This window comes from Diceros bicornis, unplaced genomic scaffold, assembly GCF_020826845.1.
Source record: "Diceros bicornis minor isolate mBicDic1 unplaced genomic scaffold, mDicBic1.mat.cur scaffold_95_ctg1, whole genome shotgun sequence".
NCBI classification, from domain to species: Eukaryota; Metazoa; Chordata; class Mammalia; order Perissodactyla; family Rhinocerotidae; genus Diceros; species Diceros bicornis.
Genome location: NW_026691844.1, coordinates 504,950 through 649,128, shown reverse-complemented (window position 1 = coordinate 649,128; position 144,179 = coordinate 504,950). Strand labels below are relative to the sequence as shown.

Sequence of the window (144,179 nt, the reverse complement as noted above, 5' to 3'; positions counted from 1 at the left end):
AAAGAGGTCAATCTGGAGTGCTCTTGTCCTCAACGCTAACCCTTGATTCTCCCCTTAGAGTGCTGAGAGCACTGGATTTCACTCCTCGCTCTCATATGTTAGAAATGAGATCTCCTCCTCCTTGTTCTATCCTCTGCTCTCCTTCACTTATGGATTAAAAGTATTTATTAAGCAAACAGTAGGTGCCAGCAGGAGTCCAGGAACTGGTTTATAGTGAATAATATTACACATGGAGTTGATTCCTTATGTAGTGAGACTAATGGAATGCCTTCTACATCCTGGACATTCTGACTAAATTGTGTTGTCCTACACACACTGTTAATACATCCTTCATTATTTTTCTTGCAGGCATTTTTATACAAGAGTAGTGAATTCTTTGAACATTGTCTTCCGTTCTCAAAATATTTTCAAAAGATTCTATTTCCTTTTAGTTAAATATAGTTGTGTTCAATAGTGTTTGAATCGTGCACTTCATTGGATGCTGGGGGCAATCTCAGCCACCCTTCTCTGCTTCTTCTCCATAGCACTCTTCACTGTCAGATACACGATACAACTGACTATTTATTACACTGAATGTCCATCTGCTCCACGAGAAGGCAAGTGCCACGAGGTGGGGGTTTCTCTTCTCTGTTTGCTCCGCTATCCCAGTGCCAAGAAAAGTGTCTGGTGTCTAGCAGGCTCTCAAATTATATTTGTTAATTGGGCAAAAATAAGACACAATGTCTGCCTTTGAAAAGATTTCATCTAGTTGGGACAGCAGAAATCTAAACTGTGACAGCAGATGCAGACATGGCCAGTGGAGGGTTCTCCATTCAAACTGGAACAGGAGAGGTCAAGAGACAATCTTAGCTGTTTTCTACATAAATCAATGGGAGTAAGATTGTAGATCTGGGTGCCTCATGTTGAAAGTTATATTTTCCTAATAACCACACTGTCTTTGAAAAGTAAATTGTAAACTAGATTTTGTGATTTAATGGAAAGCTGTCTTTCATTATGAACTTAGAAGAAAATAATAGAAAAACGGCCAAATGGGATACTTAAAAAACTCAATCTGCATTGAACAAAAACTGCAAGGATTAATAATTAAAATGCCTTTTGCTCTGAGGAAGTCTTAGCCTTTTCCCCTCTGCAAGTACAGGAATTTAGGTCAGGCAGCTGAAGGTAATCGAGAAGGCCTCCCCCTTTGAAAGGATACTGAGATTGGGCCCCCACGCTCGGGTCTGATAAGACAGACAGTTAGAATAACTTAGTAGGAACCTTCTCTAAAAGCTGCATCATCTGGTGGGCCATAGAGAGGCTGAGAGCAGGGCTGTTTTCCAACAACCACCAGAAGATGCTAGGGGAGCCAAATGAGGAATCTTAATCAGGTAAATATTAAGACTAAATTGAAAAATTGGAGGGCAAGAAGTTCACCTTACGCCCCATGACCAGCACTTGGAAAGTGGTCAAGGATGCTTTTCCCTTGAGTTGAGGTCGCCTGCCAGCATCTACAGGTGTCCTGGCTGCTCAGTTTCTATGAACAAGTCTTATCTTTAAAAGTGTATCTTGGGATCAGTCTTTCTCACCAAGAGAGTTACTAAATTCATATTGTTTGACATCATTCTGCCCGCGTAGGAGAGAACATGGGGAAACTGCAAACTAGATGGTGAGTTTGAAGATCTCAGGTATCTGTTGCTAGGAAAGTTACCATCACTTCCACTTAGTAGAAAACACCAAATTACTCACCAAATGTAATTCATAGAATCTCAAATGAAATAACCAATATTTAATAGTGGTTATCAAATGTGAATGTGCCAAAAGAATACAAAACAACATTTTAAAAATGCATGTTTTCAAGAATTGTTCTAAACATGCACAAATTAACATACATGCACACGTGTACACACATTAATTTACACTCACGCACACACATACACATACATGCAAATACATACAAATGTACGCACGCAGATATATACATGCATACATCTATAATTTGTTTTACTAGGTTTAAAGTGGAAAGATTTACATTTTTATGAACATCCCGAGGCATCCACAAGTGGGCAGTCTTAGCAGGCCTGCACCATGAGAAATCCTGCTGTGGGAGGTGGCCCCTGCCAATTCATTTGATTTCTGTGACTGCAAACACAGAAGAATGTAGCAAAATTATTGAATGCCTAGAGCAAGCCTGTGGCCACCTTGCTACAGGTCTGTTTCTACTACCCCCAACCTAGTTTCCTCATTGTGGTGGGACAAGGGAACTAGCAATGATATGTCAGATGCAGAGAAAGTGATTTTCGTGCACAGTCTCATGTAATTCACACAGTGACATTGACACTGGTCACATCATCTTTGTTGTACAGCCAGGAGAATGAAAGTTCAGAGTGATTAATAATATGCTGGAGGCCATACAGCCTGTTGGCGGTTGAGCCTGAGGCTCTGAGCACTTGTCTGTTGACTGCCCCACACTGTGTGCAGGGTCTGATCTCAGGAATTGATTCTGAGACGTGGTGCCATCTGAAGACTAGTGGGGTTTTGGGAGGTTTGTACTCTAAGCCTGGTGGTCATTGGACAAGGACATGTGTTTATTTATCAAGCTGTGAATTTGAGATTTGTGTGTACTTTGCTGCATGTATGTATAGCTCAATTAACAGAACAACAAACATTTGTCCTTGGAATTAGACACGGGGGTTAGAACAAACCTGTTCATGCGTGACAATAAGGTTCCTGGACTTCAGCCCAGTTTTAGAGCAGTGGTGGCTGTGCAAGTGCTGTAGAAATGAATGCAGCCTGCAAAGACTTGATGACTTCACACTTTTGAAATGTTTAGAACATGTAAGCATAATATATCTTTATGAAAACTACATCAAAGTGATAACTTTGCCAGTTGATGGAGAAGACCATTGCTGGTGATGAATTAAAAATGAGATAAATTGAGGAACAGGTGTTATTGAACCAAGTGAGCTCGCCTCCTGGTGAATTAAATAAGACTTGACACCAGTAGAAGTTGTCTCACAAAGTAAAGTGTATTTGCAGCAAATAGGAGGCCACGAGCAATCATTTCTGAAGTCATGGCATCCCTGAACAAAGGGAAGCAGCAACTTTTATTTCATTGGGGAATGAATATTCAAAAGAGAGAGGTGGGTATTCACTTGCAGAGGCTCAGTTGGAGAACATGCGTCCACATAATGCGGCCTAAGCTCCTCCTGGAGAGATCTTTGCTTTAAAAATAAGGCAAAGGTCGTGGGCACAGCTCCTGTGGTGAGGCTTGGTCAGTTTCAGGATGGCTGGTGGTTACATCTCCCTTGAGTGCCTCATTTGGTCAGTTTCAGGATGGCTGGTAGTTACATCTCCCTTGAGTGCCTCATTTGGTCAGTTTCAGGATGGCTGGTGGTTACATCTCCTTAACATACAAAAGGAAACGAAACAGCTTGGAAAAACAGTTCATTGTTTCCAAACCCACCTTTGAGTTTCTGAGGAACCTAGTCAGTGACATGGACACACAGTACAAAATGATTTTTCAAAGAAAACTGAAAAGAAATGAGAATCGATGGGTTCTTTTAAAAGCACATAAAACATAGAGTCAAAAACTGCTGTTTAAAACGTTTTTGAACCAAAACCTCACCCTATGTAATTCTGTGGTGATTACATAATCAGAGAATCCCATAGAATTGCGAGTTCATATTGTCTGAAGCGTGGATACAAGACAAGTTCTTAAGGGAGATGACATCGTGTTTTTTCCAAGTAGGATCGTGGCAGAGGAATATAAAAATATAGTTTCTTATTGAGCTTACCAACTACAAGTTGTCCTGGAAGAATCATTTCAGTGGGATGGTGTTAACAGCAGGGTTAGTCTCTTTGTTGTTGCAGCTGAGGATTAACTTGCTTTTATTCTGTTCTTTCAGAAGGCCTCGGTTGCACCTTATATATACAGATAGACTTTGAAAGCAAGTCAAGTATGTGTTTATCCTCAGTTCAATCTTGGATGAACTCTACAGTAGGATAGAAAGGATCTTTTGTGCATAGATACGAAAAAAAAATGAAACCAGCTGAAATTACCTCTGGAAATAAATATCTCACCAATGTTATTAATGGAAGAATGAGATCTGTTTCTGGGAAAAACATGATTTGAAATAAGTTGCAGGGATTTTAAGTGTCTTTGTCACACTTTCTTCTGTTTTTTCATCTATAGGAGCATTTTCAAAGTTTGTAGTCAATTACTTAGTTTTGTGATCTTTTATTAGTGACTTATCCTGTGCCATACTTAAGTTCCAGGTAATGTGTCCATCTTGTTCACTGATGCATCTCCAATACCCAGGACAGCACATGGTATGGAATAGGAAGTTATCAAATATTAATTAAGTTAATAAATAAGAGCCTGCTGAGATGATGGCTGGTGGTAGACCATGTGTGTTATTCAGAGCTCCAAGATGCAGGGGTCCCTGATCTCAAAGAGTGTTTCATCTAGTTACAGAGAAAAGGTTGATGTGTGGAACAATAATAAATAATACAAAGGAGACTTTGAGTGGGCTTCAAAGGTCCACAAGATTAGGATAGATAGTGGGGAATCCAGGGAAATTTCCAGTAAAGGGAAAAACAGAAAGAAAACCAAAAATGTCTTTCTGAGAGACAGTGAGGGCTTCCTGTGTAGAATTGGGTTGGAAAAGTTAAATGTGGGTGTGGATACTTCTGGACAAAAAGCAGGAAAGCTGGGTAGCACCAAGGAGGTGAGCCTAAACTGATGTAGTCTGGGCTAGCAAGCCACCAAAGGTTTAGGACAAGAGAGTTTATGATGGATATGGGATGGTTTTTAGGGAGAAAGACTCAAATCTGGGAGGTCAATGTCAGAACTGATGGTGTGAACAAGGCAAGATTATCAATGTGGAGAACAACAGTCTGAATTGAGAGAAAGGAAGTGGGTGAGAGACATTTTGAGGGAAGAACCGATATATTTCTACCATCTAGGTGTGGATAATGAAGGAGTAGGGTAAAATAAAGCTGAATTATAGAGCTTTTGTGATTTTGAGAACTGGCTGAAGACTTTGGGAAGATATAATAGATTTTGAGAATATCATGGAAAATGGTGGGCTTGATTTTAGAATTTCTAAATTTATGTGAGAAAAAAGCAACCTAGTGAGCTCAATGGCTATAAGCACATCATCTGTTGGTTTTTAAAATTATTTTTATAGATGATGATGATGATGATTTAGCCACGGTGACTCTCAGATCAGATTTATTCTAGCTCTAAAGGTTTATGGTCCTATGACACATCAACTATACAGTCGGGGGAGGAGTATACAGGACTGGTTGAGACATGAGGACAGATGAGTTCTTTTTGGGAGAACATGCTGGAGAAAGAGGAGCTGGAGAACATGCTGGAGAAAGCGAACCAGAGTTGAAACTTCAGCAATGAATGTAGTGAAGAATGGAGGGGAGACATAGATGGAATAGTGGTAAAAGTAGATGCCACTTATATTCAGAAGGATTTATAGAAAGAGGATAGAAGTATTGGGCAATTTTATGAAACATTTAGAAATTCTAGAAGGGATTCTTCCAAGAGTGTTACTCCCAATACTATTCTGTATAGGGACCTAGGGATTGGAGACTAAATCATCATGGCAACCGGAACACCAGGTATTTGTATTTCAGATTATCAAACCTTTGACTCTGGAGGCAATTGCATGGGCCTGTGAATACAGGATGATTTTCATTTACCCAAATAAGTAGCTGTTTGTACTCAAACCTCACAGAGTATGCTGAGTCCAAATTTGAGCCCCAATCTCTGCCCATCAAAAACATTATTTTGGTTCGTTAGTCTATATTTTTGTTGCTTATTATGTCAATTGTATCTGGAGAGGTACCTAGGCTGTCTTAGAAATATGGGAAATTAATCTTAAAACTATAGACAGCACGCAAGCTTATGTTGGGAAAGGCGCATGTACTGGCTGTCTGTGTAGGAAAAGGGAGAGTGAGAGGCAGAGCACTGCTACAGAGCCCAGTAACTCAAAACAAGAAGTGTCTCTGAAGGACTAAGGATGGATTTGAGAAGAGAAGATAGCTAGGACGTTCAGTAGATACCCTAACACACGGATGCAGGAAGGGAAGGCTCATCACAATTTTCACAAACATTTTAACACCATTGCATGGAATTTGAGGAGGAGAGAGCAGAAAAAGAAGGAGAGTGAACGCGTGACCACAGGAGGAGGAAGGCAGGGCGTTCAGGGTGTGTTGAGCATGAGCTCAGCTCATGGAAAGATCCGCTTGTACACAACTGTGTTAATGAAAGGATAAGATGAAAAACATGCTGATGAAGAGAAGGGACTATTGCTACTGACATGCTGCTAGAGGGAGGCTTGATTTGGCTCAAAACTTAGTGATAATGGCTTTTTCTCCCCTACAACCCATTTCCAAAAATTAGCAGATAAGTATAATTTTTAGTTTTGTATCCCAAGTCTCTCCCTCTCTCTCAGAAGCCAGGGAATGATTACAGCATTCCGGTGAGTGTGTTCAGACTCTATTACGAGGCTCTGAGACTGTTCCTGGGACTGTTGACTTACTAAGATTACCCCTTGCATTCAGCCATGCCAATTCTGAAGCCAAATTTTTCTTTGAGCTCTAGATCTGGATTCACAGCTTGTGACCTAGGAATTGCATTTGTCCAAAAGGAAACACTTTCTCTGACTCTCTGACAGACTCTTGAATTTGGAAACAGGGCTGTCCCACTGGATGTCACCAACCCTGAGTCAAGAGGCCACTTTCGCGATCCAGGTGGTGCGATTTGTCTCATCATCTCCTTTGAATTGGCCGAGCTGCCCATGTTACAGTGAATCCAGTAATGAAATTATGACTGAGTACTTCTGTTAGGATTGACTGAGAACAACCATCACCTCCATGAGTCTGTTTATAACACTGAACCTCAGAATCCATGAATAAGCTTGGCATCCCATCTCAGGGCCACCCTCAAATTAAACGGTTTAACTGACAAGCTTCCTGCAGCCTCTGGGAACATTTATTTATGCTGGTACCCCCAGGGCTCCAGAGAGCCAGACTCATCGTCCAAACACCAAGACCCTGGATTGTGGTCTTTCTCTATTGACTCAGACAAGTCAGAGATCTTAATCATAGAAATAATATTGACAATTGATGTAAATTACAGTTATGTAAAATCCATTTATAGTAATAAATTGTCACACTAATGTAAAATATACCATTTTATTCAATTTGCCACATTCAAATTCACCAATTTATTTAATTTTCAAATCATCCTATGAAATTATTTTCTGTATTTTAAAGATAAGAATATTAAAACTCATAGTTTAGGTAACTTAACCAGAGCCATGTAACCGCCAACACCAGGCCTTCTAACTCAAGTTTAGTGCTGTGTTTACATAACACCACTTATCTCCACCAACTGAAGAATGGTGTAATTTAAAAGATTACAAAAGCACAATAATTAAAAGTTAAATTTATGATACTAGCAGAAGAACAGACAAATCAATGGAATAGAATAGAGAGCTGAGGAATACAGCTGGCTCTTGCAGCACAGTAAAATTTTGAAATAAAGTTGTTTTAGTATAATCATCCCCAAATAAGTTCTCATATGTCCTTAATGAGTGTGTTGGTTACTAGGAATTCACACAAAAGCAGCCCATCTCTAAAATGCACACGTGTGCCCTTGCACAATACATACATAAATGCAGCCACAGCATACGAGGGCTCTGATGACAAAATAAATGGAAGATGGTGAAGGGAGTGCATACTCTCCCCAGAACTTCCTAAATGTGCCATTTCTCATCCTAGAAACATTACACTTCTGGAAGGTTGATTAAGAACCTGACTTTGGAGCCAGACAGACTGGGTTTGAATACCAGCACTTTATGATCTCTGTGTTACTTACAACCATTAAGTTAATCTCCCTATGTTTAATGGCTTGAAGTGTGGAACAAATCATCATACCACTTCCTAGTGATTTTTAAGGATTAAATGAGCACATACTTAGAACAGTGCTTGCACACAGTAAAGCCTTGTGGTAAATATTAGCAATCATTATGCTCTGGCCAGGTGAAACTTGAATTTTTTCAAAGGAAATTTGGGGTTTAGATAATAGGAGAAATTAAAGGTGTAGACCCTGGTGTTAAGTAGAACTAAGTCCTAAACGCAAATCTTACTCACTTTAAGAACATCGATGACTCTTTCTGAGCCTAATTTTCTCTGATATAAAGAATAAAGATATTAATAATCTTATTTTTTGTAAAATTTGTAACATAAAATGTATGCAGCACAGAGGCTGTCAAAGGTGGTTGTGTGTTAGTTATTTCTGTTTCTTCTACCTCTTGTATTAGTATATTACATTTGTAACAATTAATGAACCAATATTGATACATTTTCATGGACTAAAGTTCACCTTTTTGTTGTTGTTCTTGAGGAAGATTGGCCCTTAGCGAACATCTGTTTTCAATCTCCCTCTTCTTGCTGAGGAAGATTGTCCTTGGGTTAACATCCGTACCCATCTTCCTCTATTTTGTATGCAGGACGCTGCTACAGCACGGCTTGATAAGCAGCGCGTACATCCACGCCCAGAATCCGAACCTGCAAACCCCGGGCCACCGAGGCGGAGTGTACAAACTTAACCACGAAAACACGGGGCCAGCCCCTAAAGTCCATCTTTTATTCAAATTTCCTTCGTTTTCCTCTAATATCTTTTTCCGTTTCCAGATCCCATCCAGGACACCACATGATGTCTAGTTGTCAGATCCCCTCTCGGCTGGGAATTTCCCAGGCACTGCTTGGTTTTGATGACTTTGACAGTTTTGAGACATACTGAGCAGATGTTTTGTAGAACGACCTTCTATTGGAATCTGCCTTGGTGTTTTTCTCATGGTTGGACACAGATTACTGTTTTTTGAGAGGAAGATCTCAGAGGTAAAACGCTATTTCCATTGCATTATATCAGAATTACATACTCTCAGCATGACTTTTTAGTATTGATGTTGACCTTGATCACCTGGCTGAGGTCCTGTTTGTCAGATTTCTCTGCTGTAACGCTACTAAAGTTTATGACTTACCATAATGTACTGTTTGGAAGGAAATAACCATGTGTAGTCCCTCCTTAAGGAGAGAGGAATTATTTCCACCTCATTTGGAATTCTTCTGCAGGGAGATTTAGCTGTTGTCTCACATTTATTTTCTTATTCAATGATTTATTTACATCAGTATGCAATCATGAATATATGTATGTTATGCTTTTGATTATAATCCATTAGTACTTTATTTTTTTGCTCAAATTGCTTTAGCTTTAACCATTGGAGGCTCTTTCAGTTGTCTCCTGTATCTGTTTAAGGTATCCCTATCAATAGGGGCTGAGAGGTATTGGTCTATAGTTTCCTTTTCTTGTAATATCTTAATCTGGTTTTGGTATTAGTGTAGTGCTAACCACATAGATTAAGTTAAAAAGTGATCCTTCTGCTCTTATTTTTCTGGAAGAGAGTATAGAGATTTCATAATGTTTCTTTCCTAAAGGATTGGTAGAATTCACCTGTAAAACCATCTGGATTTGATACTTTTTTTGCTGGAAAGTTATTAATTATTGATTCCATTTTTGAAATGGATGTAGGCATATTCAGATCATTTTTCCTTGGGTGAGTTTTGATAGTTTGTGTCTTTCAAGGTATTGGTGCATTTCCTCAAAGTTATAGACTCAGCACGTGTAGAATTGCTCATAGTATTCCTGTACCATCCTTTTAATGTCCGTGAGATCAGCTGTGATGACTGCTCTTTGATATCTGATGCTGGTAATTTGTATCACTACTCTTTTTATCTTGGTTAGCCTGGCTAGCATTGTATCAATTTTACCAATCATTTCAAAGAATCAGCTTTTGGTTTCATTGTTTTTTTCTATTGTTTTTATGTTTACCATTTTGCTGATTTCTGCTTTGATTTTTAAAATTTTGTTTCCTCTTTTTGCTTTATGTTTCAATTGCTCATCTTTCTCTGGTTTTCTAAGGTGAAAGATTTGGATTATTGATTTTTTTAGATTATTGATTTATCTATTTATATTATTGATGTTAGGCCTTTCTTTTTTTCTAAAACATACAGTCAATACTATAAATTTTCCTTAGAGCACTGCATTTGCTGAATCCCCCAAAATTTTATAAGGAGTATTTTCATCTTCATTGTTCAAAATTTGCCTTAATTTGTCTTGAGACTCTTTGTTGAACATATGTGTTTTTAGTAGTATGTTGTTTAATCTCTAAATATTTTGGGATTTCCCAGCTATTTTTCTGTTACTGATTTCTAGTTTAGTTTCATGTAGTCTGAGCACATACTTTGTATGATTTCTATTCTTTCAAATTTGTTAAACTGTTTTATGTCTCAGAATGTGGTCTCTTTTGGTAACTTTTCCACATGAGCTGAGAAGAATGCATATTCTGCTGTTGTTGGATGAAGTATTTAATAAATGTCAATTAGATCAAGTTGAATGATGGTGCTGGTTAAGTCAACTACGTCTCTGCTAATAGTCTGCCTGCTTGATCTATGAATGACTGAAAGTGGAACATTTAAATCTCTAAGACAACAATGGATTTGTCCATTTCTCCTTGCAGTTTGATCAGTTTTTGCCTCACATATTTTGATTCTCGTTTATTAGGTGCATGCATGTAATGGGTTGTTATGTCTTCTTTTGGAAGTTTCTGTTGACATATCCTCAAGTTCACTGATTCTTTTCTCAGCTTTGTCCAGTATACTGATGAGTCCATCAAAGGCATTATGCATTTCTGTTATACTGTTTTTGATTTATAGAATTTCTCTTTGGGCCGGCCCCGTGGCTTAGCAGTTAACTGCGCACGCTCCGCTGCTGGCAGCCCGGGTTCGGATCCCGGGTGTGCACCGACGCAGCGCTTCTCTGGCCATGCTGAGGCCACGTCCCACATACAGTAACTAGAAGGATGTGCAACTACGACATACAACTATCTACTGGGGCTTTGGGGGAAAAATAAATAAATAAATAAAATCTTTAAAAAAAAAAGAAGAAGAATTTCTCTTTGAATCTTTCTTAGAGTCTCCACTTCGCTGCTTAGAATATCTATCACTTCCTGCTTGTTGTCACATTTTCATTAGAGCCCTTAGCATATTAGTCATACTTATTTTAAATTTGCTGTCAGATAATTCTAAAATCTGTGTTACATTTGAATGTGGTTACAATGCTTAATTTTTCTCTTTAGATTATTTTTTCTTGCCTTTTCACATGCCTTATAATTGTTTGTTTTTGTTTGTTTTTGTTCTTCAATGTTGAACATGACTTCAACATGACTGATAATAGAAACTAAGGTAAATAGGACTTTAATGTGAGATTTTATGTTAATCTGGCTAGGAGTTGGGCTGTGTTTAATGTTTTCTACAGTTGTAGGTGTAGATCTTTCCATTTCTTCTAGTTTTTATGTTTTTGTCTCCATTGTATACTGTAGGCTTCCCTAACTACTCCTCCTCGTTGGGAGTCTGAGATTTGCAGCTCTTTCAACTATAATTCACTGTTATTATGCTGGAGCCCTGCGAGTGTGGTAGTAAGCTATGGGAGAGGGGAAGTGTGGTATTATCTTACAAGTTTTAGAAGACTTCTGTTCCTGGTCTGTGATGTTCTCAAGTATTTATTTGTCTCCCCTCTTCCTTAGGTGAGACAAGAAAGCTAGAATGGGCTGGAGTTGGGCAATTGTCCTTCTCCAGCTCTGAAAAGACTCTGGCAAAGTCCTTACCCCAGAGAGTAGGCTTTGTTATGTAGAGGATCTGAATGCTTCTCACTATTGTTACTTTTCCCATCCCCCTGACAGAGCCAAGAGGGGTCTTTCTTGAGGAGCTCTTTTCTAAATCTTCACCATGAGAAGCTGGTTTGCTTCCTGGAAGTAAGCCCAGGAAAGCTCTGGGGACTCCCTAAGCCTGAAGTCACCTGGATGCTCTCTGTCATGCTGGTCCGTATTCAGCCTCAAACAGTTCATCAAAATTTCAGTTAAATGTTGCTACTGTTGATGGCCCTGCTACTTCTGCTGCAGATAAGTTGATCTCAGCTGTGAGTCTCTGTGTTCACCTGTCTTCACAGACTCAGATGGCAGTGTGCTCTGTGATTTTAATTCTCTGTTAGTACAAGAAAAGTCATTGATTTTCAGCTTGTTCAGTGTTTTTCTTGTAAGGATGGGAGTGACAACTTCCAGGTTCTTTACATATTTGAAATGGCATTTTATCTTTTTTGTTGTAAAGGACAAGTATCACTTTTCAAAATTCTGAAATCGCCCATTCAGTATGTTGGAGCTCTGTCCAGTGGCCTGTCATCATAAAAAACTATTAGTCCATTGCCAAATCAGGTCAAATTCCTTTCTTGTTGTTTTGTAAGCTTTTTTTCAGTTTTATGAAAATCATTTTATTGAAATAGATAAGTTTATACTAAATTGTGAGTAAAAGTGATGAGATATTTGAGCATGAATTTCCTCAAAAGGTTGAAATATAATTCAAATGGTCAACTGACTTCACTTAGTCTTATGAGGTATTCATATCTAATGGAAGATACAATATATGTTTAAGGGGATGAAACTGCTTCTTATTCACACAGAAAACAACTCAGGTCAGAATTGGTTTTGGACAAATGGATTCTACATAATGTAAAATATAGAAGCATATAGTATAAAAGTGAAAGGCAATTTTGAGTTTATCAATACTACCAATATTAATAGTAATGTAATAATAATACACTGTATGTGCTTCCTCTAGTCTGGTTACTGTGCTGGCTTCTTTCTATGCTTTATATTACTTAATGCTCAAACTTCTTGACTTATAAATTCTTATTTGCCTCATAGTTGAGGAAAGCATTGTCTTTTAATTAGTTTATTGCAAATTTAGAGAAAAATTTCAATGTGATCTGTGACCATTTGTACTCCAAAAAATCCTTCAACGATCAAGTTTTTTAAAAAATGGATTTGGCCATTAATAGCAAAACATGAATTTCTCACTTCACTAACAAAGTGAGGATTTCTTAAAGATGTGGAGAATATATATATATATGTGTATATGTGTGTGTGTGTGTGTGTGTGTGTACTAAATGTGCTAGTGAACTCAGATGCAAAAATCCAGAGTAATCTCAGGTCTAACTGAAGATTCAAGAACCAGGAAGAGGAGTACTGTAGTGTTTTCTGCCACTGTAAGAAAGCCAAAGCCTCCTTAATTTTGTCATGTGTTGTAGAACACTCAAGGATCTCTTCAGGACTCAGTCTAGTTAAGCATTTACAGGAATTTTGACCATTCTGAATGTGTAGGAAAGTGTTTAAATTCTTCTTGAGGTGAACTGAGTCTCTGGAGTAAGAGACATGCCTGAAAATCTCCTAATAGGTGCTCTGTTTACAGGAAGAGGACCTGAGCATGAGCGAGACCACCACGGACCATGGTCAAACCCATCTCAGCCCTCGACCTCTCTGAGCAGCCTCGCTGCCCATGGTTAGGCAAAGACAATTGCTAAGTACAAGATCCACATGGGCAACACTCATTATCTGTTTTGTTTGTAGGACAAAAATCAGGCATGAAACAGACACTCTGTAACATTTGCTGCAAGAGCCAAACGGTGGAAGTCAGAGGGTGGAGTAAAAAGAAGAGCAGTGGAAAGAATGGGAAGATGCCCCACCTCTGTCAGAGATGTCTAAGCATAACAAAATGAAATTTCACACCCCCTTCTAATTTTAGGAAAATGGAAATTAGTACTATATCTATTGAATTGAATCAAGAAATGTGTGTGATATACAATATCTGATATAATTTACTTGGTATGTTTTGAATGAAAGTAAGATGAATGGAATTGTTTTCTCAATAAATACAAATCATTAGCAAGTCTAAAAGTGATGTCATTGTGCTCCTAACTTTGTCCTTTTTAAAAATTTCTGTTTTCTGGTTCATGTCACACATGTTTGATAGTGGTGGAGCCTCTAATAGCAGCTATTTTTGTGTTTATCCTAATCCTAGCCCTCTCACTGCCCATGCCTACATGTTATCACTAGAGGTCTACAGGAAGTTTACATTTAGTGTTGTTACATCCCAGGATACCAAACTCAACACATTGTCTTTCTCACTCCACACTCCCCACCCTACTTAATATTATCCACTCCAATGGTCTCAGTTATGACCTATATCTCGTTCTCCCAAGTCTATATCTCTATTATAATCCTCTCCCAGAATGCACCACTAGGCTCCAGTATCCTCTAACATAAAATTGGTTAATGATATTATTCATCTCTGAGAGTTCTTGTGAAGATTAAATGAGTTACTATATATAAATTACTGGGAAAAGCACCTAGCACATAGTTAATAACAACAGCTCACAATTTGGATGCTCCAGAGGCACCTTGCTCTCAATATATCCCAAGTTAAATTCATCATTATCCTCCAGTGGTTGCATACCTAGTGAATTATGCATCTCAGTTGATCATATTCCCATCCATAGTATGACCCAGACTTCACACTTATGAGTTATCATTGACTACTTGCCTGCTCTCCATAGCCAATAAAGGACCAAGTTTTGGTAATTTTGTATTCCTTGTACTTCTTGAATTCATCTCTATATCTTTATCCCCACTACTACGTGGGATTCATTGTAGTGTGCTGGACTACCCCACAGCCTTCTGTGTCTCCCCAACCGAATCTCATCTCTCTCAAATTGTATTTCTGTAGACACAGTGTCATAATCTGTCAAAACTACAAGTCTGACCCACATAGTCTCCTTCATACTTTTTGGCAATTTCCCACAATCTTCAAGATAAAGTAACAGCTCATGACATGGCATGAAAGGCCCTTCACGACCTGGTCCTTCCCAAACCCTTGACCCTCAACTCCATCACATCTCATTGCCACACTTAAGACTCCTCGATCCAATCTGCTCACGGGTCTTTAACATTTGATGCTTGGTACTTATTCTCAAATGTATCTTTACTCCCTCTCTCTCCTCTATCTGTCATATACCTCTCACCTCTTTCTAAGCCTTGCTCAATTCTTACCACTCTCTATCCCCTTATAACACCTGTTCATCACAGACTCAAAGATGGAGGCATGTATTGCATCCAGCTAAGCAGATCATTAAAACTGGATAGTTTAGTATAGAATAGCAGACATCTTTGCTCTTAGAAGTAAATTTTTTCTAACTCTCCCTTCTACCTGGAATGTGTCTTTGAACCACATACTGGGATTCTTTGCCTTTTAGCCTCCTCCAACATGCTTCTCCCCAATCTTTAAAATTCTATTTTCCCTCATGCAGAGCATTTTAGCCGCCACTTCATTTGCTGCAGCGCCAGAAAATACTTTCACAGCCTCATGGTTTTACCCAAAGGCAACAATCCTGGAATAATTCTTAAAAAAATCAGTTATTTTCCTTTGAATATATTCGTCAATCACTCCCTTGTCTTTTCCAGGACATAGGAAAATATATTTTATTATTTAATTTCTCAGGATAGTGAGATTCACTAAATTGTCTAAGGAAGATCACAGATAGAGCTAACACATCACATAGCCTCTCCTCCCAAGATTCAGGTGGAAGGGATGTGGTAAAACAGGTGACTACAGTGGCGAAGCCGCTTCACACATGACACCCTTGATGTGGGACTAGAACATGACCATACGTCATACGGACATTTTACAAAAATAAAACAAAATCAAGTTAAATGACATCAAAAACAACACAAAACAAAAATCTAAGAGGAGAAAGCCAGAGGGGCCCAGAAAGAAAAACAGAGCTCAGTGGAAAAATATCCAATTTTAGATAAGAGTCTCATTTTTGATTCTCATTATAGATTCCAATCTCATTTTTGGATGAAACTTCTGGGAGGTGGGTTTGATCCATCTCTTTGGAACTGGAGTCATGTGCAGAGCCTTTTTTTTTTTTTAATAGTCTATTCTAAGGGTCATCAATTTTCAATGAACTTTTGCAAATATTTCATATCTAAAGCACAGAGTCATTCAGGGTTGAAGTTTGGGAATATTTTTGAGTATGTCTGTGTAATTTTTTTCTTTTCATAATCCTAGTAAACTAACTAGAAAAGGACTTTTTCCATTTTATTTAGAGGTGTGTGTGTGTGTGTGTGTGTGTGTGTGTGTGTGTTTACAGAAGAGACAGAGAGAGAGAGAACATTCCACTAAGAAGTTTTTGAAAATATACCAGAGTTTGGGATCTTCTATCAAAATCTTTCTGTCTATCACTTAACGTCTTCAAAAGTGTCAAAGATGAGATAGAAAATGTATCTTCACATTCACTTTTTTCTAAGCATAGTAGAAATACTAAACTTCTATGATAATTCTTTAAAGCAAGATTCAGTTGGAATATGTGTACTGCACTTTCTGAAACGTTTGGTAGCACATTAGTTATACTATCTTGTAGGTTATAATAACTTTCCTCGTTTTAGCACTAATATTCTGATGTTTATTCTAGTCAAGTACAAGCTCAGCAATCATTTAAAATATTTTTTCAAAGAGAAATGATGAATTCATCATAGGTATACATACCAAGAGAAACAACATCAATTCAACCAATACGTGATGAAAGTCTGCTGTGAACAAAGCCCCAAGCATTCTTTAACACAAACGCAATTTAGCTATACAATGGGAATATTGCTTTGGACAAAAGTGCTGTCTTTTGTGTCACCAACCACTGATGGTTGGTTCTTCACCAACCATCACGTTCTGCATGCTGTTTAATGTAGAACTGGAGTCTTGAAGGATGAGTTAGAACTCGACAGACAGAAATATCCCTTTGTGTAAAGACACGGATATAGGAAGGCATGATTCACAGATAGATTTGCTCTGCTTCATCTACATTCTGTCACCCAATAAGTCTTTGTAGAGAAGTCAGCCAAGATTGTGGGAGGGAGGGGAATGTCATCTCTGATCTCAGAACAGAGTAAAGCTAATTGTCCACACGTGATGGAACCGTAACCCTGACCTTATCACCATGGTGACAACAAATTGAGTTAGCCAGCCACAGCTGTTTTGGTAAATACTGACACACTCATAGTCATCTATGATTATTTAGAGTCTATTTTAATAGCAACCACACAGTCTATGTTATCATCCACCAACCTCACAGTGTCTAGGGTTAGTAACATTGTACAGACCAGGAGACTCAAATGCATTCCTTCTTGATCAGTATCCAGAATATTAAATATAAAGCAGATGGTTAAAAGCATTGACTATATTCATAAAAGGTCAAATTTATTATATAAAATATTTAATGTTAGTATATATTCTTACTCATATTCTTTATTGATATTTTAATATGATGTATGCTTATAATACTTGATAATGGAAGTAACAAAGAACATCAAAGAAAAATAAGTACAAAAAGATCTCTTTATCTATGAGAATATTCTTGAGTGGTGGATACTAGAAGAAATTGGTGAACTGATTTAGAATAAAGGGACCCTTCATGGGTGGTCTGAGGGCAGTGGAAGCCTCCTGGGGACAGAGCCCAGGTCTTGCAGTCATGGCAGCAGGAGGAAGAAGCCCCTCAAAGAACATCAGACTCTTCAAGGTCGAGGTGAATTCAGTCAAGCTATTAGCAATGGTGGAGTTGTTGGAGTGGATTGGAGTCTGGAAGAGATCCAAATGAAACAATAATTTGCTTCTTCTGAAAAGTATCCCTGGTCCAACCCCAACATTCTGGGAAAGAAAAGAAAAAAGCAGTGAAGAGAGGCTGAAAAACAGAATCTGCACAGTTTTGCTTCTTCTCGTGGAGCCAAGGATTGGAGGCCCTGATACAGTCAAATCCAGCCTCCTTCTGAACCAAACATGTACACAATCAAGGCAGACGGGTCCCTCCGCTGTGGACCAGTGGAGGCGAGCTCACTCCTGTCAAAGCAAGGCAGTGGTCCTAGTTCATCATGACTTTGGATGAAATATGATCACTTCCTCAATTTATCCAGCAGACACAGGAAGAAGCTCACATTCTCTGGAAACAAACAAACAAGCCCTATTAAAACATGATACTATTCCATATTCCAGTGCCTTTCCATACAGCATCTCCTATACCATCAAAAATCATGACGCATACAAAGTAATGAGAGGCTTACAAGCAAGAGAGAGAAATTGATGCAATGGTTTGCTGGTTCCAGAACTGGAGCTAACAAACAAGACTTTGAAAACAACCGTTATAAATATATTTGAGGCTTTATAGGAAAGAGTGAGTGAACAGATAAGGAAAGAGAGCAGAGAAAGGCATATTAGAAAAAGGAACCAAATGGAAATTCTAAATCACAAAATTACAATATTTGAATTAAAAATATACATTGGGCGGGCTCAACCACAGAATGAAGAATGCTGAAGAAAGATGAGCAAATTTGAAAAGAGATCTAGATGGAAACTATCTAAAGTGAAGCTCAGAAGACCCCTGTGGCAATACTGAGAGGTCTAACATCCAAGAACTCACAGCATCAGGAGAGGGAGAGAGAAAGGAGCAGAAAGTCATTCCAAGAAAAAGGGAAAAATTTTCACAAATGTGATGAAAAACAAGCTATACATGCAAGACACTCAGCAAACCCAGTGGGATATATACAAAGAACCCCACACCTGTGCATAACACCAGCTGTGAAAGATAAAAGATAAAAAAGATATCCTAAAAACAGCCAGAGGAGAAAACACCTACATACAAAGCACCAATAGTACGAGTGACGATGTAAGGACTTCTTGAATGTGTTGAAAGAAAAGGCAGAAAGTCAGTTACCTTAGAATCCACTACTAGAGAAATCAGTCTTCAAAAATGAAAGGGAAGAAAAAGCCGATTAACAGAATCTATTACCAAAGAAATTAATCCTCAAGAATAAAGAGACATGAAACATTCTCAAATAATGTAAGCTGAGATCATTTGTTGCCAGCAGACTTGCACTGTAAAAAATGGTAAAAATATTTCTTCAGGCTGAAGAGCAATTGTCATAGGTAGCAACCTGGATCTTTAGAAAGAATTCCAGGACTGGTAAATGTGGACATACGTAGAAAACATTATTATTTTTTTTTTTTAATTTTTAAAAAGTAAATTGACTTTAAGATAAAAAACTGCAACATTGTATTGTGGGGTTTATTTCATATGTGCTATTGAAATATATGGAAACCCTGGTAAACATCTTATGTTGTACCTAAATTTTGAAATATTAACTCAAGATTGGCTGCGAGAAATTAAGATACTCACTGTAGTTCTAGAGCAATGCCTAGGAAGTAATTCAAGCAGAATTAGTTAAAAATACAATAGAGGAAATAAAATGGGATGTTTATAAATACTCGATTAAACCAAAAGAAAGCAGGAAATGAAGATCAAATAAAAAAGATCTGAGCTTGGGGATGGCCCGTGGCTTAGAGGTTAAGTGCGTGCTCCGATACTGGCGGCCCGGGTTCAGACCCAGGCGCGCACCCACGCACTGCTTGTCGGGCCATGCTGAGGCCGCGTCCCACATACAGCAACTAGAAGGATGTGTAACTATGACATACAACTATCTACTGGGGCTTTGGGGAGAAAAAGGGAAAAAAAGGAGGAGGATTGGCAATTAGCTCAGGGCTGGTCTTTCTCAGCAAAAAAAAAGAGGAGGATTGGCATGGATGTTAGCTCAGGAATGATCTTCCTCACACACACAAAAAAGATCTGAGGTTAATGGAAAAGCAATACCAAGAAGGTAGACTTACACCAAGCTAAATGAATAATTATAATACAAATGAATTGGCCAAACATTCAAATTAAAAGATGGAGATGGTCAGATGGATTAAAATAAGCAAGACTCGTAGTCATGAGACCATTCCTAGAAAATAACTTACTTTGGTCATAACATCTTTTAATATTTTTGCACTTTAAATCTCCATTAATAATTTTTCTGTGTCTTTTTCTCAAGAGTGACATGAATGTTAGACAGAATGTGGGTATCTGGAGATTGGTGCTGTGAGAGCTGGAGTGATTGATTAGCAATGCAGAGAACTCAGCATCTCTGGAGTCACTTCACGGAGCTCATCGGTAACAAGTTCCTCCACGGTGTGACCACCTTCATTTTTACAGTTTCACTTGGCAGATCTTCCCTGAGGAGAGTCTACACCTGCCCCACTCGTTGTCTTCATCTTCTCAGAAATGAGAGCTGAGCGGGCAAGTACACGTCCAGTGGATCTCTTAGCCTGTGCTACAGTTTTCCATTTTGTCCATTTTTTGCACTGGGATCAAAAACTGTATTCCCACTTTCCCACTTGGTGAATTTTTATTTTATTTTCATCCCAGGGAGTTGACATAACCAAGTATGGAGGCTGAACTACTACTGACCAAGGTTCTTTCCTGTCTTCATTTAATGGGGGGTCTTCATTACAGACCCTGCTAGATTATCCTGTACAGTAGAAGTTTCTCTAACATTTCATTAATACTTTGTGGAGGGATTAGGGAAGAGAGAGTGCTCTGAACCGAATGTTTGTGTTCCCCTCAAGTTCATATGCTGAAGTCATAATCCCCAACATGATGACATTTGGAGGTGGGGCCTTTGGGAGGTGATTAGGGTTAGATAAGGTCATGAGGGTGGAGCCTCATGAGGGGATTAACGCCCTTATAAGAAGAGAATGTGAGGACACAGCAAAAACGTGGCCGTCTGCAAACTAGGAAGCAGCTCTCACCAGACACCAAATCTGCAGGTGCCTTGACCTTAGATTCCAGCCTCCAGCACTGTGAGCAATGCACGTCTGCTGTTTAAGCTGCCCCGTCTATGGTGTCTGCTGTAGCAGCCTGAGCTAACACAGAGAGCAAGACCATTCTTCTAAATTTGATTCATTTAAAATGACTTATTGACCATTTCTGACTTACAAAGTAACTTATGCTCATTTTAGAATTTGAAAACCCATAGAAAAAAATAAAAATCACCATCATGTCATGACATTGGTATAATTACCAACAATATTTTGGACAATATAAATTGAGATTTGGTATAATTCCCAAAAATATTTTATATAAATATAAAATTATACATACAGAATTACATCACACTGCATATATAGCTACATGTATTTTTTTTTGGTGAGGAAGATTGGCCCTGAGCTAATGTCTGTTGCTAATCTTCCTCTTTTTGCTTGAGGAAGATTGTCCCTGAGCTAACATTGGTGCCCGTCTTCCTCTATTTTGTATGTGGGATGCCACCACAGCATGGTTTGATGAGCGGTATTTAGGTTTGAACCCGGGGTCCAAACCCGAGAACCTCGGGCCGCCAATGTGGAGTGCTTGAACTTAATGCCACCAAGTCGGCCCCGTATATGTACTTTTTATGCAAAGTATGTCATTACCACTTAATTTATTTACCACTTAATTTACTTAATTTACCACTTAATGTTCACTCAAAACACAATTTATAAGACTCTTATGTGGATATATGATAATTTGATTATATTCTTCTCTCTTGGATAGTTTGTCACTGTACCTAATTCTAACCCTATTATTTAATATAATAATCATTATATTTAAAATATTGACTATCTCTCTGACATTTATTACTTATAATTTTGATATTTTTATTTTATATTATATTGCATATGAAAAATGCATATATGTACAATTGTAAAAATAAAAAATATTATTTAGAATTTTATTTAAAATAATAAAATTTATAAATACTGTTTAAAATATATTTATTTAAAAATAAGAATATCCATATACCCACTACACAGCTTAAGACACAGAATATTTTCTATACATATGAGACTCTCAATGTTCATCTTTCCAAATACATCCACTTTCCTCCACACTCTCCTCCACCCGGGGAGAAGTTACCCTAAATTTTATATTCGTCATTCCCTCTTTTTTAATGATGTTGCATATGTACATATGTTGTTGCATAAGAATTTGCTCCTCAGCTTTCCTAGTTTTGACCAATAAATAAATGGAGCTGTGCTGTCTATTTCTGTCCAGAACTGTTTTTCACACATTTGGCTTTTGAGAATCATTTACGATGACAGGTAAATCTGCAGTTTAGAAACTTTCACTGACATTCAATATTCCATTTTAGAACTATCCTTTCTTACTAGCTCACCTGTTGACGGGCATTTGGGGTTTTCCCACTTCTGCTCTTATGGACACTGGTGCTTCGCGCGTTCTTGCAGTGCCTCCTGGGTACAAGGACGAGAATTCTCCAAAGGTAGTGCTTTTCAAACTGAAGTTTGACCCGTTAGTAAATCATTAGATCAATGTGCTCAATGATGAAAATATTCTTTTAAAAAAAATGAAATTCAATAAAGGGAAGAAAAAAGAAAAATATCAGATTGCATTGCACAAAGTAAGAGCCAAAAGCATTTTGTGAAACTTTTATATTGGAGCTCTGTGTCCTGGATTATGATATTAAATGTATTTCTAACTGTGCCTCATAATAAAAAAAGGTTGAAAGCTGCAATTGGAGAGTACATCCTTTAGAGTGGGATCTATGGCATCACCAATTAGTAACGCAGATGCTCAGTTCTGTTAGGTAGCACAAGGTGCTGTGCTGTGTAATTGCATCAACTGCACCATCAGAAGTGGTGTGAGAGCCTGCTTTGTCTAGATCCTCTGCAACTATTTCAAAGTTATAACCATAAAGCACTGTAATGACAATAACTGTTTCACTGGCTTCGAGGAATTTGCTTGAGTTGAGCTCACCTCTCTGGGTCTCAGTCTCTTCATCTTCAATGAGCAAAGTCGGCCGTATCAGAATCCCTCAAGTCCCCAGATAAAACGTTTTGAGTATAAAGTACTTCTGCAAGAATTGTTTCAGTTATTCCCCTAGGGGAACGGTGGAATGTGAGCTACTTGAGAGAAGGCATTCTGTTGTTTCACGGTGTGCCCTGCAGCTTTGGGGACAGCAGCTGGTGCATAGGAGGAATTCAAGTCACATGAGTGGAATGAGTGATCCTGTGCTTTTCACTTGGCACGTGTTTACTCTATGAATATAAGGTGTTACCCCAGCAAGGAGAATGGTCCAGGCGAGCCCATCCTTATCCTTGATCTGACTAAGTGGTAAAGGTTTATAAAATGTGCCATTTGTGTATGTTGAACACTTACTGAATGCAGCATCTTCACAAGGCATAAGCACCTTGTAGTTTCTCGTGACCATTTGAACAGTTTGGGGGACTTATACAATACAGATTTTCCATCAACTGCTGGATTGCTTTGGATTCCACCATGAAAACTTGGCCTGGATATAGAAGAGTGGCTAAATTTAGAAACACATTTACAAATGCACTTTTCCAAAGAATCTTGACTTGGGGAGCGGGAGAGCACTATCAACCAGCTCAAGCATTTGGCTGGATCAAATTGTGTGTATTCTCTCGGAGTCTTTCCTAAAGAAGGTAGTGTGCAGGGTGTCCCCCTACTGCCACAAGTGACCCTTCAGGCTCTGGTTTCTGCAGTGAGAAGCTTGCTCTTGGCTCTTAACAAAGAGCTTTGCATCATAATGTGATCATTTGAAATGATCCACTCAAATATACTCTAAAAGTACAAAGTCGTCCAACTCTTTTAAAAAACACTGCAGCCTTGAGCTAACTATTTGAAAACATGCTTTATTTGTGTCAAACTCGTGTTTATTATGCATTTTCCCATGTCATCATAAAGGCACCAGCAACAGGACTGAAGAGAGCATTCCACAGCGAGGGCAAAGCCTGTTGAGAGGTAAACTCTGCTGGAAGAAAGGAGATGGTCATGTTCCATTCTCGAGCCAGTTTTTGTCCAGATGGCAATTTTTTCTCAGTGTGATCCAAAATGACAAGTCCAATTTTTTTCCCCAACTCTTGAGTTTTTCCAGGGAAAGAATGTGATTTTGCCCTACTTTTAGCAAATTAATGTTTCTGTGCTTTTGCTTTGCTAATGCATCTGAAAACATATGGACGCTTTTGGCAAAAATTTTAAAAAAGCCATTTCTGATTCATTTGGCTAAAGCATGAACTTTTCCAAATACATTAAAAACTCTTTTATGAAATATATTCTTCTACCATAGATTCCATTAGACCATGGAGCAACCTTCTCTCTGATGCACAATACTGCCCAAGGTTTTCTCCTGACCCCTGTCTTCTAACGTGTTCATTTGAGAGATCTTCACCTGCGTCACTACCTGGGTGGAATCTCGGACTTTTCCCAAGAGGGGCCCTGCTCCCTTTCATAGTGAGAGCACGGTGAGGAGCTCCCCAAAAGAAAGCATATGGGAGATAGTGCTCAGGAGCTGGACCAAGAAGGGGTCTGTTACCATGAGGGCTGTTGAAGAAGGTCAAGGGATGGCAGGAGTGAGTAGGAAGAAGAGCTGAGATTGGATTCTAACCAAAACAGAGTTGTGTCAGACTGCATGTCTCTAGAGAGGTGTCACTAGGGGGTTACCGAGGAGCATGTAATGGGAATCGAGTGACCATTGGTGTACGGCGACGGAAACAGGACCTTCGTGTTCTATGTCTGCTGAAGTCGAGCAGGCCCCAGTGGAATCCAAGGAGAAGAGTGTGATGGCTTGAGTGGAATTTCTAAGGCATATCAGAAGTGAAGTAAGGCGTATTAATCCTGAAAGGAACTTAGAGAGAGTGAATCCACAATACAGTTCAGACTCAGGGTTAGAGATGCAGGCCCCTCAACAGTGCAGACCACTGAAATCTCCATCCATAACCTGTCCTGGGCCCTTCACGCCTCTGTGTCTGGGTAATTTTAATCCACTTCCCCAATATCCATCAACGTAGATTTCTATAGACAGTTACTCTGTGTTCTTGTTGATGGAATTCTGAGAAGTAAAGAGCAGCAGACCAAATTGGTGTGGAAACTCAGAGACAGCTCAAACGACTGTTAAAAACAGATAGAGAGAATCCTCCAAAGGCTCTCTAAAATCAGACATCAGCTGTAACCTGATTAGGAATTTTGCAGGATTGCCCTTTACAATCAGAAGTAGAGTGCTTGGGGGCCGGCCCCGTGGCTTGGCGGTTGAGTGCGTGCGCTCCGCTACTGGCGGCCCGGGTTCGGATCCCGGGCGCGCACTGACACGCCGCTTCTCCGGCCATGCTGAGGCCGCGTCCCACGTGCAGCAACTGGAAGGATGTGCAACTGTGACATACGGCTATCTGCTGGGGCTTTGAGGATAAAAGGGAGGAGGATTGGCAATAGATGTTAGCTCAGAGCCAGTCTTCCTCAGCAAAAAAGGAGGAGGATTAGCACGGATGTTAGCTCAGGGCTGATCTTCCTCACCAAAAAAAAAAAAAAAAGAAGTCGAGTGCTTAGAATTAGGTGGCTCTAGGCCAAGCTGGCAGTACCCCATTTCCCATAGTGTGACAAGCTCACACAGGCAACTGAGATACTTCAGAGTAACTTGATGCACAGGTGCAGTGCTGTGTGCTCTACATGTGTGACCCTTCAGTCACACTGTGTGCATCCCTCTGGGTGGGAATGTCAGTTACCAGAGAGCAGGCTTAGGTCTAGCTAATCACCAACACACACGGAGTCAGAAAATGGCACTCGGTCCTCTCTGCACTTCCCCTTTCATCAGGTGGCATCCTCGGGAGGCTGGACTTCCAGACCTTCTCTTCTCCTCTCCTCCACCACCCAGGTCATCCCTGCTCCCTGTCCCCTCCCAGCTCCAGGGCCAGTTATGGAAGTCCAACACATGGTGAGGAAACACGGACCAGATGAGTTTCCTCAGAGAAGATCCCTCTGACAGTGCTCACCTCTGCTCCTGGTTTCAGCAAGGACCCTCCCCCGGGGACGAACTCAGACGGCACTGGTTGGACCTCTCCCCAGAGCAGAGTGCTTCTCAGCCCCTAATTCTATCAGCTGACAAAAATTCTAACAAGTCTACTACAAAATAAAGACAGCCGTTAGTCCTTAAGCTTGAGGCTACCCAGGACATCTCAGAATTCACAACAAAGCCATCCTCTGGGCTGCGGAGGTGATTACCTCCCGGACACGCCGGGGCCATGGAGTGTGAAGCTGATTCCGTCACTGTGGTCGCCGGCCACTCGGTGTTGGAGCTGGTCCTCAGTTCAGCTGTTCTGGGTAATGTACACCATCTGCTTTTTGGTGGAAGAGACCAGTGGGCCGCCGGGCTCTCTGAACGACATCCAGATTGGGAGTAGACCTGGGAGCATGAAGTGCCTGAGCTACTGGTGGCGCTGCATCTTCAGCTATGAGCAAGGAGCTATGGAGGCTTAGGGAGGAGTGTAAGCCTGCTGTGCGAAGAAGGGGGTGCCAAGTGGAAGGGGCAGCCCAGCGTGGGGTGCCAGGGCCCAGGCCAGGTGAGGGGGTATCTGTAGGGAGGGGGCAGCAAAGTGCAGAGAGTGAACATCCCCATGGACGGGGCTTGGCTTGGATGGATAGAACCCCAGCAGGGTGAGGAGGGCACCCACATGTCCACATGTGGGGATGGCTCAATGCTGTGTCAGAATCACAGTGGGGTGAGGACAGTGGTCCCAGGAGGGGCCAGCTAGTTTGGGGTGAAAGAGGGCAAGTGTGTGAGGAGGGTGTCCAGGCCAGCTGGGGTGGCCTGGCACAGAGTGCTGGGGAACAGGCAGGCTGAGGATGGCAAGGAGACAGCCTATGCAGGGCTGTGGAGACCACCACCTGACTCCCCTGAGGAAAGGCTTGCTGCCCAACTGCAGGGAAGGCGGCGAGCCAAGGCCTTCGGCTGCAGCTCCCTCCACCTCTTCTCTGGCTCCAGAGCCAGCCTGATGTGAGGGAATACTCTTCCTGAGGCAGCCACAGCCAGTGACCTGGCCACACCAGGGTGTAGAGAGCAGGCACAGTGGTTCACCCGAGATAAGGTTGTCAGGTAAATATCTGCTCCAGAGCTCTCTGTGCGTGCACTGAGGTTCTACCAGGCCTACACGGCAACCTCTCCCACTACACATTCCTGCTTCCTCCTCCTTTCTCTCACAGATATGGCTTTCTAATAAACACGTGGACTCTGAAGTCCCAGCCACAGCATAGTCCATGGGGGTGGTCCGTGGAAGGGTCCGACCTGAGGTGGGTGAGGACATACAAGGAACTGGGTGCCTGGTGTGTGTGCCACCACACAGTAGGAGATGGGCCTCCACACCAAGCTGTTGCCCGGACCAGTGTGGCAAGGGAGAGTGGGGCAGTGGTCCCTCAGGGGATGTGGGGCTTCAGGGGGCGAGGAGGGTGTCCTCCTGGAGGTCAAGGTTAAGTGACAGTGGGACTGAACACATCAGGGAGTGCACACATCAGAAAAATTACAAATTTACACATAGGAGAAGTTACAAATATGGAAATATGGAAAAGGAGGAAGCAAGAATGAACCCTGGGTGCTGGATTATGATGATAAGTATCCATGTGGACTCAGAGATTTCAGTGTGTGAAGAAGTACATAGAAGTATGTATGTACCAATCTCTAATTGATACAACAATAGACAGAAAATCAACACTGACAGAGAAGACCTGCTCAACATTATCAACCCACTTAGCCTAATGAAAACACTCCACACTAAAACAGCACAATGCGGCGTCTTTCCACTTGCACAAGGGACATTTACCAAGATAGACCATGTTCTGGGCAAAAGATAAGTCTCAATAAGTTTGAGAATATTCAAATCATACAAGTTTGCTCTCTGAGGGAAAAAATATATATTAACTGAGTTATTAATAGCAGAAAATTCATAGCAGAAAGGTATGTTACAAATCCCCAAATATTTGAAAAGGAGTTAATATTTCTAAATAACCCATGTGTCAAAGAATGAATCAAGCAAGAAATAAGGGATGCTTGTAACAGAATGACCGCAGGACATGTCCAAACCAGCCAGATGCAGTGATGGACAGATGGGGCAGTTACAGCAGTAAGTGCCCACACTAGAATAAAAGAAAGCTCTCCATCAATGACCTCAGCTTCCAGGTTAGGAATCTAGAAACCGAAGAGCAAATGAAACGAAAGTAAGCTGAAGAAGGTAAATGCCATTGATCGGAGTGGAAATCAGTGAAATTCTGAAAAACAGAAAAATGAGAGAAAGATGAATGAAACAAAAAGCTGATGCATTGAGAAGTTCAATAAAATTGATAAGCCTCCTCCTAGGCTGATCAGGAAAAAAAGAGAGAGAGAAGACACAACCTACCAATATTGGGAATGACAGAGGAGCAAGCACTACAGATCCCACAGATATTAAATATATAATGAGAGACTATTATAGCCAATTTTATGCCAATACATTCAGCAATTCAATGAAATTAAAAAAATAAACCCCTGAAAGAGTCCAACTACCAAAGCTCACTCAGGAAGAAATAGATAACCTATTAAAGAAAATAAATTTGTACTAAAATTCTTCCTACAAAGAAAATTTCAGGCCCAGATGGTTTCACTGGTGAATTCTACCAAACATTTAGGGAACAATACCAATTTTACACAGATTCTTCCAGAAACTTAAGAGGTACCAATACACCCCAGTTCATTCTACAGGGCCAAGATTGCTCTGATACCAAAACCAGTACAAGAAAAGAACTTGCAGACCAACACTCTTCATCTAAATAATGCAAAAGATCTGAATACAATTTAAAAATACATAAAAAGAGTAATATAATCATAATAAAGTGAGGTTTAGCCCAGGAATACAAAGTTATTTTAACATCAATTAATGCAAATCACCTTAGTAATAAAAAAATATATATACATGAGATTATCTCAATAGATGCAGAGAAAGCATTTGAAAATATCTAACATTCATTCTAATAAACACTGTCAACAAACAAGGAATAGAAGAGAATGTTCTCAACTTGATAAAGAACATCTACATAAAACATACAGCTGACATAATTCCTAAAGATGAAAGACTGAACACTTTCCCCAGGCTCAGAAAAATGGCAAGGACCTCCACTCTCATCACTTCTATTCAACATTGCACTGAAAGTTCTAGCTAGTACATTAAGGTAAGAAAAGAAATGCATGTCATCCAGACTGGAAATGAAAAAGTAAAATTGACTTTATTTGAAAACAAGATGATTACCTATGTAGAAAATCCTATGAAAACACAGAAATGTTATTAGAATAAGTAAGTGAGTATAAAAAGGTTGAAGGATACAAGATAAATATATAAAAAATCAGGTATAACCCAAATGCTAGCAATTGACAATCAGAAATTGGAATTGAACATATGGTATAATTTATAATAGCATCATCAGTGCAAAACACTTAGGGATAAATCTGTGAACAGATGTGCAAGACTTGTACATTTAAAATTATAAAACATTGCTGAGAGAAATTAAAGAAGAATTATTAAATGGAAAGTCACACTATGGTCATGGTGCTGAAGACTCAATGTTGTTGAATTCTTCCCAAATTAATCTATAGAGTCAATGAAATTTCAGTCAAAATCCCAGGAGGCTTTTTTTTTTTGTAAGAACTGAAAACCTTATTTTAAACTTTATTTGGAAATACAAAGTACATAAATTACCCAAACAACTTTAAAGGACAACAAAATTGCAAAATTCACACTGCTTAATTTCAAAGCTTACTATAAAGACACAGTAAACAAAACAGTGTGATGCTGACACAGGGTTATACAAACAGAATAGGCAGTCCAGAAATGGACTCACATATCTGTGGTCTATTGATTTTAAGAAAGATGCAAAGATAATTCAGGGGAGGAAAAAAATAGCCTGTCAACAAATGGTGCCAGAAAAATGGGATATCCTATGCAAAAATTAAATTTAATCTATATCTCACACAATGTAAAAAAAAAGAAAACTCAAAATAGATTATAGACAATGTGAAATACAAAGCTATAAAAATCTAGTAAAAATCATTGGAGAAAATCTTTGTGACCTTGAGTTAGGCAAAGATATTTAAAATTTGACAGCAAAAGCTTGATGCATAAAAGAAATGAAATTGATAAATTGGACAAAATCAAGAAGAAGAATATATGTCTGTCAAAAGACTCTAATATTGAGACATTGAAAATGTAAGCCACGAACTGGGAGAAAACATTTGCAAATCACATATCTGAGAAAAGTCTTATACTTTAAATATATAAGGACTCCCAAAACACAATAATAAGAAAACTAACTACCAATCAAAAATAGGCAGAAGATTTTAACAGTCATGTCACCAAAGAAAATATATAGATGGAAAATAAACACATGAAAGATGCTCCATGTCATTAGCCATTAAGGAATTGTACATTATAACAACAGTGAGGTGCTGCTACATTGGGGTTCAGCTGTCTATTACACAGCTCACATTAAAAAGACTGCCCATGCTAAGTGTTGGTGAGGACATGGGGGAAGGACACTCACGTGTGCATAGTGAATTCAAACCCATTTGTATCCAGGACTGTGGCCTTCAGCATGATGACCAGGACTCCATCTAAAGACTGAGAGTGGGACATTACCTGTCAAACACTGACAAACCCAAGAGCTGGAGCCTCTCCATAAAGCCACACGGGTATAAAGAGAGAGGCCCCTTCTCTGCGGTGTCCGCTGAGCTCCAGGCGAGGCCCCTCCTTTGAGGAACAGCACTGCTTTTATTAAGAAAGAAAAGCATCCATTCTTCTTTTTCAAAATGACTTCTCAGCTACATGCCCAAAAGCGTCACATTGCAACAACTGGGAGTGAGGAAATTGCCTAAATTATGGGATTTTAAAAGCCTTAAAACAGTTGGTTTTAGGGAGGTGAAGAGGCAAAGGAGAGTAGTCCATTAAAAGCTACAGGAGAGGGCTGGAGTCTGCTTCCGCAGCATCCCTATGCCAGTGAGAGAGATTGAATTACGATTTATGGTTCATCTGAATGAGATGGAAACCATATGTGCTTAAAATTTCTTGTAGAAATTGCAGGTAAGTGATTTAAAAATCTCCTCTTCTTAAACTGTCCTTGTCTCGAAGAGAAGAGCCCCTGGGATCTACTTCAAGTGGCACGTATGGTGGGTCTACAGCGAGCCAGGCCCCAGACTAGGAATTTACCATATGAATTCATCATTATCGGAAAGTTCTCAATTTTTGCTGTGTTTCATAAATGAGGAATCGGAGGGTCAGAGAACTACAGTGACTTGTCCAAGATTCAAGAGTGAATCCGAAGATTAAACCAACACTTTGCCGTGTGTGTCAGAACTTTCTCCACTCTGCTTTGTTTCTATATTCAGACTGAGTGAAAGAGGTATGGAAAACGCATTAACCCATTTGGAGGGGAATTTGATACATTCTAATTTGTTCAGAGGGTAAGGAAAAGACTGGAATTGCAGGGTCGGGAGGAAGAACCAGAAAAGTCACAGCCTCAACTTAGTTCCTTCCTTCTGACTTTCTCTTCTTTTTCTCTCAGTCCTTTTCTGGAAAGTTTGTTTCCTTCCCCATAAGGATGTAATTCTCATGCCGTGCATGGATTTGAATATTTTAATTTGTTTCCTAAAATAAAATTTGGTTCCCATATATGTACTTAATGAATATTATCATGTAACCTCTTCAAAATGCTCTGTGGCCAGAGCTTATGCCCTATTATGCATGATCAGAAGTTGATTTTCCTAGTAAACATCTTCTATTTTTCTCATCATGAAATGTAGTATAAAGTAGTGTTTCTTCATCCTAATTTTATTTCTCCTTTTAAGGCAAGGCATTTTAACTTCCAACAGTTCAGCTTTTCAAAGAGATTTCTTTATGGATTCTTTTCAAATCTTGTGTGTTACTCTTTCTGATAATAGTAACTCAAAACTTTTCTTATACAGTATTTCAAAGGTTTCATGAATTCAGTTAGAGACATACTTAGGGAAAATGCAGAGTTTTGAAAGATTAAAAAAAAAAATCAGTCGAATCAATAGAAATGAGGTACTGATACACACTACAAGGGTGAACCTTGAGAGCATTACAATAAGTGAGAGAAGCCAGATACAAAAAAAGACCATACATTGTGAGATTACCTGTATGTGAAATGTGCAGAACAGACAAATCCACAGAGACACAAAGTAGATTAGTGGCTGCCTAGGGCAGGGGGGAGGGATGTGGAGTGGATTAGAGAGTGATTACTAATGTTTCTTTTAGAATAAAAATGTTCCAAAATTATATTGTGGTTATGGTTGCACAACACTGAGAAGAACTAAAAAGTATTGACTTGTATGGTGTATGTGTTATATCTCAATAATATCATTAAAATATTCAGTGACAAAAAAACAGATTAGCCCTTATAATTTCAGTATTTTGGGATCTACTGGAATTTCTTGAATGAAATCTAATGAGTAAAATCTATTTAATACATTTCCATGGAGATTTGAGTTTTAGGTGAGTTTGAGTTAATTTTCTGAAGTTTTTTCCATTTTTACCAAATGTTTCAAAAGCTATGAATTCTTGTTCTTAAACTTATTGTGTGACCTTGAGCAAATTATACAACCTTCACTACCAAAATAAAGATAATACCACCACCACTCCCCCATCACACATATGAGCCAATGCACACACACTCACACAACCAACACATATTTCTTCCTGGGAAGACTTTTCAGAAAGACAGAAAAAAGAAAAATACTGTTTTTGCATACAACACACAACGAATGTATGAGACATGTACACACATGTATGCTATAAGAACTAATTAACAATAAAAGAAAACAACAAAAAATGTATATTGTAGCTTCCTGAGACTCTTCAGGCCTTAAAGTCTCCCCAGGGATGGTTAGAGTACTCAGGACTTCGCATCGCTCATCCTCTATAAAGGTGGGATCCTGGAAGAGCCAAGATAATAACGGAAAAAAGACAAATATAGGGAGATCCAATGCATGCCATTAAAATCGCCTGAATTAATGTTTTTGCGAGGATTAAGTGTTTATCAACTCCATGCAAGACCAAAGTTTGTTGATCAAGCAAAGTTAAGTTTATTAGATTTATTGCAGGAAAAAAAGATGGAATATCACTTGGTAGAGTCTTAGCTGACTGTGTCAGAACAGAAAGAAAGTGCAGGTTTAAGTGATGCTTTCAAGGTGAAAATTGATTGGGATTGGGTAGTTGGTAATTGATCATTTAGGACAGGTGGCACAATGAAACAAGAGTTTTGGCTGCGTCTTCATATGAACACTGCTGTCTGACAAATGAACTTTTTGCCCAGATTAGGAATATATTGTCCTGATGGAGAGACTTTTGCTCAGATGAGCAAATTGTTTCCCTTGGTGAATCGGTTTACAAGAATTTCTTGAAACAACCATTAAAGTCACATCTAAAATGTCCCTTGATTGAGCACAATTACTGGGAAAACCAAATGATGTGTTACAAGGCACTGTTACCAAGAGAGTCTGTATGGCACCCAGAGGAAGTAAGAACAAACCTCAGAGTTGTTTTGATTGTGTGAATCAGGTAAATTATGAGAATATTAAAACCAGAAATTAGACTTATAACAAGAAGGACTAGGGATGAAAAGGCATATTACAGACAGGAACATTGTAGTTGAGAGGGAATAAGTGTCTGTTAACACACAGAACCTTACACAAGCAAAAGGTAGTGAAAATTCCCAGAAAAATAGAGACTAAAACCATGCAGATCCGGCCATCTGGAAAATAGTCAATGGGTCTTGGTTTGAAACTACCCAATTCTTACAATTTTATTCTTCATCTGAAGTTCTTGGGATAAGTTGTCTTCTCCCAAAAATCATCGGCTCTGGCACATCCCCGGCAACATTTGCTGTAAAATTTCCTGATGGGAAGGTGGTCCAGGCGATTCAGGATAAAATCTTGTGGCCTTTCGCCTGGGAGACATAACTCCAGAGGTCTCTATTCTGGAGTTTAATTGCTCTGCTAGAGGTCATAAGCAATAACCCTTCCAACATGGTTCCAAGGCCTGTTCTTTTCTTCTCATCCCTTCAAAAAGACAAAATCTTCAGGTTCTAGGTCTAGTAGAAGCTTCGTTCGAGCATATGGAGAAAAGGCAGCTTGTACTCACTGGCTATGAGACTGAGGCTAATGTACGAACCTTGCAAAGTAATTTACTCTGTCTGCGTGAAGTGAGGCGAAGTTGAGAATTGTGGGGATAGCACCTTACATAGCAGTGAAAGCTCTGACACTTTCACCTGGGGAGAGTTTCTGACGCCAGAGGGTGTGGACTCACGGTCATGAGCGCGAACAGTTTTCATCGAGGAAACCTAAGATTTCCAGGTATTTTGGATGGTTTGAACTCTACAGCGCCACTGGATATCTCTATCCAAGGAGGGTGATGAGGTGTCCTAGTAAGTGACAGGTTTTATTAAGAGCTCTTTAATGACAATGCTGGCAACAATGGGGAGATGGGGAGACAGATTTGTTCTCTACATTGGGAACCAACTTAATAACATTTATTTATATATCATGTTTTCCTACTGTCCAAGCCATAGATCTCTGACAAGTGAAAGTTCCAATCAGTTCTGAGGAAAATCAAACAATGACCAGGACATAGTAGAAACTTATATGGCTTAATTGTGTGAAAGCCAAGAAAGAACCCTGAGCCTCAGGATCCGGTGCATTTCCCACTTTCTCAGTTACACTAGTAACATACTGTTTATGAGAAGACATGCTCCAGCATTATGTTCTGCAATTTCAGTAAAATTTCCTCACCCATATTGATGATTAGAGTGGCCAGTCTATCTTTGCTGTAATAGGTCATTTCATGTAAAAATTTTTGCAACGTTTCATGTGAGATCCTCTGGCACCACCAAGTGGCTGACCTAACTGCCCCTCAAGCTGTCCTCGTGGAATTTACTACCGGATTCTTCCGACTCTGGAGCCAAATTTTTGAGTTGTGTTATCATTTGTGATACAATTAGATTCATTTGTCACAATCTGCATTTTGTCTTGGCATTTGGCATACCCTCAAATCCTGATTGATTTTTTTTTTTTTTACTTTGAATGCAGTAAATTTCACTCTGGCTTTTCTATGGCTTGTGGCATTTCAACAGCATTTGACAAATACGTAGAGTCAAAGATCCAGCATCCAGTACCACACGGACCAATTCCATCCCTCTAAGCATCTCCCTGTGTGGCTTGTTTGTCATCAACCCCTTCCCAAACCCTGGGAAACCAGTGATGGCTTTTCCATCCCTGTGTTTTTGCCTTTTTCAGGATGTCATAAAAATGGAAAAATATAATATGTAGCCTTTGGGGTCTGGCTTTTTCACGTAACCAAAACAAGTTCAATTCATCCATGTTCCTTGAGAGTTAATTGCTCGCTTCTTTTTACTGTGAGTTGTGTTCCACTGTGTAAAGAGACCACGGTTTGTTTATCCATTCTCTGTTGAAGGACAACTGGGCTGTTGCCAATTTGAGGTGTTACAAATAAATTTGATAAAAACATTTACAAATAGCTTTTTGTAGGAACATACATTTTCCATTCATTTAGGTAAAAATCTAAGAGAGGGATTTCTGGGCCATATGGTAAGTGTATGTTTATCATTATAAGAAACAGCCCAATTGTCATCCAAGGTGGTCTTACTATTCTTGCATTCCTGACAGCAAAGAATGAGAGTTCTTGTGGCACTACATCCATACCTTTGGTATTGTCACTTTAAAAAAAAACAAATTAATTTTGGCAATATGTATTGTTGAGAGTGTGTGTGTGTGCGTGTATGTTCTGGATCCAAGTCCCTTAGTAAATATATAATTTGCAAATAGTTTCTCCAAGTCTGTTGCTTGTCTTTTCATTATGTTCACAGAGTCTTTTGCAAAGTAAAAGTTTGTTTAAACTTTAATGAAGTCAAATTTAGCAAATATTTATTTTGTGGGTCATACTTTTGGTATTGTATCTATAAACCCATCATCCAAATTAAGGTCACGTAGATTTTCTTTGATGTTTTCTTCTATAAGTTTTACAATTTTGCACTTTACATTTAGGTTTATAATTCATTATGAATTAATGTTTGTATATGGGGCAAGGTATGGATCGATGTTCTTTTTACTTTTGCATGTGAATATCCAAGAATTCCAACACCATTAATTGAAAAGACTGCCTTATTCAACTGAAGTGCCTGTGCACCTCTGCCAAAAGTTGCTTGTCAGTATATGCATGAGTCTATTTCTGGACTCTCTCTTGTTCCATAGATCTATTTTCCTATCACAGCACCAATATCACTCTGTATTGATTACTGTAGCTACACAGTAAGTCTTGAAATTGGGTCGAGGGAGTCCTACAACTTTGTTCCTTTGCTTGTTTTCCAGAATTACTGTGGTTATTATAGTTTCTCTGTCTTTCTATGTGAATTTTAGATTCAGTTTGTTATCTAAAGAACAGACTTGCTGGAATTTGATTGCGATTACACTGATCAAATTGGGGGGAATTGGGAGGATAAGCATCTTAAAGTACTGAGTCTCCCAGTCCATGAAATAGCATTTTTCTCCATTTAATTAGATTCTTTTTCTTTCTTTCATCAATGTTTTGTAGTTTTTGGCATACAGATGCTTCACTTATTTTGTTATATTTATATCTAAGTATTCCATTTGTTTTGGTGATATTGTAAGTGGTACTTTTAAAATTCAAATTCTAAATGTTCATCATTGTACATAGAAATATGTTTAATTTTCATATAAGTAGTTTAATTTATGGGCACAGAGATGTTTATAATATTACTGATTTTAGATGTTTCTTATTTTCTAACACAAGCATTTAATACTCTTAAGTTTCTCTCTAAGCTCTGCTTTAGGTACATTCTGTGAATTTTCACATGTTGTGCTTTCATTTACCCTAAATTATTCTCAACTTAGTGGGGGACTTCTTTTTTGACTCATGAGTTATTTAGCAGTGTGTTGTTTAGTTTCCATATACTCAGGGATTTTCCAAATATGTTTTTGTTTTTTATTTCCGGTTAACTTTGTTAAGCTCTGAGAAGATATTTTGTATATTTTCTATTATTTCACCATTTTTAGGGTTAGCTTTATGGCCCAGAATATCATCTCTCTCAGTGAATATTTCAAGCTGAGAAAAATGGATTTTGTTGCTGTTGGGTGAGGTCGTCTATAAATATCAGTAATGTCAAGTTGGCTAATAGTGTTTATAGAAAAACCATAGGAGAAAAGATTAATGAGCTTCTGTTTGGCAAAATTTTCCCAAAGCAGACATAAACAAACACAAATTACAGATGAAACAATCAAAATTATGAACTTTTACCCTTCAAAAGACATCATTAATAATTATATCACAGACTAAGAGAAAATATTTGTAAAACAAATATTTGACAAAGGGGTTTTGTTCTGAATACATAAGTAACTTACAATGCAAAGGTAAGAAAACAAATAATCCAGTACAAATACAGGCAAAGATTTTAAGGGACACTTCAGTAACAACAAAAAGATGCAGAACTGGCAAATGAGCAAGTAGAATGATCCTCAGCAGCATTCGTTATTAGAAAAAAAGCAGATTAAGAACACAAAGAGATCCCACTACTTGTCTGTTTGAATGCCTAATGTTTAAATGGCTGACATATCCAGTGTTGCAAGGATAGATAGCAACTTGAACTCATACATTCCTGGTGGGAATGTAAAACCATTTTGGAAAACAGTCTGGCAAATTCATAAAATATTAAACATACATCTACCATAGGACTCACTCATTCTACTCCTAGAATTAATATATTTGAACACAAATTTTGGGGTACAAATACTCAAATCACCTTTTATTTGTAATAGCCAAAACTTGGAAATTCTCTAAATGCTCATCAACATGTGATGAACAAACAAACTGTGCTATGCTCATGAAACAGAATCCTACCCAGCCATGTAAAGGGACAAGCTACTGACACGTGCGTTGGATGGATGAATGTGAAGTTATGTGGAGTAAAGGAAGCCAAAGTAGGAAAGAGTATACACTTTAATACTCCATGTACATGAAAGTCTAGAAAGTGCAAAAAATTTTACAGCAACCGAAATCTGATCAATGATTGCCTAGAACAGGGATGATGGAGGAGTGGACCCTAGGACAGGAGGAACCCTTTGGGTGATGGCACCTATGGCATCTTGATTGGGATGATGTAGTCATGGGTGTGTACATGTATCAAATAGCATTTTAAATATGTGCAATACCTTGAACAAAATTATACCTCCTTAAAGCTGTAAGGACATAAGGTGAAATAAAGACATTGCAAGTTAAACAAAAGCTGATAAATGTTCTGCCATTGAACTACTTTAGAAAGAAATAGTAAAGGAAGTTCTTCAACATGGAAAAAAACCCAAAATGATCCTAGAGGTTAGCACAGATATTCAGGAAGGAGTGAAGAATGACAGAAAGTGTAAATGTAAAAGAATATTAACTGTCTAAACCAATAACTATAATAATGTGGCGTGAGTTTTCTAAGGTATGTAGAAGTAAAATCTTACATTACGACATTAGTATAGTAAATGGAGTTAATTGTTGGAAACCTTGCATTTTCAGGGAAATATTAAAAGTGATAATTTAAATATTAGTTGCTCAAGGATACATGTTATAATCTCTATGGTAACTGCTAAAATAATAATAATAGAATATTAACTAAAAAGTAATAAAAGAGAAAAATTGATTGATGAAAATAATTGATTTATCTGAAATAAAACAAGAAAGATGGAACAAAGAAACAAAAACAGACGAGAAACAATCAAATAGTAAGATGGTAGAGAAATACAACTATACCAGTGACAATAGTAAACATGGAAAACTGGGGGCCGGCCCCGTGGCTTAGCGGTTAAGTGCTCGAACTCCACTACTGGCGGCCCGGGTTTGGATCTGGGGAGAAAAGGAGAAAAAAAAATAAGGAGGATTGGCAATAGATGTTAGCTCAGTGCCAGTCTTCCTCAGCAAAAAGAGGAGGATTGGCATGGATGTTAGCTCAGGGCTGATCTTCCTCAACAACAACAACAACAAAAATTCCCCAATATTAAAAAAAAAAAAAAAAAGAAAAGAAAAACTGAACAAGCCAATTAAAAGATAAGGATTGTATGTATCAAAAAAAAATGTACCGAACAATATGGCTGTAAAAGATGAGCCATGGAAACGTTCTCCAAAGGTGGCTGGGGTAGCCCTACCACATGTGAGAGTGGACTGACAAAGAAAAAAATATTACTCCACTCAAGACAGAGGGGACATTTCATAAGGAAAACAGGAAGACACACAAAACTCATCATCTTATGAGCACTGAATAATATCATTAAATACGTATAAGAAAAAACTGACCATCACTAAGGGGAGAAGGGGAATATATACAAGCATAGTTGAAGATATTAACACATTTCTGTCACAAGCTGATAGAATAAATAGACCAAAAAAAAAAAAGGTGTGAAAATCAATTTGAATGCCACAAGTAAATTTTCTTAATTGGTATATATAGAACAGTATACACACAACTGCGGTATAAACTCTATTTTCAGATGATCAAGGAACATCTGTTAAAATTGAATGGGCCATAGAGCATGTTTCAACTAATTAAAAGTAAATAAATAATAAATAAAACCACAGAAAGTATGTTTTCCTGCACAATGCAACTTCAACACAACAGAGGGATAACTAAAATGATTGTGCAACACACGTCGATATTATTTATGAGAAAAAGAAGTACAACAAAACAAGAAAATGTTTTGAATTGAAAGGTAATGAAAATATGGCATGTCAAAACCTGTGAGGCGTAGCTAAATCGTGCTTGGAGAAAATTTTATAGCTTTAAGTGTATATATTTAATAAGAAGAAAAGTTTATAATAAAAGATCTAAGTTTCCACCCCCAGAAGCTAGATAAAGAACAGCACATTAAACCCAAAGATAGAAGGCAGGAAATTATAAACTAGGATGAGAAATTAAGAGTTTTCTGTATGAGCAGATATGAGTTTAATTTTCTAATGTCGAAATTTTTCTAATTAAAGAGCAACTAAACTATTTTCTACTTACAAACCTGTATGTTACAGGAATTGGTTAAGCTCTGTACGGAGTACAAAGTACACGGTCTAGTTGGTGAATTAAAACTAACACATTAAAGATCAATAAAAGCACAAGAGAATAGCAATTTAAGAGAAGAAATAATTTTCAGAAGACTAACGATAAATCAGCAAGTCATGTATGGATCATTTGACCTTCCAGAGGCAGAGTTGTGTGATGAAGGTCTAGGGCTGGGGACCAGGTGGACAGGTCCAGAGCCTTGCTCTGTGTGCTGTGAACTATGTGGTCTTGGATCATTGACGAGGCCTCACTAAGCTTCGGGGTGCCCAGGTGTACACAGGTGTAATACCTCCACCCAAGAACTGTTGGTTCTTTCTCATTTGTAAAAGCTAATGCACTTCATTTGTTCTTCCTACTAACACACGCCCTCACTATAGGATGGGAAAGGTACAAATTACTGTTGCCATCTTAAAGATGAAGAAACACGGACTCAGACAGGTGAGGTGAGGACCCTAGGTGTCTCGGCTGTCACATAGCAGTTAGTGGTCGTTGATTAAGACTTAGGATGCATTTCCCATCCTGTTTCTTCCCATCAAGACAATAAGTGCTCAGGGGTTCAGAAGAGGGGAGGAAGCTGCGAACTGGAGAGTGTTTATAGGGAACTGGAAAACGTCGGCTTGAGATGGCCTAGAAAGCTGGCGGATGTTTGAGGAGGAGCGTGGTGTAGGAGCAGCTTGTACAAATGCACGTGGGACCCAAGTACAAGGCAAGTTGGCTCGTTTTTCACACCTGGAATCCTAAGACATGCCAATAAATTGTTTGGGTTTTTTCTTTCTAAAGCATTACTGATTAGGTAAAACTCTCAGGTTTAATTGTCACACGCTTTTCACAACCAACTGCATTGTTAATGACAACACTGGTCCAAATACGTGTTCTATCACCCCAAGAGAGACTTGACTAGAGAATGCAGATTCCATCACAGTCTCTTTGCACACCAACTTTGTAACAATAGCAAAGGGGAGGGGAGGCTGGGGCAGCAGGGCCCCCAGACCAGAGCCAACAGCCTGCCTCAGGGGGTTTTACAGTGTGTGAACCTGACCTTGGCGATTTTTACTTACAACAGAGGTAACCTGTGTCAACAGAGGGGCATCAATCTTGCTTTAATATGGCAGTGAGTCCTTTCACATAGACTCTTTAGGATGCCATGCCACGCTAAACGAGCAATAAATAACCAGGCTCTATCACTACGGTGAAATGCAAATCCTAGATTTTAAAGTGTTTTTCAATATAAAGTCATGAGAATGGAGTTCAAGCACCAAAACGAAGTTATATAAGGGATAATAAATTAAACATGTCAAGCTGCAGATGCGGCAGATAAACAAGCACACACGGGCTTACACGCACTCCCGCCGGCCGCAGCCACGTCAGCAAGGCCGTGTACCACAGTTTATTTAGAATTTATTTAGAGCGCGTAACTCCAATGCCTTGCAAATCATTGCTTAGGCATTTTGACAAGAGTTTAGGTAAGCAGAGAGCAGTAACTCTTGTAGTTCACTTTTTCATAATTGGCTCAGCAAACACAAGAAAACACTGAAAGTATTTTGCAGTGGAGGCTGCAGTAATTAGGGCAATGCTATCATGCTCACAATTGTCACAGTTTTCGTGACTTAGGGAGATAATACCACGGAAGCGATTTATGTACTAACTGTCAAAGAATGTGTATTAATTTTTGCCTTCTCCAGTGCTCCAATATATAAAACTTTTAGCTGCTTTGAAGTGATGACATTAGTTTTATGTTTTATGAAATTTTAAAGTAATGGTGAAATTTTTCCAGTCCCTGCCCTGACACCATGTGCTGTTTGACCTTGGGAAATAATTTCTAAAAGGAAATAATAATAGTGCTTGCCTCATAGGAATGTCATGGGTATCTATGGAAATAATACATTTAACACCCTCTGCGTGTGGTGCCTTCTAGTTAGAAGACCTTTATTGATTCTGCTTCCTTACAGGTCACAATGTCATGCATGATCAGCTCTCTTCCTTAGTCACTCACATTTGTTGTTATACTTTTCTATGTAAAATAATCCAAGATACAGGGAAGTTGGGGTGTTGGGGTGGGAAGTGGATATTGAAACTTTAAATAAAATGATCAAGACTTGGTTGTGAGGATGGCCCTTGATGGTTATATTTAGACAGCCTGGGAGTGGTCCATGCAGACACTGGATATTCCAGGTGGAAAGGATAGAGAAGGCAAGGTTTTGAGGCAAGCACATTCTTGCTGTTAACGTTAAGAAGAAAGAGGCCGACATGGTTAGGGCAAAAAGAACAAGGGATGGGCATAGTGGGAAAAGGTACCCTTGCAAAACAAACAAAAAAAGGCAACATATTTAAAAAAGAGATATGAAGGTGTGGTCAGATTTAAGGTAAACCATTCTACCCGTAGGTGTGAAGGGAGAAGGGAAGGCACAGTTACCGGGACCGACCAGACCCACGGCTTCTGGTGAGTCATTGCAAAGGACCGGTGGTCACAGGGAGGAACAGGCCCTCCAACCTTTGACATAAGAGGAAGGGAGAAAGGATAAAATCCCACCTTCATTCTTCTTCCACACCCCAATGTCCTGTGGCGGCCCCTAGTCTAACAACAACAGAAACCAGAGGGCAAGGGGCCCTGTAGATAAAGGTCATAAAGTTCATCCTCCTGGGCACACAACAGGATGTCAAAGAGTTAAGAGTTGATCCAGAGAGACAAACGGACAAGATCCAGCATTAGAAACAAGAGAGGTTATGGGGAGGGGGTTACGATACACAAGGTCTAGGGGACCCTGTGATGGGTTTTACTCCATCGGAAGGGGAAGTCTTGGGAACCCAGGCCAGGAGAGTGAGTGCATCCAACTGAACTTTCAACGAGATCCTTCTGGCTGCTGTGTTGAAAGGGCAGAAGGGAATAGGGGGTGAAGCAAGGAGAACATGTAGAGGCTCTTACAGTAATTAAGTAAGAAACAATTACGACATCCAGAGATATCCAAGATGGCCTGGAGCAGGGTGTTAGCAGTGAAAGTGCAAAGAAGTGGAGATTTTCAACATGTTCTAAAGGTAACACCAACAGGATTTGCTGATGGATTGGATCTGAGTGATGAGAGAAAGAAGGGAGTGAGGTAATGACACCAGGATTGTTGACCTGAGCAACTGGAGGGAAGAAGTCATTTAGGAATATGAGAACTCTGCAGGAGGTGTTGCTTTTGGGGGAAGATCAAGAGTTTAGATTTGGACATGCTACGTTTGAACTGCTTTGATACAAGTAGAGACTTTAATGAGGCAATTTCATGCAGACCTGGAGTCCAAGGAATAAGCTTGATGTTGAGATATGAATTTGGAAATAACCAGTGAGATGGAAAACTATATTCATAATATTGGGGCTGCATATGTATTTGTGTGTAAGTGTGTGTGCCTAGCACATAGTCAGCACTCTATAGTGTTTGATATTGTTCTTATTCTTAATCTTTTTTATCCCCTTCACTCTCCTGATTTAGGATTTATTCACTCTATTTCTTTACTGACTTTTACCTTGACATTTTGTAAGACTATAGCTTAAACTACAGCTTAAGCAGACTTCTGGTCTGGACGAGATGGTATAGACCTGTTTTTTCCTGCTTTTGCCAATAAGTATAACTAGACACCTTGAAATTAATGCAAGACTGGACCAAAGGAGAACTCTGAAATGTGGTTAGAGAAAGGTGAAAAGGTTTGTTACCCCAGGATGGGAGAAACAGCAGCAGGGCATCTTATATCTTCCCACCCAATAGAATTTCCAGACCCCAAACCTACAGCAGAACAAAGCCCAGGTAGGTTGGATCTTCCCCTGGTTCTGACAGCGTCCCTGTGACACACAAAGTGATCACGACACCACCACTGGAAATGGGACTGACTGGGATTCCTGCCAACAACCAGAGGCCAGAGGAATCACCCTGCCTCCTCGCTGCCTGACACCCCCTCTCCTGCCAAGAATGTAGGGCAGTCTTGTGACACTGGCAAGAGGGACCTGCCACATCAAGTGGTCTGGCCCAGGAGCTTCTAGGTCTCCCAGGCCCGAGGCTCTCCTTCCTCATTCAAAGACATGAGGGGGTCTGAGGGCCACTTGGATGGGGGTTCCATGACAACAAGTACCTGGCCAGGGAAGCACTTTTGTCCCAATGGATCTGAGAATCCCCACCCTCTCTCAGACACCCAGTGACAAGCATCATTATTCTAAGAACCAGGAAAACCTCAGCTTGAATAAGAAAAGACAATAAATGGATGCCAAGATCAAGATGAATCAGATCTTGGAATCATCTGACAAGGATTTTAAGGCAGCTGTCAGAAAAAAAATATTTCAACAATCCATTACCAATTCTCTTGAAACAAATGAAAAAGTAGAAAATCTCAGCAAATAGGAGTTTATGGGCCTTCAGTCTCAATGTCTGTTATTAAGTTGTATGTATAAAATTTCACAGGTATCAAAACCTGTAATTTTCTAATTTTAGCAGAAGAGCCCTCCCATGTCTCCATTTTTTTAAATTTGAAACCCTGCATATAATTTTAAGGTATAAGAAAAATAAGACAGGTGCTCTCTTTGGTTAGAGAAGGTGAGCAGACTCTCTTCTAACCATCCCTCTTGAGCTCTACCTGGGGCACCAGTGTAGTCCCTTCTGTGGAACACCAAATTCCGTATATAACGAGAAAATGATCTCAACTTGGTTTTACTCACATAGTGCTGAATTAGTAGAAATTTCAAAAAGAAATTTAGAGTGAAGGTAGTCAGCAACAGTGGAATTGGATCTATAATTTAACTTTAAAGTAATGACTGGCTTATTGAAACACTAACTCATGTCTGATAGACATTATCTGTGAATAAATAATCCTAGCTGAACATAAAAAAAGAGAAGAAAAAAATAGTCTCAGCAAAGACATAGAAGTTATAAAACAGAACCAAGTGGACATTATAGAACTGAAAAAATATAATGATAGTAATAGAAAATCCCTGGATGGGCTCAATGGAGATGACAGAAGACAGAATCAATGGACTCAAGGACAGATAGAGTTCACCCAATCTGAACAGACAGAAAGAAGACTGAAGAAAAAATAAGTAGTCTGAAGGACTGTGGGACAATAATAGAAGATCCAACACTCATGCTACTGGAGTCAAAGAAGAGAAAAAGAGTGGAACTGAAAGAGAATTCAAAGAAATAATGACATCCTAAATTTGGCAGAAAACACAAACTCACATATTCAAGAGAATAAGCAAACTCCAGATAGAATAAACCCAAAGAAATCCACACCCAAACACATCATAATTAAATTTTGACAACTCAAGACAGAGAAAACATCTTAAAAGCAGCCAGAGAGAAACAACACATTGCTTTTAGGATATCATCCGTTCAAATGACAGTGGATTTCTCTTCCAAAGCAATGGAGCCTGGAGGAAGTATCACAATATTTTTTCTTTTCTTTCTCTCTCTCTCCATTTTTTTTTTTTTTGGCACACTTTTTAATTGTCAAAGGAAAAGAACTGTTAGCTGCAATTTCTATATCTGAAAAAAAAATAACCTTGTGAAATTATATGGAATTAAAGACATATTCAGATGAAAGGAAAGTTAAAAGAATTTATTGCTAGAAAATCTGTTTAAGACTGGCTAAAGGACAATTTTCAATCATAAAGAAAATGATAAAAGAAAGAATCTTAGAGCAGCAAAATGGAAGAAAGAACAACAGAAAGAACAGAAATATGGGAATCTACAGTAAACTATTTTCTCATGAGTTCTATAAATTATATTTGATGATTATAACACAAATTATAACTCCATCTGATAATCAAGACAATGATTTTTAAAGTAGGGAAAGCAAAGGGATATAAATAGAAGTGACGTTTCTGCATTTCACTCCAAGTGGTAAAATATTGATACCAGCAGATTATGATAAGCCATCTCTGCATATTGATACCAAGAGCAGCCACTATGAAAACTATGCAAAGAGATACACACAAACATACTATAAATAAATTAAGATGGAATGCTTCAAGTAACACAAAAAAGGAAGAAAACAATTAACAGAGGAATAAGAAACAAGAAAACTAATAGAAACTAAATCATAAAATGAAAGAGATAAGCCCTAACATAGCAATAATTACATTAAATTTAAATAGTCTAAATTCACTAATCAAAAGACAAAGATTGGCAAAGTGGATAAATAAATCAGCACTTAACTATATGTACTTTATAAGAAATTCACTTCAATTTCAACAACGTAGCTAGCTTGAAAGCAGAAAGATGGAACAAGATATACCATGTAACAGTTAATTTTAAAAGCAGAAGTGGCTATATTAATATCAGAAAAAGTAGGCCTTGGGGCAAAGAAAATTACTAGAGATAAAGAGGGACATTACATAAATGCAAAAAAGATCAACGCACCGGGAAGTCATAGTGACCCAAAACGTGTACGCACCAAACAACAGAGCCTCAAGATACATGAATGAACAATTATAAGATGACTAAGTACAGTGTGGTGATCTAAAGTACAGCATGGTGACTACAGTTAATAATACTGTATTGTATACTTGAACTTTGCTAAAAGATTATATTTTAAGCATTCTCACCACAAAAAGTAAAAGGTAACTATGTGAGGTGATGGATGTGTTAATTAACCTGATTGTGGTAACCATCTCACAAAGTATATGTATATCGAATCATCACATTGTACAGTTTAAATATATACAATTTTATTTGTCAATTATATCTCAATAAAGCTGGAAAAATAGATTAAAAACTACAACTGGGGCCGGCCCGGTGGCGCAAGCGGTTAAGTGTGCGCGCTCCGCTGCGGCGGCCCGGGGTTCGCTGGTTCCGATCCCGGGCACGCACCGACGCACTGCTTGGCAAGCCATGCTGTGGCGGCGTCCCATATAAAGTGGAGGAAGATGGGCACAGATGTTAGCCCAGGGCCGTCTTCCTCAGCAAAAAAAGAGGAGGATTGGCGGATGTTAGCACAGGGCTGATCTCCTCACAAAAAAAAAAAAAAAAAAAAAAAAAAAAAAAACTACAATTGATAGAGCTGAAAGGAGAAATGGGAAAGTCCACAATCATAGTTGGACACTTCAGTATTCCCCTCTTAGCAACTAATAGAAGTAAAAGAAACACAGCTAGAGCGTAAAAGATCTGAACAACATAACCTCTCTATCATATTTACCATCTCATTGTATCTCTGGCTACCTCTTATGTAATTTCTTCAGAGCCATCTTCCATTTTACTGATCTTTCCTCATTCATTTTAACTAATCATTGAATTTAATTATAGTGATTATATTTTTATGTCTAAAAGTTTTGTATTTTTAATTATGTCTGGTTATTTTTTATAGCATTTTCTCCTTGGTCTCAGTGCTATTTTCATTTTTGTGACTCTCTTTCACAGTGGGTTTTTTTCAGCGTTTTTGGTAATTTTTAATTGTGAGCTCACATGTGGTTCAACATAATATGTTGCATACTAAAGGGACTGAAAAAATGTTCTCCCTCAGTGAAGATTTGCATTTGCTCCTCTTAGGAGCCAGAGAGCAGGACTGGTTTAGAGACAGTCTTGGAGGTTGAAATCTTAATGTAGGATCCCATGTTTATCCTTTAGAGCTGACTGTGGTATCACCGTTTGGACCAAGGGCAGCTCCAGCTTCATACATGTGCGTAGCTGCTGGTCAGTGACGCTTCAGGAGCACCTTCACGTGCACAGTCCTTCTTAGTACTGATGTGCAGTTCCCAGAGGCTAAGTACCCCCTGACTATGAGAGCGTGCTTGGAAATAAATGGCGGCCATTCTTCCTTGGAAAAGCCAGGAGACGGGAAGCCCTGGAGTGAGCTGTGTCCTACCTTCTGCAGTTCTGGAGGGCACATGGTGATGGCTTCAGGGTCTTGAGGGGCAAATAGGGTGTCTGTTCTATGTGGAGTCAATCATAAATTCGCACATGACAGCTATTTTCTTATCTCTTTTGTTAGTGAGAAACAGTAAATAATTGGCCTTTGTTAAAACATAACACACTTGTTGGAAATAAAAAAACATTTTTAGAATCCCTGACAAGTCTCTGAGGAGCATTACAAAGAGCACACGAGGCACGCTGTTTCAAGTCTTCGTGCTAACGATGCTTGCACGCCTCGGTTCTAAGTCATGACACATGTCGTCTGTGTCCACTTGTAGTTGGAAAACCTACTGTAAGCTAAAAAGCCTGTTAAAAGATGTAGAAAGCCAGATGGTTTTTATTTATATAACTTAATATGAAAACAAAGAATAGATTTTTTTTTGTCATTTGGATATTTGCTTGTGCCTCTTTCCAACTTTTCCTAACGATAATTTTATGATTCATGAATCAGTGTTAATGAAGGGTTTTGTGTCCCGGTCTTGTGAAAACAACAAGACCTTGCATACCTAACAAAGAGGAATCCAGCTCATCGCTTTCCTTTTCATATAAGTATAAACATTCTTAGTGCTTCCTATCCCCCTCCTCTCTGAAGGGACCGGTGTGGGTATTGATTATCAGTTTGTGCTACATTCCCACTATGCCAGAGGAACTCTGAAGTCTCTGTTGCTGGCATATGCAGCATAGTATCAGTCCCAACTTGAGTGTCATCTGGGATTCAGACAAAACTGAGCACATCTGGAAAAGTGAAGGGGTGAGCCTGCTAAAATCCCTTTTGAAAGACAGTTTAGTACCTCCAGGGTGAACCAAAATGAAGAAAAATCAAAGAACCAAAGGAAGTAAAACCAGAAGTGATCACCGAGTCCCAGTGAGCAGGTGTAGGTAGTCAGGGGGTGAAGGGTCACCAGGGGAGAACGCTTTTGTCATCCACACGTTTCCCTTTGTCCAGCCTGTTGGACTCACGCATGCTTCCATGGAGCAGAAGTGCTACACGATGGAAGACTGAGACAACCGTGTTCTTGCAAATGTGAGAGCCGTGCATTGAATATACCCCTTAAATCTAGCTCCCTTGGCCTTCCACCCAGAAATTCAGTCACTACAACAGTTGTCATCACAAAGCAGAATGGGGCACTTGCATCCTCTTTAGCAAGACAGTATGCTGTGCAGAGAAGTCTTCAGACGCCCTCCCCTAGTGTAAAGGAAGACACTTCTGCCTTTAGTCAAGGCTTAGTGTGTGGTGAGAGCAGTGTGATCTGGCGGATTAGATCAGAGATCAGCTGACTTTCTCTGTAAAGGGCCAGGAATTAGATTTTAGGCTTTGTAAGCCATGTGGTTTTGTTCGCGACTACTCAATTCTGCTGTTGTCGCTGGAAAGCAGCCATAGACCACACGTACGAAAAATGGTGTGGCTGTGTGCCAGGGAAACTTGTTTACAAAGACATTGGGCAGGTGTGGGCTGCAATTCCCACAGCTGCAGGGTGCCAACCCCCAGCTTAGGAGGACCGATTCTGGAGCCACCCTGCTCGGGTTCATCAAATGCCGGTTCATCAGCACTGCCACTAGTGTGTGACTTTGGGCACATTCTCCATCTGTAAAGTGCGCTCAATACCGTCCCTATGTCAGTGTCCTCATGGGGTTTGGATAAGGGGAAGCACAGAGTGGGGGTGAACAGCATGGTGTCTGCAGCCTGACAGTAGGGCTCCGGGCTTGTCACTCACTAGGTCTGAGATCGTAAGGATGTCAGATCGCTTCTCTGTATCTCAGTTTCCTCGACTGTATAGTTGAGATGATGAAGAGAGCAGCAGTAATTATCTCAAATTTGTTGTGGGTAAAAAATTAATTGAAGGATTTAATATGTGCCTGGTGTAGAATACTGTTATTATTGTCATGGGGAATGGAAGGTAGGAGAAGAAAGAGAGAGAGAAGGTGGCAGTAAAAGTCAAGTGTGTTCCAATTTTCTGGCTTGGAGAGGACGTATGTGAGCATTAGTTCTGGGGAATACTAAGAACTGGGCTGGTGCCCTGTGGCCTAGTGGTTAAGTTCACCATGCTCCACTTTGGTGGCCCGGGTTCAGTTTCCGGGCACAGACCTACACCACTCGTCTGTCAGTGGCCATGCTGTGGCAGTGACTCACATACAAAAGAGGAAGATTGGCAGTGGATGTTAGCTCAGAGTGAATCTTCTTCAGCAAAAAAGAAAAAAAAACTGCACTGGGGAGAGGTGAGTGGTGTGTAATCTGTCTGGTACTTTGAGAGCCATCCCAGCCTGGGGAAAGGCCAGTGTGTCCTGCTCAGACAGGAGGACACTCAGCTCAACACTCATGAGTCTCCCTGGTTCCATGTGACAGTAATACTACAGTCAAGAGAAACAACTTTTACTGTCAACAGGACCTGACCCCACAGTGAGACAAGCTGACCATGTGGCATAGTTTGGGGGTTTCTTGCTGGGCCAAGGTGCCAGATGGAGACTTAGGCAGAAAGTTGGAGGGATATACAGTCAGTAAGAGCCAAAGGTGGATGGAGTCAGCAAAAGACCATTACATACTCAGCACTGCCTGAGCCAAGGGAAGGCACCTATTGCTCTCATACCAAACACCAGCGGAGCACTAGGCAGCTGAGAGGAAGAGGGCTATCACTTCAGAGGTCAGCAGAGGCAGGGGAGGCACCTGGGGATGCTTCCACATGCCTCCATCACAGGTGGTATGGCTGTGGCCAACCCCGTCCACCTAGGAGCATCCACGGGAGCCGCTCGTGCTGGCGGGAGGAAGGAGGGACACCTGAATGTCCCAAGTGGTTCTCCTGGAGAGACCATTGGGATCCTCTTCAGGAGACTATTTAAACAGTTGGATCACATTTTAAGCTGGATAGAAGGTAGAGACTTTTAAATATTTATTTTCTAAACCTAAGAGAAGGCTTATGATGGAGATGGAATTAGTCTTCAGTCTAATATTCTCCGCTGTTCTGAACTGAATAAAATGTGTGATTCTACCTCAGCACTTTCACCAACATGTCTAGAAGTTTAGGGTTCAAGTGGCACAGCTTTTGGACTCTCCTGAGAATGATCATCACAGAAGCGGGGAGGAAGTTTTCCATTCCAACTTAGCAACAAAGCCGCCATCAGCTCTGAACCTTGAGGGCTTCTGAGCTCCAGCCATACAGAGGGAAACCTGTAGTGTAGACACAACTTCAGTTCTGGACCTCAAGGGCTTCTGAGCTCCAGCCATGCAGGGGGGAAGCCTGTAGTGTAGACACAACCTTGCTCAGAAACGTGGTCAGAAATTATGATGGCATTGTCTGACTTCACGATGGTTGGTCCAATTTGTTTCTAAAGTTATATAAGACAGGCACTTTTGCAAGATTCCTTAAACACCAGTAAAATTTGTGTTCTTATTGTTAACATGACCCTGTCTCTATTCACAGTTTAGCAAGGTATCATGTGTTATGATGTCATGATTTTATAATTATATACGTGTGTGTGTGAGTGTGTGTATGTGTGTGAAAGTGTGTGTGTGTGCACGCACGCAAGTGTTTGGTATAGAATCCTTGTTTCAAACAAAAATGTAGGTGGAAGCCCAAGATATAAAACAGACCCAACACCTGGTTGACACTGGTGGATAACAGAGCTCCCCACTCTCCTCTTGTTGTCCCACTCCACCCCTCTTCAGCAGTTCCTGGAGGGACCTTGTGTAGTAGAGATGGTTCCTTGACCACGGATGGAAACCATGACTCTAGATGTTCTCCAGGGCTCGGCAGAGTTTCCATAGAAACATCAAGGCATTCATGTTGCCACCCAAGTGGGATCTCCTCAGAGCCTCAATCCCAAACGTAGAGTGGATTGTCTCATCAAATGGGTTTAAACTGCTATTTCCATAATCACAAATACAGGAGAAATCTGCAGAGGGCACTCAAAAAGAGACAGTGATCAGGTCAAAAAGACGGAAAACTGAAATAATACAGAGCCACCATCTTGAAGAGCCAACTGTAGACAAGGAAAGACTTCCACCCAGCTAAACTGATTAAAAAGCTAGTATATAAACACAGTTCTTGGAATGAACTTTCTGTGATTTCTAGTAAGAGAATCCAGGCTAAAATCATCCAAAGCCTAAGTACCAGATAAGAGCTGTTACAGTGACTGAAGAACTCAAGTTTATCAGACACATTTATATATCATTTAAACACACGAGGCATAGATGGATACTAAATATGTTTAGTGTATCAGATGTAGTTATCCTTACATTGTCTAGAATCAGTCAAATCCTGAGCTACAGAAACCATCTACAAATTTTTCTTGTGAAACCTAGACTGAATGGATTACAACCGATTATTACAAACATGTTTTTAATGGGAAAATGTTTAAATGGCAAAAATACCAAAGTAAGTAGTACTTCTTCTACAGTTTATTTTAACAAGGTCAATCTGTCTCACGGAATGCATTGCAGACCACCAAGATGAGTGACGGGGAAGAATAGTTAACACACTTATGAACAGTAGGCTGTCTCTTGATGGTGTGAATTTTTGTTTTCAAGAGAAATTTTCCATGGCTTTCCCTATACTGCAGGAGAGCACTAGCCTTGTTTTCCTTCTTCATAGACCTGCATGCCCAGCACCTACTGGAGTGGATGAAGCAGCTACACTGCACATGTTTGCTGATCAAATGACCCGTGAGGGGATCCACCTCATAAAAAGTATGATGACCTAGACTCTGCCCTTTGAAATTTGTAAAATTCAACTTTTAGTGGAGACTCTTGGGCCTCTCCTGGAAGAAACTGGTGAAAGCCTGAATCCACGAAGATTTTGGTTAAAGTCAAAAGACCAAATGAGCCCTGTGCTTTGGTGTCAATGACAGGAAATGCTCCTCTGGGATGAAGGGCAGAGAGAAACGAGGCAATAAGAGAAACACATTGAAAGAACTGCAGTTGTGGTTCTGCTCTTCAGTGGACCTTTGCTTCACCAGCACTTAGTACTTAGTCCTCACAATCATACACAAAACCAACGCCGTCCCACGTGCAGGCGTGGCACAGAAGGGGGCCTTCCCTCTAGGTGAGGAAGAGCGGACAGGCCGGGAACCTTTCTCCTTGGCTTGGGTCCACAGAACATGGAGCCAAGCAAGCAGTCAGCTCCCTGCTGACTGCTGAGTCTCCACCTCTTTCATTGTAACTCTGTCAATTTTATGGGAATTTAGAGTGAATAGAAAATTACAAGCAGAAAAAGATGTTAGAATATCTTTGCAGGATTTGTTGATTTTTGCCCTGAACTTTATCAAAGGCAGGGTTAATGCCAGACCGTGTAAACTCTCCTGGAGGACCATCCGAACTCTACAAACTGCAGAGAGAAGTGTTGAATACGCAGTTCCTTCAGGTCATCCTGACATTTATGTCAAGAGAAAAATAGTCTGATTCTCTGTAGGGAACACATGTTGAACTCAACTTGCCAAAGCACCCTAGAGTAAAATGTGATGTGGGTCTCTTGGCCCCATGACTTCTGGGCACAAATTTGTGACAATCTCTCCAAATTTCCCATTGACCTTATCTGATGGCGTTGAGGAGATGTATCCATCCCAGTGTGATGGTTTATTAACAGAGAAGAGATTTCCAGTTTCTCTACCAAGGAAACCTACCACATCACGTGGTCCACACAGTGCAACAAAGCAGCTGTGGGAGTATACCCTCAGGTCCTTCACTGGGTCAGCACAAATCCCAGCAACCAACTATGGACTTTCTCTTTTTCCCCAGCAAGCCAGATATTATCAAGTCATAGGATGACCAGATATGTTAAAATTTTCATGCAGTTACATCAGAATTTCATAATCAAATGGATTATGAAATAATCCATCTCAAACACAAAAGTGTGCTTTGTTTCTTTGTTTTTTTTTAATTCAGAAATTTGAAATTCTATTCCATGTAGCGGTTGTAAAGGATCTCAGTTATTGGCTTTCTTTTAGGAAAGATTTATCTCATGGTAGAAAGAATACTAGCTCATGAATCAGATGGACCTGATTAACTGTATATTGGGAAACTTAGTTTAACACATGTGAGAGTATAGAAAATATATCTATTGGTCTCTGCCCCCTGGTTCTTGGCACAGAGCTCATGAAACCCTTGTAATTTCCTAAGTGATAAGAGCACTAGGAACATCTTTTGTTCTATTGAGGTGACTCTGGGTGGGCTCCTGGATGGAGGCTGGTCACTGGAAAGACCAAGCCATGATTAGGAGCTTGGAATGTTCAGCCCTACCCCACCCCCAGCCTCCAAGAGGGGAGAAGGCCTAGAAATGAAGTTAATAATTGATCACGCCTACGTGAAGAAGCCTCCTTAAAATCCCAATAGTATGAGGTTTGGAGAGCTTCCAGGTGGGTGAACACATCCAGGTACCGGGAAGGTGACACACCCAATTCCACAGTGACAGAAGCTGCTGCACTCAGGACCTCATCTCACATCTCTCTTTATCTGACTGTTTAACTATATCCTTATCCTATCCTTTAATAAACTGATGAGTTGAAGTGTTTCCCTGAGTTCTGTGAGCCACTCTAGCAAATTAATCTAACCCAAGATGGGGGTCCAAGTTGGCCAGAAATTGTGGGTGACCTGGGGACCTACTACCTGCAATTGGCATCTGAAGGAGGGGCGAGTGTCACGGGACTGAGCCCCTGAGCTGTGAGATCTGACGCTTTCTCCAGGTTGACAGCGTCAGGATTGAGTTGAATTGTAGGACACCTGGCTCGTGTGGCAAAGAATTGTTTCCTATGGGGATAAAGCTCACACATTTGGTGACCGGAAGTTATCAGAAGTGAAGAGTTCTGTGTGGATGTAAAGGAGACTCACAGGAGGAAAGAACTGAAGTTTTTCCCTGACACAGGTGGAAAGATTAAGGTTTTTCAACTCAATACTCAACCTCAATTCTTCCCTGTATGAAAAGGAAATAACAAAGCTTAATTTATATAGAAACTTTTTATCTTCTAAACAGATATTCCATTTAACTAGAATACAGAATACAGAAAAATCTTAAATCAGAACTTCTCAGAATTGTGTCAGAATTACCTGGGGTGCTTGAAAAAATGCAGATTCCTGAGTTTCATTACCAATTTTAGTTTTAAAATAGAAAACAAAGTAAAGAAATTTAAATAAATAAATTTATAAAGAAATGTTCACCCTCATCAGCATTCAATTAAAAGTCTCAATGAGGTTGGAAGACCATTTTACCTTAAATAAGTCACTGCATTATGTAACCAACATTGTTGAGACCTGGTGCAAGTCTGTGTGGGTTCTTTCCTTGATGTTAACAAATTAGACTAAGGCCAAGGCTGTATTTGAGAAATTCTCTTGATTGCCTCCAGCACTGAACTTGAGACACCTAAGCCCTGAGCTCAGACCGCTGGTCATCATGCTAGGAAAGGAATGAAGAACACAGAGGCTGAAGGGAGTTGGCTCCCCACTGTCCTCATGGGCATTGGACGGACACTGTACTCTACTGCCCTGCACACAGTAGGCAAGTAATAATCAGCGACTTAGATCCAGGGTGGTTTAGAGCCAAAGCCGCCCAGTCCTTCCTACTGCTCGTTCACTGCTTTCCCTGGGAGGAAGATGCGAGAAACAGAAATGGAGCCAGGACTTCAGCTGTGCTTCTGTGCCATAGTTCTCAGGATTCTGGAAATGAGATCTCCAGATAGAAATCCTGTTTTTTCCAAACTTCTGACCCCCCCAAATCACTAAGCTTCTTATTTCTGTTACAGGAAAATCCTGACTGAAATCTTTGCACATCCTTTAAGATTTTTGGAGCACTATGACATTGTTAACATTAGTTACATCAAATAGAAGGATTTTTAAAGTAATGTATCGAATGCATAGATAAAGACTATTTAAGCATGTTAAGGTATACACCATAAATACTCTGAGAAAAACTGAAAAATATAGAGTCAGAAAAATAAAAGTAGATAATTTGAAAAGTACGAGCTTCAAATGAAGAAATCAGTGCCTGCAGACTCCTGTGCGAACTTCAACATACGTGCTGGGCGAGGCACCAAATTAACGTAGTCATGGAGCGCCAATCGAGAACACTGAACTACTTACATGAAAGAAAAAAACCTAAGAAAACAATCTGGCATTGGCCCTGCTTCTCTTCTTATCTGTTCATTACATATTTTACTTTGGTTTTGAAATATTTTCCTTTGCTTTTGGGTTTCTATCAGGATCTACCCCATTACAGGATCTCCCACTCCTGACTTAATCTTGGTTCATCTATATTGTTTCTTTCCTTCTTTATTCCATAAATTTTGCATGCAATAAATATTCATCTAACACTTACTGTGCCTGCTTATTGCTTTAGATATTAAAAACAAAAATGAATTAGACATAAACCCTCGAGAAACTTCCAGCCTAGTAAAAGGTGACAGATAAAGTGCTATATGCTGAGAGAGCAAAAGAGAGCAGCAATTTACTCCAAAAGTGCAGGAAAAGGCGTCACTACTGAGATGGGTCTTGATGGCAGCTGAAGAGATGGCGGTCGATGCAGAATGAGCAGCATGAACAAATCGGGGCAGACGGGTAATAAAAAGCATGCTGTGGAAGGTGTGGGGGATGGGTTTGGCACCTGAAGGAGCACTTGGGGGCCATCCTGATGGGATAAACATCACCCCGTGTTCAGTGAGTCAGCATTGATGGCTCCAAGCAAGCAGATAACAGATTTTATTTGTATTTCAAGAAAGTCAGTTAAACATGCAGGGGGTATAGCCCTGTGATGGTTAATTTTATGTGTCAACTTGGCACATGTTTGGTCAAACACCAGTCTGGATGTCACTGTGAAGGTATTTTTATTTTTATTTATTTTTTTATTTTTTATTTTTTTAAAGAGAAACTATTTATTTATTTTTGTGTGTGTGTGAGGGAGATCAGCCCTGAGCTAACATCCATGCTAATCCTCCTCTTTTTTTGCTGAGGAAGACTGGCTCTGAGCTAACATCTATTGCCAATCCTCCTCCTTTTTTTTTTACCCCCAAAGCCCCAGTAGATAGTTGTATGTCATAGCTGCACATCTTTCTAGTTGCTGCGTGTGGGACACGGCCTCAGCATGGCCGGAGAAGCGGTGTGGCGGTGCACGCCCGGGATCCGAACCCGGGTCGCCAGCAATGGAGCGCTCGCACTTAACCGCTAAGCCACAGGGCCGGCCCACTGTGAAGGTATTTTTAGATGAGATTAACATTTAAATCATTGAACTATGAGTAAGCAGACGACCCTCCATAATGTGGTGGGCTATATCCAGTGAGTTGAAGGACTTAAGAGAAAAAGACTGAGGTTTCCTAAAGAGAAAGGAACTCTGCTTCCAGACGGCCTTCAGACTCGAGCTGCAAAGTCAACTCTGGCCAGAATTCCCAGCCTGCCTGCAGATTTCAGACTTGCCAGCATCCACAATCATCACAGTCATTGAGCCAATTCCTTAAAATCAATCTCAATCTCTCTCTCTATTGATAGATAGATAGATAGATGATAGATAGATAGAGATAAATGATAGATTAATAGATAGATGATAGATGGATAGGTAGATAGATAAATAAAGATAAAGAAATATATCTCCTATAAATATCCTATTGATTCTATTTCTCTTGCTAATACAAGTGACCACTGGTAACTACATCAAAACCTCCTGTCCAGTCTTCGTGACCTCTCTGCATGCTCAGAGCTTGGGTGATCTCTCAGGACCAATATTTGGTAGAGAACAATGGGTGGTTAGATGGATACTTCTATCCTGTGATCTAGATGCACTTGGGGTCTCCAGTGCCCTCCTTTTAGGGTCCTCTCTTTCCCTGGCACTCTCCTCCTGATCAAGGACTTAGCCTCAGGTGCCACTGCTTGGGGAGCCAGTGACCTGTCTCCACTTCCCTTTCTGGAAGGTTTCTTCTCTTTTCTCCTCTCGTGAAGCATCTGTCGTCCTTTCCCTCCGCCTCTAAACCATCCAGCACAAGCTCCGCACTACGCCTATTCACAGGCTTAAGCAGCAAATATTTTCTGTCCTGAAACACAACAAAACAAAAACACCAAAAAACTCGAAGGCAATAAATTACAAATGGTTTGATTCACATATGAAACTAGAAAAGAAAAAAACTACAAAGAAAAAAATGCAAATTTATAAGTTGCTAAATTCTCTGCCATACCAATTTGCCTGGATTCTAGATGGAAACACATTCACCCTTTCACCTTTTGGAATCTGAATTTATGGAACCCCTGCGTTTCAAGAAAGTAAAGAAAGGCCCTGCTGGCAGCCCGCCCTTGATATTCCTAACTGAAAATAGGCAGTGTCCACAGGACGGGTGCAAGGCTAAGACTTCGCACGAAATGCTCGGAAGTTCCTAAGTTCCTAAACAAATATTAATTGTACTTATAACTAAATTAATTTTTAAATTTCTGATATTAAAGAATGACACAGATCTGAGCTACTCCTACTAATAGATATCCAGTGAGCATTAAATTATTTTTTTAACAGGTGGCTTGTAATGCTACAGACCAAACTGCTTCATGTTGCTCGACATGTTAAAACATTCAACATTACAGCAGCTCCCTGTCTTCGAATTTGAGCCCTGGGTGGGCACGAGCCCCTCAGTTCAGGCTGGGAGGCCCCTGAGCTGTAGAAGTTTGGAGCCCACAGCTCTTGTTTGAACTCACCTTAACTAATTATTCTTTTCTGTCCCTGAGTTAAGGTATGATTCCACTTTATGATATGTCCAGAATAGGCAAATCCACAGAGACAGAAAGTAGAAGGGGTTCCCTCAGGGGGAGAGGTGGGATGGGGAAGTGAGGAGTGACTGACAATTGGAACGGGGCTTCTTTTTTGGGTGATGAAATGTTCTAAAATTGATTACGGTGATGGTCGCACAACTCTGTGAATATACTAAAAGCTAACTGTAGCTTTAAATGGGTAAATTTTATGGTATGTGAATTATATCTCAATAAAACTGTTATTAAAAAACAGAAATGCAATGATTTTGCTTGATACCATTGTTTACTCTTATTATAGATTTTAGAAAATATTTTGGAAGATGTTCTAGTCTTAATGAGAATTAAGGTCTCTAGACTCTGTAAAGTAAATTAGATAACCAAGCAGAGAGATCCAAAAAGTGACAGAAATGTAAAACTTCTTCTCTTAAATATACATTGTCTCATTTAAATAGTGAAAAAAAATGCCTTACAAGACATTTGTCCAAAACATCCATGAGCATATTTGGTCCACGCCAAATGGTTTTGGACATGCACCAAATGTCCTATGGACCAAATCTCTGATGGATGTTTTGGACAGGACCAAATATCAAGGACCTTTTGGCTTGGACCAAATGTCTTCTGGATGTTTTGGACAGGACCAAATGTCTGCTAATTGGGAAAATGCTGTACCTTTTACTGATTGTACATTACTCATTGGGGAAAGATAATATTACTTATTGAGGACGAAATGCGTATATATTTATATATTCATATATATATATAAAATTAAGGTATATTTGTATAGATACATTTTAAATTGTTTAAATAAATTAGGAAGTCATACTTTTTGCCTGCTGCATGTGCAGAATTGTAAATCTGCTTCAGTATATTAGTTGTTATAATTAAATACAATTTTCTCATATCATTATCACAAAATGTTTTTTTCTTAATGTACTCAACAATGAAAGTTCCCAAAGTTAAATAAATGTCTCCTTAAGAATGAGGCATCATTTTTTTTTATTGGTTTATAACATTGTAAAAATTTCAGGTGTACATCATTGTACTTCTATTTCTGCATAGATTACATCATGTTCACCACCAAAATACTAATTACATCCCATCACCACACACATGTACCGAATTATCCCTTTCACCCTCCTCCCTCCCCCCTTCCCCTCTGGTAACCACCAATCCAATCTCTGTCCATTTTAATAATGCAAAATCTCTACTACTAATTAGCTATAGAAAACAGGAGAACACAGAGTTCATTAAAGGTGCCTATGATTTTGGAATGAAACCATATGTCTGTACAAAGAAAATACTACATAACTCTGGTTGGAACCTTCTCTTCATTTTTAAAATAGTCTGAGAAAATGATCCTTGGCTCTTTAAAAATTGAAAGCAAGGCCCTGGCATAGCTTGGTTATGAAACGATAGAAGAGGAAAAGAAGTTAGAAAAAATATGCATTAATCGATATACAATGGCTTTTCACCAGCTGCTGGCTTCCAAGGCTGGGGATTTGGCAGAAGCAAGCACAGTGGATCAGAAATCTCTTGACTGGAAAAGGCCATCTCCAGGAATCTGCCTGCCCAGGGTGGCCACGATCTTCCTCTGATCTGATGAAATCTGAACCATAGGACGTGAAGAAATTCCTCAACTCTGAAAAATAATGTCAAAGATGGTTTATATCAGTAAAAAGAATATTCAAGCAGTTACTTAGAAAAAATGGAAAGGCAAAAAGACATCTGTCTGTCTATTCAGAACCATGTGTGAGGGCCTGCTGGGACGGTGGGCTGGCTGTAGGGGAACAGCAGACATTCTCTCACAGATTTGATGTTTCCGCTCTGACGCTGGGCACATCCTGAAACAAACAGATCGCCAATAAAAAGTTCTTATAACTGTGTGCTCTTGTAACACTTATAACTGTGTGCTCCATTAAGAGGATTAAAATAGGATGATGAGGTCTTCAATGACTACCGAGCTACTCCCTTTGGGGTGAGCAGAGAAGGCCTTACTGAGGGGCGCCATGAACCTGATATCTACATGGCCAGAAGGCGCCAGTCCACTTAAGATGAGAAGGGAGGGAGGCCAGGCAGAGTGGAGCCCACGGTGAGATGGCCAGTGCTGGAGGATCTCAGGGTGCTTGAGAATCAGCAAGGAGGCCAGCGAGGCTTGGAGGTCAGTGATGAACGAGAAAGTGGTGAAGGAGACGTGCACTCCAATCTGCTGGCAGCAACAGGGGAACCACAGCTGGTTGTAGAGCAGGCGAAGGGCAAGTGGCCAAGGAGGACAGTCTCCCAAAGGGTCTCCAAGCTGGAACAGGAAGCAGGAGAGATGGGAACTCCTGTGCGTGGCCAACCAGGAGAGGATGGCCGTGTCACCGGACACCTGTGCGTGGCCGACCAGGAGAGGATGGCCGTGTCACCGGACACCTGTGCGTGGCTGACCAGGAGAGGATGGCCGTGTCACTGGCAGTAGGAGGCCCTGCCCCGGGCCGTGCGGCAGGCACAGGGCCCCTTGCCCAGCACGTGGCCCTCCAGACCCACTCTGCCCCCGGCACTGTGTCTCACCCCAGCTGAGACTCTTTCTGGCATGGTTTGACCTCCAGGCACTTGCAGCAGAATTTGACGGCAGACGTGGGCCGGGAGAGCCCACATGAGTCACCCCAACGTGCTCAGAGAGTGTGGTGTGCAGGGGGAATTGCACCTCCCTATTACCAACATCAGCTTCTGTTGAAGCAGGAATCCCAGATTATGCAGCAAGAGCCCTGAAGGTGCTCCATCAGGACACCAGCCCCCCCATCCCATGATCATGCCATTCCTGGTCCAATGACACCAAGTCTTTGCAGAGTCCCTGGGTTTCAAAACACTCGGTGTTGTATCTCAGGCAGCTGAAGTACAGTTCAGTGCAGTGTGGGGGCAACGTGCACATGGTTGCTCCCATCCCTGTGGGAATTCTGGAGGACGGGGCTTCTCTGGGCTGTGTGTGGGGATCCTGCAGGGTGACTGGGGCTGGAAGAGGTGGAGAGCAGGGCACAGCAGCTGGGCTGTCATCCTGGCTTTGCCACATCCAACCAACGCGATTTGAGGCAAGATCTACAGCCCTCCGAAGTAGGGATAAGAAAAGTGCACGCCTCATATAGACTCACTAGAAAGCGAAAAAATAATATAAGTAAAACACCACACCCAGTGACTGGTGCATAACATCAGTGAAAGACAGCTGTTCTTATCGTAGCTGTGCCAACACTAATCAGAGATGTGGATCCCATGTCAGTAGTGGTAGCAGAGGGCGGTGGCGGCTGTGTTCTCTTCTCAGATATTTCACAGGACGTGTTTAAAGCAGAATGACTTGTTTTGTGCCATGTGCATTTCCTCCCAATCAACTGAAGGTACTGCTTAGGAGGAAACAGGTGGTCAATAAATTAGATTATTCTCTCCCCTGCCCCTTGCACCCCTGAAGAGTCTCCCCACAGTCCTGCTTTGCTGTTAAGGGGTTGGATGAGAGCAGGATCCACTGATTTGTGTCTGAGTCCTTCTACCTTCCCCACACACCACCCCGGATCTAAATCCAAACTGGTGCTTTGGAGACCTCAGCACTGGAAGGGACTTTGAAGTAGAATAAAACCTTAGGTCATGTGTAAACCATGTGTATAATACATAATATGTCTAATGTAATGACCAAAGGCTACATGAAATCCCTTCTCAGCATATTGCCCAAAACCTTACAGGCAGGTTTGTGGGAAGAAACATAATAAGGGATTTTTTTCCCCTTCTGAACATCAGAAAACATAATCACAAAGGCCACTTAAAGTTATGTAGGCAGGATGCTAGTTCTTCTAAGAAGTCAGCCTCCAAGTGAACTCTTTGTCACCGATGTTCCTCCCTCAGAGCACGCTTCCTCCAAGAACACCCTGGCCCATCTGATCTGCTGGCCACCTAAACTCCAGCACATTAATGCTTGCTACCTCTTCACTGCTTGCTGGGAAAAGTGGATAAGTGAGTCTTAGGATGTAGATGTTTGCCCCAGAAATACAGTGCATATGTTGTTAATTGGCCGCAGCTCGAATAAACACATCCACAATCGTCAGGGCCCTCCCATTCCAAATTAAAATCTTCCTGAATTTCCTCTTAAGCAAGAAAACATCTGTGTGTATAAGTGCACATGTGTGCTTCTTATAATTTATTCCTTTCTCCTCTATAAATATTTATGCATTTTTCTATTAAATTTTATTCGAAGAAAGTCTTATTTTTCTAATGGAAATTTGATGCACACCTGCATTTGGGGGTCAGTATTGAATGGCAAACTTTAGAAAGGCTCAAGCAGGAAACCCCAGTGGAAGGTGTCCCTTAAAGGGTCTTCTTTTCAAGGCAGAAGGCACAGGTGACCCATGAGATGGCTCTGTGACCATGTGTTAGTCCAGGAGACGTGATGGAAAGTGAGATCACCAAGCAGAGAGTTGAATGGTGGCTGCCAGGAGCTGGGGGAGGAGGGAATGGGAAGCTGTAATCCTGGGTATAAAGTTTCTGTTATGCAAAGTAAATAAGTTCTAGGGATTTTCTGTCCACCACAGTGCCTGTAGTTAACAACACCGTATTGTGCATTTTAATATATGTTAAGAGAATATGCTTTATATGTTGTGTTCTCACCACGAAAACAAACAAACAAAAACACACCACAAGAGAACACAAGGAAATTTATGGAGGTGATAGATATGTTTAGTACCTTAATGGTGGTGATAGTACTGTGGGTGTATGCATATGTCCAAACTCATCAAAATGTATACATTAAATATCTGCAATTTTTGTATATCAATTATGCCTCAATGAAGCTTAAGAAAAGATCTGGCTTTAAACACACAGCAGAAGCTCAATAAAGACTAATTCTCTCTTTCCTCTTTCTTTTCCTGGGGCCATACCCCAAGAAGGATCTTTATTAAAACCATTGATTTTTAAGGTAGTGGGTTTTTCCAGTGGAAACTGGAACACTACATTTTTCCAAACCAGTGATGACATATTTCAGGAAGCAGTGGAAAGGCAAATTCCAATACAGTCCAGTTTAGGCCAAGAGAAAATTCTAGACTAGGATATTATAGTCTCCAGCACTGTCAATTTACAACTCCATGAGCCAGGAACAGGAATGTTGTGTTGTTTGTGGTAAAGCTAGGGGGCTCTGTTTTCATTAGCTTCCTTCTGGTTTTCTTCGTTACATTCACTAAGGCTACAGCATATACATTACAGACAAGTCTTATTTGCGAGTCCATTTATGTGGATGAGTGAGAAGATGAAATTGTGATACACAGTTTATTAATCAGAATTTCAGACTGATGGTTGGAATTTCAGAAAATCCTTTGAAGAAAAGAATAGAATGCATCCAGCTGTGATGAGGAACATGTTCTGGGCTTAAAACTAATGTTAGAGTTGTGATGGGACAATGAGGGATTGTGGTGTTGAGTAGTGGGAACTTTTACTTACGCAAATTTTCTTTCTTCCTTTGCCAATACCAGAATTCACTGCTTTAGCCTTTTGAAGATCACTCAGTGGGACCACTTTCACCTGCTGGGAATGTTTACTTATAAACTTAGACAGTCATAAAGCTTGAAGAACTGAGAAACATTATGCAAATCAAATCACTTCTGGACTGTTTTTCCAAGGTGCAATTGTGTGGTACAGTCAGACAAAAACAACTTAGAAGCCAAATAGTGGTTTTCTCCTCTCTCATCTTGGGCTGTTGTCCGAGCCTGCTCTTCCTCCTCTTCTGAATTTATAACGATGCTGATTCTCTTCAAGCTCCCGTCACACAGTATCCCCCTAGGTCAGTGTTCTTTAAAATGTGATCCGCTAATCAGGGCCACCTAAGGTTTTGGTTTAAAATGAAGATTTCCAGATCCTGTTTGATACCTGGTGTATTCGTTTCCTAGGCTCCCTTAAAAAATTACACAGCCTTGGGGGCTAAAACAACAGAAATTTATTCTTTCAGTCTGGTGGCTAGAATTCGGAGATCAAAGTGCTGGCAGGGCCATGCTCCTTCTGGGGGGTCTGGGAGAGGATGCATTCCTTCCTTCTTCTAACTTCTAGTACTGCCAGCACTCCTTGGCTTTCTTTTTGGCCGTGGTCTTTGTTTTCACATTCCCTTCACTCCTGTGTGTGTATAATCTCCTGGATGTCTCTCTCACAAAGACACTTGTGACAGTCTGTAGGGCCCATCCTGATGATTCAGGATGGTTTCATCTCAAGATCTTAAACTTAGTCACATCTGTAAAGACCTTTTTCCAAGGAAGGTTCCATTCACAGGTTCCAAGAATTAGGAGGTGGACCTGTCTTTGGGGCCACCATCCAGTCCACTATATCTGGTGAATTACAAACTGGGGATAAGAGGAAAGAAATACCCAGATACATGCATTAAATTAGGGGGACCACTGCCAGGGCCATTTTACATATTACTGTGGCTTTATATCTCATTTGCATGCTGCTGATTCCAGCATCCTCTCTCTAGCCCAGAATGCATCTCAGAATTCTCAAGTCATATATATTCAACCACCTATTTGACCTTTCCAATTAAAATGTCTTTCCAGCATTTTAAATTTGACACATCAAAAAATGCACATCTTGGAGCCAGCCCGGTGGCATAGTGGTTAAGTTTGCCTACTTCACTTCAGCGGCCCAGGGTTCTTGGGTTCAGATCCTGGGCGCAGACCTACATCCACTCATCAAGCCATGCTGTGGCAGCTTCCCACATACAAAATAGAGGAAGACTGGCACAATCTTCCTCACCAAAAAAATAAAAAGAAAAAATACACATCTTTGTGTTGTTTGTGTGAAACCACTTTTGTTAACAGCTCTAAGTTCAATGTCACTGCCTTACACCAAGTTGCATAGGCCAGAAACCCTTGAGCCATTTTCTGTCTCTCACTTTCCTCCAATCCATCATCAGATCTTGTTGATTCTTCCTCCAAAATGCGCAGATGGAAATCATGAGGTTGTACTTGAGCAGAAAACCACTCTATAGCCAAATACCCCTTTCTCTGACCTTTCGATATTTTCCTTCCATGTCTTCATAGCAAGCACTTTGTCTTCTACCTGATCAATACATTCAGGTGATTTTAATAATCCAGTACCATCTGTCATCCTGGAGCAGCGTTTCTTAGGATGCGGTCCACTGACCTGTCTTTCTTAAATGGTCCACTTCTCTCCATCTCCACTGCCACACCCTGGTGGAAACCACTGCAACCTCTCCCCTTACAACTTCGTAGCCTCCCACCGAGCTCCTAGATTATTCTATTCTCCTCTATGGTCCTCTTTAGTCCATTGGTAGCTCAGAAGTCAGGGTTGTCTTTTTATTTTATACATTATATTAGATTACCCCTGACTATAATCTTTCAATGTCATTCCATTGCCATATCTTTAACCCCCAGAGTTCTTAGTTTGGTCTACAGTGTTCTTCATGACCCGTCCCCTGACTTTATCCCTGCCCCCATCCATAGCACCCTCACACGTGATGATTAAGCTTCCTCCACATGGGCTTCTTTCAGTTCTTTAAAGATGCTGAAAAACTCTTTCCCATCCTAGGGAAATTAAGTACAGGATTCCATAATGTTCCATTCTGTTCTGAAATGCTCATTTCTTAATTCTTCAGCTCTTTTATGATTAACTTGTTTTCATCCTTCAAACATTACTTGCACAGCCAGACCTTTCATAAACACTCTCCCCAGTGATTTTCTTATTATGGTCACTATATCACACTGTTCCTTTACTTGATAACATATGAATTCTTGTAATTAGTTATAAAAATGCTTGCTTACTTGATTATTGGCTATTTAAGCAACTAATATTTTTCAAATGAATGATATATTCACCGCTAGGAGTTAAGCTCAGTCTTCCTGACCAAAACGTGAGTCTGATGGCTAGCCTCTGGCATTGGGAAACTGTGTTTCTTATAACCAAAGAGCTATTTATGTGGAGATAACAACGACAGGCTCTCCTTTGTAGTTGTTCTTTTGTAGAATTACTATGACTACAGACACACACACACACGTACACACACAGCAACAACTATCTGGAGGAAATGAAGAACAATCAAAAACAGGCATATTCTGGAGGGGAGTCAACATTTGAAGGAATAAAACAGAAAGTGGCGTTGGGCAATAGTGCGTTTGTAAAGTTGTCTCTTCTCCCACCCCCCAAAAAAGAGACAAATAAAAGCAAATAAAATGACATTCTGAGAAGACTCTGATCATCCAGAAGGAATACTATGTTTTAAAAAAAGGGAGAAAAGAAGTATGTAAAAAATAAAATAGAATACACCAGAATCAAAAGCCAATGGATTCAGTGAGGATTGTATGTATGTATATACATACATACATATGTGTGTGTGTGTCTGTGTGTGTGTATATTGTGAGGAAGATCTGCCCTGAGCTAACATCTGCCAATCCTCCTCTTTGTTTCTGCTGAGGACAATTGGCCCTGGGCTGACATCCGTGCCCATCTTCCTCCACTTTATATGGGATGCTGCTACAGCATGGCTTGACAAGCCGTGCATCTGTGGGCGCCTGGGATCTGTTGCAGTGGAGCACGCATGCTTAACTGCTTGCACCACTGGGCTGGCCCGAGGATTATATTTTACAGAACATAAAAGAAAAAATTAAATAGAGACTTAAATTTATTAAAATGATTAAAGAAATAAAAGGCAAAATAGAAACTATAACAAAATAAACTCTAAGAAAATGACAAACTTTTATGAAGCTTGTCAATTACCCTGTAGTAAATACTCTCAGCATGTCTGATTTCAAGCTACGAACGATTTTACAATCCACTTGGAAAATTGCAGAATATTTAACAATCGGTTCTTGTGAGCTAATACAAGCTGGCTCCAGCATTCCATAGCCGTTGGGCGGGGTTCCCACTTTTATGGCCGATAACATGATGGCCGCCCAAGTTTATAGCAAGCCCAAGAGTGGGCAGATTTTGGAGAGGAATTATCACCTGGAGAAATGGAATTTGCACTGAATGAATTTCCCATTTTCACAGTTTCTAATCTGAGGCCAGGCCCCAGTCAGCCATGTGAAACAACTAAAAATCCAATAGATAGCCTGCAGTCTTTGTCACCTGAAGAACCAGAGGTTAAAATTTGGAGCATCCATAGACATGGGAAAATTGGGTGGAAATCCTGGGAAGGAGACGCAGAGAGAGGCATTCACAAATTCTGTATGTAAATTCTGCCCTAAAATGTCTGACCCCTAGACTTTACATATGCAAGACAGACTCAAGTAGCCCAGTGAAGGATAAAAGAAGTGAGTTGAGATTTGAGCTGCCATCCAAAGACAGAGTCTGCAGTTTGATTCCAACCGAGTTATTAGTATGCTGTAACAACAACAACAGAAACAATAGAACACTTTTCAAAGGAATATAACAAAATCCAGAGTGGTAACAGCATAATATTCACATGTCTGAGATAGAATCCAAACTTACACAACCTTCAAGGAAGCAGGAAAAAATGACCCAATCTCAAGAGAAAAGACAATCAGTGGGGACTGACCCAGATGTTGCAACTAGTAGACTAAGACTTTAACGCAAGTATTAATACTATGCTCAATGACATAGAGGAAACTATATTCATAAAGAATTATAATATGGCACCAGATGTTGCAAGAGACTTATCAAGTGAGGAGCAGAAGAGGTTCAGCCGTCAGACTCTGATGCAGGTCTGGCTCCCGTGGAAGGAGGAGGAGAGGGAAAGATTGGGTGGGAAGAGATCCAGGCTGTGTCTCCCAGAAAGGGCCTGCTTCAGTGCCCTCGCCCGGCTCAGTTGCTGACTAAAAGCAGACTGAGAGAAGTGTGGCTTCTGTACAAATACAGGGGTGGGTCTGGGGCAGCAGGTGGGGCTCCAGTCCACTATGCTGCCCGCGGCTGGAGAGCCTAGCATCCCGTCTTCGTGACTCCACAGTGCTGACCTCCAGGCCCTTTCTTCATATCTTCTGGCCTATCTATCCTTCAGCTTCTTTCACAGTCGCTGAACTGAAAATTTCAGTGATTCCATTTTTTTACTTATTGAAGTTCTATTTGTTTTTGTTTTTTTTTTACAAATCTGCCTATTAATTTTCTTAGAATTTATTTTTTCATAGTTTCTATTTTGTCTTTTATTTCTTTAATCATTTTAAAGAAATTTATTTTAGGTCTCTATTCAATTTTTTCTTTTATGTTCTGTGAAATATAATCGTTACTGAATCTGTTGGCTTTTGACTCTAGTGTATTGTATTTTCTTTTTTCAGGTCTCTTTTTCCCTTTTTTTTTTTTTAAAGCATAGTATTCCACCCAGATGATCAAAGAATCTTCTCAGAATGTAATTTTATTTGCTCTTGTCATGTACTCCAGAGATATCACCAGCTTAGGACCGATTTCTGTGTTCCCTTCTTGACTTGGGACACCCAAGAAGCAGGCAGTATAAAATCAGACTCTAAACCCATTTGGGCACAGGTTCCCTTTTCAGTTTCTCACAGCAAACTAATTTCTTCCACCCACAGGCAGTGTGGAGAGGCTTCTCACGTCCACCTGGCTATATTCCCACGTTCACTTTGGTGGTCCTGGCTCTACATCCCCTGTAGGTTTCATGCCCACTCATGTAGGCTGACAGGCAGGTACCTTCCCTTTCCTCCAGGCTAAACACAAGACCCCGGTCGTTACCTGTCCAATAGAGCAAGGACCCCACTTTCACCACGTTGAGCCATGCAGTTTAAAAGTTAAAGGTTTAAAAGACAATATTGATCTCTGTTTGGTGCTTCCTCTGGGAGGTTTTCAGAGCTGTGTACCTACCACATGGCTGGAACCAGGGAGAGAGATCACCAAGTCTGCATTCTAGAAAGATCACTCTCAGCAGTGAGAAGGATGGTGCAGACGGGGCAGAGTTAGGAATGTGACACCAGTTACACCAGTGACATGCTGGACCAACACTAGAGGCAAGAGGTGAGGAGGACTTAGTTGAAAGCAGTGGCAGTGGGACACACAAAAAAGCACTGGATTCAGAAGCAATGGGACTTTCTGTTTGGATGTGAGGATGAAAATGAAGGGAAAAGTGCAAAGGGAAGTGAGAGGAGAAAATCTTGGGGGAAATGTTTGAAGACATTTGGATCCTGGGTGCAGAGACAGGTTTGAATTTGAGAAAAAGATGAAGGAGAAATGGATGGATGATGCTGCCGTAACATGTGACAGTTTAAAAAGGGTCAAATGTCTGCCTTCTTAGTGTAGGAAGATGCAAGGCCAGTTGGTGAGCAGAATGAGAGGTAGTGGACTGATTTCTTACATTTATGAACAGATGCTCCCAAAGAGGCAGACAGCAGGTCTCTGTGGCAGGTGCCTCCAATACTGACTTGGGGAGGAGAAGGTTAGGAAAAAAGAGAGAGAGAGCCAGGGAGGGGGGAGGGAGGGGGAGAGAGGGGGTAGGAATGACAGGCCTGGAGTTCCAGGGCTTGCAGAGAATGGAGAGGCCATCTGATCCAAACATCGCCCTTGCCTATCAGAGAGGAAATACAGGCCTGTCTAAGTAACTTCACCTGCCCTCACCACACAGCTACCAGGTGGCCGACCAGAACGTATGTTGCTGACAGTGGAAATGTTCTAGTTTTAATCTAACAGCACGATGTGGTTTTGACTCTGCTAGTCCCTGTTATGGAAAAGTCAGAATTCTGAGTGGAAGGGTCATGGGCTTTGGACGCCAGCAGATCAGGCATAAATCAGGCCCCGAGAAAAGCCAGGCTCCTTCCTTCTCAGTTGACACGCATGCACACACGTGTACGCATACTTGCACACATGTGTGCGCATGTAAATATACTGGCATACATGCACATACAGAAATGCACACACATAGGCATGCACGCACACACATATGCACATGGACATGCGCACACCTGTGCAAAACACATATATTTTAGTCATAGAAACCATGAGCTTTACGAAATCTTTTTTGGAGTGTAAATGTTTTTTAAATGTATGTACAAGAGATTATCATAGTATCTTGTTAGCCTTTCTTCAGTTTGCATGTCTCGTGGATATAACCAAGGTGCCACACACCTACAGAAGTAGACAATTATAGCCCAGAGCAAACATAAGGGTGACTTCTCATCTGACTGGTTCCCCAGAGTGCAGCCACATGCTCAGAGACAGGTTTCCAGTGCCCCCCAGTGGAGCATCTCTGCCACTGCACCAGAGCGGAAAGGCAGCGGTGTTCACAGAATGAGGGGAGACACCAGGCTTTGCGGGGTGGTGGTAAAATTCATTAGCTTGACTCTCTGGTCTTTCAATGATAAGTATTATTTTCTTTGACAAATGCTGAGGACAATTTTAACATGATCCAAAGAGGCTCAATAAGGAGAAAGAATATAACACTTCACAATATGGTGATAAAGAACTGGCCCAAGGAGGCAGAATTTTGAGTCTAGTACCAGAACTTTCCCAGACAGAAGCCGTGCTGCTCTTTCTGCTGCCGGGCTGGAAGAGTGGGATGGACTGACTTGCCGGATCATCCTTTCCTGCACAGCCAACACGGGAACCAATAACCCAAAGGCTCTCTTCCACCTTCCCCTAGTGGACCCGTGGGTGTCATGTCAATTGCACAAAGTTGAGGGCCGGGTCTTGACCAGTGTATTGTAAAGAGTTATACTCTTTCTCCTTATTGAGCCTCTTTGGGTCATATTAAAAGAGACCAGAACATAAGATCAATCAGGTCAGCCAGCATAACTTCCTGGGGAAAATTAATTTGATTTCTGTAAGAGAAAATTAGCAAATCTAGTTGCCTAGAATTCTTCTCATTGGTTAGAGTCCTTTTGAAGGAGAAAGAGAGGCATCAATAAGAGTGTTCACAAAGGAGAGCAGTGGATAGAACCTTTTGAACATTTTGAAGAGGTTTCACAACAAAATTTGGGATTTGAAGTGTAAACAGTTGTAGCTCCTAGGAGTTAATGCAGCAAAATCATAATAAACATGAATAATTATAAAACACAAAAAAAAGATTAAAAAATTAAGAAACTAAAATAAAAATAGAAATATGCAAAATTAGAAAAATTAAAAGCAAGATAAACTGAACTTACAAAATCTTAAAATATGAGAATGAGATTGTTTTTAAAGTGTGAAAAAAATAAGTTGGAAGAATTTAACTGTATGTTGTTGATATTGAATCTCTTGGATGCATTCGGGGAAGGTAGAAGAGAGCCTTTGGTTTACGGCTTCCCGTGTGGCTGTGCAGGAAAGGATGATCCGGGAAGTCGGTCCATCCCGACGTCCCAGCCCGGCAGCAGGAGGAGCGGCACAGCTTCCTTTTGGAAAAGCGTTGCCACTAAACTCGAGTGTGAGAAAATAATATGTAGCTACAATTGGTGGAATCCTTACCACACGCCAAGTGCTGCCCTGTTGCAACTGTTTCCTCATTAATGTCCAAAAGAACCCACCAGGACCATTTCTTCTCCCATTTGCACGTGAGGACACCGAGGCATGACGACCTTTGGGAAGCTACCGAGGGCCACATGGTGAGTGAGGAGAGAGTGACCAGAGTTCCAGGTTCAGGTGGAAACTGGGGCAGCTGCCCTGTGCCTTCCTCCACAGCAGCATTTCTCTCTCCCCCGGGAGGAGGCCCCACAGTCCACACAGCTGTCCTCGGGGCCGGACTGAGAGGGTCTGGACCTGTGCTGTCCAACACAGTAGCCACAGTAGCCAGTCAGCCCTGACATCTGGGTCTGAACTGAGATGGGCCAAAGGTGTGAAAGGTGTGAAATTTTTGATGGGGGAGATAGTGTTGTTTCTGTCTGATGTTCTTTAAAAGACGTCCTTTTTACAGAAAGTGATCTTACTTATTTCCCGGAGGTCCCTTTATCCCGACTGGACCGCTGGGTGCAGAGAGCAGCATCCCTCATCCTGGATGGTATCTAGGAAGCACGCCCCATCTGCCTTCTCAGAAAGACACCGGGCTGAGTGCTGCCCCTGGCTCAGTGCTGACCCAGACAAGGTCCCAAGAGGGACCAGACGCTAGGATGCTCCTCAGCTGCTCACTTGCACACCTGAGCAACACTAGCCATTGGCACTCACATTGTACATTATCTCCTTCACCTGTTGTCATCACAGCAACTTGGCTTCAATCCCAAGCCCTGAGCTGATGTTTGTTGTTCCTGGCAGAAGTCGTTAAAAGCAGTAATTCTCCTAAGAAGTCAAGCCATGTTCTTTGCTTCCTTAAGGCAGAAAATGTCTGGTACACTCCGCCAACACTGCTCATACAAGTCCAAACGCTGCTTTAAACCACCTACGAGCCTGAGGAAGTCAGACTTATAACAGGGCCCTGAAGTGGGAGTCCAAAGAAGCAAGTTTGGATTCGATCCTCTGCTCCTCGGTTTCCCCCAACTATCCTAAAACTCATCTTCCCCAAAGATGTCTTTGCCCATTCTTTCTAGAATAAGGACTCATTTAGCTCTGGGTGGTGCCTGTGTCCACACGGGAAGGCTGGGCACCGGACACAGGAGAGATGGGCTGAATCTCTCTGTGCTCTGGAATGCCCCAAGGGAGGCTTTGGAATGTCAGCATTTGAGTTTTATTTTGCAGATACTGAAGAGCAGTGGGTGATGCGTAAGTTTGTATCTTAATGACCATGAAGTTGTAGGAACTTACTGTGGTGGGTTGTGGTGTTGAGGGCAAATGACAGTGCAGAAAGACTGTCAGAAAGAGTAAAGGTGGGTTTCAGGAGATGGGCGGGTCCTGGGCCTCTGAGCCGGATGCTTCCATCATGTACCCCCCGGTGGGGGGCACGCAAGCTGCGGACAGCACAGGGCAGGCTGCCCACCCTGCCAGCTTCCGTGTGAGCGTGAGGGCCCAGCACAGGAGCAGACGTACCGCCCGCCGGACCCACGAGCAAAGCTGTGAAGACCACATAAAAGGGTGACGGGAGACAGCTCTGAACCGGGGAGGTGCACGAGGCCACGTGAGGACAGGTGGCTTTGCTGCACAGGCGCGGGCGTGGCGCCCTCTCTCAGACTAGTGCTTTACAAAGCGAGGCCAGCCTCTCCCTCCTAACAGTCTCCACGAGGCTCCACGTGTCCCCCCTCCCCACATCACAACGTTCCTGCGCGCACACAGAAAAATACGAAGCAGAGGTGACCACGTCTCCGTGCATTCCCAATGAAACACGAGTGCCCCTCTGCTTCCCCGTGGAGAGCCGTGTAGGCTGAATCGGGGACTTTTTCTGGTCACCGAGTCCCCTGAAGTGAGCATCCCCTTGCTCAGGGGACGGCGGCTCGGGCCGCCATCAAGAGCAGCACGGTTGCTAGCTCCTGAATCCTTTTTACTTAATTTTAATTTTTTAAAATAAACTTTTAATTTGAGAATAGTTTTAGATTTACAGAAAAGTTGCCAAGACAGCAGAGTTCCCATCTGCCCCACCCCCCGCGTCCCTCCTGTTAACATCTCACGTCAACACGGTACACTTGTCTCCACTAAGGGACCAACACCGACACGTTGCCATTGACATATTGTTAACTAAAGTCCACATTCTGTTCAGATTTCCTCAGCTTTTACCTGATGCCCTTATTCTGGTCCAGGATCCCATCCAGGATCCCACGTCACATCTCATCGTCACGTCTCCTTAGCTCCTCTGGGCTGGACAGCTTCTCAGACTTCCCTTGACCGTTCTGAAACGTGCCGGTCAGGGGTTTTGTAGAACGTCCCTCAACTGGGATGTGCCTCACGTTTTACTTGGGCTTGGACCGGGGTCACAGGTTTGGGAGGAAGACCACAGAGATGAGGTGCCCTTCTCGTCACCTCCTCTCAGGGCCCGTGCTATCAACATGACTGATCCCTGTGGTGCGGACCTGGGTCACCAGGCTGAGGTGTGTGTCAGTCTTCTCACTGTGAACTCACTCCTCTCCGCCGGCCACACTGTCCTCTCTGAGAGGACGTCACCACGCACAGCCCACACTTCAGGCGTGGGAGTGACAGCCCACCTCCTCGAGGGCAGAGTGTCCTCGTCACATAATTTATTTGGAATTCTGAGTAGGGTACTTGTCTCTTCTCCCTTATTTATTTAAATCAGTAGGGACTGATCGATATTTATTTTATGCTTTGGGTTATAATCCAATACTACATTTTGCTGCTCAAATGGCCCCAGCGTGGCCACGGGCACTCTCTGAGAGGCTCCCTTGTCCCTTTGACATGTCCCTAGTGCTGTGATTTTGTTTGTTTGTTACTTTCTGGCACTACAAGATGCTCAGCTCCTGGACTCCCTACACCCACTGCCCTGAAGGACAGGAACACGTCCTGTGGCTGGAGTCACCCCTGGCTTCACACGGCTAATTGACACAGGAGCAGAGCAACGTGGTCGCCGCTTGATAGGCACGTGGCCTGGCCCTGCTCACATCAGTTACCAGGAGAACAAAGGGCGTTTCCATCACAAAGGATACCCCGCAGTCGGCCGCACAGACAAGCGTGGGTTCTTATACCTTAGGTCCCCCACAAACAACTGTGGGGTTCTTACACCGTACATTCCCCCCTTCCCGCAGCGCCTGCTCCTAGTCAGAGGCGGGAGAGGCACATGAGCTGTGGAGTCAGGAGGGCCTGGGGTTCACCCCCTGGCCTCTACCCACCAACTGAAACACAGCTGTTTGAGGACTACAGGGGATCAGGTGTGTGAAAGGCCAGGCAGCCAGCTTGTGCTTAATGAGAATAACAAAGTCTCCCGTTTGTCGGGGCTTACCATACGCCAGGCAGAGCGCTAAGTGCTGGATTTCCACCAGCTCATTCAATCACCACAGTCCCATCAGGGCCCATACTGTGCCCATTTTACAGATGAGGAAACAGAGGCACAGAGAGGTTAAGTAACTGGCCCAAGGACATCCAGCTACTAAGTGTCGGAGCTGAGCTCTGAACCCTGCCTCATTTCTCCACGTGCCTGGAGGGCCTTCAGGGTCACTGCTCTGTCATCCTCATGTCCTCCGGCAGCACGGTCATCTCATGAGACCACAGGAGGAGAGCTCTGGAAAGGCCCAGAGATCACACCCCCATCCCAGCACTTGACACCTGGTGAAACCAGAGCCCAGAGAGGCTGTGCGCCCAGCCCAAGGCCACGTTTACTTCCAGGGAGAAAGAGTGAAAGAGTCCTGAGACGGCAAAACCAGTTGCAAGTCCTGACTGTCCCGTATCCACGCCCCTGGGCAATGTGACTTTGCGGTGTTTCCCCTTGACGCTGGGCTGGCCACGTGACCTGCCCTGCGGAGAAAGGTGGGGGAATCCTTTTCTGCACACTATTTTCCCAGCAATTCCCAGTCCACTCTGCAAAGCCGCTGGGCGGACGCTGGTCACCCAGAGCTGTAACACCAAAGGCAGCACCTGGGTCCGCTGAGGGCTGGGCCGGGCAGGGCCAAGTGTGCAGGACGGCAGCCCCGCACCCACCCCTCCAGATCTGCTGTTGCACAACCGCCGGTGGCCCCCCAGGGCCCACCCTTTAAGCCAACCCAGTACGGCACGAAGGCGAGCGTGACCCCAGCCATACCTACAGGCCACCTCTCACTGCGCAGACCACGGCCTCTGCACTGCTGCCACCTGCAACAGCAGAGCTCCCAGGCCTGACTCTCGGGCCCTCCCTAGAGCTGTGGGCTCAGCGGGCAAAGGGGGGCTGGGCACCTGTGTGGTCAAAGTCCCTGGCTGCTCTGAAGCAACCGCTCCTTATCCTGGAACTCGGGCCTCTGGATCTGGGCCCTGCCTCCCCTCCAAACGTCCCCTCCCTGCCCCCAGGGCCCGCCCGGACTTGGAGGGGTTTCTAATGCCCCTGCAGGGAGTCCCTCACTTCACAGCTCTGGACACAGAGAGTCACCCTCGACCATCCCGGACACGCCAGCAGAGCCTGTTCGAGGTGGTGCCTCTGAAGTCCGGCTGCACCCCTCATCCGGCGAGGCATCCTCGGGATTTCTCCATCCTCCCCTGAATTCTTTCTGCCAGTTCCAGGTGATAACAGTGCCTGGTAAACAGCCCCACTCTGTGCAGGATTTCAGCCTCTTTCAGGGCCAATCAGGGCTGGCAGCAGAGGAACGCGCCCCCGAGGCTCCCTACACACCAGCGTGGCAACGCTGCGGAGCCAGGAAAATGGGGGCAAAGGCCTTTATGTGTGTTTCCCAGTCGTGTCCCCAGGTGCCTGCAGACGTCCCAAGGACCCAACACAGCTCCACTGACTCCAGAACTTCCGGTGTCCTCAGGCCTGGCCTCGGGTGGCCCTGTCCTCCCCACGCTGTCCTGCACCTTGGAGAACGCAGACCAGACTCCAGGAGCCCACGCACCCAGGAGACGCTGTCCTCTGCGTCACTGTGTGCCCTGACTCGAGCCTGTGCTGACCCTTCCCACGCGGGGTTGGGTGTGTCTCCCCGCTGGGCAGAGAGCCCACTGAGGGCGTGTCCCATCTTACACCTCACACCCCACCTGGTCCAGCGCAGGGCTGGGCAGGCAACAGGTGCCCCACAGCCGCTGACAAACGAACAAGGAAGCAGGCTCAGAGAGGCTGAGCAGCCCGGCACTGGAACCCCCGAGTCAGGCGGGGCGGGAGAGAGAAGGGGTCACGTGGGCTCACGGTGGGGCTGCCCACACTGTCGGCCCTGAATGCTTTAAAGTGAGCAAGGATGCCACGTTTGTTCAGATTCACGCACTCCTCTAATGGATGACACGGCTGGGTCTTGGGGGAGCCCTCACAGCAGAAAACATTAACGAGAGATAAAGGCTTGGCTTTGAAATTCAAATTCCTCTGCTTTCCTCATCAACTTCTTCGAGATGACGATGACTCAGATTGGTTTTTCCAGACCTAGTAGCTTTGATGTTGTTAATGAAAATATGAAAGGTGATTAAGGAGAACTCTTTTTCTTTTTTTTATTTTTTTTCACTTTGGGAAAATGCATAATGAGTTATGCATTTGGGCATTTTGGCCTATTGTGCATTTTCATTATTTGTTAAGGGAGGGAAACCTTGAAAAGCCAAAGAAGTCTGGAACCCAGTCTTGGCTGAGATGACTTCCCGAGTGGATGGAAGAAGAGGGCGGTGGCCCACACTGTTGAGTCCAAACTCTCTGCATGGGTCAGCTCAGGGGGACTCGGGGCAGAGTCAGATACAGAGTTGGCAATCACAAACTCTCACTCAGTCATTCTACAAACACTGAAGTAGCACTTCCTGCGTGCCTGGCCCTGGTGGGGCTGACCACCTCCTGGGACCAATATGGCCCTTTCCCTCCCCAAAGCAGGGTGCACTGAGCTGTGTGTGTGTTTGCTCTCTGAGATAGGGAGCTCCTTACACAGCAGGGACTGTGTCTTTGCTGCCAGATAACTCGGGCCCTCACACAGGCCTGGTAACTAGGCAGGGCAAGGGAGGGGAGGCAGGAGGCTGCCTGGGAGACAGGCGGCTACAGAGCATCACGGCTTACTGCGAACAGAAGCTGCTGGAACCAGGAACTGGTAGAAACACTTAATCGAGAACTTCAACAAACTGCTGGAGGCTGAGTGTAGATGAGCTTGAGAGTTAAAAACTCCAAGGGGGGCCGGCCCCGTGGCTTGGCGGTTGGGTGCGCGCGCTCCACTGCAGGTGGCCCAGGTTCGGATCCCGGGCACGCACTGACGCGCCGCTTCTCCGGCCATGCTCAGGCCGCGTCCCACATACGCAACTGGAGGGATGTGCAACTATGACATACGGCTATCTGCTAGGGCTTTGGGGGTAAAAAAGGAAGAGGATTGGCAACAGATGTTAGCTCAGAGCTGGTCTTCCTCAGCAAAAAGAGGATTAGTAGCTCAGGGCTGATCTTCCTCACACACACACACACACAAAAAACTCCAAGGGGCCCAATCTAAGAGGGATGGACCCGCACACTTCTGTGAGTGTTACCTCCAGGAACCCCATCAAGTTCTCACAATAAAGACTGGAGAAAACCCCTCTGCTGCTTGGTTGAGGGGAGGGGGAAAGTAACCATTTTGAAATACAACGAACATATATCGAGCACCTACTGTTTTCCCAGCTTTTGTAGGGCACCATGGGAGGTGGGTGGGGGCACCACGGGAGGGGACTGTCTGGCCCCTGCTCCCAGAGTTGTGCTACCAGCTGAAGAAGACCTAGTCCAGCACCGTGAAGTCAGGGCAGACTTCTCAGAGGAGGAGCTGTCAAGTCAGCTCTTACAGGATTAGCAGGAGTAAGCCAGAAGAATTACTAGAAACCATCCTAGGTCCACATGTTTCAGACACTGATGTGCTATCCAAGTTTGGAGCTTGGGAGCGGGTGTCTCGAGACCTCTGGACTAGGTTGACCCCTCCTCCTTGCTCAGAAGCACTGTAAGCTCTGGGCTGGGGCCACAGCAGTCTTGACAACAGACAGGAGTGAAACATCAGTTCCATTCTTGGCCCTGGAGTGTTGCTGTGCGATGCTGTAAACACATACGTCTGTAAGGACATAGGGGTCTGCACAAACGTGCCCCAGTGTGACCCACGCTTGCATTTTCATGTACACAACCTACATCCCCAAGTGTCCTGATGCCACACAGCACCAACTCCTTCATCCACGCAGCTTATGCGGAGTTTTAACGCCAGACAAATGCACTGTGCCCACAGCTGGTCACCACCTCACCAGCCCTCATGGACGCAGCCTGATGCTGAACAGCGTATGTCAAATCAAGCCCTAGACTGGAGGAGAAAGACAGCTCTTCAAACAGCAAGTCTCCTTCCACCCCTGCTGGCTTTACAGTTCAAATCAGAGCTGCTGAGTGAGAATATGATTTAGATTTAATAAGACCAGGGTGGTACAGGGAGATGAAGATGCCAACCAATTTGTTTCAATTAACGGTCTAACGTTCTGTTATTCAGAGTTTTTAGATCATATAATACTGCTCAGTACCCAACTGGCGGATAAATAAGTCAAAAAGAAACATGAATTAACAAATGGGTGTTGTGATTAGAAGCAAACGCCCTGGAATTTAAAGCTGAGAGAATCCTCAGTCTTCAGTCTTTGCTTTTCCTCCAGCATGGAGCACAGCCTGGCCAGCTCTCCTGGCCAATGACTCCCACCTTCTCCTCTCTCTTCATGCCTCCTCCAGCTGCTCTCTCACCTGAGGGCCTTGCTTCTCCTTTTACTGAGAAAAGAGAAAAGAGCAGAGAACCTTCTAGAGGCCACCACCACCATCCCTCTACCCCCTCACGTGCATCAAGTCACCTTCTCTCCAGGGACTGAGGGTCAAGGTTCCAAGCTCCTGGCTGAGACACCTCTGCTCCCTCCACCGGCCTCACCACTGGGATGTGCCTGAGGACGTGTGGCACCTGCCTGGCCTCACTCCCGCTCTGGCCACCTTGAGGCTGGTCCTGAGCAGAAGCGCAGGTGGTAGACGGGCAGGGACCTCACAGAGCCACAGGGGGCTCCTGTCCCCTTACCCCCTATGCCAGCCTAGAAAGTGTGTGAAGAGCCTAGTGACACTGGTCACCACTCAGATGTCACATGGCTCCAACAAGCAGGACTGGTCTGGCCCTTCCCGCCATGACCTGCTCACCCCAGCCCCCTTGACCACCCTGTTGGCCAATGAGGCACGTCACAGAGACACGTGTGCCGGACCCACTTGTGCTGTGTAAAGGAGCCCCTTCCCCTCCGACAGCACAATGGGTTTGCTAGCCAGGACGACCATCTTCAGAGCACGGAGCCCGTGCTGGGTGCCATGGCAGCACCTTCCCTGCCTCATCTCCTCCAAGGAAAACAAGAGGGAACTGAGGCTCCAGGTCCCTAAGAGACTTGCCCACGGCCACACGGCTGAGACGTGCAGGAGGCAGGATCCCAACCCAGGTCTCCAGAGTCACCCTCCTTCCCCAAAGCTGCCCCATTCACCGAGGCGCGCCCACCCACACCAGAGAATGAGGCAGCGCAGGTGCTCTCCGCGGTGCTGACCCAACGCGGCCCAGCCGCTCCTCCCGCCCAGGACGCCAGGGCTCCACCCCGCCTTGCCCAAGAGAGGGCGCTAATCGGTTTTGCTTCATTTCCAGAATGTATCTCGGTTAGAAACAAAATTAAAAATGTGGCCTTTTCGCTACTTTAGGGGGAAAAAAGCAAATTTATGACTTATGTCTTACAATTTACACAGCTGGTTTCATGTACTGTTGACCGTTCTGTCTTGTTTCCAAACGTCACACAACTTTCTTCCTCTGGGAAGCTGGAAGGTGCCCTGTCCCCGGAGAGTGTATGGCCAAGGACAGCCCTGACCCCTCTGTCTGCCTGCTCTAAAGCCCAGAATCTCTCTGCGGGTTTGAGGCAGGATGCCCCATACATGCAGGTTCACTTTAAAAATGTACATGTGTTTTATTAAGTACCGAAGAGATATTAGAAACAATAAAATGTGTAACATTTAAAGAAAAACAATACCATCCGTATACATAACACCCAGCTTAAGAAAATGAACTAAGCTTTGAAATACCCCTGCACACCCTCCTCATCCCCTCCCATGCACAGGTAACTACTATTTCATATTTATCCTTCCCTGACTTTTCTTTATAGTTTACCAAATATGTTTATCAAAAAATATACTGTTTTGTTTTGCATGTTTTTTAACTTTATATAAATGGCGTCATACCAAAGTATTCCTCTGCAACTTCCTATTTGGACTCAATGACACGTTCCTCGGGTTCATGTGGCCTGGCTCAACCCTTTCACAGCTGTACTGTGCACGCATGAACCTATTTATCTATTTACCGTCAGTAGACATCTCAGTCCTCACCATTTTGTTTGTTTTGTTTTATTTCGGCTGCTGGGAATGTGCAGGTCTCCTAGTACACCTGTGTAAGAATTTCTCTAAGGTATATATCTACAAGTGGGATTCTGGGGTCACAGGATACGTGTATCTATCTTCAGCTTTACTAGGTAACTCTAAATTGTTTTCCAAATTCTCCAATTTCTGGCCCACGAGCACTTCATAAGAGTTCTGGCTGGTCCACGTGCTCACCAGCCCTGGGCACCGGCAGCTCCCTCAGTTAGTGTAATCTAATGAGGAGGAAATGGAAGCTCGCTGTGGTTTTCGCTGGCATTTCCCTGACACGGGTAGGGCTGGGCATCTTTTCACATGTCGATGGACTCTTCTTTTCCCTTTCTAGGAAGACCTGTCCGCCCATCATGCCCTGGGAAGACTCTGGACCATGGTTTCATTCCAAGGAACCAAACACGTCTCCTTTGGGGTACTGGACAGGCCAGTGTCCTGTGTGGTCTCTGCTCGGAGGCCCTGAGTGAGGCCCACCCACCTAGAGTCCTCTCTTTGCAGGAGTGCACGTTTTCCCAGCTCACAGCTAAACATTTTCCTTGCCACCCCCCAGCCCTGATGAAAATAATCCCTTACACTCTAATTGCACTTTGAGTTCTGAAAGCATCTCCTCAAGCTGTATCCCTTTCCAGCTCCCTCAGACACCCCCACCACGCAGCCTCGGGCAGTTCCAGACTGACAGCCCCCTGTGGGCAGACCATGTCCGTCTCCCTCTGCTGCACCCGCAGTGCCTGGTCCCGGCCTGGCACAGATCCAGAGGCCAGGGGATCCTCCTGACCGTTTGGGGTTGTGGGGGACAGCAAGGAGTTGCCGTCTGAGGGCTGCCTCTCCAAGCAGCCCTGGCAGACACTGCAGCTGAGGCCAGGTCCACCCGTGAAGCCACGGAAAAGGCAGACACGCTCCAGAGGCTGCCGTGGTCTCTAACGGGCACGACAGGCAGGGGGTGGCACCTTAGGGCAGGTGGGGCAGTGGGGCTGCAGGGCAGCCTCCTTCCAGCCATAAAGATGCACACACTGCCCCCTTCCTGCAGCCCCTGGAGGGCAGCCAGAGGCAGAAAGGAAACATGGTTTCCCTTCTGCCCACTTGTCTTTCCAGCCTCTTCCTCACTCTTGCCCCAAGGACGTGCTACACCTCCCGGGCCTGGGGCTTCACTGTGCCCCTGGCACTCACTGCACACGCCCCTCCTCTCCTCACCCCTCTGGCTCTTTCCCACCTCAGAGCCAGACTCAGATTCCATGATCATCTCCATTTATCAGCTCAGTTTTTCAGAAACTTCATCCCACTAAAGCCTCTGAGATGTGCCCAGTCTACAGCATTTCCAAAATATCTCAGCACTTTGCTTCTTTTTTTTTTAATTGAGATGAAATTCACATAACATAAAAATAACCATTCTAAAGAGAACAATTCAGTGGCATTGAGTACATTTACAAAGTTGGGGCAACCACCACCTCTATCAAGTTCCAAAACATCCTCATCACCCCACGGGAAGCACTTGGCTTCCTTCTGCAGGATGTCTGCGTGTCTGGTGCCCCCATCGGAAGACCGGGAACTCCTGGGGGACAGGAGAGACATGGGTGTCTCCCTTCCACCCACCCCCCGACCCTTGCTCAAAGTCCCTGCAATACACACTGAGATAAACTGACTTGGTAAGAGGCGGTCACATAGTCCCAGTGTCTGAGTCCACGCCACACCTGACAGTGTTACCAGGCATCCGGCAACACCCACAAACACACCCGAGGGCGTCCTCGCAGCAGCCAGCTGGGCCTGGACCCGGCAGAGGCCCAGTCTTGGAGAGAGAGTCCACAGGGAGACCTGAGGGACGGGGATTGGAGGGCTGGGCTGTGATAAAGGGACCCATAAAGAGATGAGCAGGGTACAAAGGAATCCACTGCTGCTGTCATCGGTGGTGCCAGATCAGGGCAGCCTAGAGGACGCCGGCTCCCCAAAAGTCAGGCCCACTGCCCCCCCCAGAAAACCACAAAGTCACTTCACACAACACAAGCGGGTACGGCACACGCGTCTCTGTGAAGCGACGGGGCTGGGGTCCCACGCCCCCAGGGAACAAGAGGCCCTTCACAAGGGGAAAGTGCCCTCCCAGCCTAACGGGGACCAGGAAGCACATCTGTCACCCCGCAAGGCCACCCAGAGTCATCAGCGCAGCTAATTACCGCTAATTGTAAAAGCGTTTCTGTCTCCCCGCTAATACATTTAGACTTGCTAATCAAATCAAACCATCCCACCTTACCGTGCTGCTTTCAAATAAACATTTCTGCAAAGTGAGAAATAAATAACTCCCAAGCTTTGTTCTCTGTTCTCTGTAGCCGCCATCTGCAGGGACATGGGGGCGGGGGGGGGGGGTGGAGGTTGCCATTTATTTGTCTCTGGGACCAAGGAATCTGGTGAGGAACCGGCCTTTACTGTCCAAAGCTTCCAAAGACAGGGGGAGACAGAGGGGTAATACTGGGGACTGGGAGGAAGGGGGTGGGGGGGGGAGGGGGAGAGGGGGGAGGCAAGAACCCGCCATCACTAAGTCTGTACTTTTCCTGTGTCACCTCTCACGGACACTGTCTCCTGCAGCCCCCGGCTGGACTGGTGGCTCCTTCTCAGGTCCCCTCAGACCTCTGAGCCCTTCCTTTCACTCATCAGGTTGGGGTGCCCTCATCTGATCTGTTCCCTGGCCATGAGCTTGTCAAGGGCAGGGACCCTGCGCTGTGGTCTGTTTGCCCAGCCCTCCCCCAGGGCCTGGCACACGGCAGGTGCTCAGGAAACCCCCGGCTCAATGGACAAAGGAACCAACAGCCTAACAATGAGGTGTATGTGACTCCCCTGCCTGCAGATGAGGAAACCAGGGTGCTAAGAGATGCCGAGTAACTGCCCAGCATTTGTGATCAGTGAAGAGCAGCACCTAAGGACGGTCCCTGGTAGGTCTGGCCCTGCACCTGTGCTCCTTCAGAAGTGGGGGGGCGGGGGGGGCCCTGGCTCCTCCGTGGCCCCACATAATAGCTGCACAGGCACCAATGAGGGAATAGAAGCCTACGGGGTGCTCTGCTCAAGGACACGCTGAGTGATTCTGAGCATCGTGGAAGAGAAACTGACAAAAGGTTGACCATGAATGTAACTTCATATAAATGCATCGGTTACTATAGCAATCCTGCTGAAGAACTTCCTCGCCCCTACACATCCTCCCCACTGCTGAGAAAGGGGCTTCTGTTACACCAGGAGCAGAGCTGTGGCCCTTAGGGGGCTCCCTCTGCCTCGGCAAATGCCAACCCCGATCACCCTACCTGCCGAGAGGACAGGAGTATGGTGGGGCAAAAATGGCGCCAGCTAGGGGTTGGGAACCCCGGGTTCTTGCCCGGTTCTTCTAGGATTGGCCCAGATAAAGTCACCTCCCCACTCTCAGCCCCAGTGTTTTTGCCCAGATGAGAGAAACTGTCCAGTGTCCCTGCCATTTCTGATTCCTGCCACGCTTCTGTTTATCTCATGGCAGAAGTGAGTGAATGAATGAAACAATAAGACTGCAACAACAGATGTGCAGGGTAAGCCTTCCGAGGCTGGTCTGGGGCAGGGAGACAGGGGAGGAAGGAAGGGCGAGGAAAAGCATGAGCATTGACTCTGAACATCATCCTCGCCATCACCTTCCAGAGACCCTGTGCAGCTGGTATGACTGAACCCATTGCACAGATGAGGAACCTGAGGTTCAGAGGGTCATCCAACCACTGTAAGAGTACGGAGGGCTGCCAGCCAGGTCTGGACAACTACAACCCCCTGTTCTTCCCCCTCCTGCCGGGCAACTCAGCGGGTCTTCCAGCAAATTCTCCCCACCTGGCTTCTCGCAGCCACTGCTTCTGCCCGAGCAATATCCACACAGCTCACATCCATAACTAAAAAACGAGAAGCACATCCCGCATCAAAGGAGGCTGTCGATTTTAATTAATTTCAGACTTTGTGTGTTTTTGGCAATTATTTGTAACAAGGTTTACAGAGGGTATTTAAATTAATTGTGATTTTTATCTAGAAATCAATGCTTATTTTTTAAGTAGCTCATTAGGGGTGAGTATGTATTACAGGAGCAGCAGACTCTATGTCAGGAAGGAGGCATCCGGGGCTAAGAGGAGACGCCAGCAAGGGGAGAGGTCTAAACACGACGACGAGATCAAAGTCAGCGGAACGATGAAACGCTGCTCCAGTAGACAAGATAACATCTGATCTGCATTAAGCAAAGGCAAAATCGGGGAGAAATGTATTCAATAACCTAAAATGGGAAAAAGAGCTGGGCTCCTTTCGCCTGTCAGCCTGGGCTGGTGGCTCTCAGGGAGGTCCAGCCGTCCAGGCCACCTGGCTCAGGGGGCTCACCGGCAGCACAGGAGTGTCAAGGGCCCCTGCGTGGAAACTGCAGCAAAGACTGAGGAGGGGCCACCCAGACATCAGCAGACAAGCCTGGACCAGCCGGGGCGTGGGACACCGGACCCAGGCCTATTCCTGAACACCCCACCACAGGGCAGGTAAGGAGGCCTGTCAGATTATCTTTTGCACTTTCTGTTTCTAAAAAAATTTTTGAAGAAATACGCTTTAAAATTCAACTTAGCAAGACCAAAGCAGACAAACAGAAACGTCTAAATACCAATGTCATAAAATATAAGTGAAAACAGTCTAACATCACAGACTACTGACGAACGGTTAGCCCTCTTTCCCCTTTTATCCCTTTACATAAGACTTAATTAAAATCGAATGTAGTTCTGAGTTTTAATAATAAAACCACCAATATTTGCACAGGTCTTATAGCTTATGGAGATATTATTACTTCCATTTTGCAGGTGAGGAAAATGAGGTTCAGAACGTTTCCACACCTTACCCAAGTGTGTGAGGTGAGTAATCTGAGGACCTGGAGCTGGGCCCCTCTTCCACACCCCAATCTCCTCAATCTTTCCCTGAAGTTAGCAAGGTATGACAACCATTGCCACCACCATCCTTACAAAAATCACCACCACCACCATAATCATCATCACCATTATCACAATAATCACCATCACCACCACCATCATCATTACCATCATCAATATCACAATAATCACTATCATCACCAACATCACCACCACCACCACCATCAACATCACAATAATCACCATCATCACCACTACCATCATCATCACCATCATCAATATCACAATAATCACCATCATCACCACCATCATCTCTATCACCACGATAACCACCACCATCATCATCACAAAAGAGGAAAAGATCCAATAAACGCTGAAGAATCATGCTGTCCACACCTTTCCCTTTTCTCAGGCGGCCAGGGAAAGGGTCATCCTCACCCAGAGCCCTGGTTCTCACACTTCAAGGGCTCCAGGATCTTGTGGGGAGCATGTCACACACACTCCTGGGCCCAGTGGTGGAGCTTCTCATTCCGCAAGTATGGGGCGGCACCAGGCACCTGCTGGCAAATGGAGCTCCCGGGAGATTCAGATGCAGACGGGCAAGAGGCAGGCTCTGGGGGACGCTGAGCGAAGGTCCAGTCAGGGCCTGAGTCTTTGCAAAGCCTGCAAACACTGTAGTTGAAAGTAAAGGGCCACCTGAGAGTTAAAAAATACACATTAAGTATGATAAGTAGCAATTATGTCAATGAAAGTACTTGACATGTATGCTGATTTGTACTTAAATCTTGCTCCATAATTTATCAATTCCATTTGTAGGGTGGCAGGATTGTTTATCTTGTTCTTTTCCATTTAAAATTTTAATTTTCAAGAAAAATTGTGTATTCTTTTCTATTCCTGTGATTTCCTTCCAGAACCTCAGTGTGACCTGCTGGCAGCCAACAGAACTGCAGGCTCAGACCCGAAGAAGAACAGACAACTTCCAAGGAGCTGACCTGGGGTTTCCATACCTACTCAGTGAGAGCAGATGTCACAAAAATAACTGCAACACAAGATCTACTTGCCCAGGAAGATACTGTCTGAGCTTCACAGTCTTTCAAAGTAATGTTGGAAACATTTTCTGTTTTACATCATCTTGTTATTAACTGTGTACGGGGTTCCCAGGAGGGCATCCTAGGTGCACAAGGGACTCTGCTGCTTGGGTGTCAACCTCAGTGACTTTAGAACTTTTAAAGCTTTTTGCTTTTCCTTGACACACACACACAAGCATCTTGTCTTCAGGGACACAAGGTAACAGCAAAAACATTTCCAGCACATTTGCAGTTTCTAAGGCACACCCACGCCCACAGTTCACTAATTAAAACGTAACTGTGTGCACCCAAGAGGCAGACAGGTAACACCCTTCATTATCTCCTTGTTACTGAGGAGTCTGATCTGCCACAAAGTAGCAAAGCCATGACTGACAGGTGCTAGCTCCTGGTACCTCTGTTTCCTCCAGGCCGTAGTGGGAGTGGAGAGGTGTTGTGATAGTTAGTAACATAACTTAGAAAACACACATACCGTAGAAAGTAGTCAATAAGTGGTACTTGCCATCGTCATCACTGACGTCAGCATTATCACCATCACCATCATCACCATCACCTTTATCGTCACCAGTATCATCACCATCACCAGTATTACCACATCACCATTCTCACCATCACCAATCACCTCTGTCACCATCATCATCACCAGTATCAACATCCTCACCATCACCTTTACCACTATCATCACCACCATCCTTACCACCACCACCACCACCATCACTACCACCACTATGATCCAATCCAGACGAATCCAGAGATGCGTTTCTTGAGGGTAAGGAGATGATCTGGGTCTTGGGGAATGCACAGGACCTTGTTAAAGAGAAAAGGGTGCCCAGCCAGGAGAGCTGCCCTGAGTGAAGAAGGCTCAGTGACCCACAGGCATCTAGTCTGTCTGCAAAATGGTCAATAGTTTCATGTCAGGAGATGAGGCTGAAGAAGTGACCTGTGGCCAGAAAATGAAAGGCCCTGTCTATCCATTACAAAGAATTTTTTGAATCTTCTTCCTCAAGTCCCTGGCTTCCAGACTGTGTCCCCTGCAGGCCCAGGTGTCTCCCACTTGCCGGTGTTCTGGAGTCGGGCCTGAGGGCAGTCTGCATGGTGGGGCTCCAGGCCCCAACCCCAGCTTGAAGCAGAGCAGCTCTATCTGAGCCTAAGGAAGAGCTGGAAGGTACTGCTGTGGGCAGCGGGGAGTGGGAGACAGTTTTTAAGCACAGAGAATTAAAGTAAGGGATAAACTTTAAAAAACAACCTTGGTAACAGCATGGAAGACAGACACTGGAGGCAGAAAGAGCAGTTAGGAGGCTGCTAGAATATTCCAAGCAAGAGCTGCTGAGTGGGAACTGGAGTAGCTGAGGCAGGAAAAAGTGAGGGAAATATTTAGGAGGTGAAATTAGCCAGATGATTGTGGTGAGCTGGGGGCAGAGGTGAGAGCTGAGGCCAGCGGGCCACCGGGGAGATGGATGTCTGGGAAGCTCATCGCTGGAAGAAAATGGCCTGGTCTCAAGACACAATGAGAACTCACTTCTCCTGAGCCCTCGCCGTGCGCCAGGCCCTGTGCCAGGCTCCTAACGGCCATCATTCTACCTCATACTCCCAGTTCTACGAGGCAAGTGCTTGCATTATCTCCCCTCACAGGTGAGCAAATGGAGGCTTAAGGATAGTCAATAACATGCTCAAGGTCACATGGAGAGCTGTGCAGGGTCAGGGTTTACAGCAAGAACCACCCTGTGCTCTGACCTCCTGCAGCACTGATGGCTGCCATCTCTGGTCATCACGGCTGTCCCCAGGCTGCTATATAACTGCTCCCCATGGTGATGAGGAGCTCCTTGAGGGCAGGCATTGAGGCTTACGGTTAGTTCTTAATTCTTAATTAATTCTTAATTTGGACCTCCCCCCCAAAACTCACACACGTACTCCATCATCTAGTGGTCCATGCATCATAAAGGTCTCCCCCAGTGGGTAGAGAGATGAATGGAAGGACGGGAACTGACGGACCTCAAAATAAGGTGGGCCACTCTAAGATCAGTTGTCCAGGCCTGGGATGGACTTGCTTTGGAGGTAGTGAGTTCCCTGTCAGAAAAAGGACTCAACCAGTGGGAATGATGAAGCGGGAATTCCTGGAGGATTCAGTAGGCATTTGTCAAACTTACCCAGGAAGCAGATCCTAGAGGCATTGTTGCAGAACACCATGAACTACTGACAAATTCAATCCCATGATACAATCAAGGAAAAACTTGACTATGGAAAATATAACTGCACTTATCCACGTGCAAAAATAAGAAACAAGGCCACTCTCAGAAGTCCTCCCTCGTCTTCCAAATAATCGTTGACGAACTGTAAATTTTTGTCTGCGAATTTTTGTCTGCTCCTTATGACATTCTGTCCTCTGCTAGAGCCCAAATACCGAAAGTTTAAGAATTATTAATGCCAGAAAAAGAATTTAACTGAAAAAGTTCTGTCGATTGCTACAAGTTGCACATTTCTGCAAACTAGGAAAAGACTCCATTGTTGAAGTTAGCAGTAGCATCACAGTTAAAGAACCACTTAATTAGCAGACTTTGGGGAACCTTTCAATAATGCCTTTCCCAAACCCCTGGCTCGAGGAGTGAGTGAGATGCAGCTGTGGCATGGGAGCAGGTAATAAAGGCTCTCAGAAGCGGCCTCCCAACTCCACTCGGCCCTCGACCTCTGGGTTTTTCTCACGGTGCCTCGGATGAGGCCCACCAGCCCTCAGACCTCGGCTTTTCCACCTGTAAAATGTGACGTTCCAAGGGGTTAAGGTACGTGGCAGTGCCTGATACACCGAAACACTGCTGCACAAATGTTAGCTGTTGTTAATGAACAAGAAGACTCGGGGGACTCGGTCCCACACCTGCATTGGCTAATCATCATAAGAGAAAAAAAAGGAAAAAAATCACATAATATAAAGTCTGCACAAACCACCACAACCGGGCTACATTTTTAATGTCAACACACATCTCTAGTGGGAGAAATCCTTTAGAACACGTCCACGCCCCTTCGTAAAGTGCACACTGAAGAGCCAACAGGCTTCATGGACGCTTCTGCTGGTGGCCACTTCCACCCATGCCCATGTCCCCAGGGCGGAGATCTGCCAGAGGCCGGGGAAGCCAGCCAGGAGACACGCAAGTTCCCTAGAAGGTGGTGATGTCAAAACTATGGATCCCTGGGTCACAGGACGCAGGCTTGATGGAAGGTGGCCACCCCTAGACTAGCTCCCCACAGATGACCCAGGCAACCCTTGAGGCCTATCCTCTCTGCCGTGGGTTTGTCCAGGATGAAAAGCAAAAGTCCAATCCAGCAATTCCAGTTCTGGGTATTGCTCCCAAAATAACGGAAAGGAGGGACTCAGATACCTGTACACCCACACTCAGAGCAGCATGACTCACAATAGCGAAAAGGTGGAAACAACTCCAATGTCCATCGACTGATGAGTGGATAAACAAAAGGTGGTCTACCCATACAATGGAGTACCATTTAGCCTTAAAAAGGAACGAAGCACTGACACATGCTACAACACAGATGCACCTTGAGGACATTATGCTAAGTGAAAGCAGTCAGACAGAAAAGGACAAATACTGTAGGATTCCACTTACACAAGGTCCCGAGAGGAGTCAGAGAGACAGAAAGTAGAACGGTGGTCACCAGGGGCTGGGGGAGGGGGATGGGAGCTGTGTTTAATGGGGAGAGTTTCAGTTTGGGGTGGATGGTGGTGACAGTTGCACAACACTGTGAATGGACTTAACCTCACTGAATTATACTCTTAAGGTGGTAGATTTTACGTTATGTATATTTTACCATAATATAAAATTCTAATCAATATTATTTAATAAATCTATGCTGTGTTGACAAGAAGAAAACAGGCCAAGTCCACTAACTGACCATCGGGGGCGAGCTCGTATGCCTCCGTAGGAAAGCTGCGACGGCCAACGTGGGGCCTGAATTGGGATTCAGAGCCCGGCCTGCCCACCCCTCAGGGCTGTCACGAGGGTCCCGCCCATGACTGGTGGGGACAGCCTCACCACACTGTCCGGAGAAATGCAGCTGGGCTGTGTTCCGGGCCAGGGCACAATTCCAGCATCAACACTCAGAATTTCAGCCTTGGTGCACAGAAAGGGCTAAGCCGAGAAGGCAAAAAAGCCTGACATGCATTTTACAAAAATTCTCTGAAACGGGTAAAAGAAAAAGCAGTCTGATCACTTCCCAGACCTGGCAACCTGGTGCGTCACAGGCGCTCGACACACGTGAAAGGGGAAGGGATTCCGGCGTCTGAAAACCTACTGTGTGCGACTGGTTCATTCTTTGGTGACGTGAAATGAACAGAACATAAAACGACAAAGATGACAGAGGAAAACTTCCCACAGAGGGTCCAGTCACATCTCATTATGTCCCCATGACCTTCTTTGGGGAGGGGGCAGTCCCTCCCCTTGGAGAAGGCGGCGGAGGCTCCTACAGCCACAGCCATGGGAGAGACCAAGAAGAAGCTGAGAATGGGCTGGGGGCCTGGCGTCCAGGTGGGTAGAGATGGCTGCTGCCCTCTCCACCGGGGACGGGGGATCAGGAAACCCACGAAGGGGCAGTTCCCTACAGAGCCTCAGGGACCCTGAAATTTGGCCTCCCGACCAGGCCTGACTCTTAGCTCTGCTGGCCTCATCCAGGCACGTAAGCAGGAGGACTCACTTGGGGACACAGGAGGTGACAGTGGCCGCCCTCACTGGTTCTTCTGTGCTGGCCAAGGGGGTCAGCTGGGTGTAGAGGGGAAAGGGGTTGCCAAGGACTCTCATCTTCACTTTCTTTGGTATCCTCCAAAAAAGCACTTAGTAAACCTGTCAACTGAGTAACTTAAGAAACGGGTTTCTAAATGAAGCTGTTGGCGGGGTAACAAGAGGGACTGCTTGGCAGTGGTAAAGGCCCGGCTCCTAGTCGGGGGGTGGGGAGCCCGCTGGGCCTGGTCTCACACGAACACCTCTTCACCAGCGTCCCTCGCTCTCGACCAGGTCAAGCAATGGAGCTCGTGACCTCTGGGGCAGTCGGTTCTCTCCACGCATACCTGACTCTTAGGAAGTTCTGTAGGTTAAGCCAAAATTCAGCTCGCGTCACTCCCTTCCTCTGCGGTCTTAGGAAGCACCATTAACGCCCCTTCCAGGCGGGAATTCTGCAAGCGTTTGGACAGCCACCGGAAGCCACACTGCAGGTAAGGACACCACTGCTGTGCATGCCGGGACAGAGGGAATGCTCCGGAAGGAACTGGTGGGGAGGACAGTGGGGACAGGGCCGAACAAGGGCACATTCTCAGAGCCCTAAAAACGGTTAAGGGGGTAAACTTTATGCATGTGTATTGCATAAAAATACGATTAAAATAAAAATTTATAAAAGAAGGAATTGAGACTCTGCAGTAGAGCCGAGCTCATGGCTCAGTCCTGCGACCGAGGCCATTCCAAGCATGGCTGGTGCTCGTGCTGAGGAGGACCTCACAGCCGGTGAGGAAACTCAACGGCCGGCTCGGCCCACAGGCCCCGGAACCGGGTCCTCTCGGCCGAGAACCCGCATCTGAGGAAACCCTGGCCTCTGGCCTGCCCGACCCTGAGCAGACACAGCGTGTCTGACGGTGTCTCCAAGCTCTCGGGCGATCGCCCACCTGCCGCACGGGCCGAGGTCCGGGCTTCCCCTCGGGTCTCGTCCAATCCCTCAAAATGGACCAGAGGGCGCCCGGAAAGTCAGAGCAGGCCCCAGACTCGGACCCAAAACGAAAGCCTCACCAGTCCAACTCCTCGTTTTTCCCTCAAACTGCACACACGTAGTGAATACCGAGACAGTGGCTATCACGTGAGGGGTGGGTCCTTCAGGAGTGCATCTTGGCTGTGAACTCGGAGGGGAGGGGGCATCAGGAGGAGAGAGGGCAGTACAAACACCAGAGCACACCAGCCAAGCAAGATCAGGACTGCGCAGCAAGTTCTTGCTTCCCCTGGCCGCGGGGACTTTCCAGGGTCCCTGGGAGCCAGCGCACCCGGGGGGAAAGGGAAAGCTTTGGAGTCAAGAGACCTGGTGGGGATCTGAGTGCCGCCACTCAGGAGCTGGGTGCCTTGGGAAAGTTACTTGACCTCTCAGGGCCTCAGTTTCTTCATTTGTAAAGTGGGGATAACAGTGCCTCTTGGAGTCAAGCAGATGCTTCTGGAATCCTGGTGCGGCCCCACACGGGCTGTGGGCCTTGGGCAGGTCGCTCAGTCTCTCTACCCTCAGTTTCCTCATCTGTAAAATGAGGAAATCACATCATACTGCTTCCCAGAGGAACCTAGGTGCTCCCTCTCTGGAGCTGCCACCGTCACCCAGAGGCTCCCACCAGAGCGCCCATGAGGGGACGCGGCTGCTGACAGCTCTCGGTTCTCTCTCTCATTCTCACCCTCAGGCTGTGTCTTCACATCCACATCCCCCAGGTCTGCCACATGGCACAGACCAGGTGAATAGGCAGGGAGGGGGTGGGGTTCAGAGGACCTACAAGCACCTCTGGGGGGTGAAGATGACTTTTATTGACAATAATGATGGTGACGATGATGGTAAATCCGGGCCACCTCCCCTTCTGCACCTCGCAGGCCCATCACAAGCCTCGGCCACAGGCGCCCAGCGCCTAGCATACGCCCGTCACTCCATGAATACTGGCCGCATGACCAACTGGTCTCCCAACAAATATTTACCGTGCATCTAAACGGGAGCCATCGATGAAAAAGCCACTTGAAATGCTCCCAGCTCCAGAGGAAAAGGACTCCATTACAAACGACATGCAGCCGTGTCCCCCGCAGGCCAGGCCAGCCTGTCCAGTTCCCATGTGTGCCGAGAGCCGGCGAGCCGGGATAGTTATCAGGGAAGGGTGAGGGGTGGGCCCGGCCCCACCTCACGCAGCCCCCACTCAACAGTAACTACCAGAGCAGTCAGGTACCGAGGGCACAAAACAGGGGCCCAGGGCCGTGGGGTGTCAGGGAGGTGCAACCTGAAGGACGGACGGTTAAACCCCAAGCCGATGGGCGAGCCCAACTTGGGAGCTGGGAGAGCACACAGGCCTGGAGCGGGGAGGGCTGGGCATCTGAGGAGCAGGGGACCCCGCCACAACTGGGGCACAGGGAACAAGGCGGGAAAGGCTCCCATGGGACAAAGAGCTTGTAGAGGGAGGACGTGGACCCAGCTGCGTCCACCCAGAGGCCACCCGCGTCCAGCTCCTCCTGCCGCCTCGCGGCCTCGGCTCCAGGACTTCACAGGGGTAACGGGAAGTGCGTGTGCAAAGGGGCCACCAGGGCAGGCGGCTTGTCTGTTGACCAGCTACACAACTTGGGGGGATGCCATCCCCGCCCTGTGATATGTACCCTCAGGGCCTCTCTGCTGTCAGGCGTGGCAACGTGACCTGCTCTGGCCAAAGGAAAGGGAGCAAGAGCCACAGAGGCCACAGCCCGAGGTCTGAAGGCCCCGACGGGAAGGCACGTGGCGAGCACAGAGCCTGTTTGTTACCACAGCAAAGCTGACCAGTACATCACGGCATTCAAGACGCTACTTGGAGAAAAGCCCACTCCCCACAGGGCGGCCGTGAACTGCGGGGAATCTCGCGGGTCTTCCCGCCAGAGCACAAAGCATACACAGCCCCTTCCCCACCCACTTCGTGAGGACGATTCTGGGTTCTGTTTATCCACCAGCTGGCCACGGACACCTTCTAGCCCTCAGGACTTTTCAACTCCACGTGCGGTAACGAGCAGGGGTCAAGCCATAACAGGACGAGAACGCTGACGCAGGGCCGCGCTCTTCCTTTGCTTCTTTGTGGCTGCAGGTGGCAGGAGCTGGCGGCAGGATAAGGCTCCCACCAAAGGAGAGAGGCCGCTCTAAGCGCAGGCCGGGGCGCCCCTCGGAGAGAGCCTCTCCGAGCGGTCTGAGGGCTGCCTGACCGGAGCCCCAGCCCGCGTTCCGGGAGCGGGAGGGACAGCAGCCCCGCGGCCCTCCTACCAGCTCTGCCCTCCGGTCCTGCTCTGCCGCCGGCACCGACACAGCGGGCGGTTACCGAGCACGTCATCCCACTGAACCTCGGAGCCCTCCCAGGAGACAGGAGTCGCTGTCAGGCGTGCTCTGCACACGACGAACTGAACCTCTGAATGTGGACGTGAGAGGCAGAGCCAGGGTTCAAACCCAGCTCCGTCTGAGCCAGGCTCTGCGCTGTGAGCCCCCACCTCCTACTCAAGAGCTCCGGGCCCCGCTTCCTGTTCCGGCAGCAGGGATCCCAGCTCTGCTCCAAGGGTTATCAGGGCCCACACATGCGTGTAACTGGGCACACAGAAGGTGCAAAATAAGTGGTAACATGGTGGGGGTGGGGAAGGAGGAAGAGGGTGAACTGACCCTGGCCCCGTGGGCAGTCTCTCTGGACCCCCACCTGGCCACTCACTCGATCCCTGTCACCCACTGCGCAGCTCTCCAAGCCCGCAGGCCGGACGCCCCCCTCGTAATTACCTTGTGAAGTAGACAGCAGAGTCTCGTTCCCATTTTACAGATGCAGAAACTGACACAGAAAGATCAAAGACTTAGCCAGCAGGGCCCTGGGGACGTGGCAGGTATTCTGTTTCCTCACACTCAGTCCCATGGGGACACCTGCAGCACCCCCCACCACTCCCTGAGACGCTGAGGGCTGCACGGCATCAGGCACAGGGAGGACCTGGGTGAACCGCAAACGCCACAGACACGTGCCAGCTGGGGCTGGCAGGGACTAGCTGTCTGGGCAGGCTGGGGGTTCCGTCTCTGCTGGCAGCCAGTCTGACACACACACAGTGCAGGGGCTTGGGACCCAGGGTAACCAGGTTCACATTTCAGCACCAGAGCTAAGCCTGTGGACAAGTAACTGACCCCTGTGAGCCTCAGTGTCCTCCTCTGTAAATGGGGACAGGAGTAGGACTCGAAGTTACTGTTGGAAGTGAAGGCAGTGGGGGCCCCGGCTCACTCTCACCTGTCACCAGGAAGTGCGGGCTCCATCCTCTCATCCACAAGAGTCTACAGCAGCCCAGAGAGGATGTGGCTCCTGAGACTTAAGCACGGACTCCAGCCTCCTGGTCAGCCAGGAGGACAGGCCATAGCCACTGGACAGCAATTCTAAAACAACACACACACAGAGCAACCTGCAGTTTACAAATGTGCTTCCACAGAAGGCATTTAATTCCCGTTGCAGGCTGCAGAGGCAGGGTCTTTCATTATAGCCATTTTACAGATGTGAAAATTGAGGCCCCTGGAGATGAGCAACTTGTGCAAAGTCATGAATCTTCTGGGAGGTGGCAGCCAGTAAGAGTGGGCCTCGACTTCCAGCCTAGAGGTTCTTCATCTTCCTGCAGGGTAAACAGAAGCTGCAGGCTGCCCAGCAGGTGCACATTCCTACTTGCTGTCTATTTGTTCTAAAGCACCCTCTCCCGGCTCCTGAATGACAACCAACCAGGATGAAACCATCGGCGACTGGTTTTCAAAACTGCATATGCAAATTAACATCAAATTCAATAAATGAGGCACCCCAGATCTTCCGGAGTGGTCCTGATTTCAAATATTCAGACCAACTGCCAGGTAGTATGTTCAGAAAGTACGGCTGTCCTGCTCACGATGGAGCCCAGATTTAGCAGTTCCTCCGTCTCAGCTCTCGGCGGCAGGGAAGGGGCAGGAAGGCAGACACCAATGGAGCCGGAGGTGCGCCTGGCGCTGGGTCAGCATCGAGCATCCGACCCCCAACCATACCCCGAGGCAGGCGTGACTAGCGTCAACTGACAGGTGGAGGGGGCTGAACAGTGTCCCTCCAAAACTCACATCCATCTGAAAACTCAGAATGTGACCTTATTTGGAAATTGGGTCTTTGCAGATGTAATTAGTTGAGATCATACTGGATTAGGGTGGGCCCTAAATCCAATGACTGGGGTCCTTATAAGAAGAGACAGGCAGAGGGAAGACAGCCGTGTGAAGACAGGGGCAGAGACTGGAGTGATGTGGCCACAAACCAAGGGATGCCTGGGGCCACCGGAAGCTGGAAGAGGCAGGCAGGATCCTCCCCTGGAGCCCCTGGAGGGAACGCAGCCCTGCCCACACCTTGATTTCAGACTTCTAGCCTCCAGAACAGTGAGAGAGTACATTTCTGTTGCTTCAAGCTGCCCAGTTTGCAGTGACCTGTTAACAGCAGCCACAGGAAACTTACACAGCAGACAAGAGAGCTAAGGCTCAGGGAAGGTGAGTAACTGACCGAGGTCCCTGAGCTCATGAGCAGCAGAGCCAGGCTGGAAGGCCACCTCAGCCCAGTGCCCCGGCCCTCTTTCCTCTCTTCTACTGCCCTCTCTCCACGTCCACTTCATCTAGAACACTCCCCCACCCCCACTTACAGGCTGTTGACTGCAATGAAAGATTTGCAAACGTCCCCACTTCCGCTGCATCCAAATTAGTGTCATTACAGGAAAGAAGTCCAGATAAAAATACCCAAACCCAGGGAGCGCTGGGGAGAGAATCAGCACATGTGCAAGGCAGCTCGCAGTGCCGGCAGCCCAACTCGTGGCAGCCCAGCCTCAGGAGGGCCGCCCTCCTCTCAGGCCAGGGCCACAGTGCCCTCTGCACTGGCCAAGTCCCCGCTCCCAACCCCGTGTCTGCCTTTTTCATCAACTAAACAAAGCAGAAGGGATGCGAACGCAGCCTTGGGAGAGCGGGTCGGTACATTCCTCCCTCCACTCACCAAAGAGAGACAGAGCGGGGGAGCTGGGGGGATAAATTACTGTGCGCGAGTCCAGCTGCACCAGAATGTAATAAAATGTGTTGCTAAGATACAAGTGCCAAAGAAGTTCATTAAAGGACACTTTAAACCAAGCTGCCAGACTCTTCTCCCTCTAAAGCCTGCTTATTTGGTACCGTCCCTCGTGTTTATAATTAGATCCGCAATATGACAGTGGCGACCCCCATTGAAGCCCACTCAGCAGAACTCGTTAATAAAACAGCTTCAACAAGGCATCGACTTGGGCGGGGGCGGGAGTGGCTGTGGGACCGTTTCATTTACAGAAACATATTTGAGTTCCACTTACTTATCTAAATGAGAGACGAAGGCTCTTCAAGAACCTCATGGGCCTCTAGCCGTGTGAGTGACTTTCCCCTAAGAGGCGGCCGAGGTCTCTAGGACGGCAGAATCGCCGATCTCAGGGCTCACCATCAGCTACCCACCCCGTAGCTCTGCATCTGGCGCTCTGTATGGGGCACCACACGAGATGGTGAGTGCGGGACACAGAGGTGAAGGAGGCAGGAAATTACTAGATTACAACCCAGCGTGATGGAACTGGGAAGGGGCGCAAGCTGGGAGGAGGGACGCCAGTCCCTGTGGGCGAGGTCAGGGCAACTGCCCGCCCCAGCTGGGCCTGGACGATGCAGAGGGGGCAGCCAGGTGTGGAGGGCACGGGGGATGGACCTGGGAAGGGGGATCAGAGGACGGGCCCTGGAAGAGACAGGAGTGACCCGGCCTGCAGGAGTGTTCCCTAGGCCAGCAGAATTTAGAAAAAGCATTAATGCACAGCCCACATGGAAACTTCAGGAGATTTCACACTAGCATGGGTTTCTGGCTTCTCTTGAAAAGTCAAAGGAGCAAGTTGCCCAGGGCCCCCGACACGTGATGACAAGGGTGGTGCTGGGCCTGCTGCCCCGCTGTGGGGCTCCGTCTCTCAGCGGGCCGGCCCTCGGCAGGACCACTCGCCGGCCCTGCAGGCCCCGCAGCATCGGAGTTTGTGATTCTATGTTAGAGCATCACAGACTGTAACGAGGCAGTACGGGATCCTTGATGAGTCTCCGCATTTCTGAACTCCAGGGTCTCAGCATAGGGAGGACCAGCCTGGTCTCCCCCGCAACTGCTGCTTCCCCTTTTGCTGATTAGGGGGTGGTTTGGCAGATAGAGGTCTCAGAACAACCAATTCTTTTCTTTTTTTTTTTGAGAAGATTTAATTTTATTTATTTATTTATTTATTTTGTGAGGAAGATCAGCCCTGTGCTAACATCTGCCAATCCTCCTCTCTTTTTGCTGAGGAAGACTGGCTCTGGGCTAGCACCCATGCCCATCTTCCTCCACTTTATATGGGACGCCGACAAGGCATGGCTTGACAAGCAGTGTGTCAGTGCGCGCCTGGGATCCAAACCAGTGAACCCTGGGCCGCCGCAGCTGAGCGCGCGCACTTAACCGCTGCACCACCGGGCCGGCCCCAGAACAACCAATTCTATCCCCGAACAGCTCTTGCTCTCAGGGAATTCCTCCCGACTTGGAGCTGAAATCGGCCTTCTGGTGACTTCCAGTTTCTAGTCAAAATACACTACAGCCAGTCGGCGATTTAAAGGCAGAGGTCAGTCATGCTGGAGAAGACAGCCCCCATCCCGTCCCCCCAGCTCTCTGATCTCCTTCCTCACATTCACCTGTCACTCACTCACTCCCAGCCACACCGGCCTCCATTGGAAACAGCAGGCACATCCCACCTTAGGGCCTTTGCATGGGCTGTTCCCTCTGCCTAGAACACTCTTCCTGCAGAGAGCTACAGGGCTCACTCCTCCAACTTCTGCAGGCCTTTGCTCCAATGCTGCCTTCTCAATGAGGCCCCTCTCGACCACCCTATTTAAAATAGCCACCTGCCCTACACACACACACACACACACACACACACACACACACTTCTTACCGGGCTCTACTTACTGCCAGAGCACTCGTCACCTCCTAACCTACTCCATAATTCATTCATTATGTTTCTCCTCTATGACCTGTCTCCCCCTCTGAGACGGTGAGCACATCTCCAGGGCCTATTCCATCCACCGCTGTGTCCCCAGCGCCCAGCACAGCGATGGCACATAGTAGGCAGGTGCTGAACATCATTCTCTAACGAGTGGTGACTGCCAGTGTTCTCACCACTGAGCGCCCTCTTCTGGACACACTCAAGCTGTCCAGGCCGGTGGGCACACCCCGAGAATACGCAAAGCGACTTGAGACACAGAGAGCTCTGCCGCCCTGTTCCCTTCCAGACCCCTATGCTGAATATCCCGGTCCCCCACGTCCTAGCTCCTGCTTTAAGACACCGGCCACCTCTGGTTCCTTGCGACCTCCCTGCAAGGCACCCACTCCTGCCCAGTTCCCAGTGCTTGTGGCCGTAACAATGTCCAGCCCCCCTTTGATCTCTGTCCACGATGACACGGGTAACTGTTTTGTCACTTCTCCTGCCAAGCCCTTGGAAAGACCTTCTTAAGCACGTGTCCCCTCAGCAGTGGCAGCTGGCAGAAGGACGTTGGTGACGTGGGCAAAGCAAAGTCTGCAGTCAGTGGGGCTATCAAACCATAGTTTAAGAAATAATTCCGGCGTCTATCCGTGGTGCGTTTATCACCACCGGGACACCTTAATCACAGAGAGGAGCTGGTATCGCTGATTAAAGACAAGGCTGCTTGTCATTTGTAACCTGCATCTCACATTAAATCCTGGATCACAGTCTCCAATATGTATATATTTTTAATTGCATTTTCAAGTTCATTTACATGTGCAGATTGGCTTTCCGCCTGAATGACATCAAAGAGAAACACAGCTCCCTCTCTTCCCCTCTCTCCTGCCCCATCTCTGCCTTCTTCTCTTTCCTGGGGCAAAAAGCCTCTCCTCGAATTGATTACAGCATCACCCATGGACAGCCTGCTGGCATCCCCCAGGGAGGCCCCAGCAGACCCCCATCTGCCATGTCAAGTAACTTTCTGCTGCCTCCACTCAAGAGATCAAAAAGAAGTCATTATTTCCCCTAAAAATGACTGCCCCCCCAAGACCATCTTTCAGCCCCTTTTCTATTTTGGGGGTGACTCTACCCTGAAGTGAGACTCTGAAAGCAGAAATGTGCACAGTGGGCTGAGTGACAAACAGCCCCTACAGGTACTCCTTCTGAAGTTTACCTGCACCTGGAGATCTGCTGTCAATCTGATTCGGTAAGTTTCATAAAATGGACAGTTGTGGAATGTGCTGTGCCCTGCCAAAGCTGCCTGTCCCTCACCTGTGCAAATCGGAAGTCACCTGCTCTGAAAGTTTAACACCCGTCCTGAAAACCACTAGGGTGTCTGCCCCAGGGTCCTTTCTTGGTGGCCCTGTTGTCACAAGGACATCTTGTGCAGGACCCCAGCACATCTCACACAGGGGATGCCCTCTTGGGCAAGCAGCTTTCGAGAGAAAACTCCAGTGAATAGAATTTAATTGCTTAAACAAAAACAGGCTTCTTGTGTGGCTGCAGTGTGGTGGTCAGGAAGACCAGGGTCCCCAGGGCCACTTCTGATTTCTGGATGCCACCCCCACCTAGGGCCTGAGCTTCCCACATGTAAGACTGGGGGTAGGCAGAGGTGCCCTGGCTCTCACATCCTATGCTGAAGCCATCAGGCCACGTCTGGGGCATCTGTGCTCTCAATTTCCACTGAATCCCAAGTTTAAGACCCAATCCCAGCTGTGGACACGGCAGTTTATGGAGACAAAAAGCAACCCAGAGGTTTCTGCCCTGACAAAAAGCCACACTTGCCAGCCTACTTCTCCATGGCAATAACATCTTTGGGGCACCACCAGCTTTCTCCTTCTCACGTTGCTGTTAGTAAAGTAATATTGATACAGCTCTCCTCGAATTCAACTGCCCTGCTGCCTGTCGGGAATTCCAACTGGCACTTGGGACACGTTGTTAGAGCCGTTGAGTGGATTCCGACTCCCAGTGACCCTGTGGACAGCAGAGCAGAACCCTGCCTGGGTTTCTGCGCCGTCCTCTCACCTTCCGGAGCTCTATCAGACAACGCTCCACTGCTATTCATGGGGTTTTCACGGCCAGTCTTTTTGGAAGCAGGTGGCCAGGTCCTTCTTCCTAGTCTGCCTAGTCTGGAAGCTCCGCTGACACCTGTCCACCACGGGTGACCCTGCTGGTATTTGAAATCCTGGTGGCGTAGCTTTCAGCATCACAGCAACACACAGCCGCCACAGTATGACAACCAACAGACAGGGGGTATGGTTCCCTGGGTGGGACACGAACCTGGGCCGCAGCAGTGAGAGCACGGGATCTTAACCACTAGCCCGCCAACTCGGGACACACGCGTCCTCATTAATCCTCAGGACAACCTCGCCTGGGAGGCAGCATCATCCCTGCTCTGAGATAAGGACCCAGCCAACCCGCTCTCTAATCTTACTTGGGGGCTGAAGACCCACTCACCCTGGGACAAAAAATTAAAATCCCCCATGGACGTACTTCTTTCTGCTGTGTTTTAGTAAGATCAACACAGGTGCCAAGCAAAAAAATCAATAAATAAAATAAAAATACATATACGTATGTATGTGTAAAGCGCAGCCCACCTGAGCCCGCCCGGCCGCCCGCGGCCCGCAGTCAGAGGTCATCACCACAACAAAGCCACATCGCAGCTTCTCACCACGCTCTGCAACCGCCACCACCGAACAATAAGTAACTGCCAACAAGAAACCTTAAGGAGGCATATTTGTTCCTTTGGAGAACAGAGGCCATTTCCAAATAAGAAGATGCCTTAAAGTGTAAAATAATAACAGGAATAATAATAAGAAACACAGGGCAGCAGAGCCAGAGGGGCTCAGGCCCAGGCGGGGCTGAGGGGGCCTCGGGAGGAGGGGCGGGAGGAGAAGCCGCTTTGGGTCCGTCCAACCCTCCCGACTGGCCCTGGCTCAGCTTCCGCGCTGCAGGGACCCCTCCCTGGTCCTGGCCCGCCACACACGCGCCACCCTGGTCCCAGCCAGCAGGCAGCCTCCTGGGAGACACAGAGACTGGATGCAGACCAGGCTCCCTCCAGAGTTCTGGGACCTTTTACCGCAGAGTAAAATTTCCACTCATCACGGACTGGCTAATTCGCCGGTGGCGGTCACCTCTCGCACTAACTCCCTTTACTGTTATCTGAACGCACGCCCTGGAGTTACAAGACACACCAAACTTTTCATATTTGTGGCACAAAGTGTTGTCGTCTCTCCCACACACTCCAGCGGAGGAGTTAAGATCATGAAGCCACAAGGTCCCAGAACTGGATCCCAGCTCCTCCCCTCGCCAGCTGTGTGACGTCAGCAAGAGTCAACCTCTCTGGGCTTCCGCCTCCTCCTGAATAAAATGGAAATTAAGAGCAGGCCTTCCCCAAAGGGCTGAGTGAACAGTGAATGAGTTGGTCCACAGAGAGCACTAGAAGGCGGCCTGCCTCAGGGTTAGCATCAGATGGGAAAGCTGTGACTCCTGGAGGACCAGAAGATGACGTCCCAGTCCCACTTGCTGAGCACTTACTATGGACACAGAACCTAAGATACCATCTCATCTAATCCTCCAAGTTCTGACAGCAGGTGTTTTCAGAGGCTGAAATATCAAAGCGAACTCCTTGGACTGGCTGGAGAAGACGGCATAGTCTCCGCCAACCTCTACCAGGAGGGACAAAGCAACAGGCCGCCCTCTCTCTCGGAAAAGAAGGCCCGACACAGGAGGAGCAACAGTGCAAAGGCTCCCAGCTCCCCCGGGCGCAGGGCAGGGCTCGGCAGGGTCTCCTGTGGTCACAGGTGCACCGACCACAAATCAACCCCTTCAAACCCCTTCTCTTCAAATCAACCCCTTCGCTCTGTAGTTAAGATGCACTTTCACACCTATTACCTGATTTCATCTCAATAACCCGGTGAGAGAGGTCTAATTACTAGTCCCACTTTACAGACAGGACAGGGAGCTCAAGGAGGCAGAATGACCCGCCCGAAGCTCAGCGAGCTAGGGGAGCTGGGATGGAAGCCTGGTGTCCTGACTTGAGGGCCTTTGCTCTTGCAGTACATCATGTGAACTCGACACGCAGGGGCCAGCTGGAGACAAGGCAGGGGCTGAAAGAGGGGCACCCTCTCGGCAGTCCCAAGCTGTCTGACCTCGGGAAGTGGCCCTTCTCTGATCTGTCCCGCAGGGAAGACTCATCTGCCCAGCCTGACCCAAGTCATGAGACTATCCTGACAGTCAAATAAAAAGGTGTGCGTCGGAGGAGTGGGACAGACCGGTTGAAGAGCATAGTGCTGCAGACAGCCAAGACTCTGAGTGTAAGACTTGTCTCTACGCTTCCTTACAGGTGCAAATGTCACCTCCTCGGAGCGCTCCCCACACGCCCCACCAGAGCACATCTCCCCATCTGCTGCCCAGGGGACCTGGTGGCTTAACGTCTCATGCAGACACCTCGCTGGGCCCCACGGGACACGTTACCTGCCGCCCCAACCATATATGAAGATGTTTGTAAGCAGAGACCAAGTGAAAGCATTTCATAAGTGTAAAGCTTTATAAAACGAGACGTCACTATTACACAGCACCCCCATCACCTCCACATCCGCAGCACCTGGCAGGAGCGCGTTAAATGTTTGTGGAATTAATTGAGTTGTTCCCAAAAGATGCCCACAAAACAATGTCAAGTATAAAAAGCAAGTTTAGGAACAGCACGCTCAACGCATCCACTAGGCACGTTTATCTGTGTCATAGATGTTTGTGTGTGCACAGAACATATCCGACGAACACACCTGAAAACCAGCCCTGCTCTCGTCCACAAGCGAGAATGGGCAGGAAGAAAGGGGCTTAAGTTTTACGACTTTCAAATCTGTACTGTGAATTTTTTTCCCAACAAGCATGTGTTGCTTTTACAATAAAAACTTTTTTAAAAGTAGAATTCTTATCTCCTAAATGTTATAGAAATAATAGAAAATATCCATCACCACCTTCCTCAGTTAAGATTTTACTTTAGCAGGAGAATGGTAATTATTTTTCTTACTTCAAAAACAAATCCTCTTATTTTAGTAACACAATTTTGGACAAATTATTAACTGATTTTATATATACTACACAAACTTTATATATACTTATTGGTATATACCAACATACTTACTATTTATTATTGTACACTTTATAGTCAAAATAAAATCAATAATGAAAATGTGACTGAAAAATATAAACACGTGTATATGTATACACACACACTTTTTTCCCTTAAACCAACTGAGCAGAGTTGTCCACTCAGTTACATTCAGGAGTGTCCCCCATTAATTTCTCAGCTCCACGAAGCTCTGGTGAAGAGAGGAGGAGGAGGGCACCGTGTGGTTCCCCGCTCTCCAGCCTGTTACGTTCTGGTCACCCAGGGCTACGGGTCCAGCAGCCTCCCAGCCTCCTCTCCCATGTCATGCGTGGGCCCTGTCGTCCCTGCAAGAGCTTCCCCACATAGGTGACAAACATCTAAGGAGCTCATATGGCCGGGCCAAGCAGGAGGGGACTCAGGCCTCCTTCACTCCCTCCCTTCTCATCTGCCCTCAGCCTTGTTCCCATACCTTCCTGATCTGGGCCTTGAAAGTCCCTGGCCATTCCGGAGGCTACGGCATAAAATCCAGGCCCTGCATCCCGGCCTCTGATGCCTTCCCTGCTCTGCCCCAGCTCGCCTTCTCTGCTGTCTCTCTCCTCCTCTCTCTCACGGTTCTACTGCCAGCAAACTCACCAGCCCCTGCAGGAGTTCTCAGGCCATTATCCCTTAGCAGGACTGGCCACCAGCTCCTCCCGTCTACAACCCCAGGCGTCCTTGAGGACCCCTCCCGACCTCCTCCAGGAACCTGTCCTTGATCTCCAGGCCAGAAATGATGCAAGTGCTCCCACAGCACGATTTTCACAGAACTTTTCTGGAATTTCCTTGAAACATGGTTATCTCTATGCCTCACTCTTTTCTGAGGTTTCCAAGGCAGGGAGCTGCTGGTCTTATCCACCTATGTCCACTCATTTTGAACATGTGATTTTTTTTTTTCTTTTTGTGAGGGAGATCAGCCCTGAGCTAACATCCATGCCAATCCTCCTCTTTTTGCTGAGGAAGACTGGCCCTGGGCTAACATCCGTGCCCACCTCCCTCCACTTTATATGGGACGCCGCCACAGCATGGCCTGACAAGCAGTGCATCAGTGCGCGCCCGGGATCCGAACTCGGGCCGCCAGCAGCAGAGCGCACGTACTTAACCGCTGTGCCACGGGGCCAGCCCCTAAGATCTACCATTTATAGCATGCCTACTACAGGCTGGGGACTCTACTAGGACCATTAACTACATGACTGCTACTCCTCACACCCATCTCTTTACGAAGTCATCCACTGGTTCAACAAATATGCATTCAGCCCCTAGGAAGCCCTGCTCGAGAACATAAGGGGAGGGGGTAAAGCAGACACAGCCCCTACCCTGCATGCAGCTTATAGTCTCGCACAGAGAGCAGACATGAAAAGGTCAAATCAGACGATCGAGGAAAATGCTCGAGGTGCCAGAAGAGCTGCTGGAAAGCAACTAAGCCGCACTAGCGGGTACAGGAGTGAGGTGGAGGGTGCCCCATGCAGAGGACGAGCATGTGGGCAGGGCCATCCCTGCAGGTTCTGAGGGCCCCCAGGCTTCATCCCCAGAGGAATGGAGCACCACTGGAAGGTCTCGAGCCAGGGGGTGCCGTGATCATGTGCAGGTTTTAAGACACTTACTATTTAAGACACAGTATGCTATTCACAATAGCCAAAAGGCGGAAACAACCCAAATGTCCATCAACTGGGGAATGGATAAACAAAATGTGGTCAATTCATACAATAGAATATTACTCAGACATAAGAAGGAATGAGGTAGTGACACATGCTACAACTGTGACGAGCCTTGAAACATTATGCTCAGTGAAAGAAGGGAGTCACAGAAGACCACAGATTGTATGATTCCGTTCATACAAAAGCCCAGAACAGGCAACTCTATAGGGACAGAGAGTAGATTGGTAGTTGCTTAGGGCTTGGGGAGGGGGGGCAAGTAACAGCCAGAGTTTCTTTTTGAAGAGATGAAAATGTTCTAAAATTGACGGTGGTGATGGTTGCAAATATCTGTGAATATACGAAACACCATCTAATTGTACACTTTAAATGGGTGAATTATATGATATGTGAATTATATCTCAATAAAGCTAATTTTTTTTAAAGTGGATGCAGTGAGGGGGGTACTGCAATCTTCCAGCTAAGAGATGACGGTGGAAGGGAACAGAGTGGTAGAAGGATGGGGAAGAGGAGCTCTGGGAACAGGCTCAGATAAAACCATGGGCCCGGGAGACTTTGCTGTGCGAGGGGGAGTCAGGGGTCAAGGCCACACAGGTGGCAGTGGTGAAGTCAGGCCTGGGCCCCTGCTGTCTCAGTCCCCTGCTCTCTCCCTCAGAACATGAAACGTGGAGCTTCAGTTTTCTCTTTAACATGTAACGATGCTGTTTTAAGAATGAGATCTCAAACTCTCGGTCAGGAAGATTAAAATTCACCCTCCTGTATGAGAGCAGACTTGGAAATAATGCTCAGAAAATGGAACATCCTTTTACTAAAGGACCACGAACAACTGCAGAGCTTTCGGAATAAATCCACCCCATTTCTAGAAGTAACTGGTGGAGATTTCCAAGGTGGAATCCCTCTGGTGTCCAACATGGCTAGTGAATCACGGTGAAGACATGATTCAGCGCCCGGGTGCATGCCACATACATAATATCTTTCAAGAAGACATATTTTTATTGCCGCACTTGAGGACAGCCCCTCGGAATCCCGAGTTCATCAAATCGATGGGTCAAGCAGTGCTCAAGGCCCCAAGTTCACCTCTGGGGTCTCTCTCTATCGGCCACACCAGCAGGGACCGCAGTTCACACAGAAGGGTCTTCTCACTCTATGGTGAATCTGAACTTGTGTGAACTTCAGGTCTGGGGATGTCCACTACACACAGCATCTAGATGTTGTGCTAAGAAGTCCAAAGAGGGAGGGAAAAAAACCCACTATTTATGATGGGTCTGTTATTTACACAGAACTGCTTGTTGCTTGACAATTTAGATAAAAATGTTACTGCCTCTCTGCATGTGCTGCAAATTCACGGCATAAAGCCACTGGAGCAACTAATGGAGTCTTCACACATCATATCTCGTTAAAGACGCAGAGTCTGTGCCCCGCTGGAATCACAACCCAGCAGCCAGGCGAGGCCACACCTGGGGATGCAGCCCGGCCACTCCAGGCTGGCCACAACTCACCTCTGACCACCTCCCCCACACTTCCTTTTTTTTTTTTTTAAGGAAAAATATGAACTCTGTTTTCAAACAGCCAGGTCCTATGGAAGCTGGTTTCCCGTCTATCCCCTAGTCCACCAATGGTAGGAGAAACACTGGGGAGTTCTACAGAATTTGTCTCTCTCTACTTCTGATCAACAATCTATTTACTTATAGGAGTCCTCGATAAACATCTTTAAACGCCTGCCCATGTTTCCAGAAGTAACTGAAAAAATTCCAGTGCCAAGGGCATGAATGGGAAACTGATGGCTGGGCACCAAAAGATATTACTCGGCTGCTCCTGTATTTCTAACAGACGTGGATAATGGGGTCATCCATTCATTTTACTATCCAGTTCATCATCCACATGTGCACTTTCAATTGAAACTTAACCTTTATGTCCCATATTCCAAGTGGGAGCGGCACAAAAGCACACATCTCCGGAGGTGGAGATGGTATGAGTTTCTCCCCGAGCATATCTATAAATGAACACCACCTTTAATTTTATGTTGAGTTAAGAACAAACTCTGAAATACTGGCTTTTTCATACCTGCTCCCACATTTCAGCTTCTCCTGGGCAGGTTCTGGCATGACCAAGCAGAGCCCCACGGCTCCTCTTCAAGACCCTGGGTGCAGCCCAGAATCACCTCCAAGAGCTTGCTCATCGACCTTTCCCCGGCAAGCTGCCAATCACCACCAGACTCTCCCAAGGAGAGAGAGACGAGTAAATGTTAAGTCTACCCAACTCATTTCATAGGTGACCTCTGAAAGATTTCACCGCCGAGCTTGGGAGAGACAAGGCAGCTTTATTAGCATGCTGCACACAGCCTCAGCCCCCTCCACTCCCTCTTTTATGAGCCCTTGTTACATAAGATGCCACAAAGGGAAAAGGAAAAACAACACACTTCCAGTTACAAACACAAGTTCTGATGGCCAGGCCAAACCCTGGCTGTTTACCAGATGTTATTTTCAGTCATTTAAAAGAAACATTTTTAAAAGGCCGGGGAACAAAAGTTTTCGCTGTTTTCTTTCTTCCTTTTTAAACACACACTCACACACACACACAAAGATGGAGGTACATTCCATTCGCAAGCATCCTTCCCCGAGTTCAAATTAAAGGCAAAGGCAGCCTGAAGTCGGACAGCTCCTTCGCGGAGCTGGACCGCAGCCTTCAAACAGGATTTTCAAATGTTTCTCAGCCTCATCTAAATTCCAGCCTGACAGATAATAAATAGCTACTCATTTACTATCATCATAAAAATTTAAATAGCCTTGAAATAGTTGCTACAATACAGAAGAAATGATCAAACCTAAGCTCCGGAAAGCCACTACAAACAGCGAAACTATTGCTACGTGGAAGCACACATAGAGAGACATTGTTGCAATAAAAGCTGCTGGATTATTGGATTTGCTCTCTCTCTTTTAAATCTTCTACTCCGAGCATAAGAGGCAACAACTTGCCGTTTTACCCAGTGAAAAAAGGGCTTAGTAACCCTCAGCTATGACACTGTACCAGATGTGGTGGTGGGTTTTTTTTTTTTTAAAGAAAGTATCTGATTTGATTCTACACAGTGATTAAACACCTTTGTGCTCAGCGGAGAAGGGTCTTCCAACCCCTCCCCCTCCAAAAATGGCATCAAAGCAATCAAAATGGTACTGCCGGGCCTGGTCCCCTCCCCCCGCGAACTCCCCGACTTCGCCGGGGCCGCGCGCCGGGCCCCCTGCGGCGGGAATGGAAGCTTCCACTCCAGGCCGGGGCGCGCGCCGGGCCCCCCTGCGGCGGGAATGGAAGCTTCCACTCCTGGCCGGGGCCGCGCGCCGGGCCCCCCTGCGGCGGGAATGGAAGCTTCCACTCCAGGCCGGGGGCGCGCGCGGCCGGGGAGGGGCCGCGGCACCGCCAGAGAGGGGTCAACGCGAGTCCAGGCAGGCGCCCCGGCCAGGCGCGGGCCCGCGGGAACAGCCCTCTTTCCTTCCGCAACCCCGGCCCCCTCCTCTCCCGCACGCCCCCTCCCACCACTTTTCAACTTGAAAGACTCGACGAGGACACCCGGCCTCCCAGTTCTCCTCTCCAGGGTCGCCGCCACCCCCGCCAATCTCGTCTCCCCCGCTCCGAGAAGTCCTCCGTGGAGGGGGCACCGGATCCGGCCGCCCGGCCCGGAGCTGGGGAGGAGGAAGGGGACCTGCTCCGCGGCCGGGGCGGGGCGGGGCGGGCGCTGTCCAAGTTTGGTGCTCACGGCGGCCGGCATTCCGAAGGAAGCGCGATCGACGGCCGGCGGGCCGCGGGGCGGGCGCGGGGAGGGGAGGGGGCGGCGGGGCGGGCGTGGGGAGGGGAGGGGCCCGCGGGGCGGGCGCCGGCGCCCCCGCCCGCCTCGGAGCCCCGAGACCGCCACTGGCTGCGCCGCTCAAAGTTCTCGGCTCGGAGGGCGGCGCGGGGGAGGGGCGGGAGCGCGTGTGCGGGGAGGGGGGCGGGGGCGCGTGTGCGGGGAGGGGGGCGGGGGAGGGGCGGGGACGGGTGTGCGGGGAGGGGGGCGGCGCGGGAGAGGGCGGGAGCGCGTGTGCGGGGAGGGGGGGCGGGGGAGGGGGCGGGGGCGCGTGTGCGGGGAGGGGGCGGGGAGGGGGGGGCGGGGGAGGCGCGGAGGGGGGCGGGGGCGCGCGGCCGGCCGCGCTCCGGCGGCGGCATCTGTTCGTGGTGCTGAAACCCCGAGCGCTCAGCTCAGCGCAACTAAGTCACAATGGACAACTTTTCCTCCCCGAGGGGCCCGGAGGGGGGTCGGCGGCCGGGCCCCCCACCCCGAGGAGCCTCCGGTGTGTCCCAATCGACACCTGACGCGCGGAGATCAAAGCTGGGGCAGAACTGGGGGGTCCTGGGGGCGCCCTTCTTTTGTTCCCGGGAGCTGGCGTCAGGTTCCAAGAATAAAAAGTGATGCTGGAGAAGCGGAGGGGAGGGGCGAGCCCAGAGGAACGATTCTTTAAATAAGATTTGCAATGGAACCCAGAAACCGCTTCCAAGGAGTTTGGTGTCCAGGCCCGAATTACCGCCACCCTCTGTCTACCCCCAGCCTCACACCGGCGTGAAGGGGGGACATGGAGCCGGGAGAAATTTCCACATGCCAAAAACATGTCCACCAACTCAAAATGGACGCCGGGCTGCTCGCCGCCTTTTAAGCGCAGCCTCTCTCCTTCGACCACTGCCGGAGCCGCGCGCTCCCCGCTCGGCCTCCGAGAACCCGGCTCTTTCTTTCCAGAAAAGGAGGGGCGGGTAGCTCTGAGGCTGGAGACAGACTCGTTTGGGAGTCTGAGCGTGCGGCGCCGAGGCCGGCACTTTGTAGGGTGCCGCCCCAGTGCCCGGCGACCCTCGTCCCGCAGCGCGGGGTGGGGACAGCTCCAGCTCGCTTACTTGTTTGTCGCTGAGCGCGGCGATCCGCGGCTGCCTCTCGAGGAGCTGCTTCTCGAGGTCGCCGTTCTGCGGAAACACGGAGGAGCGGGCTCAGGCCGGCGGCCCCGGGGGCTCCAGTGCGCCGGGCAGCCCGCGGGCCGCAGCCCCCCGCCCGCAGCGCGCCCCAAGTTCCCGGCCGCGTCCCGCACGCGCGGCGGCCGGGCAGCGCCGCGCGGGGCCGCTTACCTGTGGCTGCCGCCTCCTCGGGGCAGCTCGAGGGGCGGGGCGGGGCCCGAGGCCACCGGCGGCGCGCCCCGAGCCGTGCAAGTCTGCAGGCCGGGGTGCGTGTGCGAGTGAGTGTGAGTGTGAGTGTGTGCCGGGGGAGGGGGGAGGAACAAAGAGCCAAGTAAACACGGCGAGTCCGTGTCGAGCAAAGCTCATAAATACTCAAGTCGCGTCCTAATCTCCCCAACACACACGCGCGCGCACGCCGCAATACCGCTCGGGCTCCGGCCGCCGCGCCGCCGCTCGCCCGAGCAACCATCGCCAAAACTACTTTTGCAAACTGTGCAGGATTGCACGGGGGCCGGAGGGGGTCGGCGCACACACTCACACGCACACCCCGGGGCAGGCTCACGAAGGGGTCCCCTCCCGGCACCCTCAGCCCTGCAGACCCTGCGTCGAGAATGAGAAGACGCCGGGCTCTGGTCCCACGGGCCCCCGACCCCCAAACTGTGCAGGATTGCAGGAGAGGGGGGCGGAGGAGGAGCGCAGAGGCGGTCCGTGCGTGTGCACAGTCCTCCCACCCCGAGGCAGGCTCGAGGAGGGGCCCCCTCCCGACACCTCCAGCCATGCAGATCCTGCGACGAGGAAGAGGACGCCAGGCTCGGGTCCCTGGGGCCCCCACCGCCTACCTGGTGGCGCGCGAGTTCCACGGCGAGCGCCTCGGGCCGGCTCTGCAGCTCCATCCCGGGAACTTGGGCAGCACTTTTCGCTCACTTTGGCCCCGGCTCCCGGGAAGTTGCGCGGGTCCGCGGGGGCGGGAGCGGGCGGGCGCGCACCGGGTCTCCGGGCCGGGGGGACGCGAGCCCACTCCCCCACGGCCGAAAGGGAGGGGGGTCTGGCGAGGGGGAAGAAAGGCGGCCGGGCGCTGCGGCCGCCCAACTCCTCAGGCTGCCCGGCAAGTTGCGCCGGGTCCCCGGGCTGCCGGCGCGGCCCGGCGCCGGGAGCCCCGCGCAGCCCCGCGCGCGCCCGCCCGCCGCCGCCCGCCGGCAGGGACTATATTTCCTCTGGCGCGCGCGCCTGGATCTCGCTGGGCCTCGGCAAAGTTGTGCTTCGGCTCGATGCTAATTCGGCAGTGCCCGGATGGAGCGGGCCGGGGCGGCGGGGGGCGGTGCCGGAGCCCGCCGCCCGCCCCGCCCCCGCCCCGCGCGCGCGTGCGCACTGCCGCCCCGCCACGGCCCGGCGCCCCGAGCGGAGAATAAAAGCGGCCGCGCGGAGCGGCGCAAACTCGCCGGCCCGCCCGGGCCGGGCGCTCCTCCTCCCTCCGCCCCCTCCCCAGCCAAACCCGGGGAAAGCGGGGCGCCCGGCCTAAGTCTCGGGTTATAAATACTTTCCGGTGGAGGGAAAAACGTCCATTGTTCCATTTCTTTTCTGCTCTGGCTCTCGCTGCTCCCTCTTTTCCCCTTCTCCCTCTCCCCCTTCCACTTTATTTCAATTGCCTGCATCCCCTCCTGCCTCCCTGTGCCCCAGCGCTGCGACTTGGGAGATGAGATGAGTCCTGTCTGCAGATTCCCCACCGCCTCATGGCCACCGTGTTGTTTCAACAGTGTGAAAACCCATCTCTTGACTGTTCCTTTAATGATTTTTTTTTTTTTACATTCACAATTAAACTCTCAACAGATGTCACTGGACTTTTTAAGACAGTTGTTAAAAATTGTAAACGTGCCCGGTCAATGTGACATAAAACGATTATAACTACAGCTGCGGAGATCGCATTTCAAAACTCCCAGCCCCGCAGCCAGGAGGTTAATGTCTCCAAGTCGATGTTACCGAAGTGGAGTCACCACCCTCGTCAATTAAGGTCGGAATGCTTTCTGCTCCAGTAGCATTGGTAAAGTGCTGGTATGTTTGAAAGATGCTGGAGAGAAACGGTGCGATCTTATTTCGAAGTAAACGTTTAAACTGATAAGTCATTATAACTTCATCTTCCTCCACAGCACAAAAATTACCCAGGCGCACACAATCCACAAAGGCCCCTTTCAACACGTGCCAACATGCCGCACATTACTTCTGTTGTCAGCAGAAGTTGTTGGCATTTTTTTTTCAGGTGAGGACTCCAATGTTGTTCTGGCCTCTATTAGGGCATTTGCCACAGCGACTTATGTGTTTGTCTGTTGGGACCCCTCAAACACCGGGGGCTCTCATCCCTGACCCCAGCACCCAGACTTTAGGAAGCACTCAGCAAGGGATCGCTGGTTAATTTGTGAGCTTTGTTATCAGAGTAAAACTAACACATGTTCTAAGTGGTCATGATCAGTTTGGTCTAGCACAAAGCAGGAGGAAGCAGGGCTCACCAAATGCAAAACTGAAGGGTGATTCTGGGTGCCCTGAGGAGGCTCTGGCTCCTTCCACTCCGGCTTCAGCCCAACTCAGGATGGTGTCCCCCATACTTAGTGCTTTGCTGGCCTGGACACCAGTCTGGTAAAGTGGACTGCCCAGGGGACCAGTGTTTGGAGAGCCAGAGAGAGAGAACATGCAAGAGGATTCCTACTGTAGTCTCTGTAAATGTCACTGGCTTTTTGGTAAAAATTCATAATAATTTCCTTGGCCATGTATGTAATTAAATCAACAGAGAGGATATTCGGGTCCATGACTCACACAGACTCAGGCAGAGGCTGGCTGGAGGAGAGCGGCTCACACTGTAGAGATGTTACAGTGTTGTCTGCAAGTTTCTGTAATTAATTCGGGTTACAGTCGTGATCATCTACATGCCCCTCTATTGCTTTCACAGCCACCTAATTCCCGAGCAAGCAACAAACGCCAGGGGCTGGGGTGCCCTCTGACGATGGGGGAACCGGGTATGTGGAGGAAAACCGAGCTGCAGCTCTTGTAAGCAGATGCTCGGGGAGCCCGGTGCTGCTGCCGCCCATGTACTTTCCCCTGAGCGCATCCTGCACTCCAGCTGCCCTCCTGTGGCCCGTGCTGTGGCCTCCATCTGGAATGCCCTTTCTCTCGTAACTCACCTTTTTAAAATCCTCTTCATCCTCCAAGATTCACTTCAAATGCCGCCTTTTCTGGGAAGCTTCCTCTAATTTCCTCGTGTAAATTCCTTACTCCTCGCCTGGAGACCTGCCACACCACGCAGAGCTTACCTCGCATGGGGGCATCCTGTCCCATAATGAAGGTAACTTTTCCTCCCGCGGAGCCTGAGCTGACTCTGAGCCTGGCCTCCGGGCAGAGCACAGTGTGTATGCGGAAGGAAGGCACGGTGTGCCCAGGGCCAAGTAGGCGCTTAGAGGGTGAATAAGTGAGTGAGGGGGTGAATGAATGAGTGAATGCTAAAAGAGAAATGCATTCCATTTTTGGAAAGGGGGGGCTGTTAATAATGGCCCTAGCAATGAGCAGTGCCTGCAGTTCATTCCAGCATCCACATTTCTCTTCCCCTGCATTGTGGTCAGGTGGACAGGGGGCCTGGATTGAAGCTTGAATGTCTGGGTTTGAGACTTGGGTCCACCCCTTAACAGCCTCGTGACCTTGGGCGAGTTACTCCACGTCTCCTAGCCTCCCTTTCTTCAGATGTAAAATGGGAATTATCCAACCAACTACAATTACCCCCAGACCCACTCAGCTCCTCCAGGCCCCAGACGTTGGCTACTTGCTCAGTGGAGAGCCCCAGTCGCAGTCCCTCACTGGCCTAACAGGCCCCAAGGTGCGGGCCATCCTTCAGTATGGCTGCTGGAGGGGGTGCTGCAGGGCTCTGGCCCCCGTCCAACCCTGTGGACCCACAGGGACCCCGGCTGTTCCCCGCTCTTCTGGTTTCTGAGTGAAGCTTTGTGGCCGGCCAAGGGGTTGAGTAACACAACTCAGAATTCCGGGGGAGTTAGGTAGGGCTTCATCCAATGAACTTGGACCAACTAGAAACAGGATTCCGGAAGGAGCCAGCAAATCAATATCGCTCCCTTCCTTGGCTGGATGGAATGCTCTGTAACACAGCCCACATACCCCGCAAACAGCAGTGGACAGCCCGGTAATCCGTCACCTTGATGTCGCTTTCCTTCTGGCCCTGTCCCCTCACTCCTGCGCCCTAGGACTGCACCTCCAAAAGAGACTTCACGCTTTAATTTGCCTTTGTTTTCGAAGGACCCCCTGGCTAAGAAGGGGAATAGCAATAGCTATCATGCCACAGGGTTCTGGTGAGGATGAATGAGTCATGCCTACGAAAGCCCTAGTGCGCTGGAAAGAACCAAAAAGAGCAGCGAATATTCTCAGACTCAAGAATCGGTCTTCGGTTGCTCCCCCATGTGAAAGGTTCCTACAAAAGGCCAAGATGACTCTTGAAAAAGGACTTCAAAAGAAGCTCAGTAAGCATTCAGTATGCACCTGTGGTGTACAAGGCCCTACACCAGTTGCTATGTGACTCACATCCAGTCAGAAGGGTCCCAGGCCCTGGGACACCAAGGTGTAGTGGGGGCTCTGGCAGAGAAAGTACAGACGTGAGGAACTATAATTCGGGGGGGCCTGCCTTAAAAACAGAACAGAGTGAGAGCAATGGGAGAACAGGAGAGGAAAGTTCATTTTGGGAGGGGTGGTCCGAGAGGGGCTTGTCAAGAAATCATTTGAACAGAGCTTTGAAAAGGTAATAACGCCCTTGGTTCCGGGTTTTACCATTCACGAGGCATTCTCCATATCTGTGATCTCACTGACCCTCGCCAGAGTCCCAGGAGGGAGGTCGGTGCCCCCATTTTACAGTTTGGAGGACCGAGGCTCAGGACACTAGCTTGACTTGGCGTGGATGCACAGACTGAGGTGGAGGAGACCTGGGCAGGTGTTTAGGCTCTTCTACTTTTGGAAGTTGGCTGAAGGATGGATTGGTTTCCAAAGACAGGGAAGGATATTCTGGCTAAGGAAGTGGCATAAGCCAACGTCCTGAGGCAGGCTGCCTCAGGGGACCTGCAGTGGGTCACTGTGGAGAGAAGTAGGACAGAAAAGATGGTGGGACCAGACTACATGGTCTAGAATGCCAGGCTGCGGAGTAAAATGCATTATCCGGGGAGAGGGAACCTGCCCAAGGTTTCTGCACAGGTGTGTGCGACATGATCAGGTCTGTGCTCTGAGATGACTGCATGGTGATGGGAAGGATGCAGGGGAAGGTGGGAGTCAGCTGGGAGGTGGAGGCCACGATCCAGGAGAGAGGTGCCCATATCTGGCCTGGAGGAGAAGAGGGGAGGCAGGTGCAGATCCCTGGGGCCAGCACATCCTGAGCACAGAGGAAGTGCAGGGGCTGTGGCAGGAGGGGGCTTGAATGTCTGGTGTGTGGTACACCCATATGAGTGAGCTTTCAGGGAGGGAATAAATTTGACTTTCTGTTAGTGTTACTCTTGTAGGTATATTTATAGCGAGCCTTCCCTCTGCCCTCTGTTGAAGGCATTCTTTATTTTATTTGATCCTATGGAGGTGAGTACAATTGTCCCCACTTTACAGATGAGAATACTGAGGCTCAAAGTGATTCAGTAACTTTCCCAAGCTGCACAGCTATGGGGCATCCACACATGTCAGGGGCCCAGGACAGTCTTGTTTATGCCTGTTGTCCTAGGTAATATTTAATGTGCCTTCTTTTACTCTCCAATGTGTCCCGGCTTGGATGATGAATTATATGGTCAGCCAGTGGTAGGGATGGAGACAGAATTCACCCTCCAGTTTCAAAACTCCAGAGCCTGCTGTCTTGCCAAAACTCTACTTTGTCTTACCCTGGCCATAGACCAAGGGCCCTTTGGTCTAGAGCAGTGGCCGGAGGTTGGGAATGGCACTGTCTGGAGCCGGGGACACTGGTGTAGGGGACTCAGGTTCCACCAGGGTCGAGCCATAGGACCAACTGCAGCATCACAGACTGTCACTCTGCTTCCTGCAAAATGGGTGGCCAGGCCCTGTCCAGTCACTTGCCCACCGGCTCAGAGGCTGCACAGTATATCTGAGAGACATCTGCCAGACACCGACAGGCTCAGGCCTGTAACCCAGTTGCCCCCTGAACATCTCCTTGGATGTCGCTGGGCACCTCAGCTCAACATGCCCTAACCTGAGCTCACCAGCCACACAGGGCAGCAGCGCCATCCATCGGCTCCTGAAATCAATCTCTCCTCTCTCAGGCCCCATATCACATACACTTCATGTAATTAGTTAAAATGAGGTCGTACTGGATCAGAGTGGGTCCTAAATCCAATGTGACTGGCATCCTTATAAGAAGAGGAGAGACACAGACACACACAGCGAGAATGCCGTGCGCTGACAGAGCAGAGGTTGGAGTCTATAAGTTGAGGAATGCTAAGGATTGTTGGAGCCACCAGAAGCTGGGAGAGAGGCCTGGGAAGATTCTCCAGAGGGAGCCAGCCCTGCCAACATCTCGATTTAGGACTTCTGGCCTCCATACTGTGCAAGAATACACTTCTGTTCTTTTAAGCCCCTAGTCCGTGGTACTTCGTCATGGCAGCCCCAGGAAACCCACACACAGCTCGAGCCCTCCATTGTGATGAGTAGACGGACTCGCAGAGACTGGATTCCTGGTCCCACTGCCCCGCAGCTCTGCAGCCTTGCAGGAGCTTCCCTGACCGTCGCTCCTGTGTCTCCTCAGGAGAAGAGAGCACGATATGTATCGAGCGCCCAGCACGGGGCTGGGAATATTCAGATCCATAGTGGCCCAGAATTTCTCAGGTTTTAGAAAAGCCACAGGATGCGTGTACCAAACGTTCCCTTACCTCTCCAGCGGGGTCAGCGCATTACTCAATAATCAAACACCTCGATATTTCCACAGCGGAACGTATGAACACTCGCCAGAAGTGGAACGAGAGCCACTGAACAGCCTCGTATCGGTTCGGGTCAGGGTTTGCTGCCAAATGAGTGTGAGCATCAAACTTACCCGGCTGCCAGTTCCTCTGTTCTCGGATGAGAAAGGGTTTAACTAATGCTGTCACCACTCTGAAACACTTTGAGCCTCAGTATGGACTGGTGAGGCCGCCAAGCTCTACACAGGAAAGCAAACCGACCAAACGCTTAAGACAGAAAATCCTGAGCCTGCTCGTTTTGATTTTGAAGGACAAATTGCTTATCGCCCAAGTGAAGATTAGATTCCACAGCGTTGCTGGCCCCAAGGGGCATTGTGTGGTGTGTAAATACTCATTTCTTTAGCTGGCCTATTAGAACATGGAGCTCAATGAGCCAAAGCTTGTTTGCCCCACCTCCTGGAAAACACCAGTGACTTAATGTTGAAGGTGCCAAGCACAGTACTGAAGTGCTATCTAGTGTTCCTAAGGCCAAGAAGGCTGTACTGTGCCTAACGGAGAAAATATGTGTGTTAGATCAGCTGGTTCAGGCCTGGGTTTCAGTGCTTTTGGCCTTGAGTTTACTGTTAATATATCAGCAATATGTATTGAATATGGTGTCTTTGAACAGAAACACACATAAAACAAGGTGATGTGTTGATGGGTTGATGAAAGTGCTGTGACCAGAGGCTCACAGGAACCTAACCCTGTATTTCTCCTAGGAGCAGTGGTTCTAGCATTGTATTCATTAATTCAGTGTTTGAGGCAACTTTATAGAACATAACTCCTGCGAATAACAAGAATGGACTGTAGTAAATAATTAGGAAGCGATGAGCTTCAAGTGATTTTTACCTTTGTTTCTTAAATTATTCTTTTCAGTTAAATTAATTTATTTACTATGTTTTCAGGTTAAATTATTATGTAATCGTAAACTTGTAAAATATAATTTTTCATGGCTTTGTCTAACAACTGACTTGCAAACTTCCTGACATTTCCAGTCGTCTCTCGCGCGTCTGCTCCGGCACGCCACGAGCTAGGAGGAGCCACAGCAGGAATAAAGGTCTGCCTGGCTCCAAACCCGGTCTCTTGCTTTTTGAAGCTTCACGCGGAAACCCTTAAGTAGGACGGAAAAATCGAGGTGCGATTGCCTGCTAGGCTTTAGTGTCACTCAGGGTGCAAGACGGGCAGTGTTCGCTGGGAAAGGACCACGCACCTTCTCGTGGTTCAAGTCTGACTGCAGAACTTGGGAGGAATTTATGAAAGAGAGTTCCTCAAACCACGCCAGGAGATAGGCACGTCATGAAATGACGGAGACCCTGTGCCTTTGGAATTTCACTTAGTATAAACGAACACAGATAAATGCTAAAACAGTGAGACAAAACACCCAAGGAAATGAAACCAGAACCAAAAAGGATATATATCCTAAAAACCTAAATATAATCAGGCCACAACATGATAAACTACAATTTCTTGTGTTCACCGTCTTAAGTTTTACTTTTGCAGACCTTTGTATTTGGAGGACAAGGGGATAAAAATGAGTACAGTTATAGATAGAACTGTCTGGTGATTTTCAGCTGTTTTGAAATTCCACAATTTGTTTTTTTGTCTTTAGATTTTTTTTAATTGAAGTATAATTGACGACACATTATGTTAGTTTCAGGTGTAAAACATAATGATTCAATATTTTTATATATTTGTAAAATGATCACCACAATAAGTCTAGTTAATATCCATCACCATATATAATTATAGAATGTTGTTTCTTGTGATGAGAACTTTTAAGATTTACTCTTTTACCAACTTTCAAATATGCAATATGGTATTATTAGCTACAGTCACCATGCTGTAAGTTACATCCCCGTGACTTATTAATTTATTTTGTAACTGGAAGTTTACACCTTTTCCATGATTTTTTGTTTGCTATTTTAAGATTATAATTAAAGCAAGTTGCAAATGTGTTTTGGGATTTGATGATAGCCCTTGGCGTCACGGAGAACCTGTGGAAGTAGGCATGATGGTTGTCATGATCCGTGGAGTAGGAGAGGAAGGTGGGCAGTGGAGGACAAGGAGCAATTGACGTGAGAGCCAAGGGAGAGATCCAGCTGAGCTCTTTAGGGGAAGGAGAAATTGCAAGCTTTTTTTTCCCCCTGAAAACTGTATTTTCAAAGCTATGGATATAAATACACACCAAAAGCCCCAGTAAATGTTTTTGTCATTCTTTACAGTGATTGTGACTTGTTTAATGCTGATAAGCATTCCTGTAGTCATTTACACCTCATCAGGATGAACAGGACTTAGAGCACCTGAGAATGTGAAACAGGAAAGAGCCTTAAATCTCACAGGGGAGGAAACTGAAGCCAAAAATGTTGAGGTGTCCTCCCCATGCAGGTAGTAAGTGAACACATGGGGTGTCTTAGTCTATTCAGGCTGCTATAACAAAAACACCATAGGCTGGGTGGCTTATGAACAACAGACATCATTTCTCATGGTTCTGAAGGCCAGAAGTTCAAGATCGGGGCGCCAGCATGATCAGGTGAGGGCCCTTTTCTGGTTCATAGCTGGCACCTTCTTTCTGTGTCCTTGCGTGGTGGAAGGGGTGAGAGATCTCTGTAGGGTCTGGTTTTTGTTTTTTTTTTTTTTGGTGATGAAGTTTGGCCTTGAGCTAACATCTGTTGCCAATCTTCCTCTTCTTGCTTGAGGAAGATTGGCCCTGAGCTAACATCTGTGCCAGCCTTCCTCTATTTTGTATGTGGGTCTCTGCCACAGCATGGCTTGATGAGCAGTGTAGGTCCACGCCTGGGATCCAAACCCAGGAACCCCAGGCCACCGAAGCAGAGCACACTGAACTCAACCACAGTGCCACTGGGCTGGCCCCTGTAAGGTCTCTTTTATAAGGGCACGAATCCCATTCATGAGGGCAGCGCTCTCATGACCTAACCACCTCCAAAAGGCTTCACCTCCTAATATCATCACCTCAAGCATTAGGATTCCAACATATGAATTTGGGGGGACGCCATGCTATGGCATGGAATAGGGCCCCATCTCCTGCCACCTGGCCCTATGTGCGTCCATCTCCTCAGGCCACTTCTCGATCCCCTGTGTTCTTCCGTACCCTCTGCCGTCTGTTCACATTCTGTATACAGTAGATGATAACCCGAGTAAGGTAGGATGAAGTCAACTTCCAATCTTTCACCAGGACTCAGCTATCCCATTCTGCCGCTGCATTTCTTTGAATGTTTATTCTTTGTGCCTAAGACTCTAGACAGATATACCTAGAAGATGGAGAGCTGAACTTGTGGATATTCATAACACACCCCTTCCAGCCACACCAGAGTTGAAATTAATGAGGTGACTTTTGGAAAGTGCCTTGGGATGGGGGCTGGTTGCCAGGGGAGCCAATGATGTGATTAGAGCGTTGGGACTTTCAGTCCCATGCCGCTGATCTCTGGAGAGTGGTGAGGGGCTGGAGGTTGAATTGAGCCCAGTGGCCAATGATTTAATTAATCATGCCTATGTAATGAAGCCTCCATAAAAACTCAAAAGGACCAGGTTTGGAGAGCTTCTGGGTTGATGAACATGTGGAGTTTTGGGGAGAGGGGTGCACCCAGAGAGCATGGAAGCTCCTCCCCCCTTCCCACATACCTTGCCCTATACATCTATTCCATCTAGTTGTTCCTGAGTTATATCCTTTTATACTAAACCGGTAACTTAGATAGTAAACTGTTTCTCAGCGTTCTGTGTGACCCATTCTAGCAAATTAATGGAACCCGAGGAATGGGTCACGGGAACCTATGATTTATAGCCCTTTGGTCAGAAGCACAGGTGACAACCTGGACTTCTGATTGGCTTCTGAAGTGGGGGCAGTCTTGTGGGACTGAGCCCTTAACCTGTGGCTTCCAGGTAAATAGTGTTGGAATTGAGTTAAACTGTAGGACACCCAGCTGGTGTTGGAGAATTGCTTGGTGGTGTTGGAAAACCCCCACACATCAGAAGTAGGGTCAGAATTGTATAAGGGAACCAAAGCACAAAAGACAAAGTGTAATAATAACCCCATGAAGGGGTTATTTTTCATGTTTTCGTGTTTATAGGCTGCTTGCATAATGCATTGTCTTGTTTGGATTCTCACAACTGCCCTATCCTATAGCTAAAGCAGGTGATGTTAACTCACTTTTGCATCCAAAGATACTGAAATTAAGTGTATCGCCCAAACAGTGGTAAAGACCCAGGATTTGAACAGAAACCCAGATACTTTGCGCAGAAGTCCGATATTCTCCCCACCACACCCAGCTGCCTCACAGAAATTAATTCCAGGGATGGTAACAGCCTAACACTGAATATTTCCCATGTTTCAAGCAGAGTTCTAAGCACTTCCCATGGTCAACTCCTTCAGTCATTTGGTCTCACCATAAGCTATGAGATCAATACTTCTATCATTGCACAGACAGGGAAAGTAGAGAAGCGGATTTACTTACTGTATGGACCTATGCTCTCTGCCATCCTGCAATGCTTGTGAAATAGTGTTATTTTCTTATGGAACGCTAAAAATTTTATTTCCAAGAATGCTAACAATTTGACAAATAGTATGACATAATAATAAATTCCTTCAAGAAACATGGTGGTTACTGATCCCATGAGCCTTAGAAGGATAACTTGGTACTTACTCCCGCGGGTGGGAAATTCTGCAGTCCTTTGACATTAGTCACTCCTTAAAGGCCAGACAAGGTAGAAAGTAGGTTACAGTGTAATCAAACGCCAGTAGTGGAAAATTTCATGTTTGATATCAGGAGACACACAAAAGGGGCATGTTGTTGAAGAATATAAAAGAACTACTTGGAAGTAGAGAAGAGCTCAAATTGCACTGGAGATCAATTTCATTTTCCCTTCAAGGAGGCCAGAAAGACATATTTTCATTTTCTTGAGTGAGAGAAGAGGAATGTAAACTATTTCTTAGGGAGGAGGTTTGCCTTTTTCTGGATTGGAGGGTGAAAGAAAGCTGGAGAAGGCATCTTCAGAGAGGGAACATCACAGAGCAGAGATAACTCTTGGCCAGAGAGCAGAGTCTCATGTGAAAGTTGTTTTATAAGAGGTTGTTCTATAATACTGAAGCTAGATCCTCTCGAATCAGCATTGGAATGAGACAGAGTATCAAAAAATAAATAGCCAAGGATGTCATCGTTAACTGCAATGAAGTTTGAAGTTATGTGAGTATCAGCTCTCCCTCAATATGAACTAGAACTATAGTCGTTCCTTCTGGTCTATTAAGAATACAACGGTGTTTTAAACTTGACTTTTTCATTGGGCTGTTAGAATAAAATTTGGACCTTCAGGAAAATCTTATGGTTGGAAAAGTCACATATATATCCAGAGACACCTTTACTGAATTAATGATATGGGCTATTTATTCAACTAAAATTTTAACACAGCGAAGGTGCAAATCAAGAGGGAAAGAGGAAATGTAATTGCTTCTAAGAGCAGAAACCTCGTCTTTTCATTCATTTTATATCCTGAGACTTGCACAGTGGGGTGTATGTGGGAGTGTGTGTGTGTAAAAGAGAAGAGAGACAATGTATGTAAGAGCTCAAAAGAAACACTGCCTGATAAATGAATTTACTAAAAAGTTATAAAAACAAAGTTACTGAAGCATGTAGTGACTTTCGCTCTTTCCTCTATTTATAAAACAAGTAAGTTATTTGCCAGACGAAAAGCTGTTTACTAAGTTTTCTCAATAATCCTTCTTCCTTCAAATTATCAGACATCATACCAAAATGATAATTCTTTACATGTGTTTAAAGAGGAATTTTCTGTGCCTCTTTCTGGCTAATAATTCCTTCTTCTCTGGAAATGATGCCAATTCCAGACAGGGTGGAACCCAATGGCCATGTCTCCACTATGGGAGTAAAGTGATTGGGCCACAACCGCAGTGATTGATCCAAATAGGGGCCAATCAGAGTTGTTCTCTGTCTTTTTTTTTTTTTTTAACTAGAGCTGGGAAGGGTAGGGCTGGAAGTGGAGCTACATATACGAGACTCTGACGTTGTTAATCGTCACGTTTTTTAATTATCTGAGCCACTCCACTAACTTTCCAGAGAAGTTCCCATTTTGCCTAAGACAGCCAGGCCACAATAAGAGAGAATGAACGTGACACACGCTGAGAGGAGAGTCCTGGCAGTGTTCAAAACTCCAGTTCTAGTTGCTTCCAAAGCTCAACTGTGTCGCCGTCATTCCCTTCATTTTATTATTCATCCCCTTCCTTCCATTATTTAAAATGTTCCAATAACCTTCCAATAAAGTCCCCTTTGTTTTCAGCTAGTTCAAGTTTGTCACTAGTACCTAACCGAGACCCAAAATAAAACATCCTACAGGCCCGATGTAGCCCAATAAACTGAGAAGTCCTGCTCCTGGTTGAAAACCTGTGGGTGATTTTTCAGGTCCAACCACAGGCAATTACACAGCTCTACCGGGCAGGCCTCACGGGGGAAGGCTGCCCTCCCCACCCCAGACTTGCTGCCCCATCTGTGCACGCAGTCTCTAAGGGGACTTGCAGTCAAGGATGCAGGCGCCCCCTGCCCCCGGGTCCATGAAATGCAGGACCTGCTCGGGCCTCCTCTGTAGTAAGATGATCCTCACGTCTCTGCTGACCCACTGAGCCTCGCCTGGCGCCATTCCTCGGGGAAAATGGAACATTGGAGGACCTGGCACTTTTTCCTGTTTAACCTCTTGCTTGTACTAAGTGGTAAGTCGTTAAAGTCTTGGCTGTTACTTCCAGTTTGGCGTGTGGTCTTAATTGAGCACCTCCACACTTGGCAGCTCAGCTCTTGAAATAAAGTAGTCAATGAAAATGGGATCTCTATTTGCATTAAGTTGTGCAAACACGTTATGACTTAGATATTTGAAGACACGTTGTGTGTAAAAAGGTAAATAAACTGGAATATATACTTCTAGAAGCTTTAAACCTGACCTCTATGGAAGTGTATGAAAATGTTCTTCCTAAAGTCCTAGATAGCTCATGCCATGCAAGTACTACACTCGTAAGTCACCACAATAGCAATCGTAAGTCGCCATGACAAAACAACAGATTCCCATTTTGCTACATTTTAAAGGCTCTCCATTCTGTAAATGATAACTAAGGAGCATTCTTACTTCCCTGCCTTTGAGTTATAGTGTTTTCCCATGATAGATACAGAGAAGGTACATAAGAATCATGAATTTTGTGAATAGTAATCAAAATCATTCTCTAACTCAGTTCACAAAAACACAGTCTCTGTCCTTGATATTAAGGAGGGAGTGAGAACAAAGATTGTCATCAAAGCTAAGATGCAGAAATTTTCTGATTAACAGAGAGTGAGTTTTTAAATTAATTTACTTGTCTTTTAAATCCCGTGTTTGGGTTGATTTAATTGTTTTTAAATTAATTTTATTTTATGTATTTATTTATTTATTTATTTATTTATTTATTTATTTTGATGAAGATTAGCCCTAAGCTAACATCTGTTGCCAGTCCTCCCCCCCCCTTTTTTTTTTTGCTGAGGAAGATTGGTCCTGGGCTAACATCCGTGCCCATCTTCCTCTACTTTACATAGGGGGCTGCCCTAGCATGGCCTGATGAGTGGTGTGTTTTTCTGCACCTGGGATCCAAACACGCGAACCCCAGGCCGCCAAAGCAGAGCACGAGAACTTAACCACTATGCCAACAGGCCGGCCCCCTTTAATTAATTTTAAAAATCTCCTCTTCCTCCTTTTTTCCTTAACTAACTCATCTTTTTTGTTCCTTGTAGCCCTATATCAAACTTTCGATACACCTTGGCAGGGACATCTATAAACTTGCATGGGGACAAATCCATTTGTGACTGACTTTATGATTGCATGTTGCCTTAACTATACTATAAGCCCATAGGACAGAAAATAAACATATGACCCACTCCCCTGATGGAGCTCTCTATGTCAAGGTCAATCACAGCTGTCCTTTAAGAATAGGTACCTTTTCTGCTGAGACAAAGCGCAGTAGACTTAACCAAAATCCGGAGGTAAAATAGTTAAGGGCTAAGATGATAAGGAGAATCTGGGAAGATCCAAGGAGGAGGTTAGACTTCTGCTCAGTTTAGAAAGTCAAGTGTGAAAGTCTTCAGAGATAGGTGAGAAAACGGACCAAGCAGGATGAGGTCCACTTCCAATCTTATTCGCCAGGACTCAGCTATCCCGTTCCCCAGTTGCGTGTCTTTGAATGTTTATTCTTTGTGCCTAAGACCCTAGATAGATGTACCTAGAAGATGGAGAGCTGAACTCACCACCACACAACATCTTGAATTTCTCAACTGTACCTTAATTATTTATTTTAATTTAATTAAAAAATTTTAATCCTGCCATTTGTGACAACGTGGATGGACTTTGAGGCCATTATGCTAAGTGAAATAAGTCAGAGACAAACAAATACTGCATGCTATCACTTATAGATGGAATCTAAAGAAAAAAAGTCAAACTCATAGAGAGTAGAAAAGTGGTTGCCAGGGGCTGGGGGTGGGGGAAATGGGGAGAGGCTGGTAAGAGTGTACAAACTTTCAGTTATGAGTAGGGCCTGAAGATTTAATGTAAAATATAGTGATTATAGTTAACACTGTATTGTATAATTGAAATTTGCTAAGAGAGTAGAATTTAAACGTTCTCACCAAAAAAAAAAAAAAAGATAAATATGTGAGGTGATGGATGTGTTAACTAAATGGTAGGAATCCTTTCACACACACGGAAATTTAACTTCATCCTTGGGGACATTAGCTGTCAGATGATGGCATCTGTGGTGAGTCAGAATCTCTTGGTTTTCAGCAATACCACAGTAATGATGATTTTTTTTTATTTGAGAATAACCTTTGGAATAATTAGAAAAATGCCTTAGTATGACTTGATATTTTTTTCTTCCTCTGTCCTCTGAGGCTGTAACATTGACCTGCCCTAGGAATTCAGGATTCCAGAAACGCTTGATGGATGGATGAAGTCACCACATTCTCAGCGGGATTACTCACGAGGATGATGATCCCTTATCTGTTTCCTTTGATAAAGTCACTCCGGATTATTTCAATGTGAGAATCTCCCGATAAAATCATATCACTGCACTTCTGTCATCTATTCCTACGCTAGTGTGAGAGCTGAGACCATAACAGGGTGATGACTCTATCTGGCTCCTCCTCCCAAGTGTAATCAGCGCCAGTTTTGGGGGACGGCCCAGTTGCATAGCAGTTAAGTTCGTGCACTCCGCTTTGGTGTCCTGGGGTTTGCATGCTCGGATCCTGGGCGCGGACCTACGCACCACTTATCAAGCCATGCTGTGGTGGCATCCCATATACAGTAGAGGAAGATGGGCATGGATGTTAGCCCAGGGCCAATCTTCCTCAGCAAAAAAGAGGAGAATTGGCATCAGATGTTAGCTCAGGGCTGATCTTCCTCACAAAAACACAAAAAAGTTTTTAAGTTGTTTAAAATGGATGTGAATAGGAAATTCACATTCTTGCTTCCGGTTGTGGAACTCCTGACCAGTCCAAGGTCCCCCAAGTCCTGTAGCCACAGCATTTGCTTCTGTGGAATGTTCTCCAACAACTTTCCCTGTAAAACTACTGTGATCCAAGAGGAGTGGGCTCCTTCCCATGGAATGTGGGGCTCTTACCCTTGGTTCTCCTAATAAACTTACAGTTTTGCTGGGGAAACAAATATATGTATTTCAGAAATGAACAGTGCAAGTAGACAGGATGTAAGACTTTGACGTCTGTGTAGGAAACTGTCCCACCCTGAGGGATGACTGAGTTTAGGCTAATTCACACAGAAAAACTAAAGGGAAAGAATAGTGTAGGTCCTTGTGGGACTGAAGCCCTGGAACCCCAGAAGATTGTGGGACTAGTTAGTTAACAGGTACAGTCCACATGCTTCTCCCTTAGAACTGTCCAAGATCTTAAAGTTGTGATCAGAGTGAGCATCTTTGGAAGACAAGTTCTGACTGTTAGAGAAAACCATGCCATGGAATTCTTTAGAGTGGAGTCTCAGCTGTCTCTGTGTGGACGCCCAGAGGAGGGAGCCTCTTGTTAAATAATGTTGCAGCTGCACATGGCACAGAGTTCAGAGATGTCAGACAGGTCAGGCACAGATTAATCTACAAACTTCAGCCTTATTCTCTCAAGAATGAGTTAGTCTTGCGAAAAATGCTTTGAATGAATCAGAAAGAGAAAGGACTTGGGCAGAAGTTGATGCTGGTGTAGCAGAGCGTCGGTGTGCAGAATTGACAAAGGCCATGTCTGGGAACTGTAAAAGGGTCATGAAAGAGAATGGGAGCATTTTGGAGGATTTCTTTAAATAAAACAGTGGTGAACTCCAGCTGCCTGCCCTCATGCCCAGGGCTGGACCCTGGGGAGTGAGCAGAAACCTCTGTGAGCAAAGAGGCTGGAGTCACAGGAGGAGAGGCTCTGACCACAGCCCTCCTCTCTGACCACATGTTCTCATTATGGCCGGCCCCACTTGGGAAGAAGAGAAAAGATTTAACACCAAAGCAAGCAGAAGATTACTCACAGGACTGACCATTCTGATTAATAAATGAAACTCATTTTGTCACCTAATTGTCTGTAAGACTTTTGTTCCTTGAGAGTGACCAGAAATGTCACCAACCTGACAGTTTTTAATGGATGGACAGAGGAAACTTCCCCCGCCCCCATCGAAGGACAGCAGGAGAAAAACAAAGTTTAAGTTGCGTTTGATTGTGTGACAAGTCAGACTTCTCTGACATCCTGGGTACACTGGTGTGACCTATATTTTCTCCTCCACTCTTCTCCAAGCAGGTAGCATCTGTTCCATTTCTTTGGAGCATCTAGGTTCACATCTCCTGTAAAAGCGTCAGCTAATTTAAAGAGATTGTGTTAACAATGCCTTTGACAGTCGTTAAGAAAGAGGAATGATATTTTTAGGGATTAAAAGATTGACAGTAGAGAGAAGGGGTAAGGGAGGCTGAAAATGTGTGGCAAGACAGAGAAGGCAGGGGGTATGTGGATGGATACTGGGCCCTGGGCGCCAGAGTGGCCAGTCTTGCCCAAGATGCCCCTGTCCTAACAGACTCAGAGGCAATAGTGCCGCTAGACCAAGAAGAGCCATATAAACCTAGACCACAAGTGTCCAGCAGAAACTCATGAGGAAAGACGACCTCAAAGGAGTCCCCAGTTGGCATCCCAATGCACTGGTGCCATTTAAGACCCTTGGGCATCTTTGTGCAATCTTGAGGGAGGGGAGGTGTCCCCATAATGACTGAGATTGAATTTCCCACTAATCCAGGGGTCTGGGTCTCAGAATCACATCTAGGAGCCCTCAAAAACAAAGAAATACATATTCCTTCTATAAGTTTGCGTATGGAGAGCCATACCATCACAATAGCGAGAAAACTTTTGGCCTTAAGATCTGATGGGCAATCAAAGAAATGATCAGCGGGCAGGCAACAGACAGATGGTCACCAATTGATGATTTTCAAATTCCAAGATTTAGTTTTTTGTGCTGCTAAAAATTTTTTTTCTTCCCAAGAAGTTTGTTTCCACAGTAATAAAAAGCACCTATTGGGTTGGCAGGCATGGTATTTTAGGGCGCCCTTTAGAAGAAGCAGGAGAATGTGGGTTTCTCTTGGTATAGCAGACACCCCTGGAGTTGCCTGCCAGGCCCCTCTCTCTGGAAACTGCTCTCACATCGCACCCCATCCCTAGGCCACAGGAGTGGGCAACTGGCAGCCACATTTGTAGAACACAACATTGTTCCCATTAGTCCACAGATTCTCCAAGGGGCATAGTGCACATGGTCCATTCCTTCCGGACTATACTGCACAGCAGCTGTGCAGCTTGGGTAGGGTTGACTGTAGAGGTGGGCCCTGATTTGGCCAAAGATAATGAACATAAACACATCCTCCTCACCTAGTGATTGGTTGAGGAATGAGCACATGGTCTAAGTGGCTCTAATTAGAATGAACGTAAAGACTCTTGTTCAACTACTGGAGGAAAAAGAAACTTTCTCTTTCTGTACAGTGAAAACTGAAACTGCTGGAGTCATCTCGCTACCAGGAAGGAAGTCAGAGGATGCAACTGACAAAAAGCAGGAGGGCAAGCCAGAGGAATTACAGAGAAAACTGAATTGGAGCCCTGATCAAACCAAACCTGAAGCCATCCAATGACGTTGGACTTTTGGAGTGCGATCTAATAAATTCCTTTTATTATTTAAGTCTGTTTGAATTGTGTTTTCTTCTCCGTCCTGACCTGTAAAATTTGGTTCCGTGACGAGGGAAATTACATGGAACAGACCCTAAAATGTGAAATTGGCTAAGTGAAGTAAGCAGAGTGGAAGACAGTGAACACAACTCTGTACTGGGCTGGGACGTTGACAGTCCTTTTGTATAGTGGTAATAAACTGGGTCCAGTCAAGATCTAACAGAAGATGTGGTAGAAAAATTCAAGATGTTGGGGTGTATTGATTACTTATTGCAGCTTTCCATAAGATCCTAACAAGAGATGTGTGTAGGCTACCAGAAAAGGAAATCATTTTGCTAAAATATGATGTTAGCAAATGTCTTAACGGAGCCTGCAATTCAAGATATCTGTGAGAGGATCAAAATCTGGAGTCTGATATGGTTGAAAAAGCCAAACTCTTTACATCACATCAGCAGAGGAAAATCTGGCAGGGGAGGTGAGCAGGGTTTGAGGGAGGCGTGATTCTTACTCGTAAACATAGAGACAGTGACTCCAGTCGCGTGGATGGTGGGTTGTCACGTAGAAGCAGGGGACAGAGTAGCTGTGCCTCCCCATGCTAAGTCATCATTTTGAATTCCCTGGGGCAGAAACCTAGATGGAAGCATGGCTATGAACCAAGGACTAGGGATGGATAAAGTACAGCTCACAGGAAGATAGTTCCAGATGAAAGGCTGCAACAGACATGCTCTCTGGCTTTGGTTCCAAGCCCGTGAAGTGGACTCTATTCTTGCTATACTGAAGAAGAGTTTGTTTCTTTAACTTCAACCTCGTGTGATGATATTGGACATTTCCTGTTCATCATTCTTTTAATTGGACCTAGTTCTGGTAAAGAGATCGTTCTGTATGACTCTCAGTCTTTGGCTTCCTCCTCCAATTTTTTTTTCTTTATTTGGTTGACCCAGGTCATATTGCCTCCAGAAATATGAATGGGAAAATGAAAGAACAAAAAGAACGCTCTCTTAAAAGTCAGCCTAAGTTGGTCTTACTTCCTTTTACCGTACATTTGTATCCGCTAACGAAGCAGGAAGAGTTTTTACTGATTTTTTTTTTTCCACAATTTCTGCTGCTTCAATACCCTAAGCAATTGGTTTTTAAATTATTCTGAAGTGTCCCGGGGCTCTGTGAGGTAGGAGGCCAAGCCAGCTGGACAGGATTTTCTGATCTTTATTGATTTATATATTAGAGGTCTTGTGCAATTACTTTTTCTAAAATGATTGCCATTTAAAAAAAAAAAATAATGTTTAGAAACCATTGTTCTAGGCAGTGGCAACAAGGATTTATTCTTGGCTAGTAGTTGTACTGTTAGGCTTTAAAAAGAGGTGTCAGAAGGAGAGACCTGGAGAGAAGCAGGAAGTGGAGGCTGGCAGCCGTCCTCCGTAGTAGAGGAGGGTATGTCACTGCCTGTGGAGCGGGGTTCACATCCAGAGGAAGGAAGGAAGTGGGGGCCTGTCGACTCAGCATCCGCTGGGGAGCAGCAAGATTTCTACAGTGGCTCTCAAGGAAGGATTAGGACAAGCAGGAGTTACTAAAATTGAGCCTTTTAAGGGATTTAAAAAAGTTAACCTCAAAGCTGCAACTCAGAGGAATAAGGAGCAAAACATGCAGACAGAGGGTCGCTGCTTCCAGATCTAGCTGGATGACTCAGCTGGGTCACCCAGTCCAATCTCCTCACTTGCAGATTTAATGAAAGTTAGAGTGAAGCTGGTTTCACTGTCCACGTATAGTCGACCTACATGCGTGAAAGGCAGTAGTGGCCAGCCAGCCCATGTTGAGCCCTTTGGAAATGGATATTCTTTAAAGATAGAATTATTTGAGGACCTTCAAAGACAGTACATCAGGAACTTGATATAACTAGCGAACTATTTCCCTTGCTATTTGCCCTACATATGGATTCTCTGGCATAACCTACCCAAAGCATTCAACACCAAAGATATTTTGGGGAGTAATGGCTGAAAAATATCTATGCATAAATTACACGTTGCTTTTTTTTTTTTTTTTTGTGAGGAGGACTAGCCCTGAGCTAACATCTGATGCCAATCCTCCCCTTTTTTCTTGAGGAAGATTGGCCTTGAGCTAACATCTGTGGCCATCTTCCTCTACTTTATATGGGACACGGCCACAGCATGGCCTAACAAGCAGTTCGTCAGTGCACGCCCGCAATCCGAACCTGCGAACCCCGGGCCACCGCATTGGAGCGAGCACTCAACCGCCTGCACCACCGGGCTGGCCTCTACACGTTGCTATTTTTAAAATGAATTTGCAGGACGGCCCCGTGCCTTAGCGGTTAGGTGCTCGCACTCCGCTACTGGAGGCCCAGGTTCGGATCCCAGGTGCGCACCGACACACCGCTTCTCCGGCCATGCTGAGGCCGCGTCCCACATACAGCAACTAGAAGGATGTGCAACTATGACATACAACTATCTACTGGGGCTTTGGGGGATAAAAAAAAGGAGGAGGATTGGCAATAGATGTTAGCTCAGAGCCGGTCTTCTCAGCAAAAAGAGGAGGATTAGCGCGGATGTTAGCTCAGGGCTGATCTTCCCCACAAAAAAAAAAAAAGTGAATTTGCATTATCTATTCCCCGTTGCCTTCTTGACTGGAGAAGGTGGATAAATTCTGTTAAGCAATAATTCTTGTTGAATAAGAGTTAGATTTAGTCCATCTGTATCTTTCCCGTCTTTCTATTGACTCTTAGCCTAACCGCTAAGGCACGGGGCCGTCTTTCTATTGACTCCTCTTCCACATGTCTACATCCTTGAAGGCTGAAGCAGTAGAGGACAAGTTCTCTAATAATACTGTATGTTTAGTTCATGCAATATCATTCGATATTTAGCAGTTATTTCTCAAGTACTAACCATGCAAGTCCTGGGGATACAGAGATAAATGTGATAGCGTTCTCTGTCCGCAATCCTCATGTCAAGTGTAGCAGATCATTTCCAAGGTCTGTTTGTGATTATCTCACCTTGTTAGAAACATGAGAGCTAAAGCAGTTTCCTGTGTGTTGGGGCTTTTCCTGTTGTAAATTGTTATGGCCGTGCTGATGTTCAGGGTTCAGGAGAAATGTTTTAAGACATTCCATGGAATGTCCAGGTCAGCACAAGATGTACAGAGAAATGTATGGAGGTCTGGTGTCGATGAATATTGTATACCTATGTAAAAATAAATGGGGCAATACAAGACAAGACATTCCTGTCTGCTGTGCCAGCCTTAGAACCAGTAGGATGCTCTGAAGGACCTGGGCTGGGAGAACAGCTCTTTAAGAGGGCTGAGCCGTGTGGGGCTGCTGCAAAGACATCTTACTTCTTCAGATGACATCTTGAGGGCCAACTTGACACTTTCCAAACTTACATAAGAACAAAAAAAGTAACTGGGAGTGAAGTCCCAGGGCCAGCCAAGTCCTGGCTTGAGGAAGTCATCGACATCATTGTATCATTCTCCCACCACATCTTTCCTGAAGAGAAATGTCCAACCTTTGAGAACCTTCTACCATGGGACCAGGGTTATGAAATTAGAATTGGGCCAAAGTTTTCATTTGCAATTTTTATCTTTTCCTTGTTCGCATAGTCATAAATAGGCTTGTTAGTTTTCTAAAGCCTGGTGTTCAAGAACGCTCTAGTTGAATCAGTCACTTGGATTATGAGAGAGAATGGAAACGGAATGTCTGTATATTCTTCACGTGAGCCCCCAGAAGTCACCTCTAATGCGTTACGACTCTAAGAAATGCCAAAGTAGGGGTGTTTAGGGTGTGCTGTGTGATAGCTCACACTGTCACAGTTATTTAAAAAGAAAGTGAAGTGTGATGTGAGCTCTCAGTACAACAGGGAATTTAGAAAATTTTGATGAAAGTAAACCTTCTTTCCTCATCTCTAATGATCCACAGCCCAAAGGATTTGTTCTACTCACAGGCAGACATGAGGAACACTCTCTGCCTTGTCAAAGAGAGAGGAATTGAAAATAAGATGTAGAATGGAGAGCTCCTGGATGCTGGAGGTGAGGCTCTCATATCCCTTCCCTGGCAATGAGCAGAAGGAAAGACATTATACCCAAATTTTTATAAAGGTGGAAGCTGCTATTTAAATTTCCTACTTACTGGTAGTATCTAAAGGTGGAAACCTAGCTAGACCTTTTTAATTCTTGGAAGAATCATTTAAGTTGCATAAATGTGAGGCAAGCAGCATCCACTGACCTGGGAGAAAGGTCTAGAAGGACCTTTTGTCTTGGGCTTGGCAAAATTGTCTTCCTAGGGAGTGGTCCCATCTACCTAAGGTGCTTAGGGCCATTTCGGGGTGGAGACTCACACCCCAATCCCTTCTCTGCAGTACTTAAAGTCAGGGAAACCTGTGGAGGGATCCATTACATATGAAAAAAAAATAACAATAAAGATCTATAAGATCCCCGAAATAAAATGATTGTGAGGATTGAACAAAATGAGACCAGTGAGTAGGCCACTGCTCTGAGTGAGGAGGGGAAATCAAGGCAGGAATAGATCTATCCGCCCCCACAATCTCTTCTGGGGGCAGCCTGACACCCCAGGGAAGGGGTTGTCTGGGAGAACCCCATGTGTAGACCCTTCCTGTCAATAGCAGTAGTGGAGAACAGAGTTCCCTCAGGGCATACATGGAAGCAGAAAAGCCTGTTCTGAAGTAACCAGCTTCCAGGAGATGTTGAAACATACTCCAGCTCAATGTCTGAACACCCCTTCAGCATGATGGGGCAGGGCAGGCAAGTCCGGGTCCTGAGACTCCGAGCTACTGTGGGTCATAGAACCGCTTAGAGAGAGGGACAGGTTAGACCTGCTCCTGCTCATCATGTCATGTGGAGGGGGAGATGGAGCATGAGGACGCCCTGGGGATGAAGGGCATTATTTTATAAAGCTGAAGTGAAATGAAAGTCTTCTGGGACTCTAGCGTCCTGGCGGATGGGATGGTGTACTGTCTCTGACGGAATCCAAAGATGGAAATCCAGGATGCCGGGAGTGGGAAGGGGCCAGTGCAGGCTCAAGCTGTCCCTTCTTTGCATAAGCCTGAGGCGGGGGGCGCCACAAGCAAGGAGAGCCATTGTTTACAACTCAACCCCAATCAGAAGGATGGCCTTCACTGCTCACGCCACCAGGCAAGCTCCAGGCCTTCTGTGGCCTCCTTGACACTTTCTCTCGGCCCAGATAATGCTGGGCCTTCAAATCCTCATCCAAGGGCTCCTTTGAGACCTTCTACAGCCCATGACCAAGTACAGCCACTTGTGGGGCAGCTCACCTGGAGGACTTGAGGAGACTGGAGCCTCAGAGCCAAACGGCGTCTGCTTGGCCGTGTCCAATAGCCGATTGCACACAGAGCCCAGGACCCGCTCCCTTCCCGAGGACCAGTTATGTTTCCCAGCCCTGTCTTGTCAGAAACCCAGGTTGAGAATCCAGAACAGCAGGGGGAATAAATCTAGGCTAGGAGATCAGAAGGGAGGAAGCAGTACCAGTTCTGAAATCCAGGATCCAAGCCAGATGCAAGACGTCAGCCGAGGGTAAACTAAGAAGCAGGCAGTTCGCAGCCAGAAATCAAATGACCCTGACTTAACAGTCCCCATTCAAGCGTCAAGTCAGAGCCAGGGCCTGGTTAGGAAACGGAGCGCTCAGGCAGGAGGCAGGAGGGAAGTGGGAGCTGGTGTCTTTGTCTATCCTCAACCCTCAGTATCCTGACTCAGAATATTGGAATATTCTACCTAAGGAGAAAGGATGGCTCACAGGAAGTTTGAAAGGGAACTGGAAATGCAGCTTCCTTGAAACCCAGCCATGCTCTTCTTTGTCCTTCCATCAGGCTAGTCTGTGTTGAAAGCAGCAGCAGGGCTTGCGAGGACCAGGCTGTTCTTCCTCTGCTAAGAGCTGCGGCAGTGAAGGGCTCAGGCCACGGTGGAACCCACAGCACGGCCGAACAGAGTCCTGAGTTTCACCACAGTCAACTTGACCTTCACTCTCTCTCATACTGTACTTGCCCTCTGGGGAAAAGTCTCCAAAACGTACAGTGACACCAGCCGTCATTTCTTTTTACTTTCCCCAAAGGGAGAGAAAGGGAGAAGGAGGAGGCTAAGGGCAGAGACTGGCAGGGCAACTATACGCTGATTTGAAGAGGGATGAAAGCCAGAAAGGGCTTGATGTAAAATTGTGGGATGTAGAACATTCGATCCAAAATTGACTGCTCAACTTAATGCTTCGGGGGATTTAGCTTGACTCTGATAGTCCCAATAGTTATTCTCCTAAGCCCCAAATATGCCCAAAGTTGGGGTGATGGTATGCATTCGAATGTTGAAAGATTAAATAGAAGAATGAATGTGCCAACCAATTAACTAAATATGGGCATTATCAAAAAAGATAATCTTGGGGCCAGCCCAGTAGCGTAGTGGTTAAGTTCATGCACTCTGCTTTGGTGGCACAGGGTTTGCAGGTTCAGATCCTGGGCACAGACATACACACAGCTCATCAAGCCATGCTGTGGTGGTGTCCCACATACAAAATGGAGGAAGATTGGCACAGACGTTAGCTCAGGGCCACTCTTACTCACCAAAAAATAAAAAATAAAATAAAAAGGATAATCTTAAAGCAATGGAAAAATTAAAAAGCTGACTTCTCTTCATGCTAGACCACTAAAAGAGTCACAGACATACACATACCCACCTAGGAAGGAGCGTTCTCAAATACCCATACTTCCTAAAAGCTTCTGGCTTATTTAAAATTTTATTAAAGACTCTAAATGTCTCAGCAATAATTTTCAAACATTTCTGTCTCCATGGGCGGCCCCATGGGAGGTGTTGGGGAACGGAGATGATGGCACATTATAAATAGTGGGGGGTGGGAGCGCAGTGGCCTTCAAGCTTTGAATGTCTTAACATTTAGAGGCAGTTCATTTTATCACACTATCTGAATATTTTCCCAAGAGTAGGTGTGGTTTTCAATAATTTTGCTAAGGAGTTGCGTGTCGTTGAACATGCAACCTTGCATGATATGCTGTTTTGAAAAATATACTATTCTTAGAGTTTTCTCTTGAAAACTCTGAAAAATATATATATGAACATGCTGGAGTTGGGCTTGATCTCTGAAAGATTTCCATGAGTTTGCTTGTCCCAAACAGTAAATAATTTTAGAAAAACAAAGTACAAATTAAAGCATGAAGCATGATTGTGGGTGTTATACAATTCGATATATTGTGAAAAAAATATATGAAAAGATATACTTAGTTGTATAAAGAATTCACTTAAAATTTCTTCATGAGTATTGGATGTACTCTTTTTTTTTTAAATAATTCTTTTCCTTCAATTCTTTTTTATTTTTTATTTATTTATTTTTTAAAATTTTTATTTATTTATTTTTTCCCTCAAAGCCCCACTAGATAGTTGTATGTCATAGCTGCACATCCTTCTAGTTACTGTATGTGGGACGTGGCCTCAGCATGGCCGGAGAAGCGGTGCGTCGGTGCGAGCCCAGGATCCAAACCCGGGCCGCCAGCAGCGGAGCGCACGCACTTAACCGCTAAGCCATGGGGCCGGCCCTGGGTGTACTTCTAACTTTAAAATGGTAGCATCTTCTGCACAGCCACATCAATAATCCATATGATAAAAAAAATCTTTCCTAAGCTATTCCTCATTAACTATCATGGACATGAAATAATTCCTTTTACTAAGGAAAGGATTACATTTTCTAGTAACTTTTAAATGGTTGGTTAAAATGTCAGAACTATTGTTCTGAGTGGAGAGATTAACTTGAGACTTTAAGATGTCATCCTTTCATTCAGAATCTTCCAAAACTCTCCAGATCTTCATCCTACTGTCTGGTCCCTCCCACCCCAATTATTCTTGAACTTTCACCCCAGGTTGCACTTCTCTTCTAGCCCAGCTGGTCTCTTCACTGCATCCTAGACTACCATGCTGAATCTCAGACCTCCATCTCTGATCTCAGGTCCCCAGGTTTTCTGGCTGGAGTGTCCTTCCTTCTCCTCCCATGTACTCTGCAAAGTCCCAAAGCAAACCAGCCTCTTAGGGCCAGCTCATGCCCCACCACTTCTAGAACCTCTTCCGTACTTCCCATTGGGCCCACTCACCATGGTATGGTGCTTCACAATATAATTTATTTCAATTGTATAGCTTGCCACCATAACAAGATTAAGCTCCTAGTGAGCAAGCCAAGTCCTATGCCTCCTTTAACTCCCCGTGGATGTCCAGCTATGAAGCCCAGCCTTTGAGTTGGTGGTTAGCAGACCCAAGTTAAAATCCCAGCTCTGTCATTTCATTCATGACTTCCCTGAACTAGCATTTATTGACACTGTGGTATGTCACGACTGTGCTCTGATGGGGGATTAAAAGCTGAATCAGGCATGGCTACCACTTTCACGGCACTTTGGACTGAATTGTGTGTCCTCCCACTCAAATTCATATACTGAAGCCCTAATGTCTGATATGGCCGTATGTGGAGACGGGAGCTCCAAGGAAGTAATTAAGGTTAAATGAGGTCATAGAGTTGGGGCAAGGAAACAGCATGGTTGTGATGGTGGAGAGGAAGGCTAGGCTGCTCTGTGCTCCATGAGTCCCTGGCCTGGGTTGCAGTGGCCTCAGCATCTATCAGATCTCAGGGGTTTTCCTAGAATCCAAGGCCTTCCGGGAGCTCCTGACACCGAGGCCTGATTTCCAACGCTCTTCCACACTTAAGGAGCGAACAGCAGAGCTAACTTATCTAAACAGTACTCTCAGCGTGGGTTCACTTACCTTCTTCCCCATTAGCCAATTCTCCCCAGAAAGTAAAAATGAAATTGAGAACAGAGGATCGTTAAAGAGCAGAATTCAGCTGAGGCAGGAGCTGAGGCCTCAGGCCTGCTCTACAGAACGTGGCGTGATCAAGGATAACTGGCGCACACCGTGAGTTGTCCCCTCTGGTTATCCCCTCCTCCTGGGCATCAGGAGTTTATGGATGGATGGCGGTCACTGGAGTGTATTGCTCCACCCTGATGATGTGACTCAGCTTGTCTCTTAGCCTCTGCTTTTCTTTTCTCTCTCTCTTTTTTTTTTTTTCAATTTTTCCCTCCTCTGCTAAATAAACAACCATCTCCCTATATCTCCAGTTCAAATTCCCAAAAGAGAGAATCTGATTTGGTCTTTAAACCCGCTTTCGGTGGATGCTTTAATGCAGGTCAGTGTAATAGTCCGGCCAGCCCTTGGCAGGCTGCCCTGTTTTCCCTGGCAGTGACCTGGGCAGGGCCCTCTCCCTCCAAGCGGATGGTGAGAATTCACGCATACTGAGGCAAGCCTGCCCTGCCTCTCTTGGTGGAATGCTCTCGGCTGCCAGTAACAGAATATCCAAATACAAGGAACACTAGGAGATTCTTTTTCTGCCCTAACAAGAAGCCTGCAGATGGTGGTCCTAGAGCTCAGAGTCTCTGTGACCTTGTTGAGGACCGGGTTCTTCACATCTTTCCCCTCTGCCAAGTGGTTGGAGGGTAATTACAGCAGTTCAGTGAATGCATCACACATTCAGATTCCCCCAATGGCTGGCAGGAGGCATCTTTCTGTCTCATTGACAAAACAGGTCATAGTGCCACCTCTAGCTGCTAGAAGGGCAGCGAGAGTGAGTTGCTGGCTTTTACAATGTCAACTGGGGCAAGTGGATGCTGATGACAGGTGGAGGGTAGCACATTGTGTAGGCAAGTTTTTGCTCTAACAGGAAAACAGGCAACTGCATCGTAGTGCTGTAAGAATTTGGTAAAACACTGTTGTGGAGAAGTTACACAATCTTTTTGGGGCTCAGATTCCTAAATGGAAAATGAGAATGACACCTACATCACAGGGCCGTTGTAGAGATGAAAGAAAGAATATATAAGAAAGTCTCTGCTTCGATACCTGACATACAGCAAATACACATTCATTTCATCCTCCATCACCTACAGAGGAAATACACAATAGATACTTGTTAACCAACTAAAACATCACTTACCTGGAACATTATCCTCTTGAATCTTTTTGGATATTTGTTGTAAAAAAATCAGCTTGACATGCAAAGTAAAAGTAAATACAAAACATTCAAAGGCTGGCATGTGAGGAAGTAATTTTAAATGCAGTCGTGCCTCATTGAATTTACGAGAAAGCTCTCGTAAATGCTTAACTACATGTGAGCATCTAACACACGTCCCCGAGACCATCTGCTTGTCATTGTCCCTCTCCCTCAGGCGTGGAACCTCTGAATAATTTCCCTTTCCTTCCTGCAACTGGCTCACTGCTAAAGTGTTGGGGGACTTTTATTGCTTTTTAAATGTTTTGTGTGTTTGATTTTTTTCCTCCATGTAGAGTCTCTGGGACAGTCTGGGGTCATTTCTCATCTGAAATAAATCACACTAACCGGCAGTTTTGCCTCCAGACTCTGATCCTTACAAGAGGTTCAAGACACTGCAGTTAAATCCATTTCTCCCACCTGCATCTTTGACAACATAATCAGTGGATGCTTCTGCAGTGGATTCGATTTATTCACATTTGATTCCGAGACTCTTTATCAAATTATCCTAATTATATCACCTCGCAGTTCCACTCATGGATCCTTTCCCTGCCAACTATGCAAAAGATGTTTGGTTTCCTTCTTTCTCCTCTGACATGTCATCAGAGCCCCCTGCTCTCTACCCAAGATCCAGGCACTCTTCCTTTTATTCAAAATTCATCTCAAAGCCGACCTCCTCCAGGAAATTCATACCAGCAATTCTGTGAAGTCATATTTGTCCCACTAAACAAGACCATTTGAACCTTTGGTCTTCAACAAGGTTGAGAAACCAATAGACGGTGATAAACTGGCAGTCTTTTTCCCTGGAATGTAAGCTCTGCCATGCTCAATATGACACCTAGCCTGTAGTAATTCTAAACATCTATGTTGTGCTTGAAAATCTCCAAAGAACTTTCTCTTGCACCGCTTCTTGTATGAGCTGGACAGCGTTAACAACCATATGGTACAGGTAGAGTGGATCATATTGTCCCATTTTCTTGCTAAGATAACTGACACTCTATGTGTTAAGAGGCTTGCAAAGGTCACACAGCTAGTAGGGTCTGAGCCTTGAATGCCTGTTGACCTTCCACCATGCAGTCCAGTACTCTTTCTATTGACCCCAGCTGCCCTCTGTGGTATATGCATGGCCCATGGAAATGTCTGCTAAGTCACCATACCCATTGAATTTATTCTTGAGAATGGCTTATCAACCATGGGAGGGATGAAGATCAACACTTGCATCCTTTTGTTTTTTTTAATAATTTTATTTATTTATTTATTTCCCCCCAAAGCCCCAGTAGATAGTTGTATGTCATAGCTGCACGTCCTTCTAGTTGCTGTATGTGGGACGCGGCCTCAGCATGGCGGGAGAGGCGGTGCGTTGGTGCGCGCCGGGGATCCGAACCCGGGCCGCCAGCAGCGGAGCGTGCACACTTAACCGCTAAGCCACAGGGCCGGCCCCAGCACTTGCATTCTTTAATTTGTCTTTTCCTGAGCCCGTTATAATGATTTGCACTCCCATATACTTACCGACCAGCACCCTGCTAAGTGCGATGTTGTGTTCATTTGCCAGAGCTGCCATAACAGATTACCTCAAACTTGGTGGCTTAAAACAACAGAAATTCATTCTCTCACAGTTCTGGAGGGCAGAAATCCAAAATCAGGTTGTCATCAGGGCCACAGTCGTTCTGAAGGCTCTAGGAAAGAATCCTTCGTAGCCCCTTCCAGCTTCTGGTGTTCCCCTGGCTTGGCGTTCCTTGGCTTGGGATGGTCTAACTCCATTCTGTACCCTCGTCTTCATGTGGGATTTTCTCTGTGTGCCTGTGTGTCCTCTTCTGTCTGTCTAATTTCCTCTGCTTCCTTATTAGAACGACCTGTCATTGGATTTAGGGCCTACCTGGGTAATCAAGGATGATCTCATCTTGAGATCCTTAAGTTAGTGACATCTGCAAAGACCATTTTTCCATATAAGGGCACATTCACAGGTTTCGGGGGTTAGGACATGGACATATCTTTTAGGGACCGCTGTTCAACTGACTACAGATGTGGATTACAGAAAGAGTAGGACATGGCTGCTGACTTCAAGAAGATTATAATGGAGTTGAGGAGGTAAGACATACTGTTTGGAGACAATTCTCCATGGGTCACTCATTTCTCCACGTCTTACAAGTGAGCACTGACTGCCCTTTGTTCTGGACTATTTTTTCAAGGGTATTTAAATAGCGAACAGATAGAGATAGTGTCTCGCTTTGGAGCAGTGGGCAGATATGCTTACTTCCCATTATAAAAGATTTGGTTACTCCGTGTGCACTGTTGATGAGAATGTAAAATAGCACAGCTGCTAGGGAAAACAGTATGGTGGTTCCTCAAAGAATTAAAAATGGAATTACCATATGACCCAGCAATTCCACTTCTGGGTATAGACACAAAAGAGTGGAAAGCAGGGGTACAAAGAAATATTTGTACACCCATGTTCACAGCACCACTACTCACAATAGCTTAAAGGTGGAAGAAACTTATGGATGAATGGATAAACAAAATGCTGTATATCCATAAAACAGAATATTATGCAGCCTTAAAAAGAAATGAACTTTTTGACACATGCTACAATATAGATGAAGCTTGAAGACATTATGCTGAGTGCAATAAGCCAGACACAAAAGGACAAATACTATATGATTCCACTCATATGAGGTACCTAGGGAAGTCAAATTCATAGGGACAGAAAGTACAAGGGTGGTTACCAGGGGCTGAGGGGAGGGGGAATGGGCAGTTAATGTTTAACGGGGACCGAGTTCCAGCTTTGCAAGATGGAAAGAGTTCTGGAGATGGATGGACAACAATGTGAATATTCTTAATACCACTGAACTGAACTTAAAAATGGTTAAAATGGCAAATTTTATGTTACTTATATTTAACCACAATTTTAAAAATTTTTAATAAAAAAAATAATTGGTTCCCTAAGCTCAGCGTTCTTCTCCTGAGTAGTGCAGCCATGTATCCTCATTGCCCCTGTGGGACTTGGGGACAAGGAGAATTGACACAAACACGCTGATGCTCTTGCTGTTTGCTGTGCTGTAAGACCAAGTCCTTTCTCTCTCACCCAGGAATCTCGGTGAATCTCATCTTCTAGAAGCAGTAAAACTGTGACAAGCTAACTTGTTAGCTTGCAAGTCAGGTAACATCTCAGATGCCTCCCAGCCCTTAACACATACTATTGCATTTCACTCATCAAGTGGAAGTAGAACCGTATGTGCTGAGCCCCAGAGCCTACGCCCCAGCCCTGGAACACTCTGCTCAGTAGCCCTCACACACCACTCTCAGAAAATTGTGCATGTGATTC

At 45.4% G+C, this 144,179-nt stretch overlaps 1 long non-coding RNA gene across 1 annotated transcript; it reads right to left on the bottom strand.

The window, feature by feature from the left end:
* Positions 1–59,690: 59,690 nt before the first annotated feature.
* LOC131403913 (uncharacterized) lies at positions 59,691–112,595 on the bottom strand. Its single transcript, XR_009219638.1, has 3 exons — positions 112,472–112,595; positions 111,579–111,644; positions 59,691–60,020 (listed from the first exon to the last, which is right to left on the bottom strand). It is a non-coding gene; the product is annotated as an uncharacterized LOC131403913 (long non-coding RNA).
* Positions 112,596–144,179: the final 31,584 nt, after the last annotated feature.